The sequence below is a fragment of the Bufo gargarizans genome, unplaced genomic scaffold (assembly GCF_014858855.1).
Source record: "Bufo gargarizans isolate SCDJY-AF-19 unplaced genomic scaffold, ASM1485885v1 original_scaffold_1766_pilon, whole genome shotgun sequence".
Taxonomy (NCBI): Eukaryota; Metazoa; Chordata; class Amphibia; order Anura; family Bufonidae; genus Bufo; species Bufo gargarizans.
The window spans coordinates 1-123007 of record NW_025334504.1 but is presented as its reverse complement, the minus strand read 5'-3'; the positions used below and the strand labels follow the sequence as shown (position 1 = coordinate 123007).

The 123007-nt window shown below is 43.8% G+C and overlaps 1 protein-coding gene across 1 annotated transcript; it reads right to left on the bottom strand.

Annotated features, from left to right (window-relative positions):
- Positions 1-11350: 11350 nt before the first annotated feature.
- LOC122923585 (ATP-binding cassette sub-family C member 2-like) lies at positions 11351-103928 on the bottom strand. Its single transcript, XM_044274440.1, has 24 exons — positions 103754-103928; positions 103210-103464; positions 88617-88682; positions 88387-88524; positions 87785-87931; positions 84040-84124; positions 80303-80369; positions 79826-79952; positions 79531-79707; positions 56816-56983; positions 56401-56584; positions 45726-45849; positions 45484-45601; positions 34855-35074; positions 30510-30664; positions 29866-30021; positions 29219-29418; positions 28732-28858; positions 27832-27933; positions 27225-27368; positions 25720-25878; positions 12846-13012; positions 12327-12521; positions 11351-11787 (listed from the first exon to the last, which is right to left on the bottom strand). The coding sequence occupies exons 1-24, from the start codon at positions 103925-103927 to the stop codon at positions 11658-11660; spliced, it is 3585 nt and encodes a 1194-aa protein (XP_044130375.1). The 5' UTR covers position 103928; the 3' UTR covers positions 11351-11657.
- Positions 103929-123007: the final 19079 nt, after the last annotated feature.

The window sequence follows — 123007 nt, the reverse complement described above, 5'->3', positions numbered from 1 at the left end:
TAAATAACTTTCCCAGCTACAACAGACAACGGGTAACGAGAGATTTAGAGGGATTTAAATTTGAGGCCTAGTATTTAGGCGCTGGGTGACAGGTATGGGTTTAGTGACAGAATTAGACTTGGAAATACACAGTAGCGGGTGTGTGTGAAGTTATTCTGAATGACCCTATGTGCACCTTCAATATTATATACCCTTTTGGGATAGATTTCAAATAGCTCTGATATAGCAGAAACCACTAAATTATGAAATTGCTAAATTGGGAATTGTACTTCAACCCAGAACAAAAAATGTGCTTTGACGGACACTAATATCTTGCCCAGCAACAACAGTACAGCGGTGGGTAACGAGAGATTTAGAGGGAATTAAATTTGAGGCCTAGTATTTAGGCGCTGGGTCACCGGTATGGATTTAGTGACAGAATTAGACTTGGAAATACACAGTAGCGGGTGTGTGTGAAGTTACTCTGAATGACCCTATGTGCACCTTCAATATTATATACCCTTTTTGGGATAGATTTCAAAGAGCTCTGATATAGCAGGAACCACTAAATTATGAAATTGCTAAATTGGAGAATTGTATTTCAACCCAGAACAAGAAATGTGCTTGAACGGACACTAAATAACTCGCCCAGCTACAGCACTAGGGACAGATTTAGCTGGATATAAATTTGAGGCCTAGTATTTAGGCGCTGGGTGACCGGTATGGATTTAGTGACAGAATTAGACTGGGATATGGCCAAAAAATGAACAGACTATTGCTGGTTAAATGCACTTGGTGTGACAGCTTCACCCTGATGTAGGCTTTAGCCAAAATAACAACCACACCATTGAGGGTTAAATGCACTTGGTGACAGGCGCAGCTTGCCCCTGATTTTGTATATGGCCAAAAAATGAACAGACTATTGCTGGTTAAATGCACTTGGTGTGACAGCTTCACCCTGATGTAGGCTTTAGCCAAATAACAACCACACCATTGAGGGTTAAATGCACTTGGTGACAGGCGCAGCTTGCCCCTGATTTTGTATATGGCCAAAAAATGAACAGACTATTGCTGGTTAAATGCACTTGGTGTGACAGCTTCACCCTGATGTAGGCTTTAGCCAAAAAACAACCACACCATTGAGGGTTAAATGCACTTGGTCGCAGCTTGTGCTGGCGCACCACAAGACACAAAATGGCCGCCGATCACCCCAGAAAAATGAGACTGACAAACGGTCTGTGCAGCCTAAAAACAGTGAGCAATTGAGGATCAGCAGCTCAATGATCCACAGCTGCAGATCGATCAGTTAATCAAGTCCTTTGGAGGAGTTAATCTGCCTAATCTCGCCCTACTGTCGCAGCCGCAACCTCTCCCTACGCTAATCAGAGCAGAGTGACGGGCGGCGCTATGTGACTCCAGCTTAAATAGAGGCTGGGTCACATGGTGCTCTGGCCAATCACAGCCATGCCAATAGTAGGCATGGCTGTGATGGCCTCTTGGGGCAAGTAGTATGACGCTTGTTGATTGGCTGCTTTGCAGCCTTTCAAAAAGCGCCAAGAAAGCGTCACAAAAGCGCCAAGAAAGCGACGAACACCGAACCCGAACCCGGACTTTACGAAAATGTCCGGGTTCGGGTCCGTGTCACGGACACCCCAAAATTCGGTACGAACCCGAACTATACAGTTCGAGTTCGCTCATCCCTAGTTACAATACCACTTCTATGTCTCCTTGAGAAAACACTTAGGGCGATGATGGAAGAGGAGGTGGCCCAGGAGGAGGAGGAGGAGGAGGAGGAAGAGGGGTCATTTTTAGCACTTTCAGGCCAGTCTCTTCGAAGTGACTCAGAGGGAGGTTTTTGGCAACAGCAGAGGCCAGGTACAAATGTGGCCAGCCAGGGCCCACTACTGGAGGACGAGGAGGACGAGGATGAGGAGGAGGTGGAGGAGGATGAGGATGAAGCATGGTCACAGCGGGGTGGCACCCAACGCAGCTCGGGTCCATCACTGGTGCGTGGCTGGGGGGAAAGGCAGGACGATGACGATACGCCTCCCACAGAGGACAGCTTGTCCTTATCCCTGGGCAGCCTGGCACACATGAGCGACTACATGCTGCAGTGCCTGCGCAACGACAGCAGAGTTGCCCACATTTTAACCTGTGCGGACTACTGGGTTGCCACCCTGCTGGATCCACGCTACAAAGACAATGTGCCCACCTTACTTCCTGCACTGGAGCGTGATAGGAAGATGCGCGAGTACAAGCGCACGTTGGTAGACGCGCTACTGAGAGCATTCCCAAATGTCACAGGGGAACAAGTGGAAGCCCAAGGCCAAGGCAGAGGAGGAGCAAGAGGTCGCCAAGGCAGCTGTGTCACGGCCAGCTCCTCTGAGGGCAGGGTTAGCATGGCAGAGATGTGGAAAACTTTTGTCAACACGCCACAGCTAACTGCACCACCACCTGATACGCAACGTGTTAGCAGGAGGCAACATTTCACTAACATGGTGGAACAGTACGTGTGCACACCCCTCCACGTACTGACTGATGGTTCGGCCCCATTCAACTTCTGGGTCTCTAAATTGTCCACGTGGCCAGAGCTAGCCTTTTATGCCTTGGAGGTGCTGGCCTGCCCGGCAGCCAGCGTTTTGTCTGAACGTGTATTCAGCACGGCAGGGGGCGTCATTACAGACAAACGCAGCCGCCTGTCTACAGCCAATGTGGACAAGCTGACGTTCATAAAAATGAACCAGGCATGGATCCCACAGGACCTGTCCGTCCCTTGTCCAGATTAGACATTAACTACCTCCCCATAACCATATATTATTGGACTCCAGGGCACTTCCTCATTCAATCCTATTTTTATTTTCATTTTACCATTATATTGCGATGCTACCCAAAGTTGAATGAACCTCTCCTCTGCCTGTGTGCTAGGCCTAAATATATGCCAATGGACTGTTGCAGTGGTGGCTGACATGAAGCCTGATTCTCTGCTATGACATGCAGACTAATTCTCTGCTGACATGAAGCCAGATTGTCTGTTACGGGACCTCTCTCCTCTGCCTGGGTGCTGGGCCTAAATTTATGACAATGGACTGTTGCAGTGGTGGCTGACGTGAAGCCTCATTCTCTGCTATGACATGCAGACTGATTCTCTGCTGACATGAAGCCAGATTGTCTGTTACGGGACCTCTCTCCTCTGCCTGTGTGCTAGGCCTAAATATATGCCAATGGACTGTTGCAGTGGTGGCTGACGTGAAGCCTGATTCTCTGCTATGACATGCAGACTGATTCTCTGCTGACATGAAGCCAGATCCTCTGTTACGGGACCTCTCTCCTCTGCCTGTGTGTGTGCTGGGCCTAAATATATGCCAATGGACTGTTGCAGTGGTGGCTGACGTGAAGCCTCATTCTCTGCTATGACATGCAGACTAATTCTCTGCTGACATGAAGACAGATTCTCTGTTACGGGACCTCTCTCCTCTGCCTGTGTGTGTGCTGGGCCTAAATATATGCCAATGGACTGTTGCAGTGGTGGCTGACGTGAAGCCTCATTCTCTGCTATGACATGCAGACTAATTCTCTGCTGACATGAAGACAGATTCTCTGTTACGGGACCTCCCTCCTCTGCCTGGGTGCTGGGCCTAAATATATGCCAATGGACTGTTGCAGTGGTGGGTGACGTGAAGCCTGATTCTCTGCTATGACATGCAGACTAATTCTCTGCTGACATGAAGACAGATTCTCTGTTACGGGACCTCTCTCCTCTGCCTGTGTGTGTGCTGGGCCTAAATATATGCCAATGGACTGTTGCAGTGGTGGCTGACGTGAAGCCTCATTCTCTGCTATGACATGCAGACTAATTCTCTGCTGACATGAAGACAGATTCTCTGTTACGGGACCTCCCTCCTCTGCCTGGGTGCTGGGCCTAAATATATGCCAATGGACTGTTGCAGTGGTGGGCTGACGTGAAGCCTCATTCTCTGCTATGACATGCAGACTGATTCTCTGCTGACATGAAGCCAGATCGTCTGTTACGGGACCTCTCTGCTCTGCCTGTGTGCTATTCCTAAATATATGCCAATGGACTGTTGCAGTGGTGGGTGACGTGAAGCCTCATTCTCTGCTATGACATGCAGACTGATTCTCTGCTGTCATGAAGCCAGATTGTCTGTTACGGGACCTCTCTGCTCTGCCTGTGTGCTAGGCCTAAATATATGCCAATGGACTGTTGCAGTGGTGGGTGACGTGAAGCCTCATTCTCTGCTATGACATGCAGACTAATTCTCTGCTGACATGAAGACAGATTCTCTGTTACGGGACCTCCCTCCTCTGCCTGGGTGCTGGGCCTAAATATATGCCAATGGACTGTTGCAGTGGTGGGTGACGTGAAGCCTGATTCTCTGCTATGACATGCAGACTAATTCTCTGCTGACATGAAGCCAGATTGTCTGTTACGGGACCTCTCTCCTCTGCCTGTGTGTGTGCTGGGCCTAAATATATGCCAATGGACTGTTGCAGTGGTGGCTGACGTGAAGCCTCATTCTCTGCTATGACATGCAGACTAATTCTCTGCTGACATGAAGACAGATTCTCTGTTACGGGACCTCCCTCCTCTGCCTGGGTGCTGGGCCTAAATATATGCCAATGGACTGTTGCAGTGGTGGCTGACGTGAAGCCTCATTCTCTGCTATGACATGCAGACTAATTCTCTGCTGACATGAAGACAGATTCTCTGTTACGGGACCTCTCTCCTCTGCCTGGGTGCCGGGGCCTAAATATCTGAGAATGGACTGTTCCAGTGGTGGGTGACGGGAAGCCAGATTCTCTGCTATGGAACCTCTCTCCAATTGATTTTGGTTAATTTTTATTTATTTAATTTTTAATTTAATTCATTTCCCTATCCACATTTGTTTGCAGGGGATTTACCTACATGTTGCTGCCTTTTGCAGCCCTCTAGCTCTTTCCTGGGCTGTTTTACAGCCTTTTTAGTGCCGAAAAGTTCGGGTCCCCATTGACTTCAATGGGGTTCGGGTTCGGGACGAAGTTCGGATCGGGTTCGGATCCCGAACATTTCCGGGATGTTCGGCCGAACTTCTCGAACCCGAACATCCAGGTGTTCGCTCAACTCTAATTATATGTTGTCTGTATTGTCTGTCCTCCCCTTGGTGTTTTCCTTTAGAGTTAGTGGTGCGGACTAGTGTTCCCACCGCCCTATTCACTATCTAGGGCTCATCTTAGGGAAAGCCAGGGTTTTAGGCACGCGATTGGCGTACGGGTGAGGAACCCGTCTAGGGACGTCAGGGCAGTCAGGTGCCAGCCTCAAGGTGAGATAGGGGTCACCACCTTTCCCTCTCCCTTGAACAGAGCCTTCCCTTTTCCCTCCCTTTGTGTCACGTATGTGATAGGCACGCCGGTCGTGATATTATATCTGGCCCTTATCTGGCCCTTATTTTTTGGGAAGAAGTATGGATCCTATTGCTGCTTTGGCAAAACAACTTCAAGGCCTGTCTTTGGAGGTGGCAGGATTGACGGCGTCGGTCCTACTGCAACAGCAGCAAATGCAGCAGACTGCAAGCCCAGCGGTTGCTATGGGTAACCAGGTTGTTGCAGAACCCAAGGTTGTTCTTCCTGACCGATTTTCTGGGGGAAGGGACAATTTTGTGACGTTCCGTGAGGCCTGTAAATTATATTTTAAGCTGCGCCCTTTCTCCTCTGGTAATGAAGAACAGCGGGTGGGGATTGTTATTTCCCTGCTTCAGGGGGAACCACAATCCTGGGCGTACTCTTTACCCCCTGGTTCCCAGGCTCTCCGGTCAGTGGCTGAATTTTTTGGGGCCTTGGGTCTCATATATGATGACCCTGACCGAGTCGCCCTGGCTGAGTCGAAGTTACGGAGACTCCTACAGGGAGATCGGCCAGCAGAGGAATATTGCTCAGAGTTCCGTAGGTGGGCTACGGATACTCAGTGGAACGACCCGGCTCTCAGGAGTCAGTTCTGCTCTGGGTTATCCGAAAGGGTTAAGGATGCGCTTGCGCTGTATGAGACTCCCCTTTCCCTTGATGCTGTTATGTCCCTCTCTATCAGAATAGATAGACGTCTTAGGGAGAGATTGAAAATTCCTGAGCAATTGGTAACCTCTCCCAAGCAGCAGTTAGTCTGTACTGACCTAGACGAGCCAATGCAGCTAGGAGGAACTATTCGTCAGGTCCATCCTCCTGAGGCTCGCCGTAGGCGTGGGGCTTGTTTTTTCTGTGGGGAAAGGGGTCATTTCATTAATGTCTGTCCTTCCTTTCTCAAAAACAAAAGACCGTCGGAACCACTAACCCCAGGCTGTGCGGAGGATGTCAGCCGGGGGGTATACGATTCCTCCATACGAACATCTCAATTTGTGTTGCCAGCGGTTATTGTTTTTGGTGTTAAGACGGAGACTATTTATTTCTTTTTAGACAGTGGAGCAGGGGTAAATTTGATTGATGCCCATTTTGCCCACACTATGGGTTTGTCTCTCTGTACGCTGCAGAGACCTATTCCCATATTCGCTATTGATTCTGCTCTTCTGTCTCAGAGAAACCTCACTCACATTGTCCATAACTTACACCTTCGGGTAGGGGACCACCATAATGAGTGTCTTTCATGTAACATTTTGGAGGGCCTTCCCTCTCCTGTGGTATTGGGTCTTCCCTGGTTGGTAGCGCACAATCCTGTGGTGGATTGGCAGGCCAGGGAGATATTGGAGTGGAGTGAGCATTGCAGAGAAAATTGCTTAAATAGCAATTGCTTAGTCGCCTCCATAGCTTCCCTACCTACATTTATTTCGGACTTTGAGGGCGTTTTTTCTGAAAAGGGTTGTCAGAAGTTACCACCTCACCGTCCTTATGATTGCCCGGTAAACCTGATTCCCGGTGCAAAATTACCCAAGACCAGGTTATATAAACGTTCGGGTCCCGAGAGACAAGCCATGAAAGATTATATCTCCGAGAGTCTGGCTAAGGGACACATCAGACCCTCTTCTTCACCCGTGGCTGCAGGGTTTTTCTTTGTTAAAAAGAAAGATGGGGGCCTGCGTCCTTGCCTAGATTTCCGCGAGCTAAACCGGATAACCATCCGAGACCCATACCCTCTTCCTCTCATTCCTGACCTTTTTAATCAGATTGCGGGTGCTAAGTGGTTCTCCAAACTTGATCTTAGGGGGGCCTACAATCTGATTGGTATCAAGGAAGGGGATGAGTAGAAGACAGCTTTTAACACCCCTGAGGGGCATTATGAAAATTTAGTCATGCCTTTCGGTCTGACCAATGCTCCTGCTGTCTTCCAACATTTCGTTAATGATATTTTTAGTCATCTTATCGGCAGGTTTGTGGTGATATACCTAGATGATATCTTAATTTATTCGGCTGATCTGAAAACACATGAAGTACATGTCAGACAGGTACTGCAGGTCCTACGAACGAATAAATTATATGCGAAAATTGAAAAGTGTGTCTTCGCCGTTCAGGAAATACAGTTCCTAGGATATCTATTATCTGCTTCAGGTTTCCGTATGGATCCTAGGAAGGTCCAGGCAATTTTAGATTGGGATCTTCCTGAGAACCTTAAAGCTCTACAACGGTTTTTGGGTTTCGCAAATTTCCATAGAAAGTTCATTAAAAATTATTCAGTGATCGTCAAACCCCTTACTGACATGACTAGGAAAGGGAATGATTTTTCTAAATGGTCTGACGCCGCTAAAATTGCATTTTCCACTCTAAAAGAGAGATTTACTTCGGCACCTGTTCTAACTCAACCCGATGTCTCCCAGCCTTTTATTGTTGAAGTAGATGCGTCAGAGGTGGGAGTGGGGGCTGTACTGTCTCAGGGTCCGTCTCCTGGCGAATGGCGTCCTTGCGCTTTCTTTTCCAAATAATTATCTACAGCTGAGAAAAACTATGATATTGGAAATAGGGAACTATTAGCGTTTGAAGAATGGCGTCACTTCTTAGAGGGAGCAATCCACCCCGTCACGGTGATTACGGATCACAAAAACCTTCTGTACCTCGAATCGGCTAAGCGTCTCACCCCTAGACAGGCGAGGTGGTCGCTATTTTTTATCAGGTTTAACTTTGTCATCGCCTATCGTCCTGGGGCAAAAAATACCAAGGCAGATGCATTATCTCGTAGTTTCCCTGGAGGGGGTAATGTTAGTGATCCGGTACCCATTTTACAAAGAGGAGTGGTTGTCTCTGCGGTACACTCGGCTCTGGAGGGGAAGGTGTTAGAGGCCCAGGGGGACGCCCCGGTCTCTTGCCCCTCAGAGAAATTGTTTGTGCCGTTAAACCTGCGTCTCAAATTATTAAAGGAACATCATAATTCGGCACTTGCTGGGCACCCGGGTAGTAAAGCAACCTTGGAGCTATTGTCTCGTCGTTTTTGGTGGCCAAGGTTGCATCAGGATGTAATGGATTTTGTGTCTACTTGTTCTACTTGTGCACGCGCAAAAGTCTCTCATACACGTCCTGCAGGGTCTCTATTACCACTCGTCATTCCCAATAGGCCATGGACACATCTGTCAATGGATTTTATCACTGACTTACCTTTGTCTGCGGGTAAAACAGTTATTTTGGTAATAGTGGACAGGTTTAGCAAAATGGTACACTTCATTGCGTTAACCGCACTACCTAATGCTAAGACTCTTGCTCAGGTATTCATCAGTGAAATCGTGAAGCTTCACGGGGTCCCTTCCGATGTTGTTTCGGATCGGTGTACCCAGTTTATTTATACATTTTTGAAAGCTTTTTGTTCCCGTTTGGAGGTACACTTGTCATTTTCCTCAGCTTTCCATCCTCAGTCGAATGGACAGACTGAGCGTACCAACCAAAACCTTGAGACATATCTAAGGTGTTTTGTGTCTGAAAACCAAGAGGTGTGGTCATCATATTTACCGTTAGCCGAGTTTGCCATAAATAATCGCTGTCAGGAATCCACTGGCAAGTCACCATTTATTGGTGCATATGGTTTTCATCCCCAATTCTGTACTTTCAAAGAGGGGGGGTCTTCTGGGGTTCCCGAAGAGGAACGGTTTTCTTCATCTCTTTCATCTGTATGGCAGAAGCTGCAAGCTAACTTGAAAAATATGGGAGGTAAATATAAATGCATGGCTGATAAGAAACTGTCGCCAGGTCCGGACCTAGGAGTGAATGACTATGTGTGGTTATCTACTAGGAATATTAAGTTGAAGGTTCCCTCTTGGAAACTGGGTTCTAGGTTCATTGGTCCTTACAAAATAGTAGCCGTCATTAACCCCGTGGCTTTTCGCCTGGAGCTACCTCAGACTTTTAAGATCCATAACGTCTTCCATAAGTCGTTACTCAAGAAGTATGTTCCACCTCTAGAACCATCACCACTGCCACCCCCTCCTGTTATTGTGGATGGTAATCTGGAGTTTCAAATATCCAAAATTGTTGATTCTCGTCTGGTCCGCCGCTCTCTTCAGTATCTGGTGCATTGGAGGGGTTACGGCCCCGAGGAAAGAATGTGGGTTCCAGCGTCAGAGGTAAACGCCAACAGGTTAGTTCAGGCTTTCCATGCCTCTCATCCTGAGAGACCTGGTCCTGAGTGTCCGGAGGCCCCTCGTAGAAAGGGGGGTACTGTCACGAGGGTGTCAAGAGCCACGTCTGACTCCGTTATACCTGGGGTCAGGAAGTCGCAGCGGGTGGCTGCGCGTTCTATGTCTAAAGATCACGCTGTTTCTTAATGATAGTTTTCTGTGTTTGCCTTACTATCCTTTTTGTCTCACTCAGGGATCCGTAGCTTCTCCTCCTTAGCTGTTTCTTGTCTGTCACTCCCAATCTCCTTATATTCTCCTCTCTCACTTCTCTGGTTGCCAGATATAGAGCTTCCTGCCTGGACTTCTATACTGACCCACTGGAGCTGTGAATCCTGGTTGTTGTTCCAGAGTGTTACCCTCCGGATCCCTGTTGGGCTTTTTGTTGTCTTCTGTTGTCGCCCACCTGGGATTATATGTTGTCTGTATTGTCTGTCCTCCCCTTGGTGTTTTCCTTTAGAGTTAGTGGTGCGGACTAGTGTTCCCACCGCCCTATTCACTATCTAGGGCTCATCTTAGGGAAAGCCAGGGTTTTAGGCACGCGATTGGCGTACGGGTGAGGAACCCGTCTAGGGACGTCAGGGCAGTCAGGTGCCAGCCTCAAGGTGAGATAGGGGTCACCACCTTTCCCTCTCCCTTGAACAGAGCCTTCCCTTTTCCCTCCCTTTGTGTCACGTATGTGATAGGCACGCCGGTCGTGATATACACTCTGCTTGCTAACTGCTCGGCCATCCTGAAAATGCGAGGGGGCGGGCAGGATGATTGCGCGCCCGGACGCCTGCCCCCCTAGCACCGACCGCTCCTTCTCCCCTGCACAGCCCACAGGCACATAATGAGGGCTGCGGGGGGGGGGGGGTAGTTGAAAATGAAAATTTGGGTAATTTTGAAGTTTCTGATCCCCGTGGTCACGGACTGCAGGGATCAGAATCTTCCGACAGTGCTGCAAACCGCATATCTGAATTGACCTGCGGTTTGCAGCGATCGCTGATACGGGGGGGTCACAGGACCCCTCTCGGCATTGTCCCAAGGTCCCTGCTGATTGATTTCAGCAGGCACCCAGTTCTGATCATCGCCTGCCGCATGGCTGTGATCGGAAATACACATGACCTACCGGTACGTCATGTGTCCTTAAGTACCGGGACATTATGACGTACCAGTACGTCATGTATCCCCAACAGGTTAAACCAGCAAATCTCATGCCTAAGACCATTTCACTAGAGAGCCACAGAGCGGCACACAGAAAGTCTTGTTAGCTACCCACCAGTGTCAAGTGACCTTAACATCTTAGAGAGATGCAAGTGGACATCTGCCTTATTTCCCATGATAACCCAACATACAAGAAAAAGGGGCACCGAAGCAGAAGAATTAGTTCTTTGGATGACTGGGTGCCACAACTAGAATCCCAACTTTTTGCAGCCCATTCTTCCCTGGTTGTTCTTCACCATCATATGCAAGAACAGGAGAAAATAATCCACTGCTGAAACGTACAGTTTGTTGGCATACCCAAAGACACAGAAGGTGGTGATTCTTGGAAAACTTAGCCATGGCAGCTTCTCCACAATACATGCAGTAGAAGGTGCCCATTGTATTCCCACACAGCTCATCTGGCCTGGGACACCTCCATGAACTTTTATAGAAAATTTTTTGAGATAGAGACCAGGACATCCTCCTAAGCTTCACAAGTATGATGCTCATACTCACGTCTACCCTGGCTTCACAGTTAAAGTCAATTGCAAGAGAACACATTTTCCTTCAGTCAAAAAAGTGTCTAAAGATGCAGGATTTAAATATGCCATGTTCCGCCAAAGTACCCAAGACTTTTACAGAGAAGGTATGATGAAGCCATATGGACAGTGCTACAGTCACATAATTATTACCGTATATTTACTTGTTACTATAAATTCAATGACATCACACAAGATTGGTCATCTTAGCTTATAATCCACTTTCCAATCAACAATATTCCCCTCCACTGCTGAGAATCTTTTTCCCAAAGTTTACATTGCTTCATGACTTGTCTTGGGTTGGCAGCAGTCAATGCTCAAAGAGTTCTAACAGAGTCTGTGCTGAGGTCTCATCACACATGTCTACATCCTCTATGCCTCACAGTGATATGGTGTTGGTGTCTTCAATGCCAGCATCTCTGGCCATAGAGGCAAAGTGTCCTTTGCTCACCAGGAGGTCTTCTGGACTACCATATTCTATTATCTTTCCAGCGTCCAACACCATGACCCTGAAAACGAAAATAACAAAAGATACTATTATACTACTATTTTTACTTACAGAATCCATTTTAGTTGTTTTAAAATCTGGAAGTGTCCATTATTTTCCAAGATGAAACTTGGAAAATCACTAGGACTTCTAGCAAAACAAATACAACTCTCGAGCAGTCCTAACCCTGGGTTACAGCTCGTAGTCTGCCTTTTAATGTACTTACTCATTGAAGTACATATTCTTTTACTGTACATAGGGGACAGTATCTACTTAGGTCAAGAACTCAGGGGACTTGAAATGTGAAACTACTTTTTATGAGTTAGATATATGCTTACAGTTGTCAGTTCCCTTCACACACTCATGTGATGTCAATCAGGTGTGGTGGACGTTGGTGGGGAAAGTCATACAAAATGCCAGAACAAAATATACATGAGGCCCTGTCAAACCATGGACCGTGCCTACAAAGGTTGTCAGCTTTGACTCTGCACTAACACCTATGCTGCCCAGTGTCTGACGTGATTGAGCCTAAGGAGAAGGGATGATAAGCATTGTCCTCACTTGTTACTGTCCATGATGGTGTGCAGCCGATGTGCAATGGTCAACACTGTGCAGTCTGCAAATTCACTGCGGATGGTCCTCTGGATTAAATTATCCATCTCCAGGTCCACGGCAGCCGTGACTTCATCCAGAATGAGGATCTTGGATTTGCGAAGTAGCGCTCGAGCCAGACACACCAGCTGCCTCTGCCCGACACTGCAAACAACAACATTTGTGAGGGAAATGCAAGACAATGTACACGTTTACAAGTTCAATTTTTCAATGAAAACGGGATACAATTTGGACTGAAGTAGATTAAAAGTAGAAGCAAGAGCATGACAAGGTGTGAATGTGAAGATGTGCAGACATTGGTAAATCACAAAATCTGTAAAATTAACAAATCACAAAAAATACAAAGTGGCTTAATAAATGTCATTTATCCAAGGGGGAAGCAACTTGTGTTTTAAGATTTGTCTGTCAGAACGATCCTGCTGTGATTAACACATGTTAGGAGACTCCTCAGTGCGGCTGTGCTCTTACCTTAGGTTCTCTCCTCCTTCACTTACTTCGTAGAAGAGCTTTTCCTGCAGCTCTTCTACAAATGGCTTGAGGTGAGAGAGTTCAAGAGCTTTCCAGACTTCTTCATCTGTGTACAGATTGGACGGGTCCAAATTCATCCTCAGTGTCCCAAAAAACAGCACCGGGTCCTACAGAGGAAAAATACACTAAATGAAAAGGCCAACAGACTGCAAGGCAGTGATATCACTATTGCTTTATGGGAGACAAACTGCTGTGATAACCCGCCACCAACCCTTCCACGTGTCATAGATATCCATTTGCCTGCAAAATTATGTAATCATATATTTTGTTACCTCCCGTCTATCCCTGAAAATATTGTTAATGTTTATAAATTAGTCCCTGTCTCATTGTTTTTCCACCTAAATGACATAAGCACAGATAGTACTGCTGCCTGGTCTCCTTGAAGAAAGTCCATATAGTACTGCCTCTCTGTCTCTCCTTGTAAATAATGTAGACACAGATAGTACTGTCTCCATGTGTGTCCATGTATATAATGTACACACAGATAGTACAGTCTCCATGTGTGTCCATGTATATAATGTAGACACAGATAGTACTGTCTCCATGTGTGTCCATGAATGTATATAATGTAGGCACAGATAGTACTGTCACCATGTGTGTCCATGTATATAATGTAGGGACAGATAGTACTGTTTCCATGTGTGTCCATGTATATAATGTAGACACAGATAGTACTGTCTCCAAGTGTGTCCATGTATGTAATGTACGTATAAAGGCAAGTTATGGCTCTAGGTATTGGACTGACAACATTGTCTTCTATCGTAGATACATAGATGACCTGATCCTCATATGGAATGGTGATGATGCCTCGATTTCCTCCTTTTTTGAGAAGATGAGGTCCACGAATTGGGGAATAAATTTGATAGGGACATCCAATCGTGTCAAGATAGAATACTTCATTTAGAACTGGAAGCCAGCGGGAAGGCCATCATCACACAAACCTTTTTTAAAAGGGTTGACTGTAATAGCTAGATTTTTCGCAGCAAATCTACTGGGGATTCCTTTTATATAAAAAACCATCTCAGTTTTGGCTCTCAGAATGTCAGTTACCTGTTGGAATGCCCATGCGGCCTACAGTATGTAGGTCGCACCATCCAAACCCTACGGAATAGGCTTAACAAGCACAGATCTAATGTAAAAAATAATTTTTTACAGTACAGTATATCCCGCCATGCGACAGAACATCACGATGGGTGCTTTTCCGGGTTTAAGGTCACACCCATCGAACAGGTAAATGACAGCTGTCGTAATGCCATTCAGACCCTTTGCAAACGTGAAATGTATTGGATTTTTAAACTCGATTGTCTCAATCCAAACGGTCTGAATGAGGCCTTCGAAATAAATTTTTAGGGTCACATGACTATTGTTACTGATATTATAGATTATTTATCATCAATTTTTTATATCATTAATATTGTTGTTTTAATCATGTTCATAATTATTTATTTATTTCTATATATACATTTCTATCTTTATTATTTAATTATTTATTCTTTAGTCTGTAGTATCTATTATGTATTATTTTTTATAGATATGTATTTATTTCTATATATACCGTATATACTCGAGTATAAGACAAGTTTTTTGGCACATATTTTTGTGCTCAAAAAGCCCCCTCGTCTTATACTCGAGTCTCGATTTGGCCGACCCGAAAATGCCACTGCAGCAAGCGGCCCGGCCGGCGCGTGACTGACGTCACTAAGTAACGCTCCTGCTTCCTGAAGTGGGAGGAGCGTTACTAAGTGATGTCAGTCACGCGCCGGCCAAGCAGCTCCCGCTCGCTGTAGTGCATTCATCATAACAGTGAGTACAGCCGGACCTGTTATCAATAGGAGAGAGATTGTTTTACACAGGAGTAACATACTTTACACGCAAAGGCAGTTATGTGCGCAGTTTAGGACACGAGGGGACACATAGGGCCATGAGGGGGACCAGCATAAGATGCTATATGTTTTATGCTGACCCCCATCATGGCCCTATGTGTCATAGCACATATCCCCTATAACAGCGTCCTCCACAGATCCACCCCATAACAGCGTCCTCCACAGATCCACCCCATAACAGCGTCCTCCACAGATCCACCCCATAACAGTGCCATCCACAGGTCCCCATAAGTGTCCTCCACAGATCCCCCATAACACTGTCCTCCACAGATCCCCCACATAACAGCGTCCTCCACAGATCCCCCACATATGCTGCATTTCCCACCCTAGTCTTATACGCGAGTCACTCATTTTTCCCATTTTTGGGGGGTAAAATTAGGGGCCTCGGCTTATATTCGGGTCGGCTTATACTCGAGTATATACGATTATATATATATATATATACATATATTTATACATTACATTTTTTTTTGTATGTCAGCTTTTTATTAATCATTGAATCATGTATACAGAGTCCCATACGGACAGACCTGATATCACCTATTCGATTTTATGGTGATTTTTTGTGGAATCCTTTGTGGGACTAATGAATTTTCTATATATATGTCATATTTTAAATCTATATCCAAGATATTTGCTTTAGATTGCCCCTTCCTTTGCATTCAATTTATTAATCACATTAGATTGTACTTTGGATTAATGTCTTTATATTCATGCATTCATGTATTCATTTATCTATTCATCCATCTTAATCTCTCTGCTAATGTTTCTATCTTTAGTCAAGTAGGGCGTCACATCTCTTCCCTTTGTAGCGCTGCCGATCATATCAAGAAAGCAGCAGGACGCAGGACTCTTCAGTATGCCGAGTTTCCTCATAAGCCAGCCTATTAGCGTCCTGTCACCCAGCAACAAGCACTGCATCACAAGTCACATGATCGGAACTGCGATCATGTGACTATGTGTGACGTTGTTTCTCCTCCCCAGCCATGGGCTGCATCTAGAAGCGATGCTTCTTTATGTTAATGTTTTATAAATACACTTATGAATCAGCCTGTAAACCCAAAGGGTCAGTTTGTTCATCTGTATATTTAATTGCATTACTTTATGTACCAATTACTTTGTTTCTAGTTTGGGGTTTCTCTAAGGTGACACCCACCTTTCCCCTGACCTTGTTTGCATGTGACCATTGTTTTGTGTATATATACCCAGCATGTTTGTCCACTCTCTATGCAATATTCTTCACCTGAAGAAGGGGACCCTTTCCCCGAAACGCGTTGTGTGATTGCAATAAAACTCTTGAAGATTCATCGCCTGCCTCTGGTTGGTTCCTTGCGCCGAGGGATGCTCCTTTTCTTTATGTCATGTATGTAATGTAGACACAGATAGTACTATCTCCATGTGTGTCCATGTATATAATGTAGACACAGATAGTACTGTCTCCATGTGTGTCCATGTATATAATGTAGACACAGATAGTACTGTCTTCATGTGTGTCCATGTATATAATGTAGACACAGATAGTACTGTCTCCAAGTGTGTCCATGTATGTAATGTAGACACGGATAGTACTGTCTCCATGTGTGTCCATGCATATAATGTAGACACAGATAGTACTGTCTCCATGTGTGTCCATGTATATAATGTAGACACAGATAGTACTGTCTCCATGTGTGTCCATGTATATAATGTAGACACAGATAGTACTGTCTCCATGTGTGTCCATGTATATAATGTAGACACAGACAGTACTGTCTCCATGTGTGTCCATGTATATAATGTAGACACAGATAGTACAGTCTCCATGTGTGTCCATGTATATAATGTAGACACAGATAGTACTGTCTCCAAGTGTGTCCATGTATGTAATGTACGTATAAAGGCAAGTTATGGCTCTAGGTATTGGACTGACAACATTGTCTTCTATCGTAGATACATAGATGACCTGATCCTCATATGGAATGATGATGATGCCTCGATTTCCTCCTTTTTTCCACAAATTGGGGAATAAATCTGATAGGGACATCCAATCGTGTCAAGATAGAATACCTTGATTTAGAACTGGAAGCCAGCGGGAAGGCCATCATCACACAAACCTTTTTTAAAAGGGTTGACTGTAATAGCTATTTGGACTATTCCAGCACCCACTATAAGAAATGGAAGGTGAATATTCAGTTTAGTCAGTTCAAAAGAGTCAGACGAAACTGTTCCCTTGATAAGGACTTCATTTGTCAAAGCAAAACCATCCGTGATAGGTTTCTGAAGAAGGGCTATCCCCCAAAGATAGTCGAAGCTGCATATGAAAGAGTAAAGGGCCTATCCCAAAGTATGTGTCTAACTAAGAGCAAAAAAACACATGTTGACAATGAACACTTCTGTATGAATTTTCTGACGACATATGGGAACAACCATGACGCTATTACAGACGTTCTGTCTAGACATTGGCACATATTAAAAAGGGATCCACACCTGAGACAAATGCTACCCGGTCAGCCCAGACTGACTTTTAGGAGGGCACAAACCCTTAAGAGTGTCTTGGCCCCCAGCAGACTTAGACGCTTACCCTCACAGTGTGTGTAGCCGACTGTGAGCAATCTAGTCTCAAGACCTTTGGGAAGTTATAAATGTAATTTATCGAGGTGTTTGTGTTGTTTGACCATTAACACTACATCATCCTTTCGCAGCAAATCTACTGGGGATTCCTTTTATATAAAAAACCATCTCAGTTGTGGCTCTCAGAATGTCATTTACCTGTTGGAATGCCCATGCGGCCTACAGTATGTAGGTCGCACCATCCAAACCCTACGGAATAGGCTTAACAAGCACAGACCTAATGTAAAAAATACATTTTTACAGCACAGTATATCCCGCCATGCGACAGAACATCACGATGGGTGCTTTTCTGGGTTTAAGGTCACACCCATCGAACAGGTAAATGACAACTGTCTTAATGCCATTCAGACCCTTCGCAAACGTGAAATGTATTGGATTTTTAAACTCGATTGTCTCAATCCAAACGGTCTGAATGAGGCTTTCGAAATAAATTTTTAGGGTCACATGACTATTGTTACTGATATTATAGATTATTTATCATCAATTTTTTATATCATTAATATTGTTGTTTTAATCATGTTCATAATTATTTATTTATTTCTATATATACATTTCTATCTTTATTATTTAATTATTTATTCTTTAGTCTGTAGTATCTATTATGTATTATTTTTTATAGATATGTATTTATTTCTATATATACCGTATATACTCGAGTATAAGACGGGTTTTTTGGCACATATTTTTGTGCTCAAAAAGCCCCCTCGTCTTATACTCGAGTCTCGATTTGGCCGACCCGAAAATGCCACTGCAGCAAGCGGCCCGGCCGGCGCGTGACTGACGTCACTAAGTAACGCTCCTGCTTCCTGAAGTGGGAGGAGCGTTACTAAGTGATGTCAGTCACGCGCCGGCCAGCCAGCTCCCGCTCGCTGCAGTGCATTCATCGTAACAGTGAGTACAGCCGGACCTGTTATCAATAGGAGAGAGATTGTTTTACACAGGTGTAACATACTTTACATGCAAAGGCAGTTATGTGCGCAGTTTAGGACACGAGGGGACACATAGGGCCATGAGGGGGACCAGCATAAGATGCTATATGTTTTATACAGCCCCCCCTCATGGTCCTATGTGTCATAGCACATATCCCCTATAACAGCGTCCTCCACAGATCCACCCCATAACAGCGTCCTCCACAGATCCACCCCATAACAGTGCCATCCACAGGTCCCCATAAGTGTCCTCCACAGATCCCCCATAACACTGTCCTCCACAGATCCCCCACATAACAGCGTCCTCCACAGATCCCCCACATATGCTGCATTTCCCACCCTAGTCTTATACTCAAGTCAATAATTTTTCCCATTTTTTGAGGGTAAAATTAGGGGCCTCGGCTTATATTCGGGTCGGCTTATACTCGAGTATATACGCTATATATATATATATATATATATATATATATGTATATACATACACTCACCTAAAGAATTATTAGGAACACCATACTAATACAGTGTTGGACCCCCTTTTGCCTTCAGAACTGCCTTAATTCTATGTGGCATTGATTCAACAAGGTGCTGATAGCATTCTTTAGAAATGTTGGCCCATATTGATAGGATAGCATCTTGCAGTTGATGGAGATTTGAGGGATGCACATCCAGGGCACGAAGCTCCCGTTCCACCACATCCCAAAGATGCTCTATTGGGTTGAGATCTGGTGACTGTGGGGGCCATTTTAGTACAGTGAACTCATTGTCATGTTCAAGAAACCAATTTGAAATGATTTGAGCTTTGTGACATGGTGCATTATCCTGCTGGAAGTAGCCATCAGAGGATGGGTACATGGTGGTCATGAAGGGATGGACATGGTCAGAAACAATGCTCAGGTAGCCCGTGGCATTTAAACGATGGCCAATTGGCACTAAGGGTCCTAAAGTGTGCCCAGAAAACATCCCCCACACCATTACACCACCACCACCAGCCTGCACAGTGGTAACAAGGCATAATGAGTACATGTTCTCATTCTGTTTACGCCAAATTCGGACTCTACCATTTGAATGTCTCAACAGAAATCGAGACTCATCAGACCAGGCAACATTTTTCCAGTCTTCAACAGTCCAATTTTGGTGAGCTTGTGCAAAATTGTAGCCTCTTTTTCCTATTTGTAGTGGAGATGAGTGGTACCCGGTGGGGTCTTCTGCTGTTGTAGCCCATCCGCCTCAAGGTTGTGCATGTTGTGGCTTCACAAATGCTTTGTTGCATACCTCGGTTGTAACGAGTGGTTATTTCAGTCAACGTTGCTCTTCTATCAGCTTAAATCAGTCGGCCCATTCTCCTCTGACCTCCAGCATCAACAAGGCATTTTCGCCCACAGGACTGCCGCATACTGGATGTTTTTCCCTTTTCACACCATTCTTTATAAACCCTAGAAATGGTTGTGCGTGAAAATCCCAGTAACTGAGCAGATTGTGAAATACTCAGACTGGCCCGTCTGGCACCAACAACCATGCCACCCTCAAAATTGCTTAAATCACCTTTCTTTCCCATTCTGACATTCAGTTTGGACTTAAGGACATTGTCTTGACCAGGACCACAACCCGACATGCATTGCAGCAACTGCCATGTGATTGGTTGACTAGATAATCGCATTAATGAGAAATAGAACAGGTGTTCCTAATAATTCTTTAGGTGAGTGTATATATATATATTTATACATTACATTTTTTTTAGTATATCAGTTTTTTATCAATCATTGAATCACGTATACAGAGTCCCATACAGACAGACCTGATATCACCTATTCGATTTTATGGCGATTTTTTGTGGAATCCTTTGTGGGACTAATGCATTTTCTATATACAGACGTGGACAAAATTGTTGGTACCCTTTGGTCAATGAAAGAAAAAGTCACAATGGTCACAGAAATAACTTTAATCTGACAAAAGTAATAATAAATTAAAATTCTATAAATGTTAACCAATGAAAGTCAGACATTGTTTTTCAACCATGCTTCAACAGAATTATGTAAAAAAATAAACTCATGAAACAGGCATGGACAAAAATGATGGTACCCCTAACTTAATATTTTGTTGCGCAACCTTTTGAGGCAATCACTGCAATCAAACGCTTCCTGTAACTGTCAATGAGACATCTGCACCTCTCAGCAGGTATTTTGGCCCACTCCTCATGAGCAAACTGCTCCAGTTGTGTCCGGTTTGAAGGGTGCCTTTTCCAGACTGCATGTTTCAGCTCCTTCCAAAGATGCTCAATAGGATTGAGGTCAGGGCTCATAGAAGGCCACTTTAGAATAGTCCAATTTTTTCCTCTTAGCCATTCTTGGGTGTTTTTAGCGGTGTGTTTTGGGTCATTGTCCTGTTGCAAGACCCATGACCTGCGACTGAGACCAAGCTTTCTGACACTGGCTAGTACATTTCTCTCTAGAATTCCTTGATAGTCTTGAGATTTCATTGTACCCTGCACAGATTCAAGACACCCTGTGCCAGACGCAGCAAAGCAGCCCCAGAACATAACAGAGCCTCCTCCATGTTTCACAGTAGGGACAGTGTTCTTTTCTTGATATGCTTCATTTTTTCGTCTGTGAACATACAGCTGATGTGCCTTGGCAAAAACTTCGATTTTTGTCTCATCTGTCCACAGGACATTCTCCCAGAAGCTTTGTGGCTTGTCAACATGTAGTTTGGCATATTCCAGTCTTGCTTTTTTATGATTCGTTTTCAACAATGGTGTCCTCCTTGGTCGTCTCCCATGTAGTCCACTTTGGCTCAAACAACGACGGATGGTGCGATCTGACACTGATGTTCCTTGAGCATGAAGTTCACCTTGAATCTCTTTAGAAGTCTTTCTAGGCTCTTTTGTTACCATTCGGATTATCCGTCTCTTAGATTTGTCATCAATTTTCCTCCTGCGGCCACGTCCAGGGAGGTTGGCTACAGTCCCATGGATCTTAAACTTATGAATAATATGTGCAACTGTACTCACAGGAACATCTAGTTGCTTGGAGATGGTCTTATAGCCTTTACCTTTAACATGCTTGTCTATAATTTTCTTTCTGATCTCTTGAGACAGCTCTTTCCTTTGCTTCCTCTGGTCCATGTCGAGTGTGGTACACACCATATCACCAAACAACACAGTGATTACCTGGAGCCATATATATAGGCCCAATGGCTGATTACAAGGTTGTAGACACCTGTGATGCTAATTAGTGGACACACCTTGAATTAACATGTCCCTTTGGTCACATTATGTTCTGTGTTTTCTAGGGGTACCATCATTTTTGTCCATGCCTGTTTCATGAGTTTATTTTTTTACATAATTCTGTTGAAGCATGGTTGAAAAACAATGTCTGACTTTCATTGGTTAACATTTATAGAATTTTAATTTATTATTACTTTTGTCAGATTAAAGTTATTTCTGTGACCATTGTGACTTTTTCTTTCATTGACCAAAGGGTACCAACAATTTTGTCCACGTCTGTATATGTCATATTTTAAATCTATATCCAAGATATTTGCTTTAGATTGCCCCTTCCCTTTGCATTCAATTTATTAATCACATTAGATTGTACTTTGGATTAATGTCTTTATATTCATGCATTCATGTATTCATTTATCTATTCATCCATCTTAATCTCTCTGCTAATGTTTCTATCTTTAGTCAAGTAGGGCGTCACATCTCTTCCCTTTGTAGCGCTGCCGATCATATCAAGAACGCAGCAGGACGCAGGACTCTTCAGTATGCCGAGTTTCCTCATAAGCCGGCCGATTAGCATCCTGTCACCCAGCAACAAGTCACATGATCGGAACTGCGATCATGTGACTATGTGTGACGTTGTTTCTCCTCCCCAGCCATGGGCTGAATCTAGAAGCGATGCTTCTTTATGTTAATGTTTTATAAATACACTTATGAATCAGCCTGTAAACCCAAAGGGTCAGTTTGTTCATCTGTATATTTAATTGCATTACTTTATGTACCAATTACTTTGTTTTTAGTTTGGTGTTTCTCTGAGGTGACGCCCACCTCTCCCCTGACCTTGTTTGCATGTGACCCTTGTTTTGTGTATATATACCCAGCATGTTTTTCCACTCTCTATGCAATATTCTTCACCTGAAGAAGGGGACCCTTTCCCCAAAACGCGTTGTGTGATTGCAATAAAACTCTTGAAGATTCATCGTCTGCCTCTGGTTGGTTCCTTGCGCCGAGGGATGCTCCTTTTCTTTATGTCATGTATGTAATGTAGACACAGATAGTACTATCTCCATGTGTGTCCATGTATATAATGTAGACACAGATAGTACTGTCTCCGTGTGTGTCCATGTATATAATGTAGACACAGATAGTACTGTCTCCATGTGTATCCATGTATATAATGTAGACACATATAGTACAGTCTCCATGTGTGTCCATGTATATAATGTAGACACAGATAGTACTATCTCCATGTGTGTCCATGTATATAATGTAGACACAGATAGTACTGTCTCCATGTGTGTCCATGTATATAATGTAGACACGGATAGTACTGTCTCCATGTGTGTCCATGTATATAATGTAGACACAGATAGTACAGTCTCCATGTGTGTCCGTGTATATAATGTAGACACAGATAGTACTGTCTCCATGTGTGTCCATGTATATAATGTAGACAGATAGTACAGTCTCCATGTGTGTCCATGTATATAATGTAGACACAGATAGTACTGTCTCCATGTGTGTCCATGTATATAATTTAGACACAGATAGTACTATCTCCATGTGTGTCCATGTATATAATGTAGACACAGTTAGTACTGTCTCCATGTGTGTCCATGTATATAATGTAGACACAGATAGTACTGTCTCCATGTGTGTCCATGTATATAATGTAGACACATATAGTACTGTCTCCCTGTGTGTCCATGTATATAATGTAGACACAGATAGTACTGTCTCCATGTGTGTCCATGTATATAATGTAGACACGGATAGTACTGTCTCCATGTGTGTCCATGTATATAATGTAGACACAGATAGTACAGTCTCCATGTGTGTCCATGTATATAATGTAGACACAGATAGTACTGTCTCCATGTGTGTCCATGTATATAATGTAGACACGGATAGTACTGTCTCCATGTGTGTCCATGTATATAATGTAGACACAGATAGTACAGTCTACATGTGTGTCCATGTATATAATGTAGACACAGATAGTACTGTCTCCATGTGTGTCCATGTATATAATGTAGACACAGATCGTACTGTCTCCGTGTGTGTCCATGTATATAATGTAGACACAGATAGTACAGTCTCCTTGTCTCTCCCTGTAAATACATTAGGCACACATAGTGTTGCCTCCTTGTAAATAATGAAAGAACACATAGCCTCCCTTTATGGTAATGACGGAGACGCTGACAGCACCACCTCTCTGCTTCTCCATGGAAATAATCTAATAGCTGCAGAGAGATTCCTCCATTATTCATTCATTAACAATGTAACTAGGTCTTATACTGTATGTGCTGATGCTTTTTCCATTTCTTAAGTTAATTTATCAGATTTCTTATTCTGTCTTGTGACATTTACTACATAGTTTGCTTTATGTCACATTTCTTGATTATGAACTGATGACAGTTGCTAGGGCTTGTCTGTCTCTGGCTAAGACAACGGAGGGGCGGTCCTTCACACTGCATGCCTGCATTAGGCTTCAGAGTGAGGAGGCGTGTCTCTCAGTAATCCAATCTGATTGGCTGGCAGGGAGCTGCTGGCTACAGCAAGTGTGTATGAGAAGTGAAGGAAAGCAGTTTTGGCTTTTAGAGAACTGGCAGAGGAGCCATCTTGGGAAGGTCTGCATATTGTAAATGTTTAAACAGTTGTAACTAAGGGAAAAATGCAAGGAAAACAGTGGTATGTGAAGAAACTAAAGACTGCTTTATGCATAATGCTGCTGCAGCAGTAACATATGCAAAAAAAATGTTTTTATGAAAACATGACAGTTACCCTTTAAGGGCAGAGAAAGTGAACGATTCTTTATACACACAGCTATGGACAGACCTAGTCATTTGGCGTGTGGGATCTGCTGATGATTTAGGGTACGGCCACACAGCGATTTTGGGCATGGCAGTGTAGCAGGGCTGCCACAGAAATGAATCAGGTCACAGCGCAGCTCGCAAGTAGGCTGCAACTGCAACATCCCAATCTCCAAAAAAATCAGCAGTTCGATTTTTTTCCAATCCGTGTGTCGCAGCACACCCCATTCATTCTTATGGCAGACCTCTACACTGCAAAACTTGGGCGTGACACATGCCCAAAATCACCATCCACGTATGAGGACTAATGTACATGCAAAATCTGTAAAAGTCTCCCCGCCTACCATATGACATTTGTAATACTGGTGTCTTTATGTAGCATTGTGCGCCCCATCAGACACCAGGCCTGGGTGCAGCAGTCACCTATGCACAGCTTTGCCCCAGTCTGGAGAAGTCAGGGTTAATAAGTCAGCCATGTTAGATTTTTTTCATTATTTACTCTATAGAAAATCACAGTTTCTAAGGACTTTAGGGGTGATAACTAACATTGCATGTCTATAAGGGAGCGTGTTTTTCACCCTTGAACATCATTTTTTTATTTATTATTTAAACCAATCCATCATTATGTGTTGATGAATTTCATATTAAATCTTTAGAGCCCTTTTTGCTGAGACAAACATCCGAATTTGTTGCATAGACAGAATTAAAGCGATTGTTCCATCTGGGACATTTATGGTGCTGATCCCAGGAACCTGCTCCTGGCTTAAGAACAGGGCCCCAAAGTGAACAGAAACCACATCATGTATGCGCGGCTACCCCTCCACTCACTGCATTGGGATTTCTGAGAATAGCCAAACCAGTGCTCGGCAATTCTGGTCCAACAGCAGCGAATAGAGGGTGGGTACGTATGCACAGCTTGCTCTCCATTTACTTCAGGCCCTGTTTTTGAGATGGGAGTGGATCCCAGAGTTGGAAACCACACTTGCTGGACACTTATGGCACATCCTGTTAATACGCCATTAATGTTCCAGGTAGGACAACCTCTTTAAAATGAGAAAATTATGTTTGCCTATAACCACCACTAGAGGGAGCTTCCTACTGTTTAGACACTTAGATCTGAATAAACACAATGCAGAAAGCACATAAGCTCCCCCATGTAGTGATTACAGGTAGACATCATTTTAAATTTAAAGGGGATGAACAGGATCATGAAGAAATGGGCCAAGGGGGAGGGGGGGGGGTGTACTGGCCTCAGCCATGAGACCAATCACAGTTTTACCACTGAGACCAGTGACTATGTGATTAAACTTCTTATATATGAAAGCTAGCCTTCTAGTCAGCCATAAATGATGGGTGAATTACCTGAGGAATTATAGTTAGTTTGTTGCGCAGATCATGGAGGCCAATGGTGGAGATGTCCAGACCATCAATGATTATCTTCCCCCCTGCTGCCTCAATGATCCGGAAGAGGCAATTCGTAAGGGAAGATTTTCCAGCTCCCATCCTTCCAACTATTCCAACCTGAGGGACAGATCAACAGTTATATGCGGTCACATGAAGTGTTCAGTTACAGATGTAGCAGGGATGAGTTTTTCAGTTAACTCGTTACCGATCCCGATCAGGACTTGCATTTCTGCTGACTGCTGCTAGCATCCATCAACACCCTGTCAGCAGCCACCATACAATGCATTTAGCTGACCATGCACTGATCGAGCTGCACTGAATTCTGGGAGATTATGTTTGCATTACAGCATAGTGGCCGCACTTTCCACAGTCCAACTCACCAGAGCAGGAATGTACAGGGGCGGACTGTGAACTTAAAGTATGTTATATTACATAGTTCATGATCTCCTTACATACATCCTTCAATGGAGGACCTCCATAATATAGAGTCCATATACAGACCCTGGAAAAAAAAATACTAAAAGTGGCCCCATGGTTTAGGTGAATCCATACTGACAGAAGACCAACACAAGGTGAATACAGGACAGAAGAAGTAGGTGGGCCCACAAAATACCACAAGAAGTCAATGTCTGAGCGCTTTGAAAAACGTCAAAAAGTGAACCACCATAATATTTCCTGTATAACACCTTTTGGGAGTAGAGCGGTAAACCTGAATATTAACCTTTAGCAGTAATTTACAAAATTAACCCTTTTAGCTGTGAACCACTGGGTTACTGCACCTCCAGTGCAGAGTACGTATTCCCACTAGTGCCTGTGGTGAGGCGAGATATTTTTTTGGATCTATTTATCGCTCCTGTATCCAGCTAATCAAATCTCTCTCTCATATCTATTTCTTATCTATCTATCTATCCATCTATGGATTAAAAGCAAACAAGAACTACAAATAGCAGCATTTTACTTTCTGCACAAAGACACTCATGCAAACATTGAAAATATGAATAAATGTAAACTGCATTCAGGGAAAAGTAGAATCCAGCTATGGGATACTCTGAATCAATGCACTAGGCAGAGTGACCTATAGCTGGATTCTGCATTGCCCTGAATTTTGTAGGACAAAAGCCCAGAAGAGACAAGACTGGTAGTGTCAGTCCTGCTTGATAGAAGCCACCTTGTCGCTGGTAGATGGGCCCAACATATTCTTGATCAAAAATATGTGCAAAGAGCTTTAAATATTGATATAGTAAGTACAGCAGAAATGCAGTTTACATCTTTTCATGTTTTCAATGTTTGCGCATAAAGAAGTATGCTGAAACTTGTAGTCCTTCTTTGTTTTTACACTGCAGCCATGGTAGCATGCACCTGAACTTATCCCCATATCCGTCTATGGATCCATCCACTAACCTATGGATCTATCCACCAATCTTTGGATCTATCCATCCATTGATTATACAGTCTCATATTACCTTCTCCATACTGTCAACAGTGCATGAAATCCCATGTAGAACAAGGTCTAATTCAGATCGGTAACGGGCCTCGTAGTCCACAAACTGCACAACACCTCTATCTGGCCAGTTCTGTGGGGGGCGCTTCTGAGTTGTCCACTCTGCCTGATAGATGAACATAGCAAAGAACGCTGAGTTTATACAACGATATATACAGTATATGTATAAAATATTTACTTTCTACATGTGTAATACACTGAACTATATGGGAGTCCATCACGCTGGGGCTGCAGGGGGAGGGCTGAAGCCAGAAAGCTCGGCAGGGTGTATGACATACTGACGTCAGAACTCCTCCCTGCTCAGGGCAATATTGCCGAAGGCCCACTCAGAATTAGCTGAACAAGGAGTATAGTTTCTCAGTGTCATCCGTGAGGGAGGTAGCAGCTAACTTCTCCTCATACATTCTAATTTCAGCAGAAATCAATATAGAAGCAGTCTGTGGCATAACTTCATAAAAAGAGAGGCACGACATGGGATTTTTATGACATATAAGACTTAAAGGTAATCTATGTGATAAACTGACTTTATCCTTAGGTCTATAGTGTTGGCCGACGCCCTCAGAACTTACTTCGTTCTCTACTTTAACGTACTCATCGACACGCTCAACTGCAACAATATTGGTCTCCAGCTCTGACGTTATCCGCATCATCCAGTCCAGTGTCTGTGTAATCTGTACAATAAGAAATTAAAATATAATATATAATGATCTGATGCTCAACGGTCACAGGAGCCTTCCTGAACTCAACTATGTGACCATCCTCATGATGGTGATGCAGTTGAATAATGTGGCTGGGTTGGCAGTAGTTTTTGCTGTCCTGCAGTATTTGGTTCTGCTGGGGTGGTATTCTGTGCTGCACTACGGTACTGCAGGCCCTGCCTACTTCTGGTGTCCCCGCCTACTTGTTTCGGCCTAGCTTCTGTCAATTTGGACCCACCTACAACATGGGGCCACTTTTATTCTTTTTTCTAGGGCCACTTTAAGTTCCAAATCTGCCCCTGCATGGAAACACTGGAGAACCAACGAGTAGAACTAGTCCAAAGGTTCAGGACATACTTCACAACTAATGAAGCACATTAAAAGGACTTGGATGTATTGATGTGTTGGAGTAAATCAGAAAAAATAGGGAACACCATATTGTTTACTTCTATGGGTCCTCATGTAGCCTATGAATACTTCAGATACAAGGATATTTAAAGGGGTTTCTAGTTTGAACAATCTCTACTCAGTTCCTTGTCAAAAAGTTGATTACAGATAGTGTCCCTGTTGGGCCCTCTAGCAATCAGCAGTAATCAGTGGGGGAAAACTGGAAGTGCTTAGTTTCCCTGCAGCTGGGGAAGTCAATCATTACAATGCAGTAATGCAGGACAGGTCCTCCAGAGGCTTAGATGCTCTTTGTAACAGTTGTCCACTCTGGGGTTTCGAAAAAGCACAACTCATTTATTGTATTTCTGGTTCACATTGACTCACATTGAAAGCTGTGGAAATGGATAGTCCAACAGTCCCACTGTCCACCGTGCCACGGCCTAACACAGCGAAGAGAGCAGCAAAGAACACTGTCAGGTTCCCAACAAATTCAAGTCGAATGGCCAGCCATCTGCAGATACATCACATAATAAGGAGATTACTAGAGATTCCTCCAGATTATCTACTCACTTGCCTTATCAATTTCTTAAGGTCCCTTTACACGGGACGATACAGCAGCAGATAGTCAGGAAGGAATCACCTGCTCACTAATGCCATCGCTCATCCCCATACACAGAACAATCTGCTGCGGGCAACTGATAATTTTTGTGACCGCACAAATTATTTATTACCCGATGAATGAGCATTTTGCTCGTTCATCGGGTAAATCGCTGGTACATTTACCCCACCAGATAATTGCTGTGGAGCGTTTTTATGAATGCTCGTTAGCGATTATCTACAGAATTCTCAGCCCGTGTAAAAGCCCCTTTACCTGTTGGACACAACCCAGGAGTAAACACTCTTCTGGTTGATATCTAGGGTGTCTTCATTGTGCTGGATGAATCTCTGTTGATGTCCATAGGCTCGGATGACTGACAGACCAGAGATTGTCTCCCCAAAGTGAGAGTAGATGGGTGACCTGGTGACTGAATCCAGACGTCTCAGCTGACGTGAGGTGGCAACATAAAACCTCTGCAGGTACAATGACAATAAATGATTGTTATAATAAAAAGACATCCACAGGATTATAGGTCTTTAAGGGAACATGTAATCTACAAGAGAAATCTAGGAGGGTAGGAGCATGACACAGTAATTTTTAGAACATCAAATACATAATCCCTGTGTTACTGTGTAAATTTGGGGATTATTTTATAGACGTGAACACTTATTACCCTGAAAAGGAAACTTTAGACTCCTCTGATGTTGTGTCATTTAGCTAATCATTTATCCAATAGCTTTTATAGCTGTGTTGCACTCCATTGGTGGCTTTTCTTGAGGTCCAGACACTTTAACTAGCCCTTTAAGGAATGTAATAGAAATAAATAAACATGGGGAATATAATAGTACTGGATGCCCTGGGAGAACTGTGAAAGTAGGACATCACCCCATGGAAGATGAGGAAAGGAAGCAAATGCTTACCTGGACTAAATAATACACAATGGCCAACGGTATGATGACAGCGGCAAAAATTGGTGTAGCCAAGGAGATCATAAAGAGGATGCCGATCACTCCAAAAATGCAGGCAACCCAGTTCCGGAACGACATGGGGATGGTTTCATCCACATTGTAGATGTCCTGGAAGCAAACAACAACATATTGTCCTATTTAACATCTTCCACAAAACGTGTCAAAATAATCTTGTACATCCTGGGCCCCAATGCAAAATCTGTAAAGGGGCCCTACCTACTATGTGCCATTCATAATACGGAAGCTGCTACTGGCTGTTACATCACTATGGATGAACCATCATGGTGGCCAGCAGCAACTGGACAATGTGGTCAAGCTACATCATTATGGACAACATGTTGTCCAGCCAGAGTCTAAAAACAGGAGCGAATGGAGAAAGATGCAGAATTTCACAGATAGGTATTGACCAGTGTTTCTTACTATTTTATGTGGTGGAGCGTCTAGGTGTTTGACTATTCAGGAAACTCAATGTCTTGTTACTTCACCTTTACAAGGATTCTTACAAAGGTAATTTTATCTTAACATTCTAACATTCCTGCCCCAAACCTGTGAGCTTTAGATTAGTAAAAACATTAAATGAGACTGAAGGAACTGACCTTGGCAAACCTGTTGACAATGCGTCCAGTTGGAGTGGTGTCAAAGAACTGCATAGGAACGCGCAGGATATTTCGAAGTAATTGTGAATGGAGGAGCCGTGATGCACGTACTGTACCGACAGCAACCAGAAAAGCACCGAGGAACACAAAAATACCTAAAAAAAATACATATAGAACCCATTAGTACCTCCATAGCATGTAATATTGCCACACAATAGAGGAATATGGATCAGAGACAGCCTCTTTCAGAAAGGAGCCATCATCCAATTAACAGCCGAAGGACATCACACCCAGTCAGACATTTCCCCTGTAGCAGCCATGAAGATGAAAATGGCTGTCAGGTATCACATAGATGGCTTAATTGTTGTCTTGATAATCTTAGGTTTTTGTCACGGAAGGTGTACAGAAAACTAGAAGACACAAAATGAAGATCCGACTGACTGGATCCAAAACTAAGGAACCAAAGGGAGAGCCCTGCAACAGACCTGGCTCTCTCCCTAACTGCTCAGCCTATGCAAAAATCTCAATGGTAGATGATCGCATATCCTCGCTCCTCGACTGTATAACACCTGAACACCCTATAATAGTGAGGGGACACGACCACCGGCTCCCTACACTTGATACGGAGGCAGTCAGGGTCACCTGGGATCCAGCAAACAGGAAAACACAAATGAATGAACAAAACTTATCTGTAGAAGACTCAGTAGTAGCATCCAGCATGCACACACTCCAGGAAGTTGTATAAACCGCAAAGTGTTGCAGTATGGGAAGGGATTTAAAGGGATGCAATCAGTGCAACTACATGACAGCTGAGAGAGGCTAAGGAGATGAGAAAACGAAGGCAAAACAAAAGGAACCTCAAGGAGAAGGTTCTGAAGAACGTCTGTCAGAGCTTCTCAGATGTCTGGTGGTGACAGTACCCCTCCTTCTACAAGTGGACTCCGGACACTCAGAGCCCACCTTCTCAGGATAGGACTTATGGAAAGCCCTGATGAGACGAGTGGCCTTAATGTCCGTCACTGGGACCCACATCCTCTCATCAGGACCATAACCCTCCCAATGAATGAGGTACTGGAGAGAACCGCGGACAACACGAGGATCCACAATCCTAGAGACTTGAAATTCAAGATTACCATCAACCACAATCGGAGGAGGAGGCAAAGACGAGGGTACAATGGGTTGGACATAAGGTTTTAATAAGGACTTATGAAAAACATTATGGATCTTCCAAGTCTGAGGAAGATCAAGACGGTAGGCAACAGGATTGATGACGGACAAGATTTTGTAAGGCCCAATAAACTTAGGACCCAACTTCCAGGAGGGAACCTTCAATTTGATATTCTTAGTAGACAACCACAACAGATCACCAACATTCAGGTCCGGACCAGGCACATGTCTCTTATCCGCCACACGCTTATATCTCTCACTCATGCTCTTTAGATTATCCTGAATCTTTTGCCAAATAGATGACAAAGACGAGGAGAATCTGTCCTCATCAGGTAAATCAGAAGACCCCTCTCCAGAGAATGTCCCAAACTGCGGATGAAACCCTTATGCACCAAAAAATTGTGACTTATCAGAGGACTCCTGACGACGGCTATTTAAAGCAAACTCAGCAAGGGACAAAAAAGAACACCAATCCTCCTGATTCTCCGCCAAAAAACAGCGCAGATTCTGATTGACGCGATCTGTCTGGCCAGAAGCGGAGAGAAAGAAACCCCAGAAAGCGGAGAGAAGAAACCCCAGAAATTTAATTTCTGGAACCACAAACACACATTTTTCCAGTTTAGCGTACAATTTATTCTCCCGCAGGATGAGCAAGACCTGACGTAAGTGTTCCTTATGAGTTTTGAAATCAGGAGAAAAAATCAAAATGTCATCTAGATACACTAATACAATTTTCCCCATTAAATGATAAAAAATGCTGTTCACAAAATGCCGAAAGACGGCTGGAGCATTCATCAAACCAAAAGGAATAACCAAATTCTCAAAATGGCCCTCAGGGGTATCGAAGGCCTTCTTCCATTCGTCTCCTTCTCTGACCCTGACCAGGTTGTATGCCCCTCTTAGATCCAACTTGGAAAAAACTTTATCCCCCAACAATCAGAGGAAGCAGATAAGGGTCACAAATTGTGATACTGTTCAGCTCCCTGAAATCCAGACATGGTCTTAAAGAACTATCTTTTTTCTTAACAAAGAAAAAAACAGCTGCAACAGGTGACTTCGAGGGTCGTATGTGTCCCTTTCTCAGACTCTCAGAGATATAAGCACACATAGCGACCCTTTCAGGTTGGGAGAGATTGTATAAATGAGATTTAGGCAGCTTGGCGCCTGGGGTGAGATTAATAGGGCAAGCAACTCTCTGTGAGGGGGCAAGTCCTGAACACCACTCTCAGAAAACACATCCAAAAATTCAGAGAGAAAAGATGATACAGCTGTCGTGAGGCAATTCTCTCTGCAAAAGTCACTCCAACCATTGATATGCCTCGCTTGCCAATCAATGGTGGGGTTATGTTTAGTGAGCCAGGGTAGCCCCAACACTAGAGGAGTAGGCAACCCGCTTAGAACGAAACATGACACATCCTCAACTTGAGTATCACTCACAATCAAACGGATATTGTGAACTATGCCCTTTAACGATTTCTGAGAAAGTGGAACGGAATCAATAGCAAAAACAGGTATATCCTTTCCCAAAGTGCATACCTGGAAACCATGAGTTATAGCAAATTGATTATCAATGAGATTGACAGCTGCTCCACTATCTACAAAAATCTCACAAAATGGGAACTACAAGCAAATGGAAAACCTTCAATTTCCGCATCAACCTTGCCAATAGTAACAGATGGAACGTTTTTAGAGCATTTTTCTCTTTTTGTTTCTTTATTACTCTAAAAAAACTGTCTGAATCTCCTAGAGGGACAAACATTTGCCAAATGATTTATACCTCCACAACAGAAACAAACCTTCCTATGAGAGCTGAATCTTCTATTGTCAGAGGCAAGCAAACCCAGCTGCATGGGCTCCTGCTCAGAAGGGATTGAGAACGACTGAGACCCCTGCGCACTGAATAAGACCGCCGCACTGCCCTTGGACTGAGTATGACAGGAAGGAGTGATCTCTCCTCTCTCTCTCTCTAAGATGCCTGTCAATACGAACGGCCCGAGACATGGCAGAGTCCAAGGAGGTAGGTCTCTCATGAAAGGCAAATGCATCTTTCAATCCCTCTGAAAGACCATGGCAAAATTGACTTCGGAGTGCAACATCATTCCAACCAGTATCAGCTGCCCATCTCCAAAATCCTGAAGAGCATATCTCTGCGGACTGTTTACCCTGGCATAAAAGACGTAGTCTAGACTCAGCCAGAGCAATACGATCCGGATCATCATATATCTGACCCAGGGCTAAAAAAAAATCATCCACTGAACACAGGGGCCGTGCCCCCACTGGCAGCGGAAAGGCCCAGGACTGAGAGTTATCCCTGAGCAGCGAGATGATGATCCCCACCCTCTGCTCCTCATCACCAGAGGAATGGGGAAGTAGGTCGAAAATGGAGTTTGCAAGCCTCTCTAAAACGAACAAAATTCTCACTACCCCCGGAGAACGTATCCGGGACCGAGATCTTAGGCTCAGAACAAACTCCATGAACGCAAGCTGAACAGATCATCTGAAACTGAGAAACCATTTTACGGAGATCTGCTACCTCCAATGAAAGACCCTGCATGTGTTCAGTCAAAAGTGAAACCGGATCCATGCTTGAGACGGTTTTGGCGGTTTATAATGTCACGGAAGGTGTACAGAAAACTAGAAGACACAAAATGAAGATCCAACTGACTGGATCCAAAACTAAGGAACCAAAGGGAGAGCCCTGCAACAGACCTGGCTCTTTCCCTAACTGCTCAGCCTATGCAAAAATCTCAATGGTAGATGATCGCATATCCTCGTTCCTCGACTGTATAACACCTGAACACCCTATAATAGTGAGGGGACACGACCACTGGTTCTCTACACTTGATACATAGGGAGTCAGGGTCACCTGGGATCCAGCAAACAGGAAAACACAAATGAATGAACAAAACTTATCTGTAGAAGACTCAGTAGTAGCATCCAGCATGCACACACTCCAGGAAGTTGTATAAACCGCAAAGTGATGCAGTATGGGAAGGGATTTAAAGGGATGCAATCAGTGCAACTACATGACAGCGGAGAGAGGCTAACGAGATGAGAAAACGAAAGCAAAACAAAAGGAACCTCAAGGAGGAGGTTCTGAAGAACGTCTGTGATGTCTGGTGGTGACAGTTTTATTTTCTTGGTTTTATAAATAAAATACATAACAAAACAAAGTTACCTTGTGCCACCCCCAGGGCTGCATACACCCCGACCCGCATGTCTCTCTGTGAAGTTGGATAGCTCTGATTAAAATAAGTCACAGCATCCGACGTCCAGTCACTGACCCAAACGTTCTGTCCGATAAAGGACACTGTCTGTAACAAGTAGCTCGCCAATATCGAGGAATAGTAAACCCATCCAACTGCATGAAGGTACTTCAGATACAGAGAGAACTTCACCTGTAAAAAAAGATACAATGGATGAGATTAATCAAAAATAGAACAGGGAGGAATAAGGAGAAGTCATCCACAGCAACCACTTCTAGATTTGATTTTATTTTTCAACATGAAAGCAGAATCCATATTGGTTTCATGAGTAGCTGTTCCACTTTTCTTTTACCTGACTTTTCTCTAAATCTCACCTTGATGTTATTGTCAGAATGTATCAATCTTCATTGTCTAGTATGAGCCTTATCTTAAAAGAGTTGTTGAGGATTTTGATACTGAAGACCTATTCTTGCTGGACCCCTGCCGATTTGATATTGATGGCCTATCTTTAAAACATCAAAGTCCTGGACAACCTCTCTAAAAAGCTGAAAAACAGATCTGTCAGATACCTGGCAGAGTAGACAAGTTTGCCACAAATGCTGCCGGCAACTGCCACTAGGAAGAGTTAGCTAGATATATTTCTATTATTTCCATTGCATTCAATAGAAGTACAAGTGCACAGTATGAGCAGTGAGCTCCCCCTGGTGGTGGATGCAGGCAGCCAGAATACTTTTATTGAATTCGGTGGCACAGCACTGAGAAGCATTCTGCTATCAGTAGTGTTTATCGGGTCTACACTGCTTGAATATTATGCGTGGTACTGTTTATAGGGGTACTCTCTTGGCAGTTGATGACAGGTTAGCAGATACACTGGCTGTTGTTGAGGAGACTAGTGATGAGCAGCAGGGGTCATATTCGAATTTGTGATATTTCGCTAATATTTTGTAAAATATTTGTCGAATATTCACGAATTCGAATATTCATTATATTTTACATTCTTTTTTTTTTCTCGAAAATCGGCAAGGTAATAATCGCATAATATGCGAATATTACGCGATCAATACAGGCGTGAGTCAAAAACGAATATATAGCACTATAGAATACATTGGCCCACAAGCAACTTAAAGGGATTCTGTCACTTCTTTTTACCCTATAGAGATGTGGACATGCACGGCTAGATCGCTGCTAGCATGTCCGCAATATACCTGTCCCATAGCTCTGTGTGGTTTTATTCAGTGTAAAAAAAGATTTTATATATATATTGCAACGGGATTAACTCACGGGACCGCCGTCTCCTGGGATAGACGGGCGCTTTAGGCACATAAAAGACAGTCCAGTCCAAGCAAGTATGGTGCAACTGGCCTCAGCCAGTTTTATTGACTTTTGCAGAAAGATCAATATTAAACAAAACAGTTCAAAACAAATGAAATACCTGGCCGTCTGGCCACTACGACTAAACAGGCAGTAGTCCCTAACTACATGGAACTGAGCCTTATGCCCAGCTCCATCAACAAACACGCAGTTGTTTTACTCACACAGCAGGGTTCTTCCCAGGAGCAGAGAGATCAGCTAGTGAGCTGTTTGCCCTTTTATAGCACACTCAGGTTCCAAGGTGATTAGCCATAGTTACCCTGAATACCTGGAGTGGCTAATTGGAGCAGGGACCCACCCATCTCTCCCTGCTCCAAGCAGCCAGGCCCTTCTAACCAGGTTTTTAACAAAACCCTTGCAAAGAGAAAACCTAGTTTTCCTTGCTGTCAATTCCCTGGCTGCTTTTTAGAACGTATAAGACAGGAACCTAGGTGAAATGTAGACTCCTTCTACCACTTTTCCCCTGGTCCTGTCACATATCCTCCCCCCCTGTTTCGACCTTGGGGTAGGAACACTCTGTGCCCTTAAACAGTACATCCTGGACAGGGCATCGGCATTTCCCAGCTGACGCCCGGGCCTATGCTCAACTGTAAAACTATAATCTTGAAGAGACATGAACCATCGGGTCACTCGCCTGTTTTTCTCACGGTTTTGGCACATCCATTTAAGGGGGGCATGGTCAGTTACCAGTTTGAATGTTCTCCCTACCAAATAATACCTGAGAGCTTCTACGGCCCACTTAATTGCCAAACACTCCTTTTCTACAATGGAGTATTTCTTTTCATGTTCATTTAACTTTTTACTCAGGTACACTACTGGATGCTCTTCCCCAGCCCTTACTTGCGACAACACAGCTCCTATACCAACATCCGAGGCATCTGTTTGCACAACGAACTCCTTTTTAAAATCTGGTGTGACTAACACTGGGTGGGCACATAGAGCCTGCTTCAGATTCTGAAAGGCTTGTTCCGCCTCCGTGGTCCATTTGACCATGGTTGAATCCTTCCCTTTTGTAAGGTCTGTTAAAGGGCTCGCAATGCTGGCAAAATTTTCAATAAAACGCCTATAATAACCCGTTAAACCTAGGAACGCTCTGACTTGTTTTTTGTTCAAAGGCCTTGGCCAGCTCTGGATGGCTTCCACTTTGTTTATTTGAGGTTTTATAACTCCTCGCCCAATTGTGTACCCCAAGTACTTTGCCTCTTCTTGCCCAATGGCACATTTTTGGGGATTCGCTGTCAAACCCGCTTCCCTAATAGAATTCAGGACAGCTTCTACTCTGGGTAGATGACTTTCCCAATCTGTGCTATGGATTATCACATCGTCTAAATAGGCAGCTGCGTATCTACGATGTGGTCTTAAAATTTTGTCCATCATCCTCTGGAATGTGGCCGGGGCCCCATGCAAACCAAAGGGAAGGACTACATACTGAAAATGGCCATCAGGGACACTAAAAGCCGTTTTTTCTTTGGCCCCTTCAGTTAATGGTACTTGCCAGTAACCTTTTGTAAGATCTAAAGTGGTAAAGAACCTAGCATTACCAAGCCTATCAATCAGCTCATCCACTCGAGGCATTGGGTAAGCATCAAACTTTGAGACAGTGTTCAGTTTCCTGAAGTCATTACAAAAACGTATGGTGCCATCAGGTTTGGGGACCAAGACTATAGGACTAGACCAGTCACTATGGGACTCCTCTATAACCCCTAACTGAAGCATTGTTTGGACTTCTTGGGAGACAGCCTTACGTCTAGCCTCAGGTATTCTATAAGGCTTTTGGTTGACTCTGACCCCTGGTTCGGTTACAATATCATGTTTAATTATGTCTGTACGACCAGGTAGCTCAGAAAAGACATCTTTATTTTTCTGTACAAACTCCTTTGCCTCTTGGGTTTGAGATCCCGACAAAGTGTCTGCAATTTTTACCTCTGGTATCTCAACGCTACATCCCGTTTTCCCACTGCTGTAAGCTGCTAACACCTCTCGGTCCTTCCAGGGTTTGATTAGGTTCACATGATAAATTTGGTAGGGCTTACGTCTACCTGGTTGGTGAACCCGGTAATTCACCTCTCCGACCTTCTCAACTATTTCATAAGGTCCTTGCCATTTGGCCAAAAATTTACTTTCTACTGTGGGGACAAGGATTAATACCCTATCCCCAGGGTTGAAGTTTCTTACTTTAGCCGACCTGTTGTAAACCCGGGACTGACTCTCCTGGGCCTGCAGCAAGTGTTCTTTTACAATGGGCATTACTTTTTCAATCCTTTCCTGCATTTGGGACAAGTGTTCAATCACACTTTTGTAGGGTGTATTCTCACTCTCCCAGGTCTCTTTGGCAATATCCAAAAGACCCCGAGGGTGCCGACCATACACTAACTCAAAGGGAGAAAATCCGGTAGACGCTTGAGGCACCTCCCGTACAGAAAACATAAGATATGGTAAAAGACAATCCCAGTCTTTCCCATCTTGTGCCACTACTTTTCTGAGCATCCCTTTTAAGGTTTTGTTGAATCTTTCGACTAGTCCATCTGTTTGGGGGTGATAAACTGAGGTACGCAAGTGAGTTATTTTCAACAGTTTACACAACTCTTTTGTAACCTTTGACATAAAGGGCGTCCCCTGGTCAGTGAGTACTTCTTTAGGTATGCCCACTCTAGTGAACATCTGGAACAACTCCTTGGCTATCACTTTTGCAGAGGTTTTCCTTAGAGGTATTGCTTCAGGATAGCGGGTAGCATAATCAAGGACAACCAAAATGTATTGGTGACCTCTGGCAGACTTAACAAGAGGTCCCACCAAATCCATTGCAATCCTCTCAAAGGGAGTTTCAATAATCGGGAGTGGCACTAACGGACTCCTAAAGGTTGCTACCGGGTTGTGTAATTGACACTCTGGGCATGAATCACAGTATTCTTTTATCTCTTTATGTACCCCGGGCCAATAAAACCTCTGCAAAATCCGGTCTTTGGTTTTTTCATAAGCCAAGTGCCCTCCTAGCACATGTGAATGGGCTAGATCCATCACCTTTTGGCGATGCGATTTTGGGACCACAAGTTGCTCCACAACTTGTCCATTTTGCTCATTAACTCTATATAAGAGTTCATTCTCTATAGAAAAATAGGGAAATATTTTCTCTACCCCAGTTTCTTGAGGCACCCCATTGACTACTTTCACACTTTGCCATGCATGGGTTAATGTAGGGTCCCTGAGTTGAGCTGTCCCAAAGTTATCATTGGAGACTGGCAAGTCAGGGAGACCAATTTCCAGAACATCATCAGTATCACCTGCAAGCACTGCTAAGGGAAAGTTCTCGGTTTCACTCTGGGTCACCCCTACTGTTTGCACATTTTCAGGTTCAGCCAGGGGAATGGGATCTACAGCAGACCCACTTAAGCACTTATCAAGCATATTCCACATTTGCCAAAACAGAGGAAAATCACACCCCACAATGACAGTATGCAATAGGCTATTTACAACCCCCACTTCATGGGTTACTTTCCCGCATGGGGTTTCAAAAGAGACTATAGCAGTGGGGTACTCTTTTGTATCCCCATGTATGCAGATGACCCCCATCTGTCTCTTTTGCAGCTTCCTAGTGTCCACCAGGCTACCATGCACAAGAGTCACTAGACTACCAGAGTCCAACAGAGCTTGAACTGAGTGTCCTTCAATCACCAAGCTGCAAGTTTGTCGCTCCATGTCTGGGGTTGGCAAGGCAGAGTAGGCAGGTCCCGCAAACAATGACCTCCTCCGCCCACTGTCACATTCCATAGGCTCATCAGCCAAAGGACAGTTGGCAGCCACGTGGCCCAGTCCTTGACATCGCCAGCAAACAATGTTTTTGACCGCCCGAGGCTGTCTAGGGCTAACTGGCTTAAGAGGTCTGGCTAATAGATCAGTCTCAGTTCCTACTTTACGGCCCTCCCTCGCCCCCTTTAGATTAGGAACAGTCTTACCGCGATCAGCAGACTTCTGGCTCCCTGGGGCCGGCCAAGTAGGAGAGAGGTCTTGGAGATACTCCTCGGTGTTCATATACCGCTCCACTAGGGCGACGAGCTGATCCACATCCCTGGGGTCCGCTTGTCCCACACAGCGCTGTATCCGAACTGGTAGACCACGAACAAACCGGTCCAGGACCACTCTTTCCACCACCTGAGTGGCTGTAGATACCTCTGGCTGTAGCCATTTTTTAGCCAGGTGAAAAAGATCATACATTTGCGACCTCGCTGGTTTATCCAATTGGAAAGTCCAGTTGTGCACTCGCTGGGCTCTGACCGCAGATGTTACCCCTAAGCGAGCGAGAATTTCTGCTTTCAGTTTTGGGTACTGTCTGGCATCCTGCTCAGTCAAATCATAGTAGGCTTTCTGTGGCTCCCCACTCAGAAATGGAGCAAGGGTGTCTACCCACTGTTCGGCTGGGAGTTTCTCTCTTTCAGCGGCTCTTTCAAAAATGGTGAGGTAGGTCTCCACATCATCCCCTACTACCATTTTTTGAAGGGAAGCTTGCACTCTCCTCCCCACAGAGATGGATTCCTCCTGGACATGCGGCTTTTCAGACAGCACTGCTATCTGCTCCACCAGACTTTTATTAAGCGATTGCTGTTCTCTGAAACCAGCTTGCGTAGTCTCCATGAACAACCGATTGGTTTCCTGCTGGTTAGCATTCGCCTTTTGGAGCTGTATGTTAGCCTGGATCAGCTGTTTCAGCACTTCCTCCATATCTGCACTGTTTGTTTTTTTCAGAACAGCAGACTTAACCCAGGACATAAAACTTGCTGGATTTTTTGTGCCAGCGCAGCCTCCACCATATGCAACGGGATTAACTCACGGGACCGCCGTCTCCTGGGATAGACGGGCGCTTTAGGCACATAAAAGACAGTCCAGTCCAAGCAAGTATGGTGCAACTGGCCTCAGCCAGTTTTATTGACTTTTGCAGAAAGATCAATATTAAACAAAACAGTTCAAAACAAATGAAATACCTGGCCGTCTGGCCACTACGACTAAACAGGCAGTAGTCCCTAACTACATGGAACTGAGCCTTATGCCCAGCTCCATCAACAAACACGCAGTTGTTTTACTCAGACAGCAGGGTTCTTCCCAGGAGCAGAGAGATCAGCTAGTGAGCTGTTTGCCCTTTTATAGCACACTCAGGTTCCAAGGTGATTAGCCATAGTTACCCTGAATACCTGGAGTGGCTAATTGGAGCAGGGACCCACCCATCTCTCCCTGCTCCAAGCAGCCAGGCCCTTCTAACCAGGTTTTTAACAAAACCCTTGCAAAGAGAAAACCTAGTTTTCCTTGCTGTCAATTCCCTGGCTGCTTTTTTAGAACGTATAAGACAGGAACCTAGGTGAAATGTAGACTCCTTCTACCACTTTTCCCCTGGTCCTGTCACAATATATATATATATATATGTAAATCAGCCTGGTAAAGATCACAAGGGGCTGTACTAACCGTTCTGGAGCCCAGCCACACCCCCCTGTGAAAGAGCCCAGCACCGCCTGTATCTACGAATCTCCTCCTTGCTCACAAAGTCAGATCACCGTAATCACGCGATGCGCGAGCTTGCGCATGTGCAGTGCCGGAATAGCGTTCCTTCCCTGTGCTGGCATCAGCCTCAGGGAAGAAACTGCGCATGCGCGAGCTCGTGCATCGCGAGATTGCAGTGATCTGACTTCGTGAGCAAGGAGGAGATTCGTGGATACAGGCGGTGCTGGGCTTCTTCACAGGGGGGGCGTGGCTGGGCTCCAGAACATTATTATATTAGTGACGCGCATAGGTAGCTAGATGATACAATTACATATGAAAAATTAGGGAAGGCTCCCACAATAGGTTTGTCGTCTTTGTCTTTTTAAAAAAAAAATAGTTTCTAAATATGTAGCTACAGATTTTTTTGCCCCCTAGTGTGTTTGAGAAGTTGAAGAAGTACCACAATATCCTAACAAGTCAGCCTGGTATTTTGTCCCAAAAATACATAAATCGCTCACAGCCCCTCCAGGCCACTCTATTGTGGTGGGCATAGGGTCTTTAACAGAACCCCTTTCCCAGTTTATTGATTGGCTGCTTATACCCCTCTTATCCAGGGCCCCCATGTATCTAAGTGACACCAGCGACTTTCTCTGGGCCATCAACCAGTTTGATTGGCGCTAGGGGTTCGTTTTGGTGTCACTGTACGTGGAAAGCCTTTATACTCGAATACCTCACAATATTGGGGTCCAGGCCATCAGTCAGATACTGGGAAAAACTGACAACAGTCACATATATTGTCAGTTTATAACAGAGGCACTCGGGTTTATTCTATCCAATAACGTCTTCACGTTTGATGACCAGCGGTATAGGCAGAAGGTGGGAACTGCCATGGGTATGCCGGTATCTTGCACGTATGCTAATTTGTTTTTAACCGTTTTTGAGGACAGATTTGTCTTCACTACAGTTAATCCATACTTGCAATATATACAGCTATTCCTAAGATATGTCGACGACGTGTTCATGATATGGTCAAGGCACTGAGGTGCAATGTAGGGAATTTGTGTCTTATTTAAATGATAATAACATGAATATGAAATTTATCCTCAATTTTGGAGGCCAGTCTCTGGAGTTTCTGGATGTATACATAGAGGCTGATGAGGATGGCATACACACGAGCGGCCATCGCAAGCCCACAGCCACAAATTCCCTCTTACACCACAAGAGCTTCCACCCGGACAGTGTCAAAAAATCTATACCTTATGGTCAATTCATGCGCTTAAGACGTATAAATAATACTGAAGAGGGATATAACAGACAGTCAGAGGAATGGTAGATTACTTGACAGAGGCTATAAGGAGAGGGATGTTAACACAGCTAGAAGGAAAGCAGGTTCTTTTACCCAACTAGAGTTATTGAATAAGAAAAGGAAAAATACCCATAAAGAAAGGGAGAGATTTGTCTTTACTTTTAAATACATCCCGTAGCAAACCTCATAAAACGTGCCATCTGAAATAATTGGGATATCCTAAAAAATGAGGAAGGTTTGGAAGTGATCGCGAACAAGAGGTCACTCTTAGCCTTCAAAAGGTGTCATACAATAAAAGATCAGATTGTAAGGAGCAGGTTTAGGAACAAAAGGACCAGCAATTGGTTGTCATCAAGCAGACCCAAGGGCAATTGCAAGTGTGGAAATTGCTCCTTATGCAACTATAATAGTCAGAAGAAATACCTGTCCTTTGGTGGGGTTTCTCACCTTGTTACTCAATTTATTAATTGCAGAAGTAACTATGTGGTCTACTTGATCACCTGCCAATGTGGCGCTTTCTACATAGGAAAGACAATTCGTCCTGTATTTGAGAGGTTCAGAGAACACCTAAATTCTCTAAAAACAGGTAAAGGATGTACCAAGCTTATTGAACATGTTCGCAATGAGCATGACGGTAATCCACAGTGTATTTCCTTTGCTGGGATAGAGCAGGTGCCACCCAGGTCCCGAGGAGGGGATAGGCCGCTTAGATTATAAGAGCGGACGCCATGGGTCCATAATGACTCAATAATAGGAATGATCTTGGTGTATTTATCTGACCTTTCCCTTTAACGCTGCATGGAAGTGATTGTATTCAGCTGGATTGGATCGTATGGGAGGGTGCAAAGAAGTTTAGTGTACTGGTTGCCGTGACAACTAGACGCAGTGACAGGTATAAGATGCGCCTGTGAGCGCAACCACCTCACTGACTTCGATTGTGTTATACCACACCATACACTATAGCCCGAAAATGTTGTCTTTTATCTTTCGAATGAATAAAGGATTTTCTTACCAACGCTGGTGAGTGCCGCCTACTCTATTACTCTTCATATCTTTGCATATACACAGTCAAGGCTGTGCACCTAATAAACGAATTAAAGGGACAGGCTGTTGAGGACCGGGTACCTATACATATGTGACGCCTAGCAGTGCCATCTATCTCTCTTGTCTCCATACCCTCCAGAACAGTTAGTAAAGCCCCTTGGGCTCCTTACCAGGCTGTTTTACATATATATATAAAATAACTTTTTACACTGAATAAAACCACTCACAGATATGGCACAGGTATATTGCGGACATGCTAGCGGCGATCTAGCCTTGCATGTCCGCATCCCTATAGGGTAAAAAGAGGTGACAGAATCCCTTTAACGGGTTTCTACCACTTAGGTGTCACATATTTAGCTGTCAGACACTAGCGATCCGCTAGTGTCTGCTCTGGCCAACCATCCTAATATAATTGCTTTTGGGGCGGTGGTTTGGCTAAAAAAACTACTTTTATTAATATGCTAATGAGCCTCTAGGTGCTATGGGGGCGTCATTAGCACCTAGAGGCTCCGTCTACCTTCAGAAACTGCCGCCGCCGAGCGCGTCCCTCCAGCCCGCCCATCTCCTCCTGAATGCGATCGTATGTATTCTGCGCATGCGCAGTGAATGTCTGACCGCTTCCTTGCTCAGACATCTCCACTGCGCCTGCGCGATGATGCCATAGTGCTCCGAGGAACAGGCGCAGTGGAGATGTCTGAGCAGGGAAGCTGTCAGACATTCACTGCGCATGCGCAGAATACAGGCGCTCACAAGGAGGATCGCATTCAGGAGGAGATGGGCGGGCTGGAGGGACGCGCTGGGCGGCGGCGGCAGTTTCTGAAGGTAGACGGAGCCTCTAGGTGCTAATGACGCCCCCATAGCACCTAGAGGCTCATTAGCATATTAATAAAAGTAGTTTTTTTAGCCAAACCACCGCCCCAAAAGCAATTATATTAGGATGGTTGGCCAGAGCAGACACTAGCGGATCGCTAGTGTCTGACAGCTAAATATGTGAAACCGAAGTGGTAGAAACCCTTTAAGCAGGGAGGAATCATGACTTCAAAAATTAAGAATATTCTAAAATACGAATATATGGCACTTGAATATAGTGCTATATATATTAGTTTTTTAGAATATTTGTCATTTTTTTCCATCCAAAGACATGATTCCTCCCTGCTTAAGTTGCTTGTGGGCCAATGACTCATTGGCCCACAAGCAAGAAGCAGGGAGGAATCATGTGTTCAGATGGAAAAAATGACGAATATTCGACATAACGAATATTTAGCACTATATTCTAAATATTTGCGAATTCTCGAAGTGGCCATATTCGAGATAAAAATTCACCATTCGAATATTCGTGCTCAACACTAGTGGAGACATGACCTGCTACTATGGGTGCTGCCTGAGAATGATTGCAGTACATTTGTATTTGTACCTTTCCAGTCTCCACCGTCTCCTTTTTAATCAGCTTTTGTCCTTTTGCAATTGTCTTCTCATCTTCTCCCTTGTTCTTTGCTACTTCCTTCAGTGACCTCCTTAAACTGCTATTCATACTGTATCACATAGTTGCAGGTAGAGAAGAAATCATAAATTACAGATTAGATGGCGTGCATAATCTATGCCATAATGTAAATTACAAATCCATCAAACTTTGTGTCCTAAATCAGTCAGACTCACCTGCTAAGCTTCCTCCTGTGTAGACTGTTTTCTCTCTTCAGTGTCATTGTCACAATGTCTTCTGCTACTTCGGGGGCTTGTTCTACGGGATCTTCACCATCATCTTCATCTGTATTGAGTAGTACTGCAAGAAAGACCAAGAGAAAATCAGATGAAGACTCGAAAATCTGTTACATAGAACCATAGTGCCCGCTTGTGGTAGAGTTCAGGTAAGAAAAAGGGGATGATATAATACAAAATGATGTCCTAGTCATGTGGAAGACCAAGTCAAGCCCCTTTTCAGGAGAGAGATAAAAGATAGTATGAGGGGACACAGGGGGTGGCCATTACATTGGATTGATCCATCAGATCAATCCAGGAAAGCCACAACAAAACGACAAAGCCACATAAGAGAGAGGAAAGATCAGAAGGAAAATAGAATCTTGAATGTTGAATTTGAACATTGACGCTGGTTTCTTCCAGACAGATTCTCTGGTATAGTATACATTTTTGTCTGTATATTAGGCAACTGATTGCCATATACACCTATACATATTTATTCAAATAGACCACATTGTTCTTTGTAGGATCTAGATTGATTTGAGACAATTGTACCTGCAGCATCAATTGAGTCTTTTTAATATAGGTAGATTAATCTATACAATTGATATATATACAGTCGTGGCCAAAAGTTTTGAGAATGACACAAATACTAGTTTTCACAAAGTTTGCTGCTAAACTGCTTTTAGATCATTGTTTCAGTTGTTTCTGTGATGTAGTGAAATATAATTACACGCACTTCATACGTTTCAAAGGCTTTTATCGACAATTACATGACATTTATGCAGACTCAGTATTTGCAGTGTTGGCCCTTCTTTTTCAGGACCTCTGCAATTCAACTGGGCATGCTCTCAATCAACTTCTGGGCCAATTCCTGACTGATAGCAACCCATTCTTTCATAATCACTTCTTGGAGTTTGTCAGAATTAGTGGGTTTTTGTTTGTCCACACGCTTCTTGAGGATTGACCACAAGTTCTCAATGGGATTAAGATCTGGGGAGTTTCCAGGCCATGGACCCAAAATGTCAACGTTTTGGTCCCTGAGCCACTTAGTTATCACTTTTGTCTTATGGCACGGTGCTCCATTGTGCTGGAAAATGCATTGTTCTTCACCAAACTGTTGTTGGATTGTTGGAAGAAGTTGCTGTTGGAGGGTGTTTTGGTACCATTCTTTATTCATGGATGTGTTTTGGGGCAAAATTGTGAGTGAGCCCACTCCCTTGGATGAGAAGCAACCCCACACATGAATGGTCTCAGGATGCTTTACTGTTGGCATAACACAGGACTGATGGTAGCGCTCACCTTTTTTTCTCCAGACAAGTCTTTTTCCTGATGCCCCAAACAATCAGAAAGAGGCTTCATCGGAGAATATGACTTTTCCCCATCAATCTGTCCCTGATGTTTTTTTCAGAGAGAAGTGGCTTCTTTGCTGCCCTTCTTGACACCAGGCCATCTTCCAAAAGTCTTCGCCTCACTGTGCGTGCAGATGCGTTCACACCTGCCTGCTGCCATTCCTGAGCAAGCTCTGCACTGGTGGCACTCCGATCCCGCAGCTGAATCCTCTTTAGGAGACGATCCTGGCGCTTGCTGGACTTTCTTGGACGCCCTGAAGCCTTCTTAACAAGAATTGAACCTCTTTCCTTGAAGTTCTTGATGAGCCTATAAATTGTTGATTGAGGTGCACTCTTAGTAGCCACAATATCCTTGCCTGTAAAACCATTTTTATGCAACCCAATGGTGGCTGCACGCATTTCTTTGCAGGTCACCATGGTTAACAATGGAAGAACAATGATTTCAAGCATCACCCTCCTTTTAACAGGTCAAGTCTGCCATTTTAACGAGTTAACAAGACGATTACTGAAATGATTTCAGTAGGTCCTTTAATGACAGCAATGAAATGCAGTGGAAAGGTTTTTTGGGGATTAAGTTAATTTTCATGGCAAAGAAGGACTATGCAATTCATCTGATCACTCTTCATAACATTCTGGAGTATATGCAAATTGCTATTATAAAAACTTAAGCAGCAACTTTTCCAATTTCCAATATTTATGTAATTCTCAAAACTTTTGGCCATGACTGTACAATTGTGTGATCTCCAGAGAACTGATTATAGTTCTAGTCATATAGTCGAATTGAATTGATATCTATTACATCACATGGTAAAAGCCTAACTTTACTTTAAATCAGGAAAATCTGTTCGCGGCGAGAAATCAAGTGTCAATCTTAAGTTTTCTTTTTTGTCTGTTATTACTAAGATACCACTTTGATTATGTATTAAATCTACATCCTATAGGTTATTTTGTTTTATTGATTGCATATAAATTGATTATTCTTGAATTGCCACTTGTTTTCTATCGTATGATATTAGATTTTTTTTTATTATTGCACTGAAATATTATTAATAAATATATATATATATATATATATATATATATATATATTGTATACAACTGTCTTCCTTTTGTGTTCAACTTAGCAAAGATCACAAGCTCTTGTTAGCTTTTTATTTGTGAAAAATAGGTTGGAATCTCCTCCATTATAGATCCTAACTTGTTTACATAAATAAATTAAACTGTTTATCAGAGCAGTATAAACATTCTGACTTAAATGAAGGCACTGCTGAGATCTGTCTAAGCTGACAAAAAAAGGGTAATTGTGCAAATTATATATATTGTTGTTACTCTAAAGTTTCTAGACGTTAATTGGTTATTGTAAAATAAGTGCAAAATTTAAAATGTCTGAGATCAACAGTTTTGCTGGCAAAATGCTTCAGTCTGAAGTAGAAGCTGCGGCTGGTATGCATGATGTAGATATTAGAGAATTAGTCAAATTTCAAGTGATGTCTTTTATTCAAGAAAAATTGGGAATAAAAGAGGATATAAATGACTGGGCAGTTAGACTGCAGAGAAAAGTTTCAGAATATATACAGGATATTTGGTCTGATAAATCAGGGTTTGCAGGTTTTCTCTATCGCATTGTTGACGCTAAAACAAAGAAGGATAAAAATCTACTGGTGCTCTGATCATGGCCAGAATTTCTTTATCTGATTTGTGAATTGGCAGAACAATAAATAAAGCGAAGCCTAAAAACAGCCAGAAGGCTGATAAAATTGATCAGTTACAAAAAGAGATAAATAAATTTGAAATTGAGTCTGCTCAAATGGAGCAATTGTCTGCTAAAATGTCAGAATATTGTGACAGAGATTACCAGAATACCAGAAACCAACAATAGAGAAATGATCCAGGGTCTAAAAAAGGATTTGGATCAAGTTTCTAATGAGACGTTAGAATGTAATAAGTCAAAATTGGATCTGGAAAAAGAATGTGAAAGTCTGTATAATGCTAATATAAGATTGCAACAGGAGTTAAATAGCCAGGATGCAGCATCTCTGCAGTTCAGACAGGAAAAACCCACTAGTAGTGTAAGGCCTCTTTCACACGGGGCGTTGCATGTGAGGGCTGGATAGGATGCGGGTGCGTTGCGGTAAAATCGTGCGATTTTGCCTGCAAGTGGGGTGAGTTTTGTATGCAATTGCGTTGCGTTCTTCAGTTTTTCCCGTGCGAGTGCAATGCATTTTGCATGCACGTGAGAAAAAATTGAATGCGGTACCCAGACCCGAACCCGGACTTCTTCACTGAAGTTCAGGTTTGGTTTAGGTATTCTGTAGATTTTAATATTTTCCCTTATAACATGGTTATAAGGGAAAATAATAGCATTCTTTATACAGAATGCTAAGTAAATTAGGGATTGAGGGGTTAAAAAATAAAAAAAATTATAATTAAACTCACCTCATCCACTTGTTCGCGCTGCCCGGCTCGACTTCTTTCTTCTTCTTTGAGGACCTGGGAGGAAAAGGACCTTTGGTGACGTCACTGCGCTCATCACATGGTCCATCACCATGGAGATGGACCACGTGATGAGCGCAGTGACGCCACCAAAAGTCCTTTTCCACCCAGGTCCTCAAAGAGAGCCGAGCAGCGAGAACAAGTGGATGCTTGCTTGCGGATGCTTGTGATTTTCACGTATCCCCATTCACTTCTATGGGGCCTGCATTGCATGAAAAACGCACAATATAGAGCTTTCTGCAATTTTCACGCAATGCACAAGTGAAAGTAGGCTCCCCCTGTCTGGTGCTGTTAGGGTTAACTCCCTGACTGGCTGTGGTCACTTGGGTTTTATCTCCTGTGGCTTCCTGGCTGGAGTCAGTTGTACTTCAGCTGTCGTTGGTGCTAGAGCTCTGCTCCAGTCCAGGGTATTCTATCTGCCCAGTCCTTGAGTGCCACCTTGTAGGATATCAACGTCATCTGCAATGTCATTCCTTTGTCTCCCTTGCATCCCCTATGTACCCTACCTCACATGTTATATGTTTGGTGTGGGTTTATGTTCAGGGTTTGTTGTACGTCTTGTTTGTTATTACATGTCTGGGATGTTGTTGGTGTTTGTCCCTGCATGTGTGCAAGATGTTTCCCTGTGTGTGTTGTCCCTCCGGAAGGGGGTTGGTTTCCCAGAGGGGTGAACCATAAGTCTGCATGCAGTGCTGCCTGGGGCTGCCGTGCACCTTGCTGTTTGGGGCCCAGGCAGTATCAGGAGTGCTGGATACCTGTGTGTGGTGTTGTTTGTACGGTGTCCTATTAGGTGTGTGGGCACCTGTACTTATGCATGGGTTCCAGTCGTGGTGGCTGCGGCAGGTAAGTGTGTTTCTGGTGTTCTTACCTGCCGACTCTGTTGCTGCATATGGTCTTTTCCTTTCCCTGCTGCTAGGCCATTTGAGACTCCTGTTCATCCGTGTCTGTGAAGAACAGGTCGACTCTCCCCTGCTCCTTTGTGAGGGATTCTCAGGAAGACTCAGGGCCAAAGGTTTCCATCCTACCATCAAGGTCCGCTCATACAGTTAGGAGTTAGGGAGAGGATTAGGGACGCAATAGGAGGTGACCTGCTCCCTGATCTCGGCGCCCTGGACTAGCTGCTTCCTCTTTATACCTGACATTGTACGGTGGGGGTTTTTCCCCAGTCCCCACCGTGACACAAATTTATTTTAAAGAACATTCTCTTCCTAAGTTAAAACCCATCTCTCCTCCTAAGCCCCCCAAAAGTTTGTCACAGAAAGTCAATCAGCCTATGGTTGACATGACAGGGGTTATCAAGTTTTGAAAAGAAAATGTGGGTCTCTTTACTAAGAAAGGATCACCTTCTATAGTAAATCATATAGAAACCTATGAAGAGGCAAATGGGACCCTACATTTAGAACGTGATAAGCAGAAAATTGAATTCATTTACTGGGTGTTTGAGCCATAACACAGGTATTTCTTTAATTTTCTCTATGATATGGGCATAGATACCTGGTCAGAGGTTGTTTCAGAAATAAAAACAGAGTTCGGTCCTTATAGGTCAGCTACTGGTGCAAGAAGGGCCATATTTTCCCTGAAATTTCAATCCAATTAGAGTCCCAGGGAATTATAGTCTGTTCTCAAGAATGCCTATAGTTTGGCAGAGCTCACGATAATAATGGCATGATTAATGCCGAATTCCACTCTAACCTGCATGCCAAGACCATTGAACACAGGATCCGTGTGATGATGTACCTTTCTAGGATCTAACATATTTGATACAAATAAAAGACTAATATGGTCTAGGTCCAGTAACTCTGCGAATTTTAACATCCCGCAAGTTAACAAGATCAGACGTGGAGGTAGATCCTTTTCGGCTCAAGGGGCCAGATTTTGGAACCACCTACCTCTGGCCCTGAAAATGATTCCCAGTCTTCTCTCATTCAGACGTGCACTGAAACCCTTTCTTTTCAAACAGGCGTTTGATCTTCCTATATAACACTTATTTGGTTTATATAATTTTGGGGGTTTTCTTAAATCTTAGTCTATAAATTCACGGTTGGTAATGTTCTTTTACTTTAAAGATACTTTTTCCCCACGTTTATTAAATTGTTTTCTTCACATTCTCTATATCTCGTCTGAACCCTTTAAACCTTGAGATCCCTTCCTTCCTCCCCTTTTTTTTTTGACTCTCCATTTGATAAGTGCTAGGAAATTGGTCTCTGGAATAGGTGCCTTATTCTCTAGGCCTTTGTGGCCCATGGCAAAGTGTCATGCCTTCTTTTTTTCCTCCCTGTTGAATTAGTCAGCTAAGCGCATCGAGGCCTGAAGGGTAAGACTGCGTGTACACAAGACTATACATCATCATCATAGAAAGATTGATGGACTTAGTTCCAGGAAAGACAATACCTTTCCTTTATCCAGACTTCTTTCACATTAAAAATATATTTTGATGGACATGATATTTCTTCTGACCTTTTTCCCAGTTATGTCTAAAGTTGTGCACTTGACTAACATGGGAAAAAGGGGGGGGGGGGGGGGATTTGTCAGATATATTAAGCAGAATAGGAATCAATGTTATCAAAGCCTCTATACGGATTACATTTAAAGATGGGTATATGGACATTCTGGTAGCCATCTTGTCTGTTTTCTGAAAGGGCAGTGTGAGTTCAAGCTTTCTCAAGACAGAAAATCACTGACTAAAAAGTTAGGAATGCTTGCCTAAACAATTCCCAGGTTGTAAATTGGATGGGGGAGGTAAAGATGTACCATAAAACATGCAGGCCCCTGCAAAACCATGGACTGATGTGCTAAAAAAATAAATAAAATCATCCCAATTTATAGAAGAGGATACACTTTATATGCATTGTATGGAGTATATAGCTATAAAGTGATTATATTGTGCATTATATATTTTATCCTACACGTTATGTTCTAAGAAACTGAAATCAATTAGAATTAATTTTTGGTAATCAAAATATATTCATGGTGTGTTGAATTAGGTCAGGTTTCCAATATAGACTTGTTATGTGTGTGAACAAGAATGGTTGAAGTTAATTACTACATGTCTAAAGAATGCACAGATAAGGAGATACCAGAGCCTGCAGAGGGAGTACAAACTGGCCCCATATCTGGAGAAACTCCCCAATCCAAAAGACCGACAGATCCTGAGCTGGTACAGACTGAGCACCCACAGCCTGCTCATTGAATCGGGGCGTCACCGACAGAGGTACATGCCCAGTGAGAGCAGACTGGGCCAGCAGTGCAACCAGGAGGCCGTGGAGGATGAGGCTCATTTCCTGCTGTGGTGCCCCAAATACTCAGCAGTGAGGGAGACTCACTTCAGGAGACTGTCTGATCTCTGCCCAGACTTCACCTCCATGGAGGAGGAAGAGAGACTCTCGATACTGCTAGGGGAAGAGGAGAACACAGCGGCCACAGCAGCACAATATATTACTGCCTGCCATAGACTGAGAGGAGCCTGATATACCATAGACTCCTACACCCCCACCCTGTATATGTCCCTATCCCCCAACCCTACCCAATTATTTCCCTAAAATGTATTTAGTCCTGCCAATAAAGCTTATTGGATTTGATTTGATTTGATAAGGAGATACGTGTCCTGTGAAAGAGCTTGTCTCAAATTGTATATCGTTCTAGTTGATTAAATGTCTGACAGTAGCAAGCCTAATTGTCATTCTTATCTATATTTATAGCATTGTCCTAGATTTAGATAAAAGATAGTATGAGGGGAAACAGCGGGAGGCCATTACATCATATCGATCCATCAGATCAATCCAGGAAAGCCACAACAAGATGACAAAGCCACATAAGAGAGAGGAAAGATCAGAAGGAAAATATAACCTTGAATCCAATTTGAACATTGACGCTGGTTTCTTCCAGACAGATTCTCTGGTATAGTATACATTTTTGTCTTTATATTAGGCAACTGATTGCCATATAAACATGTACATATTTATTCAAACAGACCATATTGTTCTTTGTAGGATCTAGATTGATTTGAGACAATTGTACCTGCAGCATCAATTGAGTCTTTTCAATCTAGGGAGATTAATCTATACAATTGATATATATACAATTGTGTGATCTCCAGAGAACCGATTATAGTTCTAGTCATATAGTCTAATTGAATTGATATATATTACATCAGATGGTGAAAGCCTAACTTTACTTTGAATCAGGAAAATCTGTTCGCTGTGAGAAATCAAGTGTCAATCTTAAGTTTTCTTTTGTGTCTGTTATTACTAAGATACCAGTTTGATTATATCTACATCCTATAGGTTATTTTGTCTTATTGATTGCATATACTGTATTTTTCGCCCCCATAAAAAGCACTTTCTTTCCCCCAAAAGTGGGGGTAAAATGGCACTGTCACCGGGCCCCCCACATAGCAGTAGTCATATGTAAAGTGCAGGCAATCCATATGTAAAGTGTAGGCAATCCATATGTAAAGTATAGAAATCCTCTGCGGTAGCGCAATCCACCTATTACTCACTATGAAACTTCCGTACTAGCAGGCAGGCTGGCCGGTCACTCACTTTGTCACTCGCATGCTCCACCTGCTTCATTAATAAAGTGGAAGGAGTGACCGGCCAGCCTGCCTGTTAGTACGGGAGTTTCATAGTGAGTACTAGGTGGATTGCGCTACCGCAGAGTATTGCTATACATGGATTGCCTACACTTTACATATGAATATCGCTATGTGCGGGGCCCGGTGTAATAGAGTACAGTGACTGCAGCGGACCCCACCGCGATTTCAACACCATTTGCCGGCCTCCACCTCCTGTATTGGGGGTCACTATTTACACAGGGACACTGTTATGGAGGGGGAGTATGTGAATGACACATATATAGCATAAGATGCTATATATGTGTCATCCACAGATCCCCCCATAGCAGTGTCATCCACAGATCCCCCCCATAACAGTGTCATCCACAGATCCCCCCCATAACAGTGCCATCCACATACCACCATTAGATCAAACCCGACTAAAAGCACACCTTTAGGTTTAAAATCATTTTTTTCTTATTTTCCTCCTCTAAAACCTAGGTGCATCTTGATTATTCTTTAATTGCCACCAATTTTCTATCATATTATATATATATATATTTTTATTATTGCACTGAAATATTATTAATAAATAAATATATATATATATATATATATATATATATTGTATACAACTTTCTTCCTTTTGTCTTCAACTTAGCACAAATCACTAGCTCTTGTTAGCTTTTTATTTGGGGAAAATAAGTTGGAATCTCCTTGATTATAGATCCTAACTTGTTTACATAAATAAATTAAACTGTTTATCAGAGCAGTACAAGCATTCTGATAGTTATCCCCTGTCCTGTGGATCTGGGGTAACTTTTACCTATCAGAATACACCATTAAACCAAAGAATAGTAAGGTATACATAATCCTGGCTCAGTGTGGTATATAAATTGCATATAATAATGCGAATGCTTAAATAGGACCTGTCACCGCTCCTGACCTGTCTGTTTTAATAGCTTCATGCATTCCACATGTAATAACAATTCTAGAGTATCTATTTTATGGCTCTATGTTGTGTCATTCCTTTATTATTTCTACTAGAAGTTATAAATAAATTGCTAGCAGTCTGCAGTAAGGGTACAGAGGGGTGGTACCCAGTGGGAGGTGTGTCCCTGCACAGTCTCGCTCTATCCAATCAGTGCTGCCATTGTCAGACTGTGCAGGGACTCTCCCTCCAAATGGTTACCTCCTCTCTGTACTCTTACTGCAGACTGCTAGCAATTCATTCATAACTTCTAGTAGAAATAATAAAGGAACGACACAACATAGAGCCAAAGGAATAGATGTCCCAGAATTGTTATTACATGGGGAATGCATGAAGCTATTAAAACAGGCATGTCAGGAGCGGTGACAGGTCTTTCTTAACCCTCCTCTTATGTTAGGGTCAGAACCGACCTGTTTTCCGGTTTTGAATGTCTATAAGTATCACATAAATTTGTTTATTGCATCAAGATTTTTTTTTACTTTGTCAGGAACCTCTATTTAAACAATGTAATAGAAAAATAATCCTTTTCACTAAATTATAAAATACTGTGGTTAAAATTAAGACGTTTATGGTGTTAGGTTCAATTCTGACCCAGTTATAATATAGGATTATAGGATACTAATAAGTGCCAAAACTGAAATCATAAACACTCTCTCTGCTTAGTAACACTGACAGCCAATCCCCTCTCAACCCTGTGAGCTGTAGTTGGGGAGGGGCCTATCTCTTTGCCTGCTTGTCTGCTTCTCTAAATAAAGTAAAGAAACATAGGACCATTACATTTCAGAGTTGCTGACTTGCAGAGTAATCATCTCCAATATGCAGCATGGGAGGTATGCTATCAAAAGAAAGGTCTAAGGGTCACACCAAAAATATTAAAACCAATCTTTTCAAGGATAAAGAAGCCTAACAAGGTAACCAAGAGGTAAGAAACAAATTGGATGATAAATAATTGTTCAGAGGGTATTTTATGGCTGATTTAAGACAAGGGTCAAAACCGACCCGTTAACATCATGGATAGTAACAGAAAGCTAACATAAGAGGAGGGTTAAGTGGGAGACCTCTCTGTATCTCTACCTGGTCGCTGGCATTGAAAATACTATATTTTTTTTTTTTCACTTGCAGGATTTCTTTAAATACCAAGTCTAAATTAAAAGGATACAAATACATATGCATTTGACATGAATTGTATATGATCTGTAAAAGAAGATTTCATATCTACAATACAACTATAATCTAGATTGACTTTACCTGTAGGCTCTGACTCCTTGGTATTGTCTTGCTTAGCGTACGTCCTGAGGAACTCTGCAAAAGCTCCATTGTTTGCCAGTAATGTTTTATATGAGCCGGTCTCAGTAACACCACCATTCACCAACACCACAATCTCATCGGTGTGTTTCAGAAAGTTTACACCATGAGTGACCAGGACGCGGGTCTGGGAAGAGAGGAGGAGAGATAAGCATACAAACACGCAAAATATAGAATGATGTGCTACATCAGACTAGTACTGTCGGATCACATATAATGACCATAAAGTGATACAGCCCTGCGCTTTCGCACATTTGAGGTGGGTGTTATTATAATGTTGGCTGATTCTTATGAATTGATATTTCCATTTATACACTGGTTTACATCACAGAATAGAGCTGTATGGTCTTCAGTTTACCTTGTTTTTTAGTAAACCATTGGGGCCAACCACCTTCTCGAATATGTGTTTTCCCACGTGAGCGTCAATAGCAGAGAGAGGGTCATCAAGGATGTAGATGTCCGTATTCTGATATACTGCCCGAGCCAGGCTCACCCGCTGCTTCTGTCCTCCACTCAGGTTTATTCCCTATAGGATATACATTCAAAAATGATATAATAGAAAAATAGCTCCTGGGTGGGGATTCATGTGTCCTAACAGGACACATGGAAAAAATATGTCATGAAGGGAGTAACAAAACAGCACCCACATAATAGTGCCTAATAATACCTAATAAAAAGTCAAAATATAGATATACTGCTGGATAATTAAAACAGCCATATAGTGCGCAAATAATAGCATCATTCAGTGTCTACAAAATACTGTCATATAGTGTACAAGGAACAGTATCATAAAAGTGCTCAAAGAATAGTCCTTTACACAGGGAAATACACAGATCTCACAGGGCCCCATTGCAAAATTTAGTATGGTCTCCCTGCCCCACCCAATTTCACAGTACGTGTCCGTCAATCCCTCCCAGGCAATGCAGAATGAAAAGCACAATGCCCCTGATTTCAGGTGAATTTTTATTTTTAACTTCTATCAGTAAAGTGGAACAGTAAATTTACTGCTTCCCATTAGAGATGAGCGAATCAAAGTTGACAAAGTGGAATTCGATCCGAATTGCAAGAAAAATTATATTCGTACCAAAGTCGAATTTCCTCTTGCTTCATCAAAACGAATTGTATTTTTTCTAAAATGGCTGCTGCACGTGTTCGAACTAGTGATGAGCGGCAGGGGTCATATTCGAATTTGCGAAATTTAGCAAATATTTTGTAGAATATTCGTCCAATATTCACAAATTCGAATATTTGTTATAGTCTACGATTTTTTTTACTTGAAAAATCAGCAAGGTAATGATCATGTATTATGCAAATTTTTGTAATGCAAATTTTTTGTGCTAATTTTTCAACTTACAACTTTAAGACAAAGAAGATTATAGCACTATATTAGCTAAATTGCTATAACTTTGTTTTTTCAAATATTCGTAATATTCTAAAACAAGAATATATAGCAATATAGCGAATATAAAAAACAAAAAACTAATATAGAGCAATTTAGCTAATATAGTGCTATAATCTTCTTTGTCTAATAGTTGTAATTTTTTTCTGATCTGAATTTCAGATTGAAAAAAAAAGACAACTATAAAAAAAAGATTATAGCACTATATTAGCTAAATTGCTCTATATTCGTTTTTTTCCCCGAATATTCGCTATATTGCTATAACTTCATTTTTTCGAATATTCGTAATATTCTAAAACAAGAATATATAGCAATATAGCGAATATTCGAAAAAAACGAATATAGAGCAATTTAGCTAATATAGTGCTATAATCTTCTTTGTCTAATAGTTGTAAGTTTAAAAATTCACAATAAAAATTAGCATTACAAAAATTCGCAAACAACACTACTTCTAAAGTCAAATATACTGCAGCCTTCTCATTAGCCCACAAGCTAGAAGCAGGGAGGGATCATGTGTACTGATTAAAAAAAAAATTGAATATTCAAAATTACGAATATATATCACTATATTCGAAAGATTCATGAATTTTTGAAGTACCTATATTCGCGATAAAAATTCGAATATTCGTGATCAACACTACTAAAGAACACTCCAAACTCCAAAAGTATGCTGACTTCCTGCAAGCAGGCAGCAATGCCATCCCACATGTACGAGGACTAGCGGTACTGAACGATTATCTAGAAAACCACAGGATGCTAACTAAGCTACCTGAAGAAGTGGCTTCTAGATGGTATTGCTATGTGACTGAACAGTTAGATCTAGATAAGGACTTCCCAAGTTTTAAAGAAGTCTCTGGGTTCATCAATAGAGAAGCACGGATAGCATATATTCCAGTAACAGCATCTTACGTCTTAAAATCCTTAGGAAAGAAGGAAGGTCTGTGAGAGATATAAGATGTGCAAGAGCAACTAGCTTTGGAACCAACAAAGCAGCTAAAGGTCCAGATACCTACGAGAGCAAGTCCAAAGTCACTACTGGGATCAGTAGAGAGACAGAACCGACAAATCTTCAGACTACCTTCAAATATTATTCTGTGGAGAGAACCACTCCATACACAAGTGCCAACAATTGAAGGAGAAGTCCCCAGATAAAAAATAAATAAATTGTACTGGATAACCAACTGTGTTTTGGATGTCTAAGAAAAGGCTATGTTACTAAGAAGTGCAAGAAAAAGGCCACATGCAGCGTTTGCAAAGGACACCATCCTACACCACTACATGAAGACCGTCCAAAGAAAGATAAAACCTCAATACCTAAAGATACTGAGGTAGGAAAGAAAGTATCTATATTCTCTTGCAGAGTGAGGAAAGGAGAAAGCAATGTGCATTTCAAATCCTAAAAGGAGGAACAAGAAGGTATACGCCTATGCACTACTGGATGCCCAGAGTGATGTCACCTTCAATGATCAAGAAATCTTCAAGAAATTACAAGTGGCTACAGAACCAGTGAAGCTCAAACTCACCACAATGACGGGGAGAGACACATTAGTGAACAGTGAAAGGGTCAAAGGACTGAGAGTTAGAGGACTTCATTCAAACTTCACATTAGATCTACCTCCAGCTTATAGAAAAAACGATATACCTCTAGATCGAGATCGCATACCTACCTGTGAAACAGCCAATAAATGGGAGCACCTATCTGTCATATCTCATGAAACGTCCCCGCTGAAGGAGTTTGGTGTTGGACTGTTGATAGCTTACAATTGTCCCGAAGCCTTGGTACCACGAAAGGTAATCACAGGAGGAAATGGTGAACCCTACGCTGTTCAAACTGACTTAGGATGGGGTGTTGTTGGATGAAAACAGCAGATCGCAAACTCAAGACAGGTGGCAGGATTGTGTCATCGAATATCTGTCCAAGAGTTACCAACTGTAAGTCCAGCGAAAGTACTCAAGATCCTTGAATCCGACTTTACAGACATAAGTTCTAAAGAAGAGTGTATCTCAAGAAGACATAAAGTTCGTACACATTCTAGAAGAAAGTATTCAGCAGAATCAACAAGGTCATCTTGAAATGCCCTTACCTTTTAGAGAGCGTCCTCATCTGCCAAACAACATAAATCTTGCTCTAGTAAGATTTAAATGTTTGAAGAAAAGGTTGGGAACATATCCCAAACTCAAGAATGATTATTTGAAATTCATGGAAGGCATCCTCAAAGAAGGAAATGCAGAGAAAGTTAATAACCAACCTAAAGAAGGAGAAGTGTGGTACATCCCATATCAAGGTGTTTACCACTCAAATAAACCAGATAAGATTAGAGTAGTATTTGATTGCTCAGCAAATTACAATGGTGTTGCATTGAATGATCATCTACTAAATGGACCAGATCTTACAAACGATCTGCCTGGAGTACTCTGTAGATTCAGAAAGTATCCCGTAGCGGTCATGTGTGACGTTGAAAAGATTTTCCACCAGTTTAATGTGAAGAATGAAGATAGAGACTTCCTGAGGTTTCTATGGTGGGAAGATGGAGATACAGATACAGAGCCAGAAGAATATAGAATGAAAGTACACTTGTTTGGAGCAGCATTGTCTCCAGGTTGCGCCAATTATGGTATGAAGTATTGCTCATCAGCAGCAAATTTTCTATAGAAAAACTTTTATGTAGATGATGGTCGTATAAGTCCACAGAATCTGCAATCAAACTAGTGAAAGAAAGCCAAGAGTTATGCGCAAGAGGAAACTTGTGCCTTCACAAATTCATCTCAAACAACAGAGAGGTACTGGAATCCATCAGTGACTCTGAATGTGCAGCAACAATGAAGAATGTAGAACTCAATTATGATCATCTTCCAGTTCAGAACGTACTTGGATTGGGATGGAATGTAGAGAACGACAAGTTCTTCTATGAAGTATCTATGGAAGAGAAAGTTGCAACTAGACGAACCATTCTGGCATGTGCTCTGCAAACAAATGTGGATAGGGAAATGACTTCAAATAACATAAAATATTTAAAAATAAAAAATAATAATCTTGATCAAGGAGGACGAGGTCCATATGGAGTAGGAGGTTGAGGAGGCAGTGGACGTGGCGGTGTAGGTGGAAGCGGCGGTGGAGGAGGAGGAGAATGTAGCATACACTGGTTTTTGGTTTTAATTTATTTTTTTACATTAGGGTACACCCCAAAACATTGGGAAATATAACCTGTGATAACCCCCTCCAGCCGTGCTAAACAAACGTTCAGACAATACACTGGCTGCAAGGCAGGCCAACACCTCCAAGGCATGAAGGGCAAGCTCAGGTCATGTGCCCAATTTGGAGACCCAGAAGTTGAAGGGGGAAGACCCATCAGCAGGGCCGTCTTTAATATTGATTGGACCCTGTGCAAGAATTTACTTGTGCCCCCTGGATCCCGCCTTCACACACCCTAGCATGCAATCACGCCCTCCACCACAACACACACAAAAAAAAAATCCACACACCTCGTAGAGTAGTGAACTACTACTGCAGTATTATTTATTTAGGGACTGTAAGGCCTCATGCACACGACTGTGCCGTTTTTTGCGGTCCGCAAAAAACGGAAGCCGCCCGTGTGCCTTCTGCAATTTGCGTAACGGAATGGGCGTCCCATTGTAGACATGCCTATTCTTGTCCGCAAAACTGACAAGAATAGGACATGTTCTATTTTTTTGGCGGGGCCACGGAACGGAGCAATGGATTTGGACCCAAACAACGGCCATGTGCATGAAGCCTAAGCACATGCAGTCTCATAAGTGGTCCACACCACACCCCTGCCTTGCAGCCTCACAGGAATACAGGACCAGTATCTGTACACGTATGTATGGCATAATTGGGATGCACATCACACATGACATGACACAGGTCTTTACCAGGCTGCAGGCCAGCAGACACATTATTATTGCCACATGTGTCACATGCCACTACTGACTATACAGCCATTCAGAGTTCAGACAGTTCACAATTCCACTTCCTTCAGAAAAGCGAGCCTGCCGTGCACTCCAGCGACTTACAGATAAAGGGAGTGGCGTTGCTATGGCTGGTGTCACCCTTTGCTCAGGGGGGCCCTCATGGTGTGGTGTGGAGTGGTCATTTTTACTAATGAATATAGTTTAACCGTTTATGTGCAAAAGAGAAAAAAAGAAGTCACTATGTCAGCTCCAATCAGATATCTGCACATAGACCAAGAGTCTTGGTCTATGTGCAGATATCTGATTGGAGCTGACTTCTTTTTTTCTCTTTTGCACATAAATGGTTAAACTATATTCCTTAGTAAAAAATGACCATTCCACACCACACCATGAGGGCCCCCCTGAGCAAAGATTAGTAAATGTGGCCGGTGAATTTCACCCGAGAATGTAACAGACAAATTAGTGAAATTTATTTACCTGTCTACTAGGTATAGCAGTGGTATATCACACTCAAAAATTTGTGAATTTCACCTGAAAATGTAATAGACAAATTAGTGAATTTTTTTAACTGTCTAATAGGTATAGCAGGGGTATATCACAGCCCAAAATTGGTGACTTTCACCCAAAAAGTAACAGACAAATTAGTGATTTTTTTTTACCTGTCTACTAGGTAGAGCAGGGGTATATCACACCCAAAAATTGGTGAATTTCACCCGAATATGTAACAGACAAATGAATATTTTTTTTTTTACATGTCTACTAGGTATAGCAGTGGTATATCACAAATTAGTGAAATGACATAAAATAAAATATGTACAAATTGAAAAAATAATCTTGATTTATGAGGTGGAGGTCCATATGGAGTAGGAGTTTGAAGAGGCGGTGGATGTAGCGTTGTAGGTGAAAGCGGCGAGGTGAGGAGGAGAAGGTAGCCAACACTGGTTTTCATTTTTTTTATTTTTTTCTTAGGGTATACTCCAAAAGAGTGGGAAATATCCAAAATACAACAATGAGCAATTGCGCTGTAGTATAACAATGGCTTGGTAAGGCCAGTATACATGTTTATTCTGCACAAGGTACGGACAAGTCCTGCATGCATGTATTTTACACTGACAGATGGAGCAAAGGCCGCAGATTTATTATTTTGCCCAAAATGGGTGTTTCTTTAATAACAGAATAGAACACCAGTATCTAATGCCTGTATCTCACACTGACAAATGCAGCAAAGGCTGCAAAATATGTTTTTTGCCCAAAATGTTTTTTGTTTTTTTTTACAGAATAGAACACCAGTATCTAATGCATGTATTTCACACTGACAAATGCAGCAAAGGCCGCAGATGTATTATTTTGCCCAAAATAGGTGTTTTTTTTTTTAATAACAGAATAGAACAACAGTATCTAACGTGTGTATCTCACACTGACAGATGCAGCAAAGGCCGCAAAATTAAGTTTTTGGCCCAAAATGGGTGCTTTTTTAATAACAGAATAGAACACCAGTATCTAACGCGTGTATCTCACACTGACAGATGCAGCAAAGGCTGCAAAATTAGTTCTTTTGCCAAAAATTGGGGTTTTTTTAATAACAGAATAGAACACCAGTATCTAATGCGTATATCTCACACTGACAGATGCAGCAAAGGCTGCACAATTAGTTTTTTGCGCAAAACTTTTTTTTTTTTTTTAATAACATAATAGAACACCAGTATCTAACGTGTGTACTCAGCATGGGCCCCAGATGTAGGGGATTGCCCAAAACTTTTTTTTTTTTTAAACCCAGAATATTATTGCAGCATTTCAAGCTTGTATCTCACACTGACAGATGCAGCAAAGGTTGCAAAATTAAGTTTAATATCAGAATAGAACACCAGTATCTAATGCATGTATCTCACACTGACAGATGGAGCAAAGGCTGTAAATTTAGTTTTTTGTCCAAAATTGGTGTGTTTTTTTTAAACCAAGAAAATTATTGAAGTATTTCAAGCTTGTATTTCACACTGACAAATGCTGCAAATACACCAGATGTAAGGTATTGCCAAAAATGGGTTTTCTTTTAAAACCAGAAAATTATTAAAGTATTTTAAACTTGTATGTCACACTAACAAATGCAGCATCAGCCCCAGATGTAGATGATTGCCAAAAATGGGTGTTTTTATAAACCCAGAATATTATTGCAGCATTTCAAGCTTGTATCTCACACTGACAGATGCTGCAAATTAAGTATTTTGCCCAAAATGGCTGCAACAGGAGCTCCACCAGAAGCACCACAACCGGGGCCACTTCCCTTATTTGACGCTCTCCTCATATTTCTCAAATTTAGGATCTTGCCCAAAATGGGTGTTTTTTCAATAACATAATAAAACACTAGTAACTAACAAGTGTATCTCACACTGACAGATGCAGCAAGGGCTGCAAATTTTGTTTTTTGTCCAAAATATTTTTTTTTTTTAAACCAAGAAAATTATTTAAGTATTGCAAGCTTGTCTTACACACTGACAAATGCTGCAAAGTCACTAGATGTAGGGTATTGCCAAAAATGGGTGATTTTTTTTAAACCCAGAATATTATTGCCGTATTTCTAGCTTGTATGTCACACTAACAAATGCAGCATAGGCCATAGATGTAGGGTATTGCCAAAAATTGGTGTTTTTTTAAACCCAAATTATTATTGCAGTATTTCAAGCTTCTATTTTACACTAAAAAATGCAGCATAGGCCCCAGATGTAGGGTATTGCCAAAAATGTTTATTTTTTTTTAACCCAGAAAATTATTGCAGTATTTCAAGCTCGGATTTCACACTGCCAAATGCTGCAAAGGCCCCAGATATAGGGTCTTGCAAAAAATGGGTGATTTTTTTAAACCCAGAAAATTATTGCAGTATTGCAAGCTCCTATTTCACACTAAAAAATGCTGCAAAGGCACCAGATGTAGGATATTGCCAAAAATGGGTGTTTTTTTTAAACCCAGATTATTATTGCAGTATTTCAAGCTTGGATTTGAATATCACAAATGCACATATGCTGTGCTGGTCGCCACCCATCTAACTAACAGAAGGATAAAAGTTATTTTTCTGTGTCACTGGGCTCAGGGCAGGGTAAAAAGATTGTGCACTGCACCCACAAAACTAAATCTATGGAGATCGCTGAGTTAGCAAGCACTTCAGATTAAAGATTTTTTCCTATTCTCTCCCTCACAGGAGCAGCATCCTATCCCTACACTAAGCACAGCAGAGTGACATGCAGCGCTACGTGACTCCAGCTAATATAAAGGGCTGGGTCACATGCTGCACTGGCCAATCGCAGCCATGCCATTAATAGGCATGGCTGTGATGGCTTATAAGGGCACAAGAGTAAAACGCTTGTTGATTGGCTGCTCTGCAGCCTTTCAAAAAGTGCCAATAAATCGCTGAACCCCAAACTTGAACCTGAACTTTTACTGAAAAGTTCGGGTTCGGGTCCGGGGCCCAGAAATCCTAAAGTTTGGTACGAACCCGAACTTTACAGTTCGGGTTCGCTAAACCCTAGACAGCAGCTGTTGTTTCAGCATCAGTAAGCAAGTTTTTGAGAGAAGAATTGGAATTGAAAATAGATGAAGAATATTTTTGAACAGACTAACAAGTTTTCCTAGGATACATAAACACCAAAGCTCGAAGATTCAATATCTTTGTCGCCAACAGAGTTGAGAAAATTCGGGAAATAACAAATCCGGAACATTGGCATCACATTGACACAAAGCATAACCCAGCAGATCATGCTTCAAGAGGCCTGAATGTAACAGAATTGAAAAATTCTAATTGGTTCACAGGCCCAGAGTTCCTTTGGGAAAAGGAAATCACGCTCAGTAAAGGTTACACAGAATTGTCTATGGGTGATCCAGAAGTAAAAGTTGTACAAACATTGAGCACTGCTGCCAAGTGTCAAGATGACATACTTGAAAAAGACTAGCCAGATGTTCAAAATGGAATACAGTCATAAACGTAGTAGCTCGAATTCAACGTTTGGCAAAGGGAATCAGAAAGAAGGAATTGTTGAATGTAGAAGAAAGAATGAAAGCTGAAGAAACAGTCATAAGACTCATTCAACAGAGATTCTACAGTGAAGAGTTGAAGAGACTTAGTCAAGAACCGAAAAGGCTTCCAAACAACCACCCATTGTACAAGCTTAATCTTGTTCTTCAGAATGGTATACTGAAGGTGGGAGGGAGACTGGAAAATTCATAGTTACCTAGCAAAGTGAAGCATCCAGCAATTCTACCCAAAAACTCTACCTTCACGAGATTGATTATTGATCACTACCACAACAATTCCTTGAACCAGGGAAGAAGCTTTATCCAAAGCTGTTTGATAGAAGGTGGTTACTGGATAGTGAAGGGAAGAAAAGTTATAGAAAAGTTTATAAGTAAATTTGTAGTCTGTAGAAAGGCATGTAGACCTACCGAAGAAAAAAGAATGGCAGATTTACCGGCAGATCGTGTAAACCCATCACCACCATTTTTTTTATAGCGGAATAGATTGTTTTGGCCCATTCATCACCAAGCAGAACAACAAAGAGATATAGACTAATATTTACATGTCTAAGTTCCAGAGCGATTCACCTGGAAATGTTAGAAGATATGTCAACTGACGCATTAATCAAAGCCTTAAGCTGTTTCATAGCCATTAGAGGTACCGTCAGTGTGCTTAGATCTGACCAAGGATCTAATTTTGTCAGAGCAAAGATTGAATTGAAGAAATCTCTAAAAGAGATCGATAAAGAAAAGGTAACTGAGTATTTGTTAGAGAAACAGTGTGATTTTCAGATGAATGCTCCAAATACAAGCCATACAGGAGAAGTTTGGGAAAAACAAATCAGAACTGTAAGAAATGTGTTAAGTTCAGTGTTGAAAAAGAATGCTGGAAGAATAGATAATGCTTCGCTTAGGACCCTATTCTATGAAGTAATGTCTATTGTTAACAGTCGTCCACTTACAGTTGATAACAACAACGATCCAACAAGTTTGGACCCTGTAACCCCCAAACCATCTACTTTACCTTAAGTCGAATTACATACAGCCACCGCCTGGAAAGTTCACCAAAGAGGATTTATATGCTAAAAGGAGATGGCGAAGAGTTCAATATCTATCAGAACAGTTTTGGAATAGATGGAGGAAAGAGTACTTAGCCAATCTTATGCTAAGAAGTAAATGGCAAACACCCAGAAGAAATGTCCAAGTTGGTGACATAGTGTTAGTGAAAGAAGATGATTTACCTAGAAGTCAATGGAAATTGTTCACAGAAGCAGAAAAAGATAATATGCCTTTAAGATTCATTTTGTAATGTAAGGTAAGCTCAGTGACACAGCAGAAACAACAGAAAGCATAGTGCTAATCTGTTGTTGCTGGGCAGAAGTCTAGACCAATCACAGCCAGCTTCTCACACAGCAAGAGTTTTCACCAATCACAGCCAGCCTCACACACAGCCTGTCTGAGAATTCCCCTAGAAGGAGCTGCTATAATTATTATTTACCAGAGACAGGAGCTAAAGAGACATTCACTCCACTGAGAGCTGTGTTTTTATGGAAGCAGAGAGGCCAAAAAAGTTCCACCAAATTCATATTGCCAGCATACAGTTCCATCAAATGCAAATTGCAAATACAAATTTCAAGCTACAAATTGCAGGCATACAAATACCAATTGCAACCATTCAAAATCCATACTTCAATCCAAATTGCATACAACCAATTACCAGATCATACTCAACCAATCTGCAAATAGTTACTGCTAACTACATACTGCAAATTGCAACCAAATTCAGCAAGTGAACTATTAGTTAGACCTCAGATATACCTCTCAGAGAGATCATAAAGTGCTTAAAAAACTTAAAATAAGAGTACAGATACTCAAGAGAGAAATATATCCACCATTTTCAAAATTGAAAAGTGGAACCACATCTTAATCATACCGCCATTTTGTAATATCTTATCAACACGTGTTTTGTACATGGACTATCTGCTGCAGAGGAGGCAGTGTTATATATGAAGAAAAGTTAATAAAGAGGTTATTTCAAGCATTTGGTGTGCTCTTTAAACCAACTGTTTCCATAGAACAGAGCTAGAGGAATTACAGAGTAACAGACAGTCTGGTTAGACTAAAAGTCAGAGATATCAAAATTCTTCTAATGCCACACCGCAAAAGGCACTTCATAGTGCTGCGCCTGCCACAGTATTTAGTTGAAAAATAACTATTTCCATTCACCTTTGCATCTGTACGGAAAGTGCTGTCTCATATAGGCAGTTTTGGGGTGTATTTATTGCAAATATTAGGACGTCCATTCACCCTTCTGCGGTGAGAGAGGGGGGCTTCATCATCATCATCATCATCAGGAGAAGAGGGTGGCAGCTTGCGCGTGAGGCAGCGGCTGAGCCAGCAAGGTGGTAGCATGGCCACGAGTCAGCAGGGTGGTATCAATGGGAGGTCAGGAGACAAATGTGCCCGGGGTAGACCGCCCGCTTTGCAGAAGCCTATCTGTCCGGAAAGTAGTGGTGTAGGGGTTCACAGAGGCAGAGGCAGAGGCAGCGGTAGCAGGCAGTCAGCACGGAATGGTGGGGGGAAATGCCATACTCAGTAGTGTGGCAATTTTTCATCAAGCCACCAGAGGAGGTCAACATGGCCATCTGCAGAATCTGTGGGCAGAAGGTGAAGCATGGCCAGGGTGCCAAAGTTGGCACCATAGTCCTGCGTCAACACATCAGGGCCAGCTTAAGGTTCATGTGGGCCCTTGGGCGATAAAGTCTCAGTGGGCCCCCTTACACAGTGATAACACGCACAGACACATATGGACAGACACGCACAGACACATATGGACAGACACGCACAGACACATATGGACAGACATGCACAGACACATATGGACAGACACGCACAGACACACAGGGACAGACACGCACAGACACATATGGACAGACACCTATGCGATCGTCCACCAACTTTTATCCAATGTGTGGCCACCTTTAGGGAACATTAAAAGGGAATTCCACCTTTAGTTATGCTCCAACCTTTTGTTACTTTCTAATATGGGACATGGACTGGGGTTTAAAAGGGAATTACCAACATGTACCAGAAGGTGGTCTAAACTGTAACTGATTAGTCACTGGCTAGACTGTGGTATGGAGTCTAAGCAATGCCTTAGGCCTCATGCATACGGCCGTTCCGTGCATTGGGGACCGCAATTTGTGGTCCCCAATGCACGGGCAACGTCCATGCGGCAGCCGGGACGGATCGAGACCCATTCAACTTAGGTCCGTGATCCATCCGCACACCCCAAAAAAATAGAACATGTTCTATTTTTTTGCGGTGCGGAGGCACGGCCAGAAACACCACGGAAGTGGATAGGTCCGCATCCCTGATGCACGCGGCCAGTGCCCCATGTATTGCGGACCGACAGTATGCGCGTGCACAATGGCCGTGTGCATAAGGCCTTAGACACACACGGGAACAGACAGACACACACATCATGGTCCTCAGAATACACCCGGATCTGTAAAATAAACCCCCTTAATTGCACCAGATTCCACTCCACCTAACCTTACTGCCCTTGAGTGCTCCACCTTCCCCCTCATATATGAGCTCCATATGCTGCCCCTCACCTGCTCCCCATGAAGCTCTGTGTACACCAGGAGTACTGTCAGCACTTCCCACATTTCGTCATGTGACCATGAAGGAGCATGTGACCAGTGACATCACGGACCTCCTTCTAACAACTCCATTCTAGCATAGCATCTACCGAAACTCCATCTACCCTGTTCTGAGTCCTGGGGCCACCCACCCCAGCAGTGCACATGGCCAAAATTGTCTCCATTGCTGGGGTAAACTGCCCTAGAATTCAGAACAGGCAGGACACAGCGGCAGGAGTGAGCGGGCAAAGGGGGCCCCGCAGGAGCAGTGGGCGTCGGCACTTGCCCGGGTGTTCCGGGTGCTGATGCCGGCCCTGCAACACATGCAGCATCACCAATAAGTGGCCTGGGAAAACAGTGGCTCCAATGTAGTGGTCCAGCCTGACGCAGCAACCGCTGCATCACCTAGTGGCCAGCACCCATTTTTCTGCAGTCAAGGCTCCACCACCTCAGCAGAAGGGAGCTGTGTTTCCTTCCCATCATCTACTAGTCCTGATGCTCCTGCTCTTTGTCACTCATTTAGTCAACAATCAATCACAGAAGCGATTGCAAAAAGACAACAGTACGCATGCACTCATCCAATGGAGCAATAGCTGAACATGCTCCTGGCCAAGTTGCTGGTGCTGCAGTCCCTCCCCTTCCAAGTGGTGGTCTCTGTACCTTTCAGAGAACTAGTGGAGAGTGCCAAGTCGTAATTTCTTTGCCGAAAAGGCAATACCAACCCTGCACACTTATGTTGATTAGAAAGTAGGCCAGTTCTTGAGCCGATGGAGCGACAATGGAGCTGTAACTACGGTCAAGGACAATATATGTCCTTTACAGCTGACTGGGTAAATGTGGTTCCTGCCCAGACACACCAGCAACTTGGCCAGTGTCACGAGGGTGTCAAGAGCCACGTCTGACTCCGTTATACCCGGGGTCAGGAAGTCGCAGCGGGTGGCTGCGCGCTCGATGTCTAAAGATCACGGTGTTTCTTAGTGTTTGTTTTCTGTGTTTGCCTTGCTATCCTTTTTGTCTCACTCAGGATGTAGCTTCTCCTCCTCAGCTGTTTCTTGTCTGCCACTCCCAAACTCCTTATATTCTCCTCTCACACTTCTCTTGTTGCCAGTTATAGAGCTTCCTGCCTGGACATCTATGCTGACCCACTGGAGCTGAGAATCTGGTTGTTGTTCCAGAGTGCTACCCTCCGGATCCCTGTTGGGCTTTTGTTGTCTCCTGTTGTTGCCCACCTGGGATTATATGTTTAGTTTGTATTGTCTGTCCTCCCCTTGGTGTTTTCCTTTAGAGCTAGTGGTGCGGACTAGTGTTCCCACCGCCCTGTTCACTATCTAGGGCTCATCCTAGGGAAAGCCAGGGTTTTAGGCACGTGATCGGCGTACGGGTGAGGAACCCGTCTAGGGACGACAGGGCAGCCAGGTGCCAGCCGCAAGGTGAGTCAGGGGTCACCACCTTCCCTCTCACTAGGGCAGGGCCTCCCTCTTTGCCTCCCTCCGTGTCACGTATGTGACAGTTACGCCGATCGTGATATTATAACTGGCCCTTATTTATTTTTTTTGAAAAAAAAAAATATATATATATAATTTTTTTTTTCCTCTACTTAGAATCCAATATGGATCCTATTGCTGCTTTGGCAAAACAGCTTCAAGGCCTGTCTTTGGAGGTGGCAGGATTGAAGGCGTCTGTCCTCCAACAGCAGCAGCAAATGCAGCAGACCGTAAGCCCAGCGGTTGCTATGGGTAACCAGGTTGTTACAGAACCCAAGGTTGTTCTTCCTGACAGATTCTCTGGGGGAAGGGACAAATTTGTGTTGTTCCGTGAGGCCTGCAAATTATATTTTAAGCTGCGCCCTTACTCCTCAGGTAATGAAGAACAGCGGGTGGGGATTGTTATTTCCATGCTTCAGGGGGACCCGCAATCCTGGGCGTTCTCGTTACCCCCTGGTTCCCAGGCTCTCCGGTCAGTGGAGGGATTTTTTGGGGCTTTGGGTCTCATATATGATGACCCTGACCGTGTCGCCCTGGCTGAGTCGAAGTTACGGAGACTCCTACAGGGAGATCGGCCAGCAGAGGAATATTGCTCAGAGTTCCGCAGGTGGGCTACGGATACTCAGTGGAACGACCCGGCTCTCAGGAGTCAGTTCTGCTCTGGGTTATCTGAAAGGGTTAAGGATGCGCTGGCGCTGTATGAGACCCCCCTTTCCCTTGATGCTGTTATGTCCCTCTCTATCAGGATAGATAGACGTCTTAGGGAGAGATCGAAAATTCCTGAGCAATCGGTAACCTCTCCCAAGCAGCAGTTAGTCTGTACTGACTTGGATGAGCCTATGCAGCTAGGAGGAACTTCTCGTCAGGTCCGTCCTCCTGAGGTTCGCCGTAGGTGGGGGGCTTGTTTTTTCTGTGGGGGGAAGGGTCATTTCATTAATGTCTGTCCCTCCTTTCCCAAAAACAAAAGACCGTCGGAAAACTACTAACCCCAGGCTGTGCGGAGGATGTCAGCCGGGGGGTATACGTTTCCTCCATACGAACATCTCAATTTGTGTTGCCAGCGGTTATTGTTTTTGGTGTTAAGACGGAGTCTATTTCTTTTTTTCTAGACAGTGGTGCAGGGGTAAATTTGATAGATGCCCATTTTGCCCGCACTATGGGTTTGTCTCTCTGTACGCTGCAGAGACCCATTCCCATATTCGCTATTGACTCTGCTCCTCTGTCTCAGAGAAACCTCACTCACGTTGTCCATAACTTACATCTTCGGGTAGGGGACCACCATAAGGAGCGTCTTTCATGTTACATTCTGGAGGGCCTTCCCTCTCCTGTGGTATTGGGTCTTCCCTGGTTGGTAGCGCACAATCCAGTGGTGGATTGGCAGGCCAGGGAGATATTGGAGTGGAGTGAGCATTGCAGAGAGAATTGCTTAAATAACAATTGCTTAATCGCCTCCATAGCTTCCCTACCTACATTTATTTCGGACTTTGAGGACGTTTTTTCTGAAAAGGGTTGTCAGAAGCTACCACCTCATCGTCCTTATGATTGCCCGGTTAACCTTGATTCCCGGTGCAAAATTACCCAAGTCCAGGTTGTATAATCTTTCGGGTCCCGAGAGACAAGCCATGAAAGATTATATCTCCGAGAGTCTGGCCAAGGGACACATCAGACCCTCTTCTTCACCCGTGGCTGCAGGGTTTTTCTTTGTTAAAAAGAAAGATGGGGGCCTGCGTCCTTGCCTAGATTTCCGTGAGCTAAACCGGATAACCGTCCGAGACCCATACCCTCTTCCTCTCATTCCTGACCTTTTTAATCAGATTGCGGGTGCTAGGTGGTTCTCCAAACTTGATCTTAGGGGGGCCTACAATCTGATTCGTATCAAGGAAGGGGATGAGTGGAAGACAGCTTTTAACACCCCTGAGGGGCATTACGAAAATTTAGTCATGCCTTTCGGTCTGACCAATGCCCCTGCTGTCTTCCAACATTTCGTTAATGATATTTTTAGTCATCTCATCGGCAGGTTTGTAGTCATATACCTAGATGATATCTTAATTTATTCGGCTGATCTGAAAACACATGAAGTACATGTCAGGCAAGTACTGCAGGTCCTACGGACGAATAAATTATATGCGAAAATTGAAAAATGTGTCTTCGCCGTTCAGGAAATACAATTCCTGGGATATCTATTATCTGCTTCAGGTTTCCGTATGGATCCTGGGAAGGTCCAGGCAATTTTAGATTGGGATCTTCCTGAGAACCTTAAAGCTCTACAACGGTTTTTGGGTTTCGCAAATTTCTACAGAAAGTTTATTAAAAATTATTCAGTGATCGTTAAACCCCTTACTGACATGACTAGGAAGGGGACTGATTTTTCTAAATGGTCTGACGTCGCTAAAATTGCATTTTTCCTCTCTAAAAGAGAGATTTACCTCGGCACCTGTTCTAATTCAACCTGATGTCTCCCAGCCTTTTATTGTTGAAGTTGATGCGCCGGAGGTGGGAGTGGGGGCTGTATTGTCTCAGGGTCCATCTCCTGGCAAATGGCGTCCTTGCGCTTTCTTTTCCAAAAAATTATCTGCAGCAGAAAAGAACTATGATATTGGAAATAGGGAACTGTTGGCGATTAAACTGGCGTTTGAAGAGTGGCGTCACTTCTTAGAGGGAGCAATCCACCCCGTCACGGTAATTACGGATCACAAAAACCTTCTGTACCTAGAATCGGCTAAGCGTCTCACCCTTAGACAAGCTAGGTGGTCGCTATTCTTTACCAGATTTAACTTTGTAATCACCTATCGTCCTGGGGCAAAAAATACCAAGGCAGACGCAATGTCTCGTAGTTTCCCTGGAGGGGGTAATGTTAGTGATCCGGTACCTATTTTACAAAGAGGAGTGGTTGTCTCTGCTGTACACTCTGTTCTAGAGGGAAAGGTGTTAGAGGCCCAGGGGGACGCCCCGGCCTCTTGCCCCTCAGAGAAATTGTTTGTACCGTTAAACCTGCGTCTTGAGTTATTGAAGGAACATCATAATTCGGCACTTGCTGGGCACCCGGGTAGTAAAGCAACCTTGGAGCTATTGTCTCGTCATTTTTGGTGGCCAAGGTTGCGTCAGGAATGTAATAGATTTCGTGTCTACTTGTTCTACTTGTGCACGCGCGAAAGTCTCTCATACACGTCCAGCAGGGTCTTTATTGCCACTTTTCATCCCCAATAGACCATGGACACATCTATCAATGGATTTCATCACTGACTTACCTTTGTCTGCGGGTAAAACAGTTATCTTGGTAGTAGTAGACAGGTTTAGCAAAATGGTACACTTTATTGCGCTACCCGCACTTCCTAATGCTATAAGACTCTTGCTCAGGTGTTTATCAGTGAAATCGTGAAGCTTCACGGGGTCCCTTCCGATGTGGTTTCGGATCGGGGAACCCAGTTTATTTCTAAGTTTTGGAAAGCTTTTTGTACCCGTTTAGGGGTACACTTATCATTTTCCTCTGCTTTCCATCCTCAGTCGAATGGACAGACTGAGCGTACCAACCAAAACCTAGAAACATATTTAAGGTGTTTTGCGTCTGAAAACCAAGAGGTGTGGTCGTCATATTTACCGTTAGCCGAGTTTGCCATAAATAATCGCCGTCAGGAATCCACTGGCAAGTCACCATTTCTTGGTGCATACGGTTTTCATCCCCAATTTTGTACTTTTCAAAGAGGGGGGGTCTTCTGGGGTTCCCGAAGAGGAACGGTTTTCTTCATCTCTTTCATCGGTATGGCAGAAGGTGCAAGCTAACTTGAAAAATATGAGTGGTAAATACAAATGCATGGCCGATAAGAAACGGTCGCCAGGTCCGGACCTAGGAGTGAATGACTATGTGTGGTTGTCTACTAGGAATATTAAGTTGAAGGTTCCCTCTTGGAAACTGGGTCCTAGGTTCATTGGTCCTTATAAAATTGTAGCCGTCATTAACCCTGTGGCTTTTCGCCTGGAGCTACCTCAGACTTTTAAGATCCATAACGTCTTCCAAAGTCGTTGCTCAAGAAGTATGTTCCACCTCTAGAACCATCACCGCTGCCACCTCCTCCTGTTGTTGTGGATGGTAATCTGGAGTTTCAAATATCCAGAATTGTTGATTCTCGTCGGGTCCGCCGCTCTCTTCAGTATCTGGTGCATTGGAGGGGTTACGGTCCCGAGGAAAGAATGTGGGTTCCAGCGTCAGAGGTAAACGCCAACAGGTTGATTCAGGCTTTCCATGTCTCTCATCCGGAGAGACCTGGTCCTGAGTGTCCGGAGGCCCCTCGTGAAAGGGGGGGTACTGTCACGAGGGTGTCAAGAGCCACGTCTGACTCCGTTATACCCGGGGTCAGGAAGTCGCAGCGGGTGGCTGTGCGCTCGATGTCTAAAGATCACGGTGTTTCTTAGTGTTTGTTTTCTGTGTTTGCCTTGCTATCCTTTTTGTCTCACTCAGGGATCCGTAGCTTCTCCTCCTCAGCTGTTTCTTGTCTGCCACTCCCAAACTCCTTATATTCTCCTCTCACACTTCTCTTGTTGCCAGTTATAGAGCTTCCTGCCTGGACATCTATGCTGACCCACTGGAGCTGAGAATCTGGTTGTTGTTCCAGAGTGCTACCCTCCGGATCCCTGTTGGGCTTTTGTTGTCTCCTGTTGTTGCCCACCTGGGATTATATGTTTAGTTTGTATTGTCTGTCCTCCCCTTGGTGTTTTCCTTTAGAGCTAGTGGTGCGGACTAGTGTTCCCACCGCCCTGTTCACTATCTAGGGCTCATCCTAGGGAAAGCCAGGGTTTTAGGCACGTGATCGGCGTACGGGTGAGGAACCCGTCTAGGGACGACAGGGCAGCCAGGTGCCAGCCGCAAGGTGAGTCAGGGGTCACCACCTTCCCTCTCACTAGGGCAGGGCCTCCCTCTTTGCCTCCCTCCGTGTCACGTATGTGACAGTTACGCCGATCGTGATAGCCAGGTGACGCAACTGCCGCCTCCACGTTCTCAAGCTGTGGGTCCTCTGCCTCCTCATCTTCCACCGTGTCCTAAGCCTCCACTGCGAGGACAATTCTGAGTTCTCCTCCAGCATACCACATGTGCAGGGCACTCTGCACCTATTGTAGTTTGAATGGGCGAATGGTGTCATACTGGGGAGGAACTGCTTTGCGTCCTCCATTAAGAAATCGAATCCAGGCTTTCTCCTCGCCAACTGAAAATTGGAACCATGGTGACTAACAACAGGAAGAACATGGTGTCAGTGCTGCATCAAGGAGGGCTGAGCCATGCACCCTGCATGGGCACGTGTTTAGTCTGGTTGTAAAGCGGTTCCTGAAGTCTTCCATCCATCTGCAAGACATCCTGAAAATGGCTAGGTAACTGCGCATGCACTTCAGCCACTCTCACACTGCAAAGCACACCCTCCCTGAGCTAAAAAGGCAGAAGGGCGTTCCCAAACATCGACTGATATGCAATGTTTCCACCCGTTGGAACTCCACCCTCCATATGTTGACCGACTATATGAACAGAGGAAGGCCATAAACGATTTTTTGATGATACAAGCGAACAGGAGTACTCCACTGTGTTACTTCAACGTTAGCCAGTGGCAGCTCATGCATGACACCTGCAGTTTGCTCAGGCCATTTGAGTAGGCCACTTTATTTGTCAGTCGCCAGGACTACGGGATGAACAATTTCATTCCACTGATCCATGTCCTGGAGCAGATGCTGCTAAATCTGGCTGGCCAGGGGACAGGAGACATGGCGCCTACATCTCAAAGCTGCATAATCCCTGTGGGGGCTGAACTGGAGGAGGACATTCACGCACAAGTAATGTACACCAAAATGGGTGGTTTTTCTGCACAGGTCACAGGAGAGAAGGAGCTACAGGGCGATGAGGAAGACCGGGCAGATGACCCAGACACACCGTGGCAGTTTGCAGTGGAGATGGAGGCTGGGAGTCCCTCCGAGTCACTTGCGTTTCTCCTGGCTACCTGCTTCAGCCACTATTCTGATGCTGCCACCTGCCTGATGCCACACACCTGCTGCCAGGTGCTCCTACTGACACCCACCATCTTGTGCTGGTACTGCCACCACTCTGTGATTGGGCCACTGTGTGGGCTCCTCATTCTGTTGCCACATCACCACTATGACGGAGACGCTATTTTCCCTGTTTGGCCTTGTTGACATCACCATTTATTTTACCCTTCTTCTGATCTCTCAGAAGGGAGGAAAAATGAGACACACAACGAATCCTGTCTTTGGAGCAGTCATAAGGCCTGTATGACATAGTCCCTATTTTGCATTAGGCTTGACTCATGATTTGGTAGCCAAAAGCAGGAGTGGGTACAAAACACAGAAGACATACAAATATTCCATTCACATGTCATCTCTGTTTTGGATCCACTCCTGTTTTTTTTTGGCCAATTCTGATGGATTACTGCTGACAACCTCTCCACTCTGTCGGGGGGGCTCTACTTGTATCAGCGTGTAACAGAACAGGTTCTGTAGATATCTGTGGAATAAGCTGACGACGGTATAAAAGAAGTGCGAATTTCACGCTATTTTTGAAAAATTTACTCATCTCTACTTCCCATCTACTACAAAGCTGGTATGCAGGTACAATTGACTGAATAGAAGCTGTAATTATGTGTTTGCCCTGAGTCCCTAGTGGTGGCTGCATGAAAATGCAGTGTTTGCACATTTGAAAGAGAAGGTGTTCAGCACGGGTCCCTTTCCCCAGGCCCCTATAGCAGTTGAGTGGTCTGCCTCCATTTATGTTTTGCCACTGCCTACACAGTGTCCAAATGCCACCTCTATATCATGCCTAAAACTAAAGTGGCTCAGTGTTTAAATACAAACCGGATTCCCAAAAAGTTAGGACACTATACAAATCGTGAATAAAAACTGAATGCAATGATGTGGAGGTGCCAACTTCTAATATTTTATTCAGAATAGAACATAAATCACTGAACAAAAGTTTAAACTGAGAAAATGTACCATTTTAAGGGAAAAATATGTTGAATCAGAATTTCATGGTGTCAACAAATCCCCAAAAAGTTGGGACAAGGCCATTTTCACCACTGTGTGGCAACTCCCCTTCTTCTTACAACACTCAACAGACGTCTGGGGACCGAGGAGACCAGTTTCTCAAGTTTAGAAATAGGAATGCTCTCCCATTCTTGTCTAATACAGGTCTCTAACTGTTCAATCGTCTTGGGCCTTCTTTGTTGCACCTTCCTCTTTATGATGCGCCAAATGTTCTCTATAGGTGAAAGATCTGGACTGCAGACTGGCCATTTCAGTACCCGGATTCTTCTCCTACGCAGCCATGATGTTGTGATTGATGCAGAATGTGGTTTGGCATTATCTTGTTGAAAAATGCAGGGTCTTCTCTGAAAGAGATGACGTCTGGATGGGAGCATATGTTGTTCTAGAACCTGAATATATTTTTCTGCATTGATGGTGCCTTTCCAGACATGCAAGCTGCCCATGCCACACGCACTCATGCAACCCCATACCATCAGAGAAGCAGGCTTCTGAACTGAGCGTTGATAACAACTTGGGTTGTCCTTGTCCTCTTTGGTCCGGATGACATGGCGTCCCAGATTTCCAAAAAGAACTTCGAATCGTGACTCGTCTGAGTACAGAACAGTCTTCCATTTTGCCACACTCCATTTTAAATGATCCCTGGCCCAGTGAAAACGCCTGAGCTTGTGGATCTTGCTTAGAAATGGCTTCTTCTTTGCACTGTAGAGTTTCAGCTGGCAACGGCGGATGGCACGGTGGATTGTGTTCACTGACAATGGTTTCTGGAAGTATTCCTGAGCCCATTCTGTAATTTCCTTTACAGTAGCATTCCTGTTTGTGGTGCATTGTCGTTTAAGGTCCCGGAGATCACGGGCATCCAGTATGGTTTTACGGCCTTGACCCTTACGCACAGAGATTGTTCCAGATTCTCTGAATCTTCGGATGATGTTATGCACAGTTGATGATGATAGATGCAAAGTCTTTGCAATTTTTCGCTGGGTAACACCTTTCTGATATTGCTCCACTATCTTTCTGCGCAACATTGTGGGAATTGGTGATCCTCTACCCATCTTGGCTTCTTAGAGACACTGCCACTCTGAGAAGCTCTTTTTATACCCAATCATGTTGCCAATTGACCTAATTAGTGTTAATTGGTCTTCCAGCTCTACGTTATGCTCAAATTTACTTTTTCCAGACTCTTATTGCTACTTGTCCCAACTTTTTGGGGATTTCTTGACACCGTGAAAATTTGAATCAACGTATTTTTCCTTTAAAATGATACATTTACTTGGATTAATCATTTGATCTGTCATCTACGTTCTACTACAAATTAAATATTGACATTTGCCATCTCCACATCATTGCATTCAGTTTTTATTCACAATTTGTTTAGTGTCCCAACTTTTCTGGAATCTGGTTTGTAACAGTCAAATACAATGCTGAAAAAATACTGCCCTACAGGGCCTATATAATCATTCTATATGGAATACAAAACAGTGGCCTAAACACCCAAGTCATATTACTATATGGTACCAAAAGCATGCCACCACCCATACAGTGCAGAAACTAAAAGCAAAACACTTTTTCTTAATAGGATCACCTTTTCTCCTATTTCAGACATATCCCCTCCCGGCAGCATCTGTAAATCAGGAAGCAAGGCGCAGGCTTCTAGAACTCGCTGATATCGCGCCTCATCTAGAGGTGACCCAAACAAGATGTTATCTCTCAGCGTGGCGTTCTGGATCCAGGCTTGTTGAGGAACATAGGCCACAGAACCCTGAAACACAAAGTTGACCTACTAATAAGACATTATATTACCCATAATGTTATACATATCTATGTGCAGTATTTTAGACAGGAGATGGAACTCACAGAATACAGTGTTAACGTTATACCTTTATGTTGATGTGTCCATAGACATGGTCCATTTCTCCAAGCATCGAAGAAACAAGTGACGATTTCCCAGAACCAACCCCACCAACTACTGCAACCAGGTTACCTTCCTTGATATTCAGGTTGACACTGCAAAAAGACAGCACATATGAACATCAGAGATGAAGACATGTATGAAATTGTCAAATTTACCAATACAAAGTCTAGAGGGGGAACATCTACTTCTACTAAAGTGGCAAAACTTGGCAAAGCTTGAAACCTCAGCTGACATGACTACACTTAGACGTCAAGAACCTGGTTTCCAACAACATTAAGCAATCGGTAGATGAATGTAGAAATACAGGCGATAGTTGTCACTAACTCACTACCTTGGGTTCTTATATCTGTACCATGTGCTGTATCATTATGCTACTATTATTATTTTGATTTGTGGCAACATAAAAGTGCCTCCATTAGGGCAACATGCAATATCGCCTTACTTCTTCACTGCTGGAGATGTACCGGGCTCCCAGGTAAAAGTGGCATCAGAAAACTGGATAGCAGCATCTGTGAATGATAAGGTACGTCACACATTATGAACCAAAACACTATAAAACCTAGCAAGTCTCAGACTGGAAAACGGTTGTGCCTAGAATAGATGCAATTGCTATGTGGCTTGTGGTTTGAAGGGGGCAGAAAGCTGAGCTTCTCCTAGTTCCCGAGTCCCAACACAGGGTCACATTATTTTCCTGCAGCTGCCACTCAGGGGAGTCCCAACATGGAGATTTTTACAGCTTCCTCTAAGTTCACTAGCAGCTGTAAAAATCCATGCAGAGAGCTCCCCCTAGAGGTGGCTGCAGGCCACCAGAGTCTTAGTATGTACCATACAAAGTGAAGCAGGGGGTTTGGAGCTGTAAGGAGTAGATTTATCAATTTATGTATTATACATTTATTTTTATTGGATTTATAAAAGGTCATGGTACATGAAAAAACAGAACTTAGAATGAAAGATGCTTTAAAATTGTTTGCATATATCTTGCATATAAGAAATTGCATATTTCATACATTAAGAGGAACATGAAAACATACTGAACGGAGGCCTTTTTTTGGCCTACAATAGGTTTGCCTTCCAACCAACAGGCGAGCAGGAAAAACAAGTGTTAATATTTCGAATCTGTCTCACCCAAGAGTTGAATGGGGCAGAATTATACCAAAAATAGCAAAAGTGAGTATAACAAAGGCAGCAAAGAGGTCCAGGGGCCATCGCCAGCGTGCACGTCAGGGAGGCGCATCGCGTATCTCCCTGACCAGTCACATTTAGGGTACGGACAGGTGGTCAGGGGTTAGCGCTGACATAAAGTCACTCCATGGCTTCCAAAGTCTGTGGAACTTAGAGTGATTACGTAAAGCTATGAAACAAAGCTCCTCTATACGGGAGATTTGAGCCACTTTGGAGATCCATTGAGAAACCGATGGCGCAATAGTGTCTTTCCAATGCAGGGGTATCAGTGCTTTTGCATCAACCACTAGCATGGCCCAAAGGTGTCTGTTAAAGCGAGGAGGGAATGTCGGAGGGATGCCCAAAAAAATGATTCTTGGGGTCAGGTGTGGAGCTCCAGGGCAAATTTGTGCTATAAGATCCCCTATTCTCTTCCAGAATGATTAAATAAGGTCGCATCCCACCAAATGTGGTTATAAGTACCCACATGAGAAGAACAGCGCTAACAAAGGTTGGGGATAGATGCGTTGATTCTATGAAGGACAACACAGGTTTTATGCCAGCGGGACGTCAATTTGTAGTTAATTTCCTGTAGTGTGATGCATCTGGAGGGGCCACAGCTATGTTTGTAAATTTGTGTGATTTCGCTTGAATCAAGCGTTTGGCCCAGTTCCGGTTCCCAGGCTTTGATATATGGCAACGGGGAGGGGGGGGGGTTCCGGGGAGGCGCACCCAGCTCCTTGTATATCTTGGAGACAAGCTGGAGAGCGAGCTGTGTATAGGCTCTCCGGCCAAGAAATGTCTTGGGGCAGAGGACCCAATTTCAAAGTGATCTGGTTAAATGTTATCTGGGTCATAAAGGTAGAAGGAAACTGATTATGCATCTCAGGGAACTCTGGGATTTATCAATTTATTTATTAAGCCAGTTCTATTCCATAAATACATTCAGAAATATGGTATTCAGAAGTATCTGCCCCACTTTTTCCAACATACAAACAAGGGTAAAGTGAGCTCTGGGGCACATCAGATATCACAGGGCTCCATAGCAAAACTTAGTAAAAGCTCCCTGTTGATATTTCTGAATTTACTATTTTTGTTACTTGTGGATTAGGCAGAGTGCTGGTTCTCCTTAAGGAGACCAGATATCTAAGGAAACTTACTGGTAGTGTTCCATTGTATGGAAGTTATTAGCAATGCTCCATACGTAAAGAATATGCAAAGAGATATTTCCCAAGGAAGAGAACCATCTCTTGTGGAAATGAAGTGTCCTGAAACACACTGCTTAATGTTGTGATTGTTTTTTATGTAAATTGTGCTTGTAAATGTGCTCTCAAAGTTGCATAGGGAGGGGGAGGTGCCAACAAGCCTCCCAGGGATAACTCCGGCCTACACTCAGTGCACAGTGCAGGAAGAAGAAGGTCAGTGTGTGATGTCTGAGGACAAGCTGAACCTCAGCAGCCATTTTGGGAGAGTTATCCAAACTCCATACTTAGTTCCATGTACCAGCCCATGAAAGGGAAAGATTATAGAAGAACCAGGCAACCCAGAGAGGGAATGAGAGTATTGACAAAGGAAGGTAACTGTCATTTATTAGACTCCAGCCTCCTTTGCATCAGGTGGAGAGATTCAAAGCTACAAGCTACCCATCATAATTAAAGACAAAAAGGCCATTTGTCAGAGTATAGTATTCCTAGAAGAGGATACAGAAGTAAAGCATTATACTGGACAGCAGAGATAGTTCATCCCTTTAGAGAGAACGACTAATTGTCATAGAGGACTATTCCTTATGCAAATTCTAGGAACTAATGTAAAGCACTGTAAAAGCTGCCTTGACATAAATGACTTTTGCATACATTGATGATCTGTGGAACAGCTTCAGTAAAGTACTGGGAGTTTGCTAAAAGCTCTAATCTCCTTATTCTATATCATCATTACTACTACCACCAACATTTGCACTTAGTGCTGGTGTCACAAATCAGGGGCCCAGCCGCCACAAGCACCCTAAACACCACCACCATCAAGGGCACCTCAAGTTCCATCTGGCTGGTGTTTCCTGTAACCAGGAGTGCCCCGCAAGATTTTGTGCTGTCTTCCCATCCACTGTACTGCCGACCCAGGGAGCCTCTGCTAACCGTGAGTACAATTTAACTGCTACCCCCATCGGCCCACCGTCAGCCTCACGTGTTTCCCCTGCGGTCCGGCTCGCTGCAGAAATGGCTCCAAAATCCGACTTTTTAACTAACTTCCAGTAAATCTCTATACATAGCTGGAGACCTAGGAGGTCGCCTAAGCTGCATTCAAGCCGTAATTCGACTCCTAGAAAGCCACTTTTACAAGGTTGCGCTAGCGAGATGTTTTCTTTCCTTAGGAGATATCTCTTTGCATATTCTTTTCCCATCGAGCATTACCCATAAGTCTCCATACTGAAACAGCTGTCTACGCATGGATATTTGGCTTGGGTGCTCTGTGAGAAAGCATAAATGTTGTTCTTGGGCCAACCCCTTCAAGCTTAAGTTTTACTATCGGGCCCTATGATTTCTATGTACAACCCTGCTGCAAAATAAATAGTGGACTATAGTAGTCAAATCTACTGGTAATTCATAAGACCAATGTAGTGGGATTTTAGGAGGAGGAAATTTTTTGTCGTAGAACAGTCACAAACTTGGGGTCTGAGACTAAATTTAGTCACAATTAAAGATTTTATGCTGCCCTTGTCAGTTAAAACTAGGAGGCATGGCGAAGGCAGTAAATGGGTGGGGCCATCAGCCACAGCATATTTATCATCATTTATGTTGGAAACTGGCATAAACTATGACTGAAATCTACGCCAGCTACGAGCTGGCATAGATTTAAATCAGGCACACGGACTGCATGTTGTCACGAATGCATCCTCTGGCGGTAAGGGCATATGAAGACTGGAGTAGAACACACCGATCTTAAAAAAATCAAGATTTGCAACCACTGGGCTACCACTTTAAATGTATGATTATGGAGGAGACTTTGATGTTTACTTCTTACCAACAGTGGGATCATTGCTTATGGCAGAGTTATCCAAGTCATCCCCTCCCAAGTATTTCTCCAGGCGGACACAGGATACGTTTGTCTGGAAATTGGAAAGAGTCATTAGAAGACTGTTATATACACCGTGGTTACACACATTACAACTATAGTTACGTTCTTAGTAAAGTTAAAAACTGACCATTTGAGCAGTGCCCAAGAGCCACTGCCCAGGGGGTGCCCATATCCCCTCAGTAAAGACAAGTTGAGCAGAGGATCCAGACATAACTTTTATGGTCTTCCCCAACCTGGTCATGCGTGTATTCTGCACGCCTGGTATCCATGTTGCAGCTGCAACACATAGGTGCATTTTCAATATGACATTAAGTCTCTATGTCAATGTGCAACTAGCGCCTATCCCTAGGGTCCTCTATATCAGCGGTCCCCAACTCCCGGGCTGCGGCCCAGGACCGGGCCATGGAAGATTGTTTGCCGGGCCATGGCAATACAGAGGAGCGGAGACGCGCACATCACACACAGGGCTCGGCCGTACAGCGGGAAGGAAGGAGAGCGTTCCTTCCTTCCAACTGTGATGCCTGCCAGCCACTGCCACCAATGAGAGTGGGCAGAAGAGGGGAGGGACTGTGGCCACTGTGCCACCAATGATAATTAACCAGAAGACCTTTCATGGGTCTGGACTTTATTAACTAAGTAGCAAGACATGCAGAGCGGCACCCAGAGATATCCCTGAACTTAACATTATTCCTGGGCGCCGCTCCGTTTGCCCGCTGTGGCCCCCATTACATTCTCCCACACTGTATGCTAATTACTACTATCAGAACACTAGGGAGGAGACATCAGCTTTTCTCCCTGGCGTTCCTTCTCCCTGGCTGTAGCGCTGTCCAATCACTGTGCATAGCGTCACAGTCAGGGAGAAAAAAAAACTCACCTTCTCCCTGGCTGTGACGCTCTGCACTGCGATTGGACAGCGCTACAGCCAGGGATAAGGAATGCTCAGGGAGAGAAGCTGATGTCTCCTGTCACGGCCATGGTCATGGTCGTGACTCCTGAACCGCATGCTGTTGCCTGCGGTTTGGGTTGGTTGTTCAACCACAGGTGAGGGCCGCTAGTGTGTTGCCTCACTTGTGGTTGCCATGGGCAAGAAGTTGTTTTGTATTGTCGCAGTATAGCAGCCTGAGCTGGTGCTAGGCAGCTTGCTGCAATGTGCAAGCGGTTGCACCTGGCAACCTCTCTTTATAGGTGTGCCTTTTATCGGTGTGCACGGGGTGTTATATGTGTTGTGTGCACTTTCCCCTTTAAGTGGCTTCACTTCCCTGGTTAGTGTTGGAAGGGTTAATTCCCTCTCCTGTGTGTGTCTGTGTGGGTGTGGCCACTTTGGGCTTTAAAGCCTCTTTGGAGATCTGAAGCTGAGGGGTTCTTCAGCCATGCTTTGCTGGAGACAGCCTCCTGGTAATTCACCATCTGCCAGTGGGGGCCACCCTTGTGGTCATAAGTTTATTGATGTTCAGTTGATGTTTCCCTTTGTTATTTGGTGCAGCTATGGATCTGGGTTCCTGTGTGTGGATGTGTGTGTGCTGTGTTCATTTTGTATTGTGTGGACATCAGCTTGCCAGCACAGGGATCCAGTCAGCAAGGCTGTGGCAGGTGGCTGGAACTAGTGCAGTTCACCTGCCATATCCATAGGTCTGTTTGTGTTCCCCTCTTGCTTGCAGCTTGGCCAGTGAGACTCCTGTTCCTCCGTATCCAGAAGGAACAGGTCGTCTTACCCTGCTCCTAGTTCAGGGATCGGCGGAGGGTGAGTAGGGATTCGAGGTTCCTGAGCATGGGTCCTCCTACCTTCAAGGTCGGCTCATGCAGCTAGGAGTTAGGGTCGGATTAGGGATGCGTTAGGAGGTGACCTGCTCCCTAATTCTGTCGTCCTGGCCAAGCAGCCATTAACATCTTCCGTCATCGCACGGCTGAGGGTTTTCCCCATCCTCAGCCGTGACATCTCCTTCCTGGTGTTCCAATAGTAGTAATTAGCATACAGCGAGGGAGATGGTAATGGGGGCCACAGCAGGCGAAGGGAGCGGCGCCCAATATAATAGTAAGTGCAGGGAGATCCCTGGGTGCCACTCTACATGTCTTGCTACTTAGTTAATAAAGTCCCATTAAAGGTCCTCTGGTTAATTATCATTGGTGGCACAGTGGCAACAGACCCATGAAAGGTCCTCTTACAGATACAGGAGGCGGGTGCGGCATTTGAGGGATTAACTGATGCTGATCGCAGCTCCCTGTCAGAGGTCGGGTGCCGGCTATATGATTCTGCCGCACCTGCCTCCTGTATCTGTATTAAAGGTTAATTATCATTGGTGGTGCAGTGCACCCCCTAGTATTAAAAACATTGGTGGTGCAGTGCACCCCCCACCAGTATTAAAATTATTGGTGGGAGTGGCCACAGGGTCCCATCCCCTCCTCCTCATTGGTGGCAGTGGCAGATTCTCATCCGAGCCCCAGCAGTGTAATCCTGGGGCTCAGATCGGTTTCCATGGCAGGACACTACTGAAGCCCTGGCTGCCATGGTATTCTCCCTGCTGCTGTGTGTACTATGCACAGGGCAGCAGGGACAGTGTAAAGTCCTATTCACCCTAATACAGCTCTATTAGGGTGAGTAGGACAATGGTTCTAGCCCCTAAGGGGGGAAATAATTATTAAATAAAAAGTAAAAAAACAAAAAATAAAATAAAAAAAATATTAAGTATAAATCATCCCCTTTCCCCATATTATATATAAAATAAATAAACATATTGCATATCTCCATGTCTGAAAAGTCCAAACTATTAAAATATTTAAAAAAAAATCTGGTGAGCTCTGTGACAGAAAAATAAAAAACCCAAGCCACGCCCACCCCTAAGCCCCGCCCCAGAACCCCCCTCTCACACTTGGTCCCTGGGAAAATTGTCTTGCATGAAACTGGTCCTTGGTGCAGGTTGGGGACCACTGCTCTATCTAGCGCACGAGGTGTAGTAAAAATGTTGAGTGGTATAGGGTGGTCTAAAATGCCTATTTATGTATGTTCTGTATGCTGCACTTCACTTTGTAGTCTGACTCTAGGTTATGCCAGGGAACTTTCCTCCTGGCTCCTGAGGCTTTAAGCTTCGGCCTCCATGGCCAGCAGAGCTTAGAGTGCTCTGGCTGGTGTGGGCATGTCCAGCAGAGACATGCCCCTGCACACCCTTCCCCTAGCAAGGGGTAAGCTAGACTAACTAGAACTTCTGCCTCATCCTTCCTGCAGGAAGTAGGGCTAGCCCACTCCCCTACAGAGGGGTGTTAGAATGGAATGGAAAGTTCCACTCTATCTAAGTATAGCTCTGCCGTGTTTGCTGCCACCTGCTGGTGAACCAGGCACATTACATGTTCTAAACAGTTACATAACATTAGGAATGCACAGTGTGGAGAACCTGTAATAAATGCATAAGATGACATGAGGTTAGACCAATAAAGACAGTAGCAAGGTGCAGAAGTGGTAACACCACTCTGGGGTGTTACAAATGTAGGACACAGACCCGACACCCAATGGTCTCCAGGGCCATGAGAAATGGAGCAGAATAGTGCACGCCCTAAATTTCTATGCAAGGACCCTTGGAAGGAGGTATGGATGGCACCACTATGGGTCCGTGTGCAGCCTGCGTCCTCACATATCTACATTATATTTGTGTGAATAAGACCTAAAACGATAGATATATATAGAAGATCTTTTACTTACCTGCACCATTCTAGCTATAAGCATAGGCAACATGGAGAGGGGGAAGCGAAGGATATTAAACAGGGAGATGGATGTGAAGGCCGTCTTTGCATTCAGCACATTTTTTGGATCAACCACGACATAAACAGCAAAACTGGCCACCGACACCTGCAAAAAAGAAACAGCATCATAGTAGTTTAGGCAGATTTCTCTATCTGTCTTTGTTGCGCACAGCAACAAATCAAAGATCAGCTTTCATTTCTTAAACTGCCCTGGTAAAATAAAAGCTGTACTGTGATTGGTTGCTATGGGGGACAAGCCTGTAACTTGAAAGAGGCCTATGTGGGAAATGGCACAGTTGTCCATAGTAACCTGTCAGATAACATTTTATTTGTCATGTTACCGACTATGAAAGAAAAGACTATGGGCCTCATTTAGAGCTGTCTAATAGGAAAAATGTCTTAGTTGGACATAGCCACCAATCAGGGCTCACCTTTGATTTTTTCAGAACACTTTAAGAAATGAAAGGTGAGCTCTGATTGGTTGCTATAGGCAGTTCTGATAAATGGGGCCCTATGTGACTATAACATGAAATATGTGACAGGGGATTAACTGATTCTTACCAAAAATGGGGTACAGGTGAATATTAACATGGAGACGGAGAATAGATAGGCGAAGTGTAACATGTACTTCAGCTCTTTCTCACGAATTTCCTGCACCTGTTTCTCAAATGAAGGCTCCCAGGCGTACAACTTCAAGATCTAGAACAAAACACATGACGTAGAGTAAATATGGCGGCAAACATTCATAAAGCAGCTAAATACATCACAAGCCGAGTAATAACAACCCTCACCTTTATGCCGTTCAGGATTTCATTCATTATTTTCAGCCGTTTATCTTTGTTTTTCATGTTTTTCATCTGCAGAACACAAGAGTAGATTGGACTTTATGTGTATGTGCCATAGAGGCAGCCATAGAACCGAATAGTGGTCCCCTCCTCCATGTAAGAACAGGCGCAGGCCTCGCCCTCCTTCTATGTAATTATCGCCTATTTTCAGATGTACGTAATGCCCCTTAACTTCTTAAGGACCGCCGGCGTATATGTACGGCAGAAGTCTGGTCTTTAACCGTGGAGCGGGGTTTCTGCTATTTTAAATGGCAGAGACCCGCGGCACATATATGTGATCAGTCATGAGGCTGATCGTATACATTTTACCCTTCAGATGCCGTGGTCAAATGTGACCACGGCATCTGATCAGTCCGGAAGCGGAAGTCGCGTGCTTCCGCTCTGGTAACAGTGTTCCCCGGCCTCAAGCAGGCTTCGGTGTCTGTTTCAGGAATATACCAATACAGGCCACTAGGTGGCAGCATTGTATTGTTATATTGCAAATGAAATGTTCAATGATGGCTATTTATCCATCAATGAACACAATGGGAAATCTAATGATTGCCAGTTATTATCACCCAAGGTGAAAAAAAAAAGTAAAAAAAAAATGTTTTTACAAATAATTTTTTTTTTTGTTCAAATCACCCCTTTTCCTTAAAATAAAAATACTTAACCAATAAAAAAATAAACATCATGGGCATTGCCGTGTGCATAAATGCCCATACAATTAAAATATAACAATATTAATGGCATACAGCAAATGGTGTAACGGAGATCAAAAAGTCGCACACACTTTAATTTGGTATCACTAAAAAGAACAGATCGTCCTGCAAAGAATGAGCCCTCACACAGCCCTGTACACATAACTACAAAAAAGTTATAGGGGTCAGAATATGGGTATAACATTTTTATTTATTTTTTCGCTCAAATGTTTTATTTATTTTTTTCCGTATTAAAACGCAAGAAAAAATATAATTAGATAAAACTGGATCAGTTGCTACACCAAACTGAGAAACCTATGGCTAGGTGCTCTTCCCGGCAACTTAACCTAGTGTCGCAAGAGAAAGTAGGTTATAGTGAATTTTAGATCTGGGAGGCACGGTCGTGTATATTAACCACAATGTAAGTGATACTGTAAATAATTTATTACATTAAAAATTAACAAAAAATAAAATAAAAATCGGAGCAGTGACATCAAAGTTCTAAATAGTCCAAGTTTGTTCAACCTGTTTCATGAATGGGCATCCCAGTGAAGAGTAATATAGTATCTCAAGAGATCAGCGACTGTATGTGTCAGAGAGCTTCCCCTTAGCTATGACAATCTTCCTTTTTACTTATAAGTGCCAGTAAGTGTCTCTCCATCTGATAGAGAGAGAACCTCACAATACATCCAAGCTGCACAGTGCAAAGCATCGCTGATCTCTTGCAATACTATATTGCTCATAACAAGGCTGCCCATTCATGAAACTTGGGCAATTTAGAACTTTGATGTCACTGCTCCCCCTACTGGACATTAATGGGATTTACTGTGAATATTTTATAGCCACATATAATGAGAATTCAAGTTTTCATTATATATTTTTCTTACTTTTATATATATAAAAAAAATGAAAAATTCTAATCTTTCTATTTTTCCTTTTTTTATTATATTTTTATCCATCATTTTTCATTTTTTATCCTTCTCTCACAAAGATGTCTGAATTGTTATGTAATACATTATTTACAGTATCACTTACATTGTGGTAAATATATGCGACCCTAGACATTTTGAGTGCCTCCCAGATCTAAAATTTGCAAGAAAAATGATACAAGTGTACAAACCGGATTCCCAAAAAGTTGGGACACTATACAAATCGTGAATAAAAACTGAATGCAATGATGTGGAGGTGCCAACTTCTAATATTTTATTCAGAATAGAACATAAATCACGGAACAAAAGTTTAAACTGAGAAAATGTACCATTTTAAGGGAAAAATATGTTGAATCAGAATTTCATGGTGTCAACAAATCCCCAAAAAGTTGGGACAAGGCCATTTTCACCACTGTGTGGCATCTCCCCTTCTTCTTACAACACTCAACAGACGTCTGGGGACCGAGGAGACCAGTTTCTCAAGTTTAGAAATAGGAATGCTCTCCCATTCTTGTCTAATACAGGCCTCTAACTGTTCAATCGTCTTGGGCCTTCTTTGTTGCACCTTCCTCTTTATGATACGCCAAATGTTCTCTATAGGTGAAAGATCTGGACTGCAGACTGGCCATTTCAGTACCCGGATCCTTCTCCTAGGCAGCCATGATGTTGTGATTGATGCAGAATGTGGTCTGGCATTATCTTGTTGAAAAATGCAGGGTCTTCCCTGAAAGAGATGACGTCTGGATGGGAGCATATGTTGTTCTAGAACCTGAATATATTTTTCTGCATTGATGGTGCCTTTCCAGACATGCAAGCTGCCCATGCCACACGCACTCATGCAACCCCATACCATCAGAGATGCACTGAACTGAGCGTTGATAACAACTTGGGTTGTCCTTGTCCTCTTTGGTCCGGATGACATGGCGTCCCATTTCCAAAAAGAACTTCGAATCGTGACTCGTCTGAGTACAGAACAGTCTTCCATTTTGCCACACTCCATTTTAAATGATCCCTGGCCCAGTGAAAACGCCTGAGCTCGTGGATCTTGCTTAGAAATGGCTTCTTCTTTGCACTGTAGAGTTTCAGCTGGCAACGGCGGATGGCACGGTGGATTGTGTTCACTGACAATGGTTTCTGGAAGTATTCCTGAGCCCATTCTGTGATTTCCTTTACAGTAGCATTCCTGTTTGTGGTGCAGTGTCGTTTAAGGGCCCGGAGATCATGGGCATCAAGTATGGTTTTACGGCCTTGACCCTTACGCACAGAGATTGTTCCAGATTCTCTGAATCTTCGGATGATGTTATGCACAGTTGATGATGATAGATGCAGATTTTTCGCTGGGTAACACCTTTCTGATATTGCTCAACTATCTTTCTGCGCAACATTGTGGGAATTGGTGATCCTCTACCCATCTTGGCTTCTGAGAGACACTGCCACTCTGAGAAGCTCTTTTTATACCCAATCATGTTGCCAATTGACCTAATTAGTGTTAATTGGTCTTCCAGCTCTTCGTTATGCTCAAATTTACTTTTTCCAGCCTCTTATTGCTACTTGTCCCAACTTTTTGGGGATTTGTTGACACAGTGAAAATTTGAATCAACGTATTTTTCATTTAAAATGATACATTTACTCGGATTAAACGTTTGATCTGTCATCTACGTTCTATTATAAATAAAATATTGACATTTGCCATCTCCACATCATTGCATTAAATTTTTATTCACAATTTGTTTAGTGTCCCAACTTTTTGGGAATCCGGTTTGTAGTATAGTTGGAATGGTACTGACCTGGAGAATGAAGATAACAGTTCAATTATCCCACATAGTGTACAGTGTAATAAAAACCTTTATCAGAATTGAGTTTTTTCTCATTCTACCCATTTGGAATTTTTCTTCCGCTTCCCACTACATCGTATGCAATTGTAAATGGCTCCATTAGAAAGTGCGACTTGTCCCGCAAAAAATAAGCCTTCATAAGGCTATGTGAACGGAAAAATAAAAAAGTTATGACTTTGGGAACGCTGGGAGTGAAAAACGAAAATGCACAAATTAAAATCGCCCCGTCCTTAAAGGGTTAAGATATAGATTGTATCCTCAAACTATTGCCCTGGGACAAAAAGCTATAGTGCCCCCATAACAGTACCAGTCATGTTTCCCCCTTAAAGGTGAAAGCCACAGTACCCCATAAAGTGCTTCCGTAGGAGTAGCAGACACAGTTCCCCCATAACACTGACAGCCATGGTGCTCCTATACCACCGAGTCGCTGTTCCCCTCTTAAAGGGTTTGTCCACAATAAAAAAAAGCATGGCTTAGTAAGAGCACCACACCTGTCCATAGGTTGTGTCTGGTACTGCAGCTGAGCTCCACTGAAGTGAGTGGTGCAATAACCCCACAAAAGACAGGTGTGGCGCTGACTTTGGAAGAAAGCAGTTGTGCTTTTCCTATGCTAGACAACTCCTTTAACAGCGACAGTCATTATGCCCACATAATAGGGACCAACAGAGTGCCCACAACTAGCGGCAGCCACAGAGACCTCATAGCGGAGACTGCCATGGTGCCCCTGCAGTGTCCCGCTCCAGAGTTGCAGTACACCGCAAAGTGCAACAGAATGTATTTCTGTGTATTACATGTATTTACTCTATTTTGTATGCACAAGGTATGTCCCCATTCATATGCCCCACAAAAAAGATAGAACATGTCCTATTCTTTTCCATCTTGGAGACAAGAATAGGCATGGTTACAATGGATGCACAAAAAAAATAAAAATAACAGATGCAATACGGGTGCATTGTTTGCGGATATACAGTTGTGTGAATGCACCCTTAGGCTAAATAGTGAGAGGAGTACATGTTGCTGACTCATGAGCCAGCCTGGACCCAAATCCATCAACAGCTGGGTCAGAGAAAACAACTACAAAAGCAGGCCAGATGTAACAGAGAGGTTTAGAGAAAGCCCAGTAGAGATAACCTGTCTAAGAACTGTATAGTATCCATATTCAGGAGCGCAATGCCAGACATCCACCTTGAGATGTCAGAAATACCCACATCCCAAGGTGGATTCTGTGGACATGTACTGCAAGTACAGCAACCTGTTAAAAAAAGGAGCAGCGTTTTTTGAATCAGTAGATCCAAAGAGACAACCAGATGTACAAGACTTAATGTGACAAAATGTAGGACCCATGCTCCAGAGACTCCTCTGGTTGCCCGACATAAGCCACAATAAGAACAAGGATCTCGACCCCTTATTGAAAGGGATCAGAGAGACTTGGAAAGAGCTAAATAATACACTAGCCCCTAACCCATCTCCACTGTTGCCAGCAAACCTCATCCCTGACCTACTAGGTAAAAGCAGTGATATTCACCTGGAAATCAGGTTTTCATTAACCCAAGCTAGAATAGGCGATTTATTCCCGGACACAGAAGCAGCTATATTGAGCAGACTCCCGGAGCGAATTAAAGACTCACCGGGCTTTTTCCTAACAAAAGCATACTTAGGTGCTGTGTGCGGTGGACTGGGAAAGAGGTGCACCCCAGGCAGATCTTTAACTGACTTTGAAAAGATCATAATCTCACCACTCCCTAAGCAGAGGAGAATCGCATCACTCTATGCTTTGGTGGGAGCTGAGGGCGAGGCGAAAAAAACACTCTACGTCAGGATCTCAAAAAGATTCTAGCTTTCTCACATGGAACGTCACCATGTATACGCTTACAGGAAAACCACTTCAAGCTTCTTACCAGATGGTATAGAACTCCGGAGTTCTTACACAGATGTGGTGTGGCCCCTGATCGGCTGTGCTGGAGATGTGGCAGAGGTTCATTTTCACTATCTCACATATGGTGGTCTTGCCCACTGATTATACCCTTCTGGGAGAATATCTCCAAGATAATTAATAAAGTTACCACCCCTGAGCTGAAGATCACACCAGAAATGGTTTTCTTTTCCCTACCAACTGACCTATATAGGCCATCTAAACGCAATTTAGTGACCCATGTCATATCGGCAGCTAAGGCCATTATCCCTCTCCGCTGGAGAAATACCAATACTCCTTCTATACAGGAATGGAAAGCCAAAGTTAATCAAATATCCCAATTCGAAGAAATGACGAGTTGGATTAATAGAAATCATAAGAAATTCTTAAAAACCTGGCAACCTTGGAGGGCACTGAATGAGGGTGAGTGAGGTGGCTTGATCTAGGGTTGGACCGAGAGTACGTTCAGAGAAAAAGACCATCACGTAACCAACAGGGCAAACAGCCGTAAGGTTTTTCAGGATATTGATAGACTCAATAGTCTTATGATTCGGCGTATACCCCCCCCCCCCTCTTTCCCCTAGTCTCTTCCTTCTTTTCCCACCTCAACTTTTCTTTTTATATTACTTTCTTTATACCAATGTCTGTGTCTTTTACTGCATATATTTAACACATGACCTGCACAACGTCATCTTGCCAGGGTGACCCTAAATAGTCAGACTTATGGTACTTTGGAACTAGGAATGCTTATTTAGATGTAGCGCATAGTCATGTACCTTCTACATCATAGCTGGCTGCTACTCTCTGAATGACTATGACATTGCCATGTGTTACCTAATATTCTCATGCCTGTAAAAATTTGTAACTCCCTTTCTATAGATTTCAAATCATTGCCTTCAGGATACTTTCTGTTTGTATCTATATAAAAATTCTGAAAATAAAGAATTTATAAAAAAAAAAAAAAAAAGGAGCAGCGTTTTTGTCTGCCATTAGTGGGAACCACCCTGTAGTTGCATCGCATTACCTAAAGTGTACACCCCATGCCTGGATATAAAAGTCAGCTAGAGAAGCACAGAGTAAGGAAGACTACTTTAAAGGGGTTATCCAAGACAAAGCTTTATTTTTTTAACAGACATCTTAAGAGTGGCTGGACCCATGCCAGGGTATACTTACCTGGTGCCTGCCACTGTATTCCGGCTGCATCGCTCCACTGCCACATCCGCAGGTCCCAGGTCTCTGGGAATCGATATGCTGTAGATGGGCAGTGACCTGTAACCCGTGCAGCAAGTGTACCCAATGATGTACCACATGGGTGACAGGTCTTTGCTGCGGCCAGTGATTGGCTGCAGCAGTCACAGTCACATGACGCCCATCAATTCACCTGTAGGCCCTTGCATATAATTTTTTAGAGGGTCAGCAGACCTGTAGACCCTCACATATCATTTTTTAGAGGGTCAGCTCACCTACAGGCCCTCACCTACAATCTTTTATAGGGTCAGCTTACCTGCAGGCCCACGCATATAATGTTTTATAGGGTCAGCTCACCTGCAGGCTCTCGAATATAATGTTTTAGAGGGTCAGCTCACCTGAAGTCCCTCGCATGTAATTTTTTTGAGGGTCAGCTCACCTGTAGGCCCTCCCCAAAATTATTGGGAGGGTTATCTAATCTGCAGGCTCTAACATATACTTTTTTAGAGGGTCAGCTTGTCAGCAGGCCTTCACCTATAATCTTTTGCAGGGTCAGCTCACATACAGGCCCTTGCATATAATGTTTTATAGGGACAGCTCACATGCAGGCCATTACATATAATGTTTTAGAGGTTCAGCTCGCCTCCATGCCCTCACATATACTTTTGTAGAGGGTTAGCTCGCCAGCAGGACCTCACCTATAATCTTTTACAGGGTCAGCTTACCTGCAGGCCCTCGAATATAATGTTTTATAGGATCAGCTCACCTGCAGGCCCTCGCACATAATAGTTTAGAGGGTCAGCTCAACTATAGGCCTTCGCATATCATTTTTAGAGGGTCAGGTCACCTGTAGGCCCTTGCATATAATTTTTTAGAGGGTCAGCATACCTGTAGACCCTCACATATAATTTTTTCGAGGGTCAGCTCATCTGCAGGCCCTTGCATAGAATTTTGTAGAGTGTCAGCTCACCAGTAGGCACTCGCATATATTGTTTTACAGGGACAGCTCACTTGCAGGCCCTCACATATAATTTTTTAGAGGGTCAGCTCACCTGCAGGCCCACGCAAATAATTTTTTAGAGGGTCAGCTCATCTGCATACCGTCACCTAAAATGTTTTATAGGTTCAGCTCACTTGTAGGCCCTCGCATATAATGTTTTCCATGTTTAGCTCACCTACATGCCCTTCTATAAAAGGGTCAGCTCACCAGCAGGCACTCATCTGCAATCTATTATAGGGTCAGCTCACCTGTAGGCCACGCATATAATGCTTTATAGGGTCGGCTCACCTGCAGGCCTTTACATATAATTTTTTAGAGGGTCATCTTGCCAGCAGGCCCTTGCATATAATGTTTTACAGGGACAGCTCACCTGCAGGCATTCACATATAATTTTTTAGAGGGTTAGCACACCTGCAGGCGAATGCATATAATGTTTTAGAGGGTCAGCTCACCTGCAGGCCCTCACATATAATTTTTTTAAGGGTCAGCTTACCTGTAGGCCCTCACATAAATATTTAGAGGGTCAGCTTGCAAGCATGCCCTCACCTATAATCTTTTACAGGGTAAGCTCACATGCAGGCCCTTGAATATAATGTTTTACAGTGTCAGGTCACCTACAGGCCCTTGTCTATAATTTTTAGAGGGTCAGCTCACCTACAGGCCCTCGCATATAATGTTTTACAGGGACAGCTCACCTGCAGGCTTTCATATATAAATTTTTAGAGGGTCAGCTCACTTGCAGGCCCTTGCATATAATTTTTTACCGGGATAGCTCACCTGTAGGCCCTCAGATATTATTTTCGAGGGTCAGCTCGCCACCAGGCCCTCACATATTCTTTTAAAGGGTAAGCTCACTTACAGGCCCTTGAATATAATTGTGTAGAGGGTCAGCTCACCTGCAGGCCCTCTCGCATATAATATTTTACAGGGCCAGCTCATAGGCAGGCCCTTGCATATCATTTTTTTGAGGGTCAGCTCACCTGCAGGCCCTCACATATAAATTTTTAGAGGGTCAGCTCGCCACCAGGCCCTCACATATTCTTTTAAAGGGTAAGCTCACTTACAGGCCCTTGAATATAATTGTGTAGAGGGTCAGCTCACCTGCAGGCCCTCTCGCATATAATATTTTACAGGGCCAGCTCATAGGCAGGCCCTTGCATATCATTTTTTTGAGGGTCAGCTCACCTGCAGGCCACCGCATATAATTTTTTTAGAGGATCAGCTAAACTGCAGGCCCTCGCATATAATTTTTTAGAGGGTCAGCTCCCTTTCAGGCCCACGCATATAATGTTTTATAGGGTCAGCTCACCTGCAGGCCCTCACATATAATGTTTTACAGGGTCAGCTCATCTGCAGGCCCTTGCATAGAATTTTATAGAGGGTCAGCTCACATGTAGGCCCTTGCATATAATGTTTTACAGGGACAGCTCACTTGCAGGCCCTCACATATAATTTTTTAGAGGGTCAGCTCACCTGCAGGCCCACGCAAATAATTTTTTTGAGCGTCAGCTCACCTGCAGGCCTTCGCATATAATTTTTTAGAGGTTTATCTCACCTACAGGCCCTCACATATAATGTTTTACAAGGTCAGCTCACCTGCAGGCCCACACATATAATTTTTTAGGGGGTCAGCTCGCCAGCAGGCCCTCGCCTATAATCTTTTACAGGGTAAGCTCATCTGCAGGCCCTTGAATATAATGTTTTACAGTGTCAGGTCACCTACAGGCCCTTGCATATAATGTTTTATAGGGACAGCTCACCTGCAGGCTTTCGCATATACATTTTTAGAGGGTCAGCTCACTTGCAGGCCCTTGCATATAATGTTTTACCGGGATAGCTCACCTGCAGGCCCTCAGATATTATTTTCGAGGGTCAGCTCACCTGCAGGCCCTCACATATAAATTTTTAGAGGGTCAGCTCGCCAGCAGGCCCTCACCTATATTCTTTTAAAGGGTAAGCTCACTTACAGGCCCTTGAATATAATTGTATAGAGGGTCAGCTCACCTGCAGGCCCTCTCGCATATAATATTTTCAGGGCCAGCTCATAGGCAGGCCCTCGCATATAATTTTTTTAAAGGTTAGCTCACCTGCAGGCCACCGCATATCATTTTTTTAGAGGATCAGCTAAACTGCAGGCCCTCGCATATAATTTTTTAGAGTGTCAGTTTACCTGCAGGCCCTTGCATATAATTTTTAGAGGGTCAGCTCACTAGCAGGCCCTCACCTACAATCTTTTACAGAGTCAGCTCACCTTCAGGCCCTTGCATATAATGTTTTAAATGTTCAGCTCACCTTCAGGCCCATGCATATAATGTTTTATAGGGTCAGCTCACCTGCAGGCCCCCGCATATAATGTTTTACAGGGTCAGCTCATCTGCAGGCCCTTGCATAGAATTTTATAGAGGGTCAGCTCACCTGCAGGCCCTCGCATATAATGTTTTACAGGGACAGCTCACTTATAGGCCCTCACATATAATTTTTTTGAGGGTCAGCTCATCTGCAGGCCATTGCATATAATTTTTTAGAGGTTCATCTCACCTACAGGCCCTCACATATAATGTTTTACAAGGTCAGCTCACCTGCAGGCCCTCACATATCATTTTTTAGAGTGTCAGCTCACCAGCATGCCCTTATCTATAATCTTTTACAGGTAAGCTCACCTGCAGGCCCTTGAATATAATATTTTACAGGGTCAGGTCACCTTCAGGCCCTCACATATAGTTTTTTAGAGGGTCAGCTCGCCAGCAGGCCCTCACCTATAATCTTTTACAGGGTAAGCTCACCTGCAGGCCCTTGAATATAATGTTTTAAAGGGTCAGGTCACCTACAGGCCCTCGCATATAATTTTTTAGAGAGTCAGCTCACCTATAGGCCCTCTCATATAATGTTTTACAGGGACAGTTCACCTGCAGGCCCTCGCATATAATTATTTTCGAGGGTCAGCTCACCTGCAGGCCCTCACATATACATTTTTAGAGGATCAGCTCGCCAGCAGGCCCTCACCTATAATCTTTAACAGGATAAGCTCACCTACAGGCCCTTGAATATAATTTTGTAGAGGGTCTGCTCACCTGCAGGCCCTCGCATGTAATTTTTTTAGAGGGTCAGCTCACCTGCAGGCTCTCGTATATAATTTTTTAGAGGGTCAGCTCACCTGCAGGATCTCACATATAGTTTTTTAGAGGGTCAGCTCACTAGCAGGCCCTCACCTACAATCTTTTACAGGATCAGCTCACCTTCAGGCCCTTGCATATAATGTTTTACAGGGTCAGCTCACCTGAAGGCCCACACATATAATGTTTTATAGGGTCAGCTCACCTGCAGGCCCTCACATATAATGTTTTACAAAGATAGCTCACCTAAAGGCCCTTGCATATAATTTTTTAGAGGGTCATCTCACCTGCAGGCGCTCGTATATAATTTTTTAGAGGGTAATCTCACCTGCAGGCCCTCACATATAACTATTTTTGATGGTCATCTCACCTGCAGGCCCTCACATATAATTTTTTAGAGGGTCAGCTCGCCAGCAGGCCCTCACCTATAATCTTTTACAGGGTCAGCTCACCTTCTAGCCCTTGCATATAATGTTTTACAGGGTCAGCTCACCTGCAGGCCCACGCATATATTTTTTTTAAGAGGGTCAGCTCACCTGCAGGTCCTCACCTAATTATACCTAATAGGTCATTTGCACTTATGCAGCCTTGCTTGGATGTGGTAGCCGTTGATGTTTCTCAGGCTCTCTCTCCGGAATCGAACCCCGATTCCCCGTTACCCGTGGTCACCATGGTAGGCGCAGAAAGTAACATCGAAAGTTGATAGGGCAGACATCCAAATGGATCTTCGCCGTCACGGGTATGTGCTATTGGCTCCAGGTTATCTAGAGTCACCAAAGTGGCAGCAGGCCCTCACCCATAATGTTTTAGATGGTCAGATCAGCAAGCCCTTGCTCCTAATGTTTTTGAGGGTCACCAGCAGGCCATCAATCATAATTTTTGCTTGCAATTTTTGGCAGCACTTGCACCTTATATACAACTAAATATACAGGAAAGAATGTTTCCTAACAATTTTTCTCTAAAATCGATTTTATCTTCAAGTTTTGTGTGTATTATTGTCAGTCTGTAAAAGTGGCGTACTACCCGGACAACACCTTTCCCAGCAGCGACCTGAGAGTCCAAGATGCATCCAGACATCCTCCGAACCATTTTGGTGGTGTTTCCATCAATTTCTGACCTTTTCTTATAAACCAGGCACCCTCATCTCTTTAGAGCAGGGGGTGCCTGGTTTAATGCTCGGGTTCTTCCATTAACTTCAATTATACTCTACCGAGCACCCGAGCACTTTGGTGCTCGATCAACACTAGTCTGCACTGCTTCCCTCACCGAGTAAAGCGGTCGTACTGTCCTTGTTGTCACCACTTACACTAGTTCTCTACTGAACCATATCACCCTCTTCTACTTCTCCCCTTCCGCAAGGAGAGTATTGCACTTCCCCAGATACTGTTTCTGCTTGTTTGGCCATTTTCCATAGCCTTTTGGATCTTGTAGGCCCCCTTTCTGCTGTAGAGTATCTGCGCGGGTAGTATGGATCTGTTACCGATATTTTTTCTGGGACTTCGTGGCGTTCGACATCCGCACTCCCTTCCTGGTGCAGCATTTATCCCATATCTGGTTCCGGTCTGTCCCTTAGCCTCAGTACTTTTTCTTTAGCTTCCGGTTAGGTCTGCTCGTTCAGGCAGCCTTCCATGAGTATAAGATGGCTTCTCTCTTCTCTTGTTATAGAGCTGAAGATCCTCCTCTCCATGTCTCTGCTTACCACATTGTAATTCTCCTTGAGGAACATTTTTAAGAGACAAACCCCTTGGCCGTAGGTCTAAAGGGGACGTTTTTTTGATCCCGAAGGACTCTCTTTTCCTACCAGGTTACTTCCCAATTTTTTTGTGTTGTTTTGAGGTCGGTTCCACTGTCTTGTTCACATTGTGTCTCTTCTCTCCCTTGATATTCTTTTCTTATGGGCCATGGTCATGTCTGACATCCAGGTTCTATAGCCCTGATTTGTTAATGGTTCTGCTGGAGTGCCTATTCTCCTTTGACAGCCTGGTGTAGAGTTTGGGGTTGTCGCCTTCTGTCACCTCTACTTATTCCCCCATAGGGGGGAAAGATTTGTCACGTCTGCAGTTCTCTGGTCCTTGGTATCCAGACACCATTTTTAGTTTGTTTTCTTCTCATGCCATGTTGTAACTGTTGATCACTTCCTGGTATGCTGGTCCTTGGGTATCACCTTCCTTTGGCTACTTTCACATGAGCCGCACGGACCTCAGGCAGGCTGTTCCGTCGGGTGAACAGCCTGTCGGATCCGTCCTGCCGCTGGTGACTGTGTGCCTCCGGACTGCTGCTCCCTCCCCATTGACTATAATGGGGGCGGGAACGGAGTTCCCGAAAGACACTGCAGCGCACGGTGAGAGGCTGCTGGAACAAATGTTGGACATGTCGTAGTTTTATCCCGGCAGCCTCTCACCATGTGCTGCTGTGTCTCCACCAGAACTCCGCCCCACCCCCATTATAGTCAATGGGGACGGAGCGGCAGTCCAGAGACACACGGTCACTAGTGGCAGGACGGATCCGACAGGCTGTTCATCCGGCAGAACAGCCTGCCCGAGGTCCGTGCCACTAGTGTGAAACTAGACTTAGAAGTCTTCTAGGCCCAGGCTATGTTTTCTCTCTTTGGTATATTCCATAGTCGCTCCATTTGCTCTGGCGCCTGACTTGTTTTCATTCTTGCCTATCTTGTGGATATTCGGTGTGCTCTCAACTTCTTCTGAAGTCTCCTAAGCCGTGGCTTATGTCCCCGGGGCTGTTCTTCTTCTGCCCAGCCGGGCATCTGGGTATTCAGATGCTTTCTGGCTGGCCTTCCTGGGAATGGCTCTTTCTGTCCTTTTTCAGGGGTCCGGGTGTGTCCTCCCAAATGCAATTCTGTGTGGGGACTTATGACAGGCCTTGGATTCATTCTGGTCTTGTTCCCTCCCATGGTACTGCTCTTTAACGTCCCATGGTCTTCTGTATCCACCAATGATACAAGCGAGAAAGTAGGATTTTTGTCTTACCTGTAAAATCCTTTTCTCGCTGCGAGAAAAGGATTTTACAGGTAAGACAAAAATCCTACTTTTCAACTACCAGTGCAGCCGTGAAACCTGTAACATCTTGTGAACAGTGCATCCTGTTTAGCAACAGCCAATTCATTGCATGAGAACAACTGTCCTTATCTGTTTGCATTTGAATTCTTCAGTAAAGAACTGTTCTGCTGCACAACTGCCTCATCATTGCTCCCTGCACCCCTAGTACACTGCAAAGTGTTGGCATCATGACAACTGGGACCCTGCCTTGCACCTCAAAACATGCAACACCAAGGGAGGAGAATCCTAGAACCAAAGACTGCCACGAAGGGAAGAAAGGTGCACCCTTCCACATCACTGCATGAGGCCAGGAAACATCAGAACCGTGAGTACTACTACAACTCCCATCCGGCCATCCACACTCAAGCATGCCTCTGCAGCATGCTGCACTCCATCACATTGTGCAAAACAAGTGGCAGACAGAAAGTCTCATAAAAGTGATAGTCATGGTGTGCCTATACCAGTGTCATGTACAGTTTCACCCATAACAGTGACAGCAATAGCGTTTCCTTTAATGTTACAGCTATAGTGCCCCCTTTAAAGTGTAAACTACAGCACCCCTTCTTATTGTCGGCAGCAGGAACAATCTCCAGCTGCCATAAAAAAAATCTAATGATTAGGTTAATCTTGAAGAAAAATTGGAAGTCTGAAAGCTCGGTCCTTTTTTCAAGAGTCTGCTGAACTTGGCAGGAGTGTGGGCATGTGTGTCATGGTACTGCAATATTAGCAAACAATCGACTATGCCAACTTGAAGGTGATGAAGTCCTCCAACATGACGCCAGTTTGGGCAAATTGGTGCATGCCCAGTAGATGTTGACAGTCTCACCTGGAATGTCTTTGATTTAGTAGCTAGGACTGCGTTGATTGGTATCAAAAGGATTATTACTCCAAGTCCTGCCAGGACTGACGGTCCCAGCTCTAACCAGAGGAATACCACAGAAACTATGATCTGCAGAGGTGAGGACCAAATGAGATGAATGGAGTTCGACAGATCCATGAATTCCTGTGCATCTGCAGACATCAGGTTCACGGTTTCTCCTACTGTTGACTCCTTCCTGATGGCATTTGAGACAGTCAGAGCCTAGAGGGATAGAGAAGACCATGGGTCAATGACAGATCTATTCTTCTGTTTTAAGAGGCGCCATAGATTTTAAAGAAGTTTTTGAATCCTGATCTTCCTGATTCAGTGACAGACACATTTGTTGCATGTAGGGAAACCCTGACGTTATATTGCAATACAAGCCCTGAATCCTGATCTTCCTGATTCAGCGACAGACACATTTGTTGCATGTAGGGAAACCCTGAAGTTATATTGCAATAGCCTTACAAGCCCATGTAGACCGTTTAGACTATTCATCATGTATACTCACTTTTTTGTATATGGCAGCGGTTAGTGTTGTACGGATTCTCATTCCCAAGACGAAGCAGCCCTGGAAATATTGCTGCAGGCAGAGTGACTGGATTAAACCTGTTACCAGCAGCAAGGTCGCATAAAAAAATCCCTTCCATAGATACTCCTTAGGGTTGGATGTGAATGAAACCATCGCTCTGCAAATCAGCAACAGGACACATTACAATACATTAAAATACTGTAACATCAAGTAGTATTTTCCCTGAAAAAAAACAAACTGAGATGGAACTTAAAGCTTCTGGACCTCAAAGCAAAATCACTAACAGACTGGTATTCTGCTCAGACTGTCTGTATCGGGTTGCTGTTTTTTTCATTGACTGTGACTGTATTTTCTCCTCACTGCTTTGGAGTCCTGCTCTGACTCCACATATGGCTAGCTTAGGAGTCCCTTTTCTGTGTCCATATATCTTGCCGTGTACCGGGGTGGGGTCCCCAGGACACAGCAAAGTCACGAATTAGGAAAGCAACTCCAACACCAGCTTTTACTAAACTGAATTTTTACTGAAACGTGATAATGAACACAGCCCCAAATGCTAGGAAACATAAAATTAATTTGCATACACTCAGTCCGAAGGCTGAGACCCCTGTGCTGCACAGCACGGCGCCCTCTGATGGATGCCAGAAGAAATTTGCGGTAATTTACCTACTTGCGGGCACAACTAAAACTGCCTCGCCGTACCTTTTATTACCCTGAAGCAAACACAAACAATTTTTGGGGTGCTTAGTACGGGCTAGCCTGCGGTGCAGCTGTCACAAGTAATGGGGAGGGGAAAACACCAGATAACACACAGAAGGAAATAGACAGGAGTCTAGACCTCAGAGCTAAGGGAGAGGGATGGTGACCTCCAAGAAATCCCTTGACCTCTCCCTGACTCCTGCCAAGGTTTCTCCCAGAACCTTAGCCCTAGAGACCCTGGAAAGCCCTAGGAGTGGTGGCAGGGAAAGAGAGTATAACACTACTGGTTTGTTCCCGATGAAGGAACCAGCATCTCCCTGAGGCCTAGAAACACAAACACAAGCAAACAACATAATGCAAAACAAAATGCACTTAGCTTAAAGAAGAATGGAGGAGCAGGAGATCCAAAGGAACAACACACCAGATCAACCAACTCCAGCAGGAAATATCAACCTCATGGTAAGCAGTGTGAGTGAGAACTAAATAGAGCCTCAGTAATGACCACAAGCTGCACCTCACATATGGAATCAGTGCTCCCGTTAAAGGGGAGGTAGTCCCAAACACAGTATTGATTTTTAAATTGTCCCTGCCGGATCTGAAACCAACAACCTTTTGCACTGAAGGCAAAGACTGTAACCACTGAGCTATAGCGTTCAATGTTAGTAAATGGAAGATGTTCTACGGCTAAAAACATCAGTAGTATTTTTCCCTGGTATAATGTACTCAGATGTACAATGTATTGGTATGTGCAGATACATTTCTATATATATATACCAGGACCTTGTATGGTAGTTATATATATATAGAGCGATCTTGAATAGCCGCCAAAGTGGAAGTTGCAAGGGAGGAGAGGGCTGAAAAGAAGTTGCAGGGAGGGGCTATCAAAAATTTGCTGTGGGCCAGTCTTTTCTAGTTATGCCACTGACTATAAGGCCTCATGCACACAAATGAATCTGTTTTGCAGTCCACAAACCCTGGTACCAAAAAATACTGATACCGTCCATGTGCTGTCCGTATCTGTATGTCCGGTCAGCAAATTACAGAACATGTCCTATTCTGATCCGTAAAATGGACCCACAAAAAGTATAAGTATGGCACTCAGATGGCCGTGGGTTCGATATCCGGCAGACACAACTTTAAAATACAGACTTAATAAATGTTAAATACACAACATGAAAAAAATTAGTTATTTAGATTCCAGAACATTGTATATGTGAATATATAATAAATCGGGAAAATACACAGGAGTGTCTCTAACTTGGAAAAAATATGTTACTTAATTTACCGCCCTGTGCCTTGGCCGTTCCGATGGTGTTAGGATCCCTGCTACCCTCCATTGCTCGCTCCTGTCTTGACGTGGCAGGAAATAGCTGTAAAAATGAGCCACAGTCACAGCCATTCACTGCTATGTCAAGACAGCAGCAGGTGGTGGAGACCAACCAGTCCCTGGCTCCGTCAGAATGGCAGCGGCGGGGGAATCAGTGAGGTGAGTATAAATCGCTTTTATTTTTTTTAATACCATTTTCTGCCAGGAGAACTCTTTTTGCTTTGGTTGGAATACCTCTTTAAAGGGAACCTGTCATGTGGATATTTGATTATAATCTAACTAATTATATACAATCATTAACTACTAAAAAGTACCTTAGATGTATTCACTTACTGGTGTCACAGATGGTTACCTCATAATAAAAAAACAAAGATGCCACATGCCACATGCTAATGAGCTTATTTGAGTCCAGCGTGATGTCATTGAGTCCAGTGTATATTTAATTCAGAGCTATAGCCACTCCCCTGCCCACCTGCTGCTGATTCAAATGGAAAATAACTGTCAATCTGCAGCTGGTAGGCGGGGAGAGTCAGGAGCTCATAAATATTCATGACTCATCATTATCAGCTGGAGCTTTTCAATACAAGATGTTGGCAGATTGACTGGGTCAATTAAAGAAAGTGACCCAGCATTTTGCTAAGAGAATCAGTCACTTATTTATGTTGCCCTTAGTTAGGACACCATAAAACTGGTGACAGGTTCTCTTTAAATACCCTCCATTTACTGTCATAAATGTTGAAGTGTGTATAGGTGGCTTTCATAGGGCTGTACTGTAGACGTACCTCCTCAAATTTTAAATCTTTTAATTTGATGCTAATAATTTAGTGTAACTTAATTTTTATGGAGAAAAGAATGCATAGCTAATGCTTAAAAGGATATTCCACTTTAAAGGCTATACTATAAACAGCTAAGACAGCTAAGACCTGTCCTAGGTTGCTAATACGGCTTATATGTTTATACAGCTGGACCTCCCAATAACCTTAATACAGTTTACATGTTTATATGTTAAAGACAAAAACAGAGTTATTAACTGTGACTTCATGTTTTTGGATGTCATATAACAGTTATATATATCGTGTTCACAGAAGCAGAAAAGATAATATGCCTTTAAGATTCATTATATGAATGTAAGGTAAGCTTAATGACACAGCAGACACAACAGAAAGCATAAAGTTAAACTCTTGTTACTACCCAGAAGTCTTGACCAATTACAGCCAGCCTCACACTGAGCAGGAGTCTTGTCCAATCACAGCCGATCTTACACTCAGCCTGTGTGGGAAATCCCCTGCTAGAGTTATTATACACCAGAAAGAGGAGCTGAACAGACACACAGTTCTAGTCAGAGTTCAGTTTTATGGAAGCAAGAGGCATTTAGAACAGTTATATAATGTCCCTATTGTTAATGTAGTGATTAGAACTGTATACTGAACCAGTTATATGTATGTTTACTTACAGTTTAACCAAATTGCAACCAAATAGCAAATTACGAACTGCTCGTACCAGATCATACTAAGTCATAGAAAGTAAACTGCAAACCAAGTTGAGCAAGAAGAACTATTCGTTAAACCTCAGATATACCTGTCAAAGAGATCATAAAGCTTAAATAACTTAAACTGAGAGGGGGCATACTAAAAGGAATGACAGAGTGGAATGCCCATAGACTTTAAAAGAAAAGTGGAATTCCCATAGAGAATAATGGAAATGTAATATTTGAATTAGAGACAAAACCATTTGACATATTTAATAATTATTTAGCAGACATACCCTCCAAATTCAGTGGGATTATTTAATGTTTAGATTAAGTGGAATTATCACTGTTTTCTGCAGAATGACGAGGATGAATGACACAATGGAATGCCCATAGACTATAATGGGAAGTAAAATATGACTTTATTTGCAGGTAAATCTGTGTTATTTAGGAAATTAACCTTTACCGCAAGTGCTCCCTGGGTCGAGTAGCATATTGTAAAAAGAAAATTACCTTGGATTATAACTGTTTTCTATAAAATGCAAAGGGGAATGACATAATGGAATGCCCATAGACTATAATGGGAGGCGAAATTTGATTTGGAGTTTAAACTAGAGATGGCCTTGCGGTTCGCACGACAGTTGGTTTGCGGCGAACTTTGACCGTTCGCGATTTGCCGAACATGCGAACATATGGAGATATTCGCGTCTGCCATGTCCTGTCACATTGTGAAGAACTTTGACCCATGACACATCCATCAGGTGGTACAGGACAGCCAATTAAGACGTTTCAGCCCATGGACATACCCCCTACCTTATAAATAGACCCGATCTGGCCGCCATTTTACATTCAGTCTTTTGTCAGTGTAGGGACAGGTTGCTGTGTGGAGCAGGGACAGACTGTTAGGGACAAAAACGCTATCAAATAGGTCCACAAAAGTCCTTTTAAGGACTGGCATAGGTGTGCTATCGATAGGTGTGCAGTACAGAGGGGTGTAATACACTTATAATATACTAACATAGAAAGCATATTATAGTGGATTTGTATTGTGCAGCAGTGGTGAGCGGTTCTGCAGCTACACACAGTGACAAACGCAATTAGAAAAAATAATTATAACTGGTGTGATATACCAATCGCCTGCCAAAAAAACTGATAGAAGCGGGGTGTTATATACCAATAATATACTTTCTATATAGTGCATTTGGGTACTGCAGCATTTGTTTGCGGTTTTGCTGCGTTCCCTCTGCTATACACAGTGACAAACGGTATTGGGAAAAATAATTATAACTGGTGGCACAATGGAATGCCTATATATGGACTATAATGGAAAGTAAAATATGAGTTTATTTGCAGGTAAATCTGTGTTATGTAGGAAATTAACCTCTACCACAAGTGTTACCTGGGTAGAGTAGCATATTGTAAAATGAAAATTACCTTGGATTATAACTGTTTTCTATAGAATGCAAAGGTGAATGACATAAAGAAATGACCATAGACTATAAAGGGAGGCAAAATTAGATTTGGAGTCTGAACCATTTAACATATCAAGCAAATCTTTAGCAGGTTTACTCTTCAAATTCAGTGGGATTATCAAAATCTGTACAGAGGAACAGCTGACAGTTGCCCATAGCAACCAAATAGTTTACTTCGTTAATTTTTCAGAGGCTTATTTTTTTTTTACAAATTAAGGGTAGGGTCACACTGAACGCATACGCAGCATATATGACGCTGCGAGAAATGTTCCGGGCAGCAGAAAATACGCTGTGTATGCGCTAGGAGCAGACACACAGGGCTTTTCTCCGCTGTGTCTGCAGTGAGGTTTGAAGGTGGCCCGCGTGTCACAGTTACGTCGGTGCGCTTGGCCCACTTCCGAACCTTACTGCACACATAAGGCCGCGGAGGGAAAGCCCTGTGTGTCTGCTCCTAGCGCATACGCAGTGTATTTCCCGCTGTCCGGCACATTTCTCGCAGCCTCAAATACGTTGCGTATGCGCTCAGTGTGACCCTACCTTAAGGGTGTATTCAAACGTACTGTATCCTATATATATTTGATGCTGTAGATTTGAAGTTGTGTTCAGTCATTCTATTGAAAACAGTTATAATCCAAGGTCATTTTCATTTTACAATATGCTACTCTACCCAGGTAACATTTGCGGTAAAGGTTAATTTCATACATAGCACAGATTTACCTGCAAATGAACCCATAGTTTACTTCCCATTATAGTCTATGGGCATTCCATTGTGTCATTCACCTTGTCATTTCATAGAAACCAATGATAATCCCACTTAATCTCGATTTTAAATAATCCCACTGAATTTGAAGAGTAAGCCTGCTAAAGATTTACTTGATATGTTGAATGGTTCAGACTAGGGATGAGCGAACCCGAACTGTATAGTTCGGGTTCGTACCGAATTTTGGGGTGTCCGTGACACGGACCCGAACCCGGACATTTTCGTAAAAGTCCGGGTTCGGGTTCGGTGTTCGTCGCTTTCTTCGCGCTTTTGTGACGCTTTCTTGGCGCTTTTTGAAAGGCTGCAAAGCAGCCAATCAACAAGCGTCATACTACTTGCCCCAAGAGGCCATCACAGCCATGCCTACTATTGGCATGGCTGTGATTGGCCAGAGCACCATGTGACCCAGCCTCTATTTAAGCTGGAGTCACATAGCGCCGCCCGTCACTCTGCTCTGATTAGCGTAGGGAGAGGTTGCGGCTGCGACAGTAGGGCGAGATTAGGCAGATTAACTCCTCCAAAGGACTTGATTAACTGATCGATCTGCAGCTGTGGATCATTGAGCTGCTGATCCTCAATTGCTCACTGTTTTTAGGCTGCACAGACCGTTTGTCAGTCTCATTTTTCTGGGGTGATCGGCGGCCATTTTGTGTCTTGTGGTGCGCCAGCACAAGCTGCGACCAAGTGCATTTAACCCTCAATGGTGTGGTTGTTTTTTGGCTAAAGCCTACATCAGGGTGAAGCTGTCACACCAAGTGCATTTAACCAGCAATAGTCTGTTCATTTTTTGGCCATATCCCAGTCTAATTCTGTCACTAAATCCATACCGGTCACCCAGCGCCTAAATACTAGGCCTCAAATTTATATCCAGCTAAATCTGTCCCTAGTGCTGTAGCTGGGCGAGTTATTTAGTGTCCGTTCAAGCACATTTCTTGTTCTGGGTTGAAATACAATTCCCAATTTAGCAATTTCATAATTTAGTGGTTCCTGCTATATCAGAGCTCTTTGAAATCTATCCCAAAAAGGGTATATAATATTGAAGGTGCACATAGGGTCATTCAGAGTAACTTCACACACACCCGCTACTGTGTATTTCCAAGTCTAATTCTGTCACTAAATCCATACCGGTGACCCAGCGCCTAAATACTAGGCCTCAAATTTAATTCCCTCTAAATCTCTCGTTACCCACCGCTGTACTGTTGTTGCTGGGCAAGATATTTAGTGTCCGTCAAAGCACATTTTTTGTTCTGGGTTGAAGTACAATTCCCAATTTAGCAATTTCATAATTTAGTGGTTTCTGCTATATCAGAGCTATTTGAAATCTATCCCAAAAAGGGTATATAATATTGAAGGTGCACATAGGGTCATTCAGAATAACTTCACACACACCCGCTACTGTGTATTTCCAAGTCTAATTCTGTCACTAAACCCATACCTGTCACCCAGCGCCTAAATACTAGGCCTCAAATTTAATCCCTCTAAATCTCTCGTTACCGTTGTCCTGTTGTAGCTGGGAAAGTTATTTAGTGCCCGTCAAAGCACATTTTTTGTTCTGGGTTGAAGTACAATTCCCAATTTAGCAATTTCATAATTTAGTGGTTCCTGCTATATCAGAGCTATTTGAAATCTATCCCAAAAAGGGTATATAATATTGAAGGTGCACATAGGGTCATTCAGAATAACTTCACACACACCCGCTACTGTGTATTTCCAAGTCTAATTCTGTCACTAAATCCATACCGGTGACCCAGCGCCTAAATACTAGGCCTCAAATTTAATTCCCTCTAAATCTCTCGTTACCCACCGCTGTACTGTTGTTGCTGGGCAAGATATTTAGTGTCCGTCAAAGCACATTTTTTGTTCTGGGTTGAAGTACAATTCCCAATTTAGCAATTTCATAATTTAGTGGTTTCTGCTATATCAGAGCTATTTGAAATCTATCCCTAAAAGGGTATATAATATTGAAGGTGCACATAGGGTCATTCAGAATAACTTCACACACACCCGCTACTGTGTATTTCCAAGTCTAATTCTGTCACTAAACCCATACCTGTCACCCAGCGCCTAAATACTAGGCCTCAAATTTATATCCAGCTAAATCTGTCCCTAGTGCTGTAGCTGGGCGAGTTATTTAGTGTCCGTTCAAGCACATTTCTTGTTCTGGGTTGAAATACAATTCCCAATTTAGCAATTTCATAATTTAGTGGTTCCTGCTATATCAGAGCTCTTTGAAATCTATCCCAAAAAGGGTATATAATATTGAAGGTGCACATAGGGTCATTCAGAGTAACTTCACACACACCCGCTACTGTGTATTTCCAAGTCTAATTCTGTCACTAAATCCATACCGGTGACCCAGCGCCTAAATACTAGGCCTCAAATTTAATTCCCTCTAAATCTCTCGTTACCCACCGCTGTACTGTTGTTGCTGGGCAAGATATTTAGTGTCCGTCAAAGCACATTTTTTGTTCTGGGTTGAAGTACAATTCCCAATTTAGCAATTTCATAATTTAGTGGTTTCTGCTATATCAGAGCTATTTGAAATCTATCCCAAAAAGGGTATATAATATTGAAGGTGCACATAGGGTCATTCAGAATAACTTCACACACACCCGCTACTGTGTATTTCCAAGTCTAATTCTGTCACTAAACCCATACCTGTCACCCAGCGCCTAAATACTAGGCCTCAAATTTAAATCCCTCTAAATCTCTCGTTACCGTTGTCCTGTTGTAGCTGGGAAAGTTATTTAGTGCCCGTCAAAGCACATTTTTTGTTCTGGGTTGAAGTACAATTCCCAATTTAGCAATTTCATAATTTAGTGGTTCCTGCTATATCAGAGCTATTTGAAATCTATCCCAAAAAGGGTATATAATATTGAAGGTGCACATAGGGTCATTCAGAATAACTTCACACACACCCGCTACTGTGTATTTCCAAGTCTAATTCTGTCACTAAATCCATACCGGTGACCCAGCGCCTAAATACTAGGCCTCAAATTTAATTCCCTCTAAATCTCTCGTTACCCACCGCTGTACTGTTGTTGCTGGGCAAGATATTTAGTGTCCGTCAAAGCACATTTTTTGTTCTGGGTTGAAGTACAATTCCCAATTTAGCAATTTCATAATTTAGTGGTTTCTGCTATATCAGAGCTATTTGAAATCTATCCCTAAAAGGGTATATAATATTGAAGGTGCACATAGGGTCATTCAGAATAACTTCACACACACCCGCTACTGTGTATTTCCAAGTCTAATTCTGTCACTAAACCCATACCTGTCACCCAGCGCCTAAATACTAGGCCTCAAATTTATATCCAGCTAAATCTGTCCCTAGTGCTGTAGCTGGGCGAGTTATTTAGTGTCCGTTCAAGCACATTTCTTGTTCTGGGTTGAAATACAATTCCCAATTTAGCAATTTCATAATTTAGTGGTTCCTGCTATATCAGAGCTCTTTGAAATCTATCCCAAAAAGGGTATATAATATTGAAGGTGCACATAGGGTCATTCAGAGTAACTTCACACACACCCGCTACTGTGTATTTCCAAGTCTAATTCTGTCACTAAATCCATACCGGTGACCCAGCGCCTAAATACTAGGCCTCAAATTTAATTCCCTCTAAATCTCTCGTTACCCACCGCTGTACTGTTGTTGCTGGGCAAGATATTTAGTGTCCGTCAAAGCACATTTTTTGTTCTGGGTTGAAGTACAATTCCCAATTTAGCAATTTCATAATTTAGTGGTTTCTGCTATATCAGAGCTATTTGAAATCTATCCCAAAAAGGGTATATAATATTGAAGGTGCACATAGGGTCATTCAGAATAACTTCACACACACCCGCTACTGTGTATTTCCAAGTCTAATTCTGTCACTAAACCCATACCTGTCACCCAGCGCCTAAATACTAGGCCTCAAATTTAAATCCCTCTAAATCTCTCGTTACCGTTGTCCTGTTGTAGCTGGGAAAGTTATTTAGTGCCCGTCAAAGCACATTTTTTGTTCTGGGTTGAAGTACAATTCCCAATTTAGCAATTTCATAATTTAGTGGTTCCTGCTATATCAGAGCTATTTGAAATCTATCCCAAAAAGGGTATATAATATTGAAGGTGCACATAGGGTCATTCAGAATAACTTCACACACACCCGCTACTGTGTATTTCCAAGTCTAATTCTGTCACTAAATCCATACCGGTGACCCAGCGCCTAAATACTAGGCCTCAAATTTAATTCCCTCTAAATCTCTCGTTACCCACCGGTGTACTGTTGTTGCTGGGCAAGATATTTAGTGTCCGTCAAAGCACATTTTTTGTTCTGGGTTGAAGTACAATTCCCAATTTAGCAATTTCATAATTTAGTGGTTTCTGCTATATCAGAGCTATTTGAAATCTATCCCTAAAAGGGTATATAATATTGAAGGTGCACATAGGGTCATTCAGAATAACTTCACACACACCCGCTACTGTGTATTTCCAAGTCTAATTCTGTCACTAAACCCATACCTGTCACCCAGCGCCTAAATACTAGGCCTCAAATTTAAATCCCTCTAAATCTCTCGTTACCGTTGTCCTGTTGTAGCTGGGAAAGTTATTTAGTGCCCGTCAAAGCACATTTTTGTTCTGGGTTGAAGTACAATTCCCAATTTAGCAATTTCATAATTTAGTGGTTCCTGCTATATCAGAGCTATTTGAAATCTATCCCAAAAAGGGTATATAATATTGAAGGTGCACATTGGGTCATTCAGAATAACTTCACACACACGCTTCTGTGCATTTCCAAGTCTAATTCTGTCACTAAATCCATACCGGTGACCCAGCGCCTAAATACTAGGCCTCAAATTTAATTCCCTCTAAATCTCTCGTTACCCACCGCTGTACTGTTGTTGCTGGGCAAGATATTTAGTGTCCGTCAAAGCACATTTTTTGTTCTGGGTTGAAGTACAATTCCCAATTTAGCAATTTCATAATTTAGTGGTTTCTGCTATATCAGAGCTATTTGAAATCTATCCCTAAAAGGGTATATAATATTGAAGGTGCACATAGGGTCATTCAGAATAACTTCACACACACCCGCTACTGTGTATTTCCAAGTCTAATTCTGTCACTAAATCCATACCGGTGACCCAGCGCCTAAATACTAGGCCTCAAATTTAATTCCCTCTAAATCTCTCGTTACCCACCGTTGTACTGTTGTTGCTGGGCAAGATATTTAGTGTCCGTCAAAGCACATTTTTTGTTCTGGGTTGAAGTACAATTCCCAATTTAGCAATTTCATAATTTAGTGGTTTCTGCTATATCAGAGCTATTTGAAATCTATCCCTAAAAGGGTATATAATATTCAAGGTGCACATTGGGTCATTCAGAATAACTTCACACACACACGCTTCTGTGCATTTCCAAGTCTAATTCTGTCACTAAATCCATACCGGTCACCCAGCGCCTAAATACTAGGCCTCAAATTTATATCCCGCTGAATTTGAATACAATACATTGGGCCAAATAATATATTTGTTGTTGTGGTGAACCATAACAATGAGAAAAACATCTAGTAAGGGACGCGGACGTGGACATGGTCGTGGTGGTGTTAGTGGACCCTCTGGTGCTGGGAGAGGACGTGGCCGTTCTGCCACATCCACACGTCCTAGTGTACCAACTACCTCAGGTCCCAGTAGCCGCCAGAATTTACAGCGATATATGGTGGGGCCCAATGCCGTTCTAAGGATGGTAAGGCCTGAGCAGGTACAGGCATTAGTCAATTGGGTGGCCGACAGTGGATCCAGCACGTTCACATTATCTCCCACCCAGTCTTCTGCAGAAAGCGCACAGATGGCGCCTGAAAACCAACCCCATCAGTCTGTCACATCACCCCCATGCATACCAGGGAAACTGTCTCAGCCTCAAGTTATGCAGCAGTCTCTTATGCTGTTTGAAGACTCCGCTGGCAGGGTTTCCCAAGGGCATCCACCTAGCCCTTCCCCAGCGGTGAAAGACATAGAATGCACTGACGCACAACCACTTATGTTTCCTGATGATGAGGACATGGGAATACCACCTCAGCATGTCTCTGATGATGACGAAACACAGGTGCCAACTGCTGCGTCTTTCTGCAGTGTGCAGACTGAACAGGAGGTCAGGGATCAAGACTGGGTGGAAGACGATGCAGGGGACGATGAGGTCCTAGACCCCACATGGAATGAAGGTCGTGCCACTGACTTTCACAGTTCGGAGGAAGAGGCAGTGGTGAGACCGAGCCAACAGCGTAGCAAAAGAGGGAGCAGTGGGCAAAAGCAGAACACCCGCCGCCAAGAGACTCCGCCTGCTACTGACCGCCGCCATCTGGGACCGAGCACCCCAAAGGCAGCTTCAAGGAGTTCCCTGGCATGGCACTTCTTCAAACAATGTGCTGACGACAAGACCCGAGTGGTTTGCACGCTGTGCCATCAGAGCCTGAAGCGAGGCATTAACGTTCTGAACCTGAGCACAACCTGCATGACCAGGCACCTGCATGCAAAGCATGAACTGCAGTGGAGTAAACACCTTAAAACCAAGGAAGTCACTCAGGCTCCCCCTGCTACCTCTTCTGCTGCTGCCGCCTCGGCCTATTCTGCTGCTGCCGCCTCGGCCTCTTCCTCCGCCTCTGGAGGAACGTTGGCACCTGCCGCCCAGCAAACAGGGGATGTACCACCAACACCACCACCACCACCTCCGTCACCAAGCGTCTCAACCATGTCACACGCCAGCGTTCAGCTCTCCATCTCACAAACATTTGATAGAAAGCGTAAATTCCCACCTAGCCACCCTCGATCCCTGGCCCTGAATGCCAGCATTTCTAAACTACTGGCCTATGAAATGCTGTCATTTAGGCTGGTGGACACAGACAGCTTCAAACAGCTCATGTCGCTTGCTGTCCCACAGTATGTTGTTCCCAGCCGGCACTACTTCTCCAAGAGAGCCGTGCCTTCCCTGCACAACCAAGTATCCGATAAAATCAAGTGTGCACTGCGCAACGCCATCTGTAGCAAGGTCCACCTAACCACAGATACGTGGACCAGTAAGCACGGCCAGGGACGCTATATCTCCCTAACTGCACACTGGGTAAATGTAGTGGCAGCTGGGCCCCAGGCGGAGAGCTGTTTGGCGCACGTCCTTCCGCCGCCAAGGATCGCAGGGCAACATTCTTTGCCTCCTGTTGCCACCTCCTCCTTCTCGGCTTCCTCCTCCTCTTCTTCCACCTGCTCATCCAGTCAGCCACACACCTTCACCACCAACTTCAGCACAGCCCGGGGTAAACGTCAGCAGGCCATTCTGAAACTCATATGTTTGGGGGACAGGCCCCACACCGCACAGGAGTTGTGGCGGGGTATAGAACAACAGACCGACGAGTGGTTGCTGCCGGTGAGCCTCAAGCCCGGCCTGGTGGTGTGTGATAATGGGCGAAATCTCGTTGCAGCTCTGGGACTAGCCAATTTGACGCACATCCCTTGCTTGGCGCATGTGCTGAATTTGGTGGTGCAGAAGTTCATTCACAACTACCCCGACATGTCAGAGCTGCTGCATAAAGTGCGGGCCGTCTGTTCGCGCTTCCGGCGTTCACATCCTGCTGCTGCTCGCCTGTCTGCGCTACAGCGTAACTTCGGCCTTCCCGCTCACCGCCTCATATGCGACGTGCCCACCAGGTGGAACTCCACCTTGCACATGCTGGACAGACTGTGCGAGCAGCAGCAGGCCATAGTGGAGTTTCAGCTGCAGCACGCACGGGTCAGTCGCACTACAGAACAGCACCACTTCACCACCAATGACTGGGCCTCCATGCGAGACCTGTGTGCCCTGTTGCGCTGTTTCGAGTACTCCACCAACATGGCCAGTGGCGATGACACCGTTATCAGCGTTACAATACCACTTCTATGTCTCCTTGAGAAAACACTTAGGGCGATGATGGAAGAGGAGGTGGCCCAGGAGGAGGAGGAGGAGGAAGAGGGGTCATTTTTAGCACTTTCAGGCCAGTCTCTTCGAAGTGACTCAGAGGGAGGTTTTTGGCAACAGCAGAGGCCAGGTACAAATGTGGCCAGCCAGGGCCCACTACTGGAGGACGAGGAGGACGAGGATGAGGAGGAGGTGGAGGAGGATGAGGATGAAGCATGGTCACAGCGGGGTGGCACCCAACGCAGCTCGGGTCCATCACTGGTGCGTGGCTGGGGGAAAGGCAGGACGATGACGATACGCCTCCCACAGAGGACAGCTTGTCCTTATCCCTGGGCAGCCTGGCACACATGAGCGACTACATGCTGCAGTGCCTGCGCAACGACAGCAGAGTTGCCCACATTTTAACCTGTGCGGACTACTGGGTTGCCACCCTGCTGGATCCACGCTACAAAGACAATGTGCCCACCTTACTTCCTGCACTGGAGCGTGATAGGAAGATGCGCGAGTACAAGCGCACGTTGGTAGACACGCTACTGAGAGCATTCCCAAATGTCACAGGGGAACAAGTGGAAGCCCAAGGCCAAGGCAGAGGAGGAGCAAGAGGTCGCCAAGGCAGCTGTGTCACGGCCAGCTCCTCTGAGGGCAGGGTTAGCATGGCAGAGATGTGGAAAACTTTTGTCAACACGCCACAGCTAACTGCACCACCACCTGATACGCAACGTGTTAGCAGGAGGCAACATTTCACTAACATGGTGGAACAGTACGTGTGCACACCCCTCCACGTACTGACTGATGGTTCGGGCCCCATTCAACTTCTGGGTCTCTAAATTGTCCACGTGGCCAGAGCTAGCCTTTTATGCCTTGGAGGTGCTGGCCTGCCCGGCAGCCAGCGTTTTGTCTGAACGTGTATTCAGCACGGCAGGGGGCGTCATTACAGACAAACGCAGCCGCCTGTCTACAGCCAATGTGGACAAGCTGACGTTCATAAAATGAACCAGGCATGGATCCCACAGGACCTGTCCGTCCCTTGTCCAGATTAGACATTAACTACCTCCCCATAACCATATATTATTGGACTCCAGGGCACTTCCTCATTCAATCCTATTTTTATTTTCATTTTACCATTATATTGCGAGGCTACCCAAAGTTGAATGAACCTCTCCTCTGCCTGTGTGCTAGGCCTAAATATATGCCAATGGACTGTTGCAGTGGTGGGTGACGTGAAGCCTCATTCTCTGCTATGACATGCAGACTGATTCTCTGCTGACATGAAGCCAGATCCTCTGTTACGGGAGCTCTCTCCTCTGCCTGGGTGCTGGGCCTAAATTTATGACAATTGACTGTTGCAGTGGTGGGTGACGTGAAGCCTGATTCTCTGCTATGATATGAAGACTGATTCTCTGCTGACATGAAGCCAGATTGTCTGTTACGGGACCTTTCTCCTCTGCCTGGGTTCTGGGCCTAAATTTATGAAAATTGACTGTTGCAGTGGTGGGTGACGTGAAGCCTGATTCTCTGCTATGATATGAAGACTGATTCTCTGCTGACATGAAGCCAGATTCTCTGTTACGGGACCTTTCTCCTCTGCCTGGGTTCTGGGCCTAAATTTATGAAAATTGACTCTTACAGTGGTGGGTGACGTGAAGCCTGATTCTCTGCTATGATATGAAGACTGATTCTCTGCTGACATGAAGCCAGATTCTCTGTTACGGGACCTCTCTCCTCTGCCTGGGTGCTGGGCCTAAATTTATGACAATGGACTGTTGCAGTGGTGGCTGACGTGAAGCCTGATTCTCTGCTATGACATGCAGACTGATTCTCTGCTGTCATGAAGCCAGATTGTCTGTTACGGGACCTCTCTGCTCTGCCTGTGTGCTAGGCCTAAATATATGCCAATGGACTGTTGCAGTGGTGGCTGACGTGAAGCCTCATTCTCTGCTATGACATGCAGACTGATTCTCTGCTGTCATGAAGCCAGATTGTCTGTTACGGGACCTCTCTGCTCTGCCTGTGTGCTAGGCCTAAATATATGCCAATGGACTGTTGCAGTGGTGGGTGACGTGAAGCCTCATTCTCTGCTATGACATGCAGACTGATTCTCTGCTGACATGAAGCCAGATTGTCTGTTACGGGACCTCTCTGCTCTGCCTGTGTGCTAGGCCTAAATATATGCCAATGGACTGTTGCAGTGGTGGGTGACGTGAAGCCTCATTCTCTGCTATGACATGCAGACTGATTCTCTGCTGACATGAAGCCAGATTGTCTGTTACGGGACCTCTCTGCTCTGCCTGTGTGCTAGGCCTAAATATATGCCAATGGACTGTTGCAGTGGTGGGTGACGTGAAGCCTCATTCTCTGCTATGACATGCAGACTGATTCTCTGCTGACATGAAGCCAGATTGTCTGTTACGGGACCTCTCTGCTCTGCCTGTGTGCTAGGCCTAAATATATGCCAATGGACTGTTGCAGTGGTGGGTGACGTGAAGCCTCATTCTCTGCTATGACATGCAGACTGATTCTCTGCTGACATGAAGCCAGATTGTCTGTTACGGGACCTCTCTGCTCTGCCTGTGTGCTAGGCCTAAATATATGCCAATGGACTGTTGCAGTGGTGGGTGACGTGAAGCCTCATTCTCTGCTATGACATGCAGACTGATTCTCTGCTGACATGAAGCCAGATCCTCTGTTACGGGAGCTCTCTCCTCTGCCTGGGTGCTGGGCCTAAATTTATGACAATTGACTGTTGCAGTGGTGGGTGACGTGAAGCCTGATTCTCTGCTATGATATGAAGACTGATTCTCTGCTGACATGAAGCCAGATTGTCTGTTACGGGACCTTTCTCCTCTGCCTGGGTTCTGGGCCTAAATTTATGAAAATTGACTCTTACAGTGGTGGGTGACGTGAAGCCTGATTCTCTGCTATGATATGAAGACTGATTCTCTGCTGACATGAAGCCAGATTCTCTGTTACGGGACCTCTCTCCTCTGCCTGGGTGCTGGGTAGTGTTGAGCGCGAATATTCGAAAAGCAAATTTTTTTCGCGAATATCGCAACTTCGCGATTTCGCGAATATTTCGAATATAGTGCTATATATTCGTAAAAACGAATATTCGTTTTTTGTTTCCCCCCCCCCCCCCACAAAATTACAGTACACATATAATTGATTGTTTCCCAAAGGTCCAACAGCTCAGATCTTACTCACATTGCCTAGAAAGTGATTGAGGCGCGAATCTTCGTAAGGCGATTTTATTAGCGCACATGCGAATATCGGCACGTCCCAGAACAGAGGCAAAGGGCTTTGCATTCATACATTAGTGAATTGAGTTGCGAATCTTCGTAAGGCGATTTTATTAGCGCACATGCGAATATCTACACTTGTCCCAGAACAGAGGCAAAGGGCATTGCATTCATACATTAGTGATTGAATTGAGTTGCGAATCTTCGTAAGGCGATTTCATTAGCGCACATGTGAATTTTGCATAGCATATGTATTATGCGATAATTCGAATTATCGCATATGCGAAATAATAACGAATTTGAATAATCGCGAATATTTTACGAATATTCTTTCGAATATTCACAAAATTTCGCGAATTCGAATATGGGACATGCCGCTCAACACTAGTGCTGGGCCTAAATTTATGACAATGGACTGTTGCAGTGGTGGGTGACGTGAAGCCTGATTCTCTGCTATGACATGCAGACTGATTCTCTGCTGACATGAAGCCAGATTGTCTGTTACGGGACCTCTCTCCTCTGCCTGGGTGCTGGGCCTAAATATATGCCAATGGACTGTTGCAGTGGTGGCTGACGTGAAGCCTCATTCTCTGCTATGACATGCAGACTAATTCTCTGCTGACATGAAGACAGATTCTCTGTTACGGGACCTCTCTCCTCTGCCTGGGTGCCGGGGCCTAAATATCTGAGAATGGACTGTTCCAGTGGTGGCTGACGTGAAGCCTCATTCTCTGCTATGACATGCAGACTAATTCTCTGCTGACATGAAGACAGATTCTCTGTTACGGGACCTCCCTCCTCTGCCTGGGTGCTGGGCCTAAATATATGCCAATGGACTGTTGCAGTGGTGGCTGACGTGAAGCCTCATTCTCTGCTATGACATGCAGACTAATTCTCTGCTGACATGAAGACAGATTCTCTGTTACGGGACCTCCCTCCTCTGCCTGGGTGCTGGGCCTAAATATATGCCAATGGACTGTTGCAGTGGTGGCTGACGTGAAGCCTCATTCTCTGCTATGACATGCAGACTGATTCTCTGCTGACATGAAGCCAGATTCTCTGTTACGGGACCTCTCTCCTCTGCCTGTGTGTGTGCTGGGCCTAAATATATGCCAATGGACTGTTGCAGTGGTGGCTGACGTGAAGCCTCATTCTCTGCTATGACATGCAGACTGATTCTCTGCTGACATGAAGCCAGATTCTCTGTTACGGGACCTCTCTCCTCTGCCTGTGTGTGTGCTGGGCCTAAATATATGCCAATGGACTGTTGCAGTGGTGGCTGACGTGAAGCCTCATTCTCTGCTATGACATGCAGACTAATTCTCTGCTGACATGAAGACAGATTCTCTGTTACGGGACCTCCCTCCTCTGCCTGGGTGCTGGGCCTAAATATATGCCAATGGACTGTTGCAGTGGTGGCTGACGTGAAGCCTCATTCTCTGCTATGACATGCAGACTGATTCTCTGCTGACATGAAGCCAGATTCTCTGTTACGGGACCTCTCTCCTCTGCCTGTGTGTGTGCTGGGCCTAAATATATGCCAATGGACTGTTGCAGTGGTGGCTGACGTGAAGCCTCATTCTCTGCTATGACATGCAGACTGATTCTCTGCTGACATGAAGCCAGATTCTCTGTTACGGGACCTCTCTCCTCTGCCTGTGTGTGTGCTGGGCCTAAATATATGCCAATGGACTGTTGCAGTGGTGGCTGACGTGAAGCCTCATTCTCTGCTATGACATGCAGACTAATTCTCTGCTGACATGAAGACAGATTCTCTGTTACGGGACCTCCCTCCTCTGCCTGGGTGCTGGGCCTAAATATATGCCAATGGACTGTTGCAGTGGTGGCTGACGTGAAGCCTCATTCTCTGCTATGACATGCAGACTAATTCTCTGCTGACATGAAGACAGATTCTCTGTTACGGGACCTCTCTCCTCTGCCTGGGTGCCGGGGCCTAAATATCTGAGAATGGACTGTTCCAGTGGTGGGTGACGGGAAGCCAGATTCTCTGCTATGGAACCTCTCTCCAATTGATTTTGGTTAATTTTTATTTATTTAATTTTTATTTTAATTCATTTCCCTATCCACATTTGTTTGCAGGGGATTTACCTACATGTTGCTGCCTTTTGCAGCCCTCTAGCTCTTTCCTGGGCTGTTTTACAGCCTTTTTAGTGCCGAAAAGTTCGGGTCCCCATTGACTTCAATGGGGTTCGGGTTCGGGACGAAGTTCGGATCGGGTTCGGATCCCGAACCCGAACATTTCCGGGATGTTCGGGACCGAACTTCTCGAACCCGAACATCCAGGTGTTCGCTCAACTCTAGTTCAGACACCAAGTCAGTTTTACTTCCCATTATA

What these genes read in the sequence shown, in the direction of transcription:
- LOC122923585 (XM_044274440.1), bottom strand. Translation starts at nt 103,927, where the DNA reads ATGGTTTCATTCACATCCAACCCTAAGGAGTATCTATGGAAGGGATTT. An exon ending in CACAGGAGGAAGCTTAGCAG is followed by an intron (nt 45,602 to 45,725) that starts GTGAGTCTGACT and finishes TATGTGATACAG; the next exon opens with TATGAATAGCAGTTTAAGGA. An exon ending in AGACGGTGGAGACTGGAAAG is followed by an intron (nt 35,075 to 45,483) that starts GTACAAATACAA and finishes CTTTTTTTACAG; the next exon opens with GTGAAGTTCTCTCTGTATCT.